Source organism: Meriones unguiculatus, chromosome 4 (assembly GCF_030254825.1).
Source record: "Meriones unguiculatus strain TT.TT164.6M chromosome 4, Bangor_MerUng_6.1, whole genome shotgun sequence".
Classification (NCBI taxonomy): Eukaryota; Metazoa; Chordata; class Mammalia; order Rodentia; family Muridae; genus Meriones; species Meriones unguiculatus.
In genome coordinates, this window is record NC_083352.1 from 71,855,305 (window position 1) to 71,999,483 (window position 144,179).

Consider the following 144,179-nt stretch of genomic DNA (forward strand, 5'->3'; position numbering starts at 1 on the left):
CGGTGAGCAAGTGTACAGAGCGGGTACAACCATGGTGGACAGTGGTGTGCATATGACTGACTGTCATGAGTCTGCTCATAAGAGGGACTGTGTTCTTGGTGATATTTGGCAGCCCTATCCATTTCTTTTTATAAAAACACATGCTGTCCTGGTAGTGTAGAAAAAAAAAAATAATGTCCTTTGGATTGTCCCTCTAGAATTTGGAGGGTTTGCTTGACTCAGCTAGGTTTAAGTCCCTTGTGGGGTTTCCCATGCATCTGTGGCATGGCCAGACAGGCCCAATTAAGGGAGGTAGAATATAACAAGTCCAGCCCATAGACCACCAGGGTTCTGGCATTGCTGCTGATGTTAGCACAACTCTAGGCACTACAAAATACAATAAAGGGAACAGCTCTGTGCCAATAGCTGGAAAAACAAAAGAAAAAGAAAGGTCTAAGTGAGGTTTCACACAGGCTCAATATTTCCAGGCACTAGACCAATACTGAAAACCAGAAACTGGGAATGAGGGGCGTGGCGGGGCAGGGAAGCCAAGTTAAGCATGAAGAAAAGAATGACCCACAATAAAACTGTCCATGGCAACACAGCAAGAAAAGAGCCAGGTCCCAAATGATGTCACCCTGTCCCTCTTCCAACTCTGAGAGCTCCTTGGACCCTAGTTATTTTCAAGTTTGCCTCTGACTACCCAACACAGGCACATCTATACTCCCCTTAAAAGTCTCTACAAGTTATTTTTAATTCTTATTTAAGGACAAAGGTTAAGGAATGAGGAGGTGGCTTGATAAAGCGCTTGCCATACAAGCATGAGGACCTGAGTCTGTTCCCCAGTGCCCATATAAAAAGGTAATGTACAGATGTATACATCTGTATTCTCAGATCTGGGGCTGGGTAGAAGGAATCTGGGGACTTGTTTGCCAGTCTAGTCTAATCCATGTACTCCAGGCCATTAAAAGACAAATATTTTAAAAGTAGATGGCAACTGAGAAAGAAAAGACAACTGACATCAACCTCTATAGACACTCACGTGAACATACACCCAGTACCCAGGCGCCTACACAAATCCTCATGCGCACACCACCATCACTACTACCACAAGTTTAAGAGTTAGTACTACAAAAGGTTTGTACTGCTGACATTCAGTATGAAGAACATGACTGATCTTAGATCAATGAAGACTGGTGGGTGTTGACATCACACTATGAAACTAATGAAACAAATAACCAAGAACAGAGGTAGCAATCATCACAGACAGGTTTATAGCTCACGGATTAGTCTTTTATGACTATTTCCTGTCTTTGTCTTCTGTGTACTTTAGAGATTTAAGTCCTATTTGTACCCAGACAGCTATGTGCAAGAGAATTTTAAGTTAATTCTTCTAAAATTAGAAAGAACAAAGTGGTGGTAAGAAGGCAAACAGAGGTTATAAATATTTTCTTGGGAAAACACTTTTTTCTTAATAATTTTATAGAGTTTCACTGTAACCAGTATCTTCTGAGTAGAGGTGAGTATTAAACCCAGACACTTCCACACTCTAGGCAAGTACTATTCCTCCAAGTTATATTTTTAGCCCTTGATTTTTTTTTTTTTTAAACAGGGTCTCACTCTGAAGGCAAAGTTAGACTTGAACTCACGATCGTCCTTCTCTGTCCACCTGAGATTTCAGGCATGCACCTCCAGGCACAGTTTTTTATTTGTGATACATAAGGACAAATTAGAACATCTGCTCCACCTCTAATGCTGTGTTTCATAGTGAAGTGTCCCGCAACATCCAAAAAAGACCAGAAAGTTTCATAAGGAAGCAGGAATGATACATGATGTCAAAAGTGCATTTTAGCATGAGAAATGAGCTGAGGATGCCTGCCGGCTGGGGAGTGGGGGTGGACGGAGGGACAGATGTCTAAATGTCAATGGCACTCTTACTTTCCTTTACAGTCTTCTTTAATCACCCAGTGTGGGCTTGAAGCCCCCAGGATTTGGAAAATTCTCTCTGGAAGTCAACAATATTGATTTCCAATAAAGAACTTCAAAATAGTCACATTCTGTGAAGATTATCCTTCAGCCTTCACTTGGGCTGGATTCATCTGATTTAAACTTAAGTTTCCATTCTTAGAAACTAGACTAAGGAAATCTGGGGAGGAGCAAGTCATGCTGTATTTTGGGGAACTGTTTGTCAAATTAGAAAAGTTCTAATTATGTGAGAAAATCACACATAAAGCTGTTATTACTAGGAACCTGTAATTAGTAGTAACATTCATTTCAAGGTCACCTCTAAGGACAAGAAGGCACGGTCTTTTTCATGTGAGGCTTAATCTGTTTTCTGCCTCACATCAGATTAGCCATCATAGTGCATGCCTGTTTAACAACAGCTCGATTTCTGAACCATATGAATTGAGCCACCAGTAATGATGTCTCTTTCTATTAACAGGTATCCTAGCGAAAAATCGCTATTTTTACTGTGGAAGAAACTCAGAGGGTAACAGATTCATCCGAGATGACCAGCTTTGAAGCTAAATTCTACATGCCTTAGCCTGTTTCATGACAATAAAATGAAAAAGCAAGAAAAACCAGAGGCTGCGTTGTGTCTCAATAAGAAAGCTCTGACTCCCGCTTTCAGTACCTTGCACCGGACTTTGCCAGGCCTGTCACGATCATCCAGCTACCTTAGACTGAGTGGTCACAGAGAGATTGACATGATTGCCCTTAAGCAGGTCTCATCCACCAGGGTGACAGACAGCAGCGGCGCAGCACCGGGGCTGACAGCGGGAGCACCATGATAGATTGCCTGGTCTCCCGACCGCTCGCAGGGGAACAGGGGTCGCACCTGGGGCTTTCTCGGGCTTGCTCACTGGCTGCAGTAGAGTGAGAGAGGCTCTCCTGGGCTTGCCTTCTGTGCTTTGAGCTTATTCAGTGGAGTAGTCACGAGTACAGAGGGAGGGTGCATCCCCATTACCCCTTTAGCCTGCATATTAGGCATTATATTAGCCAACTTTATGAGCATCGCCTTTTATCATTGTCAATGCTTTTCCATCTGTAACCATTCAAAGGACACAATCTCTCTACCAAGTCATATATTTGTGTGTGGCTTCACCATACAATTTCAGAATTTTCCTAAATCCCTGACTATTAAAGCATTTTGCTTCAAAATCTACTTGTCCTAAACACATCTCAGAGTAAGCCATTTTTCCAACAGAAGGGTTTGGCAAAACCAGAGGTTCTCCTTTGTTTCTTGCTGTACATTTTCAGCTATGCCTGTGGCCATATTTACCCTACAGGCTGCCTTGTCTGTTTGGATGCTAGTTAAATGTAGTTAGATAATGAAAGATAGTGGGATGGTTTGGGGGGTCATAAAACTAATGGAAGATTGTGGAACATACCCAGCAGGCCAAACAGGTTTGGTAGAACACACACCTTAAGTTTTCCTGCTTCTCTCGGAGACTCTCTGTGGATCAAAAGTCAGATCATAGCTAATGAGACATGACTAGTTCTCTCTTTTTCTCTTTTCAATTGTTTGCTAGTACTGATATCACAGGAAAAGTAAGCACAACCAGGGTAGCCAAATGACTGTCATTTTGTTTCCAATTGTCTTGATCAAATCTCTCTATTAGGCATCTGTAAGACTTCTTACTCTTTGACACATGGTGCTCACCCTTTCTTCTTGAGTTTAGTTGTGTGTTCATTCCCCCAAGTCCCCGAGGTAGGAGAACAAAGGTTGAAAGAGAATCCCTCCAAGTTATGGATAGCAGGAGAGTTGCTGGTAGAGGATCAGTTGTTGGGTGCCGACTCCTGGAGCCGCTGGAGAAGGGCCTTTCTTTCCCAGACCTAGTCCATTTACATAGCTTCTGCCCTACAGAGTCAACCCAGCCTGGGAAAGCACATATCCAGGCTGGCAGGGGTCCCACATGGAGAGTACACAACCTCCATTCATCAGCTGTTGGGAGCAGCTCATGTTAAAGTCCTCAAGACCATTAATAACTAGATATTATACAATCCACTCATAACCAGGGTTGAGAACCTTTTCTCTGTTTGATCTATACAACACCACAGAGAGCTAATGGTTTACATTAGCATTGTCCCCCCTTGCCTCTTTTTGTAGAGGTAACAGAACCTTTGGTCTATTGCATACTAAGGGAAGCGAGGCTCTGTGCAAGGGCAGTGAGACTAGTCTAATGTCACATCCAATCTAATGGCACATATTTCCCTGTCTTCATAAAGGACTTTAACCCTCCTCAAACAATAAAAAAGCACTTGTGAACTGACCACAGAATTTCTCCATCTTTATTTTTCTTACTTGTTTACTTTTCTTAATGTCAGAACCATTTGTATCACGCACAGGAATGTCTTCCTCAATGTGAGCTTTGGAGACGAAAAAAAAAATTAGAGTGAGTTATTGACCATGCTATTTCCCTCTCTTTGGGTTATTTGTTTTCTTCCAGAATGGTGTAATAACTTCAATTAAGATTAGCTTTAATTATAACTTGCGTAAAGGCCATCATGGCAGTATATTCATCTTACTGATGGAATTATAGTGAGTTTTGTTTCTCTTAAGTAGGAATGATGATAATGAATTATTGTTGGGTTGTTTACTATTCCATTGTCTGTTGAGCAAGATCTGCTCTTCTAGAACTGGACTCTGGTCTGAATTGGTAGGGGAGGAAGTCCTAAGCCTGTTTATCTAAAATCTGTAGGAATTTCCCAAACCTTGTTTACAAAGTAGGAAATTATAGGGTAATAAATTCATCTGAAGCCCAGACTGTCTCATCCTCCCCTTCACACCTGCTTGTCTTCCTCTCACTGGGCTGCACACAGCCTGTTCTTTGGGGAGCAGTCCAGATAACCCTATTCCCCCTCCCAGGACACAGTCCAGAGAACTGGGAGATGCATGGAATTCTGGAGCTCTCTGTTGCTTCAGCAATGTTAGGGAGACTATCTTTTTTCCTAAGTAACATAATTTTAAAGAACAATTTGTTCCTAGGAGATTAATGTTTTAGATTGTGGGAAATCCTATTAAAAGTACTATTGCAATCATTTGCTTTTTACCTTCACCAGCTTTACTCATAAACCCTCCATCTGTTTGTTGCTTTAAATAGAAGCACATTATAAAAGATTATCACTTGATCAGGCTGCACATCTCCATGTTGTGTGTTTTCATATATTCCTGTGTAGTAAAGAGTAAAAGAAAGCAAACTACAGATTGAATGAAAGTGTGTGTAGGGTGTGTGTGTGTGTGTGTGTGTGTGTTTCATACCAAGCTGTGTCTTCACCACTTCAAGAGAAACCATCTTTCTTGCTCTTTCTAAGAAGTAGCCTGGATGTCTTTCTCTTCTTCATGGGTATGTAGAATAGAAAGAATCCATGACGGCTTTTTCTGTCATAACTGCAACACAACTCAGGACTTACTGTGTGCAAGGGCAACCTACATCAGACACGTGTCACTGCCTGATGCCCAGGGAAGATGCTACAGGGTCACGGTGACTCATCCTTGTTTCCCATCTGGTGCAGTTCATCCAAATTGACCTTCACTACCTGCCTGCTTCAGTTTTGTTTCTGAGAAGCCACCTTCACTGAAGAACCATGTTACCTTTAGTTGACTCTTGTGTCTCTAATTTGTGTGGATTCGGATTTGTAATCTAACCCAAATAAGACAGGAAAAGAAACCAGGAAATTCTGAAGCATGCTGCTCACTTGTTTGTGTGTCAGCCAGGTCATTGAATGTTGGTATAATGTCCTGTGCTGTGTCTGTTGCTCCTGCCACTGTGTTCATGTTTTACATTTTTAATTGTTTTCCTACTTAGGAAACATGTGAATACACATGTGAATGCATGCCACTGTTAATGAGTGGAAATCAGAGGTCAATTAGCTGGAATCAGCTCTCTCCTTCCACCACATGGGTCCTGAAGATGAGCTCAGGTTGTCATGCTTGTGGCAGGCATCCCACTGAACCACCTCTCCAAAAGCATTGTCTTTTTACAGCTTTATCTGAAATTTCCCAGGATTGGCAGCGCTCCATTAGGTAATAATAACATAAATGTCAGTTGGTTACTCTGTAGTAGAGTAGTAATAAATAGCGCCATTTATAAACATTAACATATCACCCTGGGAACATTCTCCTGAAGGAGAATAGGGTGTGACCCAGAGATAAACCAACTCAAGACAAGGGAAAGAGGGTGTTTTCTGATATGGAGTACATATTATGGAAAGGTAGTGGAACAATGTTGATCTGAGTAGCAATCAATAGTAAGCCAACGGAGAGTGTAGAAATAGTCCAGATGTGGAACTTAGTGGATAAGGGAGGGTTAGAAACTGCAAATAATAAGAGAGGAAAAGACAAATTTCTGCCAATTCAGAGGAGGAGGACTATTTCTCTGTACATTGAAGTCACATTTGATACCATTGGTTACCACTGGATATACTCAACAAGATTCCCCTCCTGGGACGATGAAGCAGCATGGAGCAGACGGATTAGCAGTGCCAGAAGGACACATGTGCCTATGTGTGATGGCACACAGGGCCACTGCTGACTGATTCTAGCTTCTGTCTAACGGCTCACAAAACCTACATCTCAAGGTAAGAAGTGAAAGAAAAGACAATGTTTGGGCAGGAAGATGAGTGAGGAAGCCTTGTATTCTTGTGAGTCCTCATAAGCTCATTAAGTTCAGAGCTAGATGGATACCTAGACAAAGATGCTGCAAAAATGAAGATAGTTAAGAAAAAAGATGAAGACATGCATGTGGGGCAAATATGCTAACAGCAGCTTGAATTAACTCTTTGTCCCAGGAAAGAAAATTATCTTATTGGCAACACAGACAATATTTAAGTTCATATTTAGATAAGCAAAATTAATATGCAGAACACCCTAGAATGTATTTCTTGTCACATCGGTTACTCAGTGTAGCTGGCATTTTTTTCCTGAAGTATGAGGGCTCACAATTATTCCATTCCAAGCCTTCTCCGGCCTCCACGCGTGATGCACATAAACTCATACAGGCGTATACACGTACACAAAAAGGTGAATAAATAATTCTAAAAATAGGAATGGGTTTGGATATTTTTAGGAGAATTTTCTTTAGACACTAATTTTTCAGTTCAGGTGCTTGTATTAGAGAAGCAACACCCTACTGGTGGGCTCAGCTGCAGCTTGTAGATTATTCCAGGCATCAAAATAGGGAAGAATGAATATACATTATTTATTTAAAGCATTACACTTATTATGTCATAATTTAAATAAAAATACTATTTACTTTTGATTGAACTTAAAGCCACATAAAAATGAGGTTAACGTGTAGATATAGGTTTAATGCTATTATTTAGCTTAGTGGGGTATTTTTCTTGGAAAAATAGCACTCTGACATTCAACACTTAGGAAGATTTGTTTTTTAAGGTTATGACAATAATGGAAACAGCTTTTCTACAATGTACTATAATTTAATTAAGAGAAAGCAGGGATTCTGTGGAGTCTCCTAAAATGTTTACTTACTGCTTTGTCAAAAAAAAAGTTATCATGTCTTCGTAAGTAAGAGGGAGGAGGGAGACAGGGAGAAAGGAAGAGAGAAGATGTTACAAGATTCCTGTTACTGAATACGTTATTTCCTAACTTTTCTCTGCACTCCAAAATAAATTTTCATTTATTGTTGTTATCACATGGCACACACTCACAAACACCTCATACTCAACAAGTTCATATCTCCTTGGAGCCCTTCTTACCCAAGAATTGATGACCTATATTTTACAGCTTGCTGAGGGCCTGGTGCCCTGTTGTCATGATGATTCTGTTTTCCTCCTTTTAGACATGTAAGTCTAGTTTGAACACATATAGTGACTGCTGGACCACAAGAGAGCCTTTCTGCTTCAACAAAAAGATGGCTTGACTGCCTCCTGTTTCAAAGCAGAGCATCCACATTTCCACATCCACCCCAGGATTCATCTTTCCCTGTTTATATGTAAAGGTTGTCTTTTCTCAGATGGTACTTTTCCGTGGTGCAAGCCGTGCACCACGCATTGAAGCTCTTCAAATACAATGAATAGAGGAAAATCTTCGTTTGAGGGGGAAAATCAAACTATTCCTTCTGCATTTTAGAATGTATTTGTTACACTGGATCAGGAAATTCCACTTGCAAGGAGATCACATCAAAGTGTAAGAGCATCTATCTAATGTTTCAAGCACAACCCAAAAAGTCTAAGAAAGAATAATGGTGGTGACAAAGAAGGTGACTATCACAGAAAAGAGTCACCAGAGATATGACAAACTACCTTTAAACACTGTTTAGAAATTTACATTTAACTCTATAAAATAGAATTTCAACTGAATTTGGGGGCAACACTTTAGAGATTTACATCTATGAATACTTGAATGTATAATTTAGACATATTGGCTTATCATATGATAAAATGATTTTAAAAATCATTTGCCCTAGTTTGATCTATGGAGCATTTTAATGGGCAATGTTATTGCAGGTCTCCTTCCTCTAGTGCATTCATATACATTTATATATTATAGGACTATGATTCAATGTAACTAGTAAGACAATTCAAGATATGAACAAGTAATTCAACAAGGTTGGAAAACATCAAACACAACTCTTAGAAATGAACTCAGTCAGATAAAAAAAATACATGGTTGAAAGTCTCAATAGTAGACTAAGTCAAACTAGAAACATTTATTTGAAACATCCCAATAAATTTTTAAAAATGAAAAAAATAAAAACAGCCTCTGAGATGTATGGCATACCATTAAGCAACAAATGCTAAAATTTTATGAATTTTATTTGGATGGAAATGGAAGAAAAAGTGAAAAAAAAATACTCGATGAAATTATACCTAAAACCTTCCTGAAAGACTTGGGACAATTAGACTGGATACAGAAGTTACATAGAACACTGAAATAGATACAAGGAGAAAAGATCCTCTGAACGGCACAGTCAGAATCTTTAAAGTCCAAGATAAAAAGGAGAGTATAAAGATAAAATGAATTAAATGTACCTAGTCTCATTTAAACTAATCTCCAACAAATTAACAATCAATTATTTATAGGTTACAATGAAATTATTTAACATAATCCAAAGAGGGAGAAACAAAACTGAAGAAATTCCTAACCACCACATCAGCTTATAAATAACTCCTAAAGGAAATCTACATCTAAAAACAAAAGGAAGCTACAATCCTGAAAACTTGAAAGAAGACACACAGAGATACATGAAGAAAATGTTTACTATCAACAGTAAACCCTAATAATACAAAGATGAACAAGAAAGAAAGGGAGAAAGAATATTCAAAACAAACAAGAAAAAATACATAGCTATAGAAATAAAAATTTAAATATCAATAGTAGCCTGGACTGCAAATGCACTAAATTCCCAATTAAAGATGTAGACTTTAATAGATGTGGAATAGTTTGAAGAGTACTGGTGTTAGCTCTTCTTTGAAGGTCTGGTAGAATTCTGCGCTGAAACCATCTGGCTCTGGGTTTTTTTTGGATGGGAGACTTTTGATGACAGCTTCTATTTCCTTAGGGAATATAGGACTATTTAATTGATTTACCTGGTCTTGATTCAGCTTTGGTAAGTGGAATCAATCAAGAAAATTGTCCATTTCATTTACATTTTCAAATTATGTGGCATATAGGCTTTTGAAGTAAGACCTAATGATTGTTTGGATTTCCTCAGGGTATATTGTTATGTCTTCCTTTTCATTTCTGATTTTGTTGATTTGGATAGTATCTCTCTGCCTTTTAGTTAGTTTGGCTAAGGGTCTGTCTATGTTGTTGATTTTCTCAAAAAAGCAGCTCTTGGTTTCTTTGATTCTTTGAATTGTTTTATTTGTTTCTAATTTATTGATTTCATCCCAGAAGCAGAAAGACACACATGGTATATACTCACTTATAAGTGGATATTAGACACATAATATAGGATAAATATAATAAAATCTGTACACTTAGGGAAGCTAGGCAAGAAGGAGGATCCTGGGTAAGATGCTCAATCCTCATTCAGAAAGACAGATGACATGGACATCAGAGGAGGAAGAAAACAGGGAACAGGACATAAAGGGACTCTGAAAGACTCTACCTTGCAGGGTATTAAAGCAGAGGCTGAAACCCATAACCAAACTTTGGGCAGAGAGCAGGGACTCTTATGACAGAAGGGAGAGATAGAAGGAGGAGGGGGGCAGGAGTTCCATAAAGAGAGCAACAGAACAAAAAAATCTGGACCCAGGTATTTTCTGAGACTGACACTCCAATCAAGGACCATTCATGGAGATAATCTAGAACCTCTGCATGGATGTAGCCCATGGCAGCTTAGTGTCCAAGTAGGTTCCCTAGTAATCACAACAGGGACTGTCTCTGACATGAACTCAGTGGCAAGCTCTTTGATCACCTCCCCCTCAGGAGGTTGCAGCTTTACCGGGCCACAGAGGAAGACAATTCAGCCAGTCCTGATAAGAATTGATAGACTAGGATCAGAGGGATGGGGAAGAGGACCGTCCCTATCAGTGGACTTGGGAAGGGGCATGGGAGGAGATTAGGGAGGGAGGATGGGATTGGGAGGGGACTGGAGAGGGGGCTACAGCTCAGAATAAACTGTGAATAAACGGTAATTAATAAAACAATAAATAAATTTTTAAAAAGATGTAGCCTGGCTTAACTGTGTTAAAGTCACAACCCAGTAATATGCTGTCTACAAGAAACTCACTTCAGGAATCCTGAAAGAGAAAGAATGACAAAAGACATTCAGTTTAAATTGAAACTGTAAGTGAGCAGGAAGGCCTATACCTACACCAAACAAAATACACATTAAAACAAATACTTTATAAAGGTATAAAGAAGATCACTTTAGGATGACCTAGAGATCAATTCAAGAAAATACAGTGACTGACTTGTAAATATATATTCACCTATGGCTGCAGTACCTAGTATTATAAAACAAATTATTCTATCTAAATGAAGAAATAAGCACCATACGGTGATAGTGGGAACTCCAATGCCCTATTTTCATCAATGGTCAGATCATCCAGGGAAAAATCCAAGAAGAGAAAAGGAAAAAACAAAAAGGCCTCAGGGTAAGACATACTCACTCTCAAATAGGCAAAATAGACATATACAGAACAATGAATTCAACACCTGAAGGTACAGATTCTTTCCATCAGGGAATGGATTGATTCTTAAGAACAGAGAACATATTGAACTACAAAATAAGTCTCAACAAAGTCCAAAATCAAAATCACATCATTCATTTTTTTTTCTTATCACAATGGAATAGAACTAGAAATTACCACCAACAAAAGTTTATGAATTATGCAAATTCATAGAGATATGTCATTGAATGAACACTAGGTCATGGAAGAAATTAGAGGGAAATTTTAAATATTTCTCCAAGCAAATGAAAATAGAAACGCAGCATATCAAAACTTATAGGAAACAGCAGCAGCAATAATAAGTGGAATGTTTATAGCAATAAGCACATGTATCAAAAATAAGAGGTTTTCAAATAAATAACAATGTATCGCCAAGATTTGTAAAAGAAAAAGCCAAATCCAAAATTAGCATAAAAATAGCAACGAGCAAAAATAAATGAAATGGATACTAAAAGGTATACAAGACCAATGAAAAAGCATCATTTAGTAGAAAAGATAAAGAAAATTGTTAAAACTTTACCTGGACTCAGGAAAAACCTCAGACTACCCTTAAGGCTAGGAATATAGATACTTGCTTCACAATTTATGCAAAGGGCCCTAGGTTTGATCCATTCATAAATGCTACAAAACAAAACAGAACAACAAAGTAAAATCAGATGTGAAAAAGAAGACACTATAACTGTGATATATCCTATTTCATGTAAATAGAAAGTATTATAGATTTTAATACAAGTTACTCTACAACAAGATGAAAAACTCAGTAGGGGAATGGAAACTATCTGCATATAATAATATGCTAAAAAATGAACTGAGGAAACATAAAAATTGAACCCATTAATAATGAGATTATATCAGTAATAAATAGTCTACAACCAAAAAGCCCACTGTATGAAATGGGTTTACTGCTAAATTTGACCAAATATTTAAATAAGAATTAACCCAAATTCTCAAATTAATTCAAAAATTGGAAAAGAAACTATTTCAAACTCATTCAATGGGATCATTTTTCCCTCATAGCAAAACTGGGCAAGGACATAGAACCAACAAAAATGGTAGACCAATATTCCTAATGAACATAGTTACAAAAATTATTAACAAAATTGCAACAAATGTAACATGACAGTACATCAAAGAGATTAATTGTGGTAATTAAGTAGGATTTATACTAAGAATGCAAGTGTAGGGCAATATAACCAAATCAATAAACATTATTTACACACATGCACAATGCATCAATATAGTGAAAGCTAAAAATCATGTGTTCACGTCAATGGATACAGAAAAAACATCCCAAAATGTTAGCATTCCTTCATGATAAAAAAACTAAATTGCATGTAGAGGATACAAACATACATACAGACATACATTCATACACGCATATGTATCTTCAACATACTGAAGTCTGCTGTGGCAAACCCCATTCTGACATCATGTCAAATGGAGACAAGCTGATAGAATGTCTGTTTGAACTGCTTCCATTTGACATGGTGATGAAGGTTTTAGCCAGAGCAGTTAGGAATTAGACAGGGGAAGAGGGAAAATACATATAGTGTAAATGTGAAATAATCCATTTCTACAGATATTGTAGTTCCATACATAGGAAAGATTCTTAAGCACTATTCTATCAAATGATAATTAGAACTGAGAAACAATCACACACATACATACAGAGAACAGAAAAAAGAACCAACAAACTTAATAAAGAAGCAAGATACACAATCATTACAATCACAAAAAATCGATAGCATCTTTACACACTGATAGTGAGCATGCTAACAAAAACCTGTAGAAAAAGCAATATAATTTTATTTAGAAATTCTAACCCCCAAATATCCTGAGAATATACTTAACTGAGGAAATGAAAGATTCCTGCATTGAAATAATAGAACATCAATGAAAACTTGAGTGTGACATAAAGAAATGGAAAACAACCTGCCATAAATATAGACAGTAATTATGTTAAAATTTCTATAACACCCCAATAGTTACATTCAATATAATCCACCATTAAAACACCAATACTATTCTTCATAGAACCAAAAAAGTAAAACTCTAAAAATGTAAAAGAAGTAACAACACCCCCAAATAACAAAAAACCAAAGTAGTTTTCAACCAAAAGAACAAAGCTGAAGTAGTTTTAAAAACATACTATAGTTATAGAAGAAGAAGAAAGAGGAGGAAGAGGTGAAAAGGGAAAATATATCCTGTACCTCTAGGATATGTAGTAGAAAAAAACCAAGGTGAAATGCTTCAGGACTAGGAGAAGGAAAAAAAAATGTGGTCATGACTCCAAAATCACAGACAATAGAAGCAAAAATAGACATGATAACAGCAAACTAGAAACTCTGTACACCCAGGGGAAGAGAGTACTCTTTTCTTATGGCCTACTTGACCCAATCTAGGGATATCTGGGAAAAACAGACTCTCAGTTGAAGAACTGTGTAATCATATTGGCCTATGTGCATGTCTGCAAGACATTGTGTTGATTTCTAACGGAGGTAAAAGAGGTTCCAGTCCCCTCTGTGGCATCACCACTAGGTAGGTGAGACTGGGTTATGTAATAAAGGGAGCTAAGCAGGAGCCATTCTGTGGCATTCCTCTTTCTGCTTTAGTTTCTGCCCAGACTTCCTTGAATGGTGGCCTGGAAGCATATGCTGAATAAATCATTTCCTCCCCTAAGTTGCTTTGGGTCATAGTGTTTATCAGCAGCAATAGAAAAGCACATTCAACTAAGCTGTAGTACATGATCCACTGTCACTCTGGATAGACATAAAAATGAAATGAAGGAACTGCCAGAGACAGAACTGCATGTCTATGATTGGTATAGACTAGTCATAACAGAAAAGAAATGGAATCACCTAGATACTCAATAGTGGGCAAGAAATGTGTGTGTGTGTGTGTGTGTGTGTGTGTATTGGGTTATTGTTCAGCATGATGAAGAATGAAAGACTGTTCTATGAAAATGGGTAGAATTGAAGGTAATTACATTAAGTAAAACAAGCCAGACACAGAAATGTTGTCTCTTGTATGAAGAAGCTGAAAGTTAATTCAAATACAATAGTGTTTATTAGATGACGGAGTGGAGACTGAGGAGGGAATAGATAGATATTGGACAATGGGACCACAACCTAGTTAGAAGGAATTCGTCTTGGATTTCCTCAGCACTGTGGATAACTAGAGGAGGGGAGCTCAATGGATCCCAATATAATAAAATAAGGAGATGAAAATGATATATTCCCTGATATTTGTATCATTGAATACAAGTGTTGAAGTGTCATGTTGTAGCCCATAAACATGTGTGATTACAAAGATAAATGTGCTGTCCTCATCTACAGAACTCCATTAGACTGTATTTATAAACAACAAATAACACGAGCCTCTTTAATCAAAGGAAACTTCAGTAGGACATTCTTCGTGCTTTTTCTTCACCCTGAATCAAGCAAACATAATTCATTTTCTTCAGAATAATGGGGTAATGAGAGATAATAAACTGGATCGAGCCTGAAGCAGAACAGGAAGATGCATGGCAGGAAGTAGGAATAGATGATATGGAACTTGACATTGGGTGGACAAGAGGCACACCAAGGATGTCAGCTGCAGTAGAGGACCCATGAGGGCCATTTACATAGTTATTTTCCACATAGCCAGTAGTATGCATAGGTTGGCTTGCAGTACATCTAACAGACCAGAGATTGTATGTATGTTGAAATAGAAGCTCCTATCCTTGATCCAAATAAACAATGAATCAAAAGTCAGGCTCAATATCAAACTGAATGGAGAGAAACTTAAAGCAATCCCACTGAAATCAGGGACAAGACAAGACTGCCCACTCTCTCCATATCTCTTCAACATAGTACTGGAAGTCCTTGCTAGAGCAATAAGACAGTTGAAGGAGATCAAGGGGATACAAATTGGAAAGGAAGAAGTCAAATTATCACTATTTGCAGATGATATGATAGTATATGTGAGTGACCCCAAAAACTCTACCAGGGAACTCCTACAGCTGATAAACACCTTCAGCAAAGTGGCCGGATACAAAATTAACTCAAAAAAATCAGTAGCCCTCCTGTACACAAAAGACAAAAGGGCTGAGAAAGAAATTAGGGAAACAACACCCTTCACAATAGCCACAAATGACATAAGGTACCTCGGAGTAACCCTAACCAAGGAAGTCAAAGACTTGTATGAAAAAAATTTCGAATCTCTGAAGAAAGAATTAGAAGAAGATCTGAGAAGATGGAAAGATCTCCCATGCTCATGGCTTGGCAAGATTAACATAGTAAAAATGGCCATCTTACCAAAAGCAATCTACAGATTCAATGCAATGCCCATCAAATTACCAACACAATTCTTTACAGACCTGGAAAGAAAAATTCTCAACTTCATATGGAATAACAAAAAACCCAGAATTGCTAAAACAATCCTCTACAATAAAAGATATTCTGGAGGTATCTCCATCCCTGATCTTAAGTTGTACTATAGAGCAACAGTTTTAAAAACTGCATGGTACTGGCATAGAAACAGAATGGTGGATCAATGGAACTGAACAGAGGACCCAGAAATAAACCCACACACTTATGGACACCTGATCTTTGACAAAGACGCCAAAACCATACAATGGAAAAAAGATAGCATCTTCAACAAATGGTGCTGGTCTACAACAAACTGGATGTCTACATGTAGAAAAATGAAAATAGATCCATACTTGTCACCCTGCACAAAACTGAAGTCCAAGTGGATCAAAGACCTCAACATAAAACCAGACACATTAAATCGGCTTGAAAAAAAAGTGGGAAATACCCTAGAACTCATTGGTACAGGGGAAAACTTCCTGAACAGAACACCAACAGCACAGGCTCTAAGAGCAACAATCAATAAATGGGACCTCATGAAACTGAAAAGCTTCTGCAAAGCAAAGGACACTGTCATCAAAACAAGCGACCGCCTACAGATTGGGAAAGAATCTTCACCAACCCTTTATCTGACAGAGGACTCATATCCAGTATATATAAAGAACTAAAGAAGCTGAAAAGCAGCAAACCAAGTAATCCACTTAAAAAATGGGGAACAGAGCTAAACAGAGAATTCTCTGTAGAGGAATACCGAATGGCAGAGAAGCACTTAAAGAAATGCTCAACCTCACTAGCCATTAGGGAAATGCAAATCAAAACAACCCTGAGATTTCACCTTACACCCATGAGAATGGGCAAGATCAAAAACTCAAGTGACAACACATGCTGGAGAGGTTGTGGAGAAAGGGGAACCCTTCTGCACTGCTGGTGGGAATGTAAACTTGTACAACCACTCTGGAAATCAATCTGGCGCTTTCTCAGACAACTAGGAATAGCGATTCCTCAAGATCCAGCCATACCACTCCTGGGCATATATCCAAAAGAGGCTCAAGTACACAAAAAGGACATTTGCTCAACAATGTTTGTAGCAGCTTTATTTGTAATAGCCAGAAGCTGGAAACAACCCAGATGCCCCTCAACTGAAGAATGGATGCAGAAATTGTGGTACATCTACACAATGGAATATTACTCAGCAATGAAAAATAAGGAAATCATGAAATTTGCAGGTAAATGGTGGGATCTGGAAAGGATCATTCTGAGTGAGTTGTCCCAGAAGCAAAAAGACACACATGGTATATACTCACTCATATAGACATACAACATAGGACAAACCCACTAAAACCTGTGCATCTAAAGAAACTAAGCAAGAGAGAGGACCCTAACAAAAATGTCCAATCCCCATCTGGAAAGGCAAAGAGGATGGACATCAGAAAAAGAAGAAAACAGGAAACACCTAGGAACCTACCACAGAGGGCCTTTGAAAGCCTCTGTCCTTCAGACTATCAAAGCAGATGCTGAGCCTGATGGGCAACTGTTGGGCAGAGTGAATGGAATTTTAGTTAAGAACTGGGAAATAGTAAGAGCTGGAGAGGCAGGGTCTCCACAAGGAGAGCAACAGAACAAGAAAATTTGAACACAGGGAACTTCCCAGAGACTCATACTCCAACCAAAGACTATTCATGGAGATAACCCAGAACCCCTGCACAGATGTAGCCCAGGGCAGTTCAGAGTCCAATTGGGTTACATAGTAATGGGAAGAGGGACTGCCTCTGACATAATCTGATTGGCCTGCTCTTTGATCACCTCCCCCTGGGGGGGAGCAGCCTTACCAGGCCATAGTAGAGGACAATGCAGCCACTTTTGATGTGAACTGATAGACTAAGATCAGAAAGGAGAGGAGAACCTCCCCTATCAGTGGACTTGGGTAGTGGCATGCAAGCAGAGGGAAAAGGGAGGGGGGGATTGAGAGGGGAGGAGGGAGGGGCTTATGGGGGGATGCAGAATGAATAAAGTGTAATTGATGAAAAAAAAAGTCAGGCTCTGTTGTGATTTTTATTAACTATTAAAGAATGTACAATCAAGACAATATTTTAGGATAAATCAAAAGCAAAGCCATATTATTTAGAAAATGCAGTCTTTTTAGAAAAATCATCCTAGTTATTTCAGTCAAGAGTCAGAGCTCAATTGCTACTACTCAGCAATTAAAAACAAGGAAATCATGAAATTTGCAAGCAAATAGTGGGATCTAGAAAAGATCATCCTGAGTAAGGTATCCCTAAAGCAAAAAGACACATCGTATATACTCACTTATAAGTGGATATTAGACATATAATATAAAATAAGCATACTAAAATGTGTACTCCTAGAGAAGCTAATCAAGAAAGAGGACCTTGGGTAAGATGTTCAATCCTCATTCAGAAAGGCAAACTAGATAGACATCAGAAGAAGGAGAAAACAGGGAACAGGGCAGGAGCCTGCCACAGGGGGCCTCTGAAAGAGTCTACCAAGCAGGGTATCAAAGCATATGCTGAGACTCATAGCCAAACTTTGGGCAGAGTGCAGGGAATTATATGAAAGAAGAGGGAGATAGAAAGACCTGAAGAGCTCCACAGGGAGAGCAACAGAACCAAAATTTCTGGGCACAGGTGTTTTTTTCTGAGACTGATACTCCAACCAAGGGGATGCATAGAGACAACCTAGAACCCCTGCACAGATGTAGCCCATGGCAGCTCAGTCTCCAAGTAGATTTCCTAGTAAGGGGAACAGGGACTACCTCTGACATGAACTCAGTGGCTGGCTCTTTGATAACCTCCTCCTGAAGGGAGTGCAGCCTTGCCAGGCAACAGAGGAAGACAATGTAGCCAGTCCTGATGAGACCTGATAGACTAGGGTAAGATGGAGGGGGAGGAGGACCTCCCCTATCAGTGGACTGGGGGAGGGGCATGGAAGAAGAAGAGGGAGAGAGGGGGTTTTGGGAGGGGACGAGGAAGGGGACTACAGCTGTCATACAAAGTGAATAAATTGTATAAAAATTTGTAATAAAAATGTTTTAAAAAGCATCAGAGCTCTTCCATGCTATAAGAGCTCTATGAGAGGCAGCCCTGCTTTGTAAAATCATACATTTTTTTCTGATGATGGAGATGTTGCTCAAAAACATTTTGAAACTTCTCTTTTGGAACTAACTGTAAATAGTGTAAAATACATACATACATACTCATGAAGGTGGGGAAAAAGCCAAGTAAGGAAAGTGCTTGCTTAAAAAGTGTAATGACCTAAGTTAAATCCCAAGAACCCACACAAAAAAGATGGGCGCTGCGGTGTGTTTGTGATGTGAGCACTGGGGAGGGGAACCAATGCATCTTTGTAGGGCTTTGATCAGCCTAGCCTAACTGGTGAGCTCCAGGTCCCAAAGGGGAACTCTGGCTTTTTGGCCCTCATTACACTCCCCAGGATTTTAATTGTTTATGTGTCTCTATGTGAACACATGGAGGCCAGAAGCCAACTTTCTCATCCTTGTTCTTTCTCCCCATCATTCATTCACTTTTCTTTTTCTGCGGTGCTGTGGACTTGAACACATGGCTTTGGGTACTAACCAAGTGCTCCACTGCTGAGCTTTGGTTTTTGAGAGCAGAGTTCTCACTGAACATCTTGTTTGCTGGCTAGCAAGCTCCTTCCTCCAGTCCCTACCACCCCAATCCTGTCACAACCAGCTTACGTTCTTAGTGGTTACAGACTCAGTTCATTCTGTTTGCTCCACAGGCACTTTGCTGTGTCTTCTCCACACTTCCTGCTTTCCTGCCTTTCAATGAAACAAATTTCATAGCCATCCGAACACTTACTAGATCACACCTGTTGGGAAAAAAGTTTCACATCTCACTTATGCCAAGTATGTTAAGATTCAGCAGCTTTAATTGAAAGCTGGGCGGTAGCTCTCACCGGTTCTCCAATGAAGACTGCATTTGTCCTATAAACCCTTTTAACAGGTCCTGGTGATTTTTAGGTTTTCTTGTGGACACAGTTTCATTCATCTACTGAATCTGGCAGAAATAAGAAAAACTATAATCTTCTACTTATTTATGCCTTGATTTGAGAAGAATGAGCTGTCACTTGTTTATCAGCATTCCACAAATAAAGCAGCCTTTTCTTTCAGAAATGAGTGTGTGTACATACACAACACATGTATACAGATATACGTATGTGTGTGCATGTAATATGCATATGCATCTTCTTAGTGTTTTTAGCAGGTTTTATTTTTAAGGCAGTTTTAGGTTTACAGCGAGACTGAGCAGAAAGTAGAGACTTCCCCATGCCCTTCTGTCTGTTTCCATAAATGTCCTAGAAATTCTTTTTCTTCTCTTAAAGAACAAAGAAGGATGGTGTAAGGTTGCTGAAATAAACACTACGTAGAGGGTAGAGAGATAACGGCTCCGGGAATATAGCATTTGCTGCACATGTGTGAGGACCTGAGTTTGAGTCCCAAAACTCTTGGGGAAAAAGGAAAAAAAGAGAAAAGGAAAAGCCAAGTGTTGCCTGTGTGTTCCTCTCTAACGCTGTGACATGGGAGGCAGGCACAGGAGACCACAGGGCCTTGCTGGCTGTCTTAAAGAAACATGTAAACTTGTTTGGGGGCAGCATACCTGACGTTCTTCCTGGCTCTGCACACACACATGCATGCACATGCCGGTGCAGACACAGGTCTTATTCTTTAGAGGGCCAGGAGGCTAGGATTTTCTACCACCCTGTAAGGATGGAGGCACATTACATGACATTTGAAAAATCAACCTGAGTGATGTATCATCCAATTGGTTTTTACGTTGAATTTTAATGAGAAACACATTAATATTTTAAGATACAGTTAAATTTTCAAATATTGTTAATGTACATTAGTAGCACTTAAACTTGTGAAACTATTAAAGCTTAAAATTTTACAGACTCTTGGGACTCCTTGAATTATGTGGATCCTAAATCTTGGCTTTAATATGTGAATAAACATCTTCTATAGGTCTCCAGTTTGCCTCTCAACTTTATTTAAGTCTTTTGGGAACAGAGTTACAATTCTTATATGTCCAAATTTCTTAAATTTCATGTTATATCCATTAGTATGATTCAAGGACAGTGATATATCTTAAGACCGTCAATACTTTAAAAACACAGGAATTTTATCTGGTTTTGGAGTTCTGTAAAATCTTGTCCTGCATATGCAAACACCGGCCCACTGGAATTTACTGCATAGCAGTGTGGTAACAGGTTGCGGGTGGGCAAAATGCTTGGTTATATGGCTATTGTTTGCTTATCTTTCTCACTGCCCTTTCTGTCACTTTCAAGTTGGCATATATGTGTGGAATTATTTCTGGGTTTTCTGTTTTATTCACTTTGTACATATTTTAACAGTACCCTGTTATAATTGATATCAGTATAGAATTTTTAACTCTTTCTTTTTGCCATCAACTGTTCTGAAGGACTATTTATACAATTCAATCATAAATGTTCTCATATTTAAATAAATTCTATGTCATTTATTTTTACAACCAAGCAGGAGGGAAAATTAATCCTTAATTGAGAAAAGAAAGATGTTTGCAAAAGAAAATGAATAAACAAACTATATATATATATTAACTTAGGAATACTATTCTGAAAAGAAAAAATGAAGAGAGAGGGAAGAGAGAAGGGGAAGGAAAGAGTCAATCTGTAAAATTTCAGAAATACACTGAGCAAATTGGTTATTTTTACAACATTGATGTAAAAAACTATTACAAAGACTAAAAGGTAAATAATATGATTATGACACCAGTGTGAGGCTGACACGTTCTCACAAGAGTGAGTGCTGGATAATGGCAAAAAACACTTTCAAAATTCCAATGAAAATAAATTCTTTGTAAGTTTAAATTCTATACTTTGCTAAAATATGAAACAAATGTGAGATAAAAATCAAGATATTTTCATGGCAGAAAGAAAGCTGTGTCCTCCAAAATGCTCTTAAAAAAAAAACCAAAAAAACAAACAAACAAAAAACTTGTTCAGCCTCAAGAACAACAAAACCCCACTTAGCACGATATTCTCTAGCTGGCTAAAAGCAGACTTCTGAGCTCTGCTTCCCATGGCCTCTGGCCACTGATTTGTAGTGAGCATACTGTCACTGGGATTCCGAGGATCTCTCTAAAACAGGGGACATTATTTCCCTATTTGGCCTTCAAATTTCTTGGAATGTAGACGTGATAGCTGCCCTCTCACACAGGAAGAGAAAAATAAAAAAGAGGGGCTGAAAAACATGCCCATGGCAACAAAGCTGTGACATGGCTTGTCTGCCCAGTCAGCTTCTAAATTACGTTGTGGCTATAAAATTCTGTCATGTTTGTTTCCGATTATTTTCATGTGCAGATGAACCTAATCAAAACTGACAGGGAATGATACTTAAAACACATATTAATTAAGATAGAGTTGAACTTGGCTGATCACCTGTTCTTGTGATCATGATCTCAACAATAATCTACAGTATTGAGGAGAGGGTCAGCAAAAGAAAGATCAGGATGATAGGCATGCAGAACTCCAGAAGTTAATAAAATAAAACAACAAAATAGAAACCAAAACAAAGATCCCAAGGAGTAAAATAAAGACAACTACAAAACAAAAAACATAACATATTTTCCCTGAAAAACAAAACATATTTTTATTATAGTTACTTCATTCTGTAACAAACAGCAGAAGCACAGCTAAAAATCACTTAACACTAAAAATCATCAGAAGGCAACTAATTCTAGAAATAAACACTATTTACTTCCAGTCAGAACTTTATTTAAACAATGACACAGTTATCAAAAAAAAAAAAAGTTAATTTATGATTACTTAAGTGTTGGCCAGTTCCTCACATTACTTGATGTATGATGAGTCCTCTGCAGATACACCTTCCTCAGACTGGAAAATGGTTGCGTTAATTGTATGATTTTGTGCACATCTCAGTGATTCTTACAGTTTCTTCAGTGACATCTCCTTGAAATCGCCTCAGTACGAACAAGCCTTTCTTTAACCTGCTAGCCTTTCTATATCTTTCTCTCTGCACTATGACTCACAAATCCTATAAACAGTATTGTCCCGTTTCTACTCTTCCAGGTCTTAGCCCAAAGTTAGTCACCTCACAAGGTTTCATGTATAGTAAATAAACAAAGCATTTCATCTGGTAACCGGAAGAACGTTTTGGGGGGAGGGGAAAGGTTGTTTTGTTTTCTCTATATTCGTGAGAAAGGAAACTGGAGAAAGGATGATTGAAAAGAAAGGCAAAGACTACGCGTGTTTAATAGATCTTCCCACGCAGCAGGGGGCGTATGCTCAGCGTACATCGGTAATATTTCGGGCACTGTTTCCACAGACGGCCTTGCAATCTCAGGTCACAAGGTGGGAGCTGCCAGCCGTCTTGGTATTAAGCCACCACACTAGCCTCCAGCCCTCCGTTAAGTGAGGGGGCTTGTGATGGACCAGCCTAGGGTAACTATGTCAACCTATAGCTGCCATGCTGCTATCCTCCTGCCAAACAGACTCAGATTTCAAGTGACTGGCTTCACAAGCCTGGGAGGAATGGATATTTGCAAAGACAAGTTGTGCTGTGGTCATATTCACAGGGCATCACCATCAGCCCAGTGTCCAGGCAAAGCAGAGCCAAGACTTCTGAAAATCGTCAGATCTGGTGGATTCAGAACTCCAGGAAGAAAGACATATGGGTACACACAGTATAGAGGGGTCTATGAGCCTGGACCATTTCTCCCTTCACAGAAGGTCTTTATCAGAAGCGTGAGTCAGGTGGTGGGGGCATGAGGCTTTCTCTTCTCAGGTGTCTCTAGGTTGTATCATGTTCACAGTAAAAACTAATTAGCACAAAGCCATATAGAGAGTGTGGTTTACATGTAGCAGTTAAAAATTTAAAGATATATCTTTAAAAGATCCATAAGCTTTAAAAATGTGTATCTATGGGGGCTGGAGAGATGGCTCAGCGGTCAAGAGCACTGGCTGCCTTTCCAGAGGTCCTGAGTTCAATTCCCAGCAACCACATGGTGGCTCACAACCATCTATACCTTCTGCTGCCCTCTTAGAACACTAATATGCATAAAATAAATAAATAAATAAAATCTTAAAAAATGTGTATCTATAAAAATCTTTACATCTAAACTATATCTATATATACATTTATATTTAGACAGATCTTTAAAACATACATGCATATATATGTGTATATATACATGTGTGTATATATGTATATATATGCATATATGTATACACACACACACACACACACACACACACACATGTGTATATACCAGCCACAAAATATCAGATCTGGACCCTTACAAGATGCTTCCTCCTATCTGAAGCTTGCTTTAGTGTATGAATTCTACGGCTACAATATCCTACACCACAAAAGAGCAGTTTGTTCCAATCAGATCTAGTTATCATGATACTCATCCCCCAATTCACTGTTTTGACCTTTTCTCACCCCACTGAACAAACATGCATCTTCTTCCACTTGGGTGCCACTAGGGCATGTAACCACAGCTACTTGGGGCATTTCACACACACCTAGACATCCGTGGGAACCTCGATTGAAGGATTGCCTCCCTGAGATTGGCCTGTTGTATGACCCAGGTGGGAAGAGGTTGTGGGAGAGGTTGGTTAGTACTTGATTTGGATGGTCCCAGCCCACTGTGAGCAGTAACCAGCTCTCTGATGTCGGGTCTGGGCCGTATCAGAAAGGCAGTGGAACAAGCCAATAAGCAGTGTCCCACCATGGTCTATGATTCATTTCCTGCTAGCAAGTTTCTATGTTGGCTTCCCTCAGTGATGGTCTGCAACCTGTAAGTCAAATCAACCCTTTCCTCTCCAAACTGCATGTCAGACTATTTTATCACAAAACTCTGACAGTCTCCCATACCCCCCCCCCCCGTGCTGCTTTCTCCAGGAGCTGCTGTGGCTCACAATCCATTTGTCTTGCCCTTTCCATCAGCTTTGTCTCTTTGTGTGCAGCACTGATAACTGAGGCAGGCTTACAGTGTTACCTTCAGCCTCCCCTTCGACTCTAGGAATGGTGTCACAGGGAGGAATAGGCTGAGACTCTAATTGCCCAGTCCATGAATGCCAGTGTCTACAGTTCTCACTGGCATTCATAGTCATAATCTGAGATCATCACCAAAGTCATTTTCTTCTCATGTCAGGTAGCTTCATTTGTAGCTCCACTCACTTGCTGAGGACCTGGGAAGTTAGTCTTTCAGAAGTGAACCCTCAACTTCACAATTCTAAACTTTACTTTTCAGAGATTAAGCTCCTGTCTCTAAGGCTGTACATTAGTTTGCAACATAACATAGTTTCTCCTGGGATCCTGGGACTATGATTCAAGGGTCAATGCACAGTGCCTAGCTAACACCTCCCAGAGTTTACCTGCAGTTCCCCTTTAATCACTTCCTATGGTTCTGTTTATGATGTCAATCTCCTACTGACGGATTTGCCAGCAAGAATCTCCTATTAAGAGTTTAAATGATGCTCTGCACCAGGAGTCAAAAAACAATTTAAAAGAATATAGAAATCAAACACAGATGCAAATAGCTACCTTATGGTTGGTAAAAATCAAACCTGAATAGAGGGGATAGCCATGGTTGGGACCATATAGACTGCTGGCCAGCATACAGCACAGGTCCTCTGCTTCTGCTGGCTTAACCTCCCGGCCACCAGGACACAATGTGAAATAAACACCCTGCAGAGAGAGGACTAGGAAGCAGCATCAAGAGGTCTGAGAAGGCCAGAACTGATCATACTAAAGCTAGAGTTCATGTGTAAGTTAGAAACATGCCTTGCTCCAGATGAGTGGAGGAGCTAGTCTGCTGAGTGTCACCATCTATAGGAGATAAAACAGAGAGAGAACTAGGCCTCACTCTCTGTTCTTTGCGTACAGACACTGATTCCTGTTCCCTTTGTCAGCCTAGAAGGAGGAGGGCTGGTATGAGTACAGGTACCGCTTCTGAGGCAACTGGACAATCCACAATCAAGGCCCTTTGATCGTGCCCTTTCTCCACAACATGGTGTTTTCATCCCAGGGGTTGATGACACAGACTTCCAGCTGAGAACTTCTCACCTCCTTCCCCAGTACACCAGCCATTCCCCAGCAGAGTTGCGATGCCAGGCACCTGGATGTGGAACACATGTCTGCTCTGTGAGTTCCTTTCCCCCCTCCCCAATAGGGAGCCATGTCCTTGAAGTGTGGCTGTCCTGGGGTATGGATCAAGAGAAGAAAACCAGGCAGACCTCGGGATGCTGCTGATGGTGTGTCCTTTTATCCCACTGCTGAGGAGCCTTGGGAGATACATATTCATGTTCCTTTTCAATTTATTTTTTTAACTTTTAAGATGAGACTTGGAGGCTGGGGACATGGCTAAGTGGTGGGTTATTTGTCTCATATACATAGGTCTCAGCCCCAACACAACAGCCAAACAAAATGAAATTAACAACAGCACCAAAAAAAAAACAAAAACAATGGGGCCTGCTGACTCTTGCCTACTGTCAGCACAATAATCTTATTATGTTTACTTCTCTGGAAGCATAGCTCTTTCAATGTAAGCAAGTCACTTAGAAGTTCTTTCAATCTCTTCTTCCAACCTAGGACCATGAAAGTATAGCAAATATCTAAAATCTCTCCTATATGCTCTGTGTCCCTACTTGTTCTCTGTCTCAGACAAGTTGGTACATCATAGACAAAGCTAGCATACATGTGCACTTGCTTTTGCTGTGTGATCGAAGAGGAAATCATACCACTTAACCTGAAAATGCCTTGACATCCACAGAAAATTGGATCTAAAACCCCCAAGTAGCCAAAATATAACAAAGTCTCTTATATAAAATGAAGATGTGATGATATAAAATCTATACATATCCTCTCATACAACAGCCAACCCTACTACTACATGCTTCATTGTTCAGAAATGTCATGAGGAAAAGTCTGTGCATGTTTCAGATACACAGAATGTTTTTGTATGTTTGATCTGAGGTTGGCCAAAGCCATGGCGACCTAGCTACTGCCTGCAAACTACAACTGACCACAGAAGGTACAGATGTACTAAATGTCTAACACCTCACCAATGCTTGTCCTAATAAGGTAATTATTACTGGCAAAGTAATTTCCATAACTATGATCTCATTTGGGCCTCAAAATAATCTCATTAACAAGCCCACTTAAGGTTAAAGCCTTCCATTTTATATCGAGAGAGAGAGAGAGAGAGAGAGAGAGAGAGAGAGAGAATGATGAAGAGTCATTTACGTGTGATTTTGATGAGAGGTGGGGGTCAGGCAGGCTCACCCATGTGATGATGCAGCCAGCTCTTCTTTGGAATCTGTCTGCTCCTCTTTCTTAGGGCATTTCAGTGCTCACCAGACCTCTAGTACAGCTGGCAAGACATTGACCAAAGACAGGCCAATGAACCAGCCCTAACTGAGTGCTCTTATCTTGCAGTAGGAATATTGCCCTGAGTGGTGGGAAGAACTGTGGGGACTCACACCAAGGGCATTTCCGTATGCAATACAATAATTACTATCACTAAAGGCTTGCTGAGCACTTCGCTGGCACTGGAAGCTAGGAGAAGAATCAATTGCTTACCACAGTAAACTCCATGAAACTTCTTCAGGAAATTAAGATAGCTCAGATGAAAAGAAAGGAAAAGCAGACACTTTGTCCCCACAGAAGGCTGGTGAGGGGGCTATGGTTCTTTCCATTGAAGCTTCTCTGATTAAAAACACCGTCGTTGGAACAGAACAGAGCATGCAACACTGTGAAGATTTAGCTTTAAGATGTCTATTTCACTAACCACTTATTAAAATGAAAGCATTATTATAAAGAAGAAAATGAAAGTCTAGGGACATCTAAAGCCATCACTCTTGGGGGTAACTTGCATGTCAGATTATTGCGCTCTGATAGAAAGAGCAAGAAAATGCAGAATAACTCATGTGTACAGATGGCTCAAGCGCACCCACCCATCCCCCAAAGCAGCACATTTCCAAAGGGCAGAGATAGCCGCACACCATGCCTCCTCTGTTTAATTTCTTCTTGAAGCATCATTCTCTAAGGAGACTGCTCAAGTTCTCTGTCTCCCACACTGTTTTCAGACCTGGTTACCACTCCATACATTTCTAAATGACAAGGCAACTGGCTCTCAATCTTGATATGTAGAGAGAAAACCCAAACTGACAGTTAGAGGAGGCAGAAGGGGGAAAGCACTACCCACCCCTCCCTCATCCCAAATGTCATTCCTCCTTTGCCTGGGATGTGCAGGCCACATTGATAAAGAAATGAGCAGACACTTGAAAGTTTCTGACAGGTGTCATGGGTACAGACTCAGAGTGGCCAGGAGGGATGGAGCTTGACATGACAGTGGCAGAGCCATCGAGGCTGGCTCCAGGACACACAGAGTTTGGTGGATGTCAATTCTAATTCTTGTCACACCCCAACTTGAGAATGGTGTCTACAAATGGACAGAGCCAGAGGGAAGCATTCAGAGAACTTTCTAACAACACGCAAAACAAATGATGCTATCAAGCCACAACAATGTAGGACTAGCTGCCCTGGCAACGCCTCCATCCTGGACTGGTTAGAGAAAGGTGTAGGTCTGGTCCAGTGGGTTTCCTATGTTTATTTGCTCTCTTTGTTCTCACTTTACCCTCCATCTTAAAGGTTTCGATTTTGAAAATCTTTTCCACATTTGGCAATGCTGGTAGTAGTGCTAACCTTCCTCACATCCTGATATTCTGATCATTTTGATCATATTAATACAGTAGTCTCTGCTTCAGATTCTCTAGGATCTAAGTATTTGGCAAACTCTCTCCCCTCTAACCCAGTCGGAGAATGATTTATAATGGTAGGGCAGAGCCGGCTTCTCAGAAACAGTGTGCAAAACAGTTTCATAAATATTGCTCCCTTGCATTATTTTGAAATATTACTTCTTTTAATGTTCTGCCAAAGTCAAATTTTTTTTTGCTTAATAAAAATCCACAGGCAGGCTTCCTACTCCGCCAAAGTAACAGGTGGTACCCACGTTTACCTGGTGGGAGAGACTGCTCTGAGTACCTCTAGCCGAAAAGTGAGGTTAGCTGGTGTTGGGCATGATGGATAACAGCAGATGTGTGGATAATTTTTAATCCAGATTTCCAGCCTACTAGCATGATATATTTATCTGATAGTTCTTAACTCAATATATTGGCTTGTAGTTAAGCATTTTTAAATAGCATGAGGATTTGATAAGAACATTCATTTATTAAAAATATAAATATATAAACTTGACAAAAACATTTTATAAAATAGGCAATAGCACCCATATGAGCTCCAGGCTTCATTTCTGATGAAAATTCCTTAGGGGCCTGAGCATGGTAATAAATCAACTGTGGTGTTGGTATCAGCCTCCAAATGCCATGAGTCACTGCTGAAGACAATTCTGGTGTCACAGTGACCCGAAGCACACTAGAATTTTGTGGAAAGCAGGCGGGCCAGGAGAAGATATTTTTATTGTGATGTTTACTGTGGAATGTTGAAATGAGTTTTCTGTCATATCACAACTTCCCTGCTGTTGTAGCACACTTTGATAAAACACAACTTTATCTACTTCCTTGTTTGTACTTGGGGATGAAGGGTGGTCCCCTTTTAAATATTTTAGTTTATTTACTTATACCCCAGGGGTGCCCCCTCCCTCCTGTCCTCCCAGTTCTTCTCCTCCTTCCCCTGTGCCCTCTCGCTTCACCCCCAGACAAGGGGAGCTTCCCTTGACCCATATCAACCCTCCCAGCACAACAAGTCACATCAGGACATTAGGACTGAGCATCTCCTCATCCCCCAAGGCCAGACCAGGCAACCCTGCCAGGAGGAAGTGACTCAAAAGCAGGCAATAGAGTCCATGTTGGAAACAGCCCCTCTTCCTCCACTTGACAAGCAGCCTACATGAAGACCAAGCGGCCCATTGGCCACATATGTGCAGGGGGCCTAGGTCCAGACCATGCATGCTCCTTAGCTGATGTCTCAGTCTCTGTAAACCCCATAGGTCTGGGTTAGTTGTCTCTGTTGGTCTTCTTGTGGAGTTTCCGTCCCCTCCAGGTCCTTCCATCTTTCCCCCAACACTTGCACAGAACCCCCAGAATTTTGTCCCATGCTTGACTGCAGGTCCCAGCATCTGTCTCAATTCGCTGCTGGCTGGAGCTCCCAGAGGACAGTCAAGTTAGGCTTCTGTCCATGAGGATAGCTGAGCATCATTAACTGTGTCAGGAGCTGGCTCTCTACCATGGGATGGATCCCAGGTTGGGCCACTCATTGCTTGAACATTCCCTCAATCTTTGTTCCTTCTTTATGCTGCACTTCTTGTAGGCAGAGTAAGTTTTGGATCAAAGATTTTGTCAGTGGGTTGATGTTCCCCTCCTTCCACTAGCTCTGCCTTTCAAAGGAACATCACTCTTTCTTTAGGGGTCCTATGATTTCATATGTTACGTATTCCTAACAGGCAAATATAGAAAGAATAAGCTACACTAAAGGCAAACTCTAGACAAATTATTAGCAAATAAAAACTAAAATATTTTAAAGTTTTTTTTTAATTTTTGAAAATAAATTTTAAAGTTTAATAATATTTTAAAATGTTTTAACAGTTGGGCCTGGTGGGACAAGCTATTATTTCTGTCACTCAGGAGGCAGAAGTAGGTGGATCTCTGAGTTTGCGGGTAGCATGTTAAGTATAGTGAGATCAAAGCTAGTAAGATCCTATCACCAAAAACAAAACAAAAACCTGTTACCTCAACTAAACTGAGTTTATGAAAAGAAATCAAGTTTGATAGTGTGATACAACACTCAAGATTCAATTATATAAATTTAATAAATGAAAGGAAGGAGCTAACAACATGGCTCAGTGGGTACTTGATGTAAAAGCATGAGGATCTGAGTTCGGATCCCCAGAATCCACATAAAACGCATGAACTGTGACCCACACGCATAATCTCAGTGCTGTAGAAGAGATGGTTGGAGGAAGGGATAGGCAGGTCATGAGGGCTCTCTGGAAATCTAGTCTAGCTTAAATAGAGAGCTTCAAATTTCATGAAAGACCATGTGTTAAAGAAAAAAAAAAAAAGGTGGAGAGGCCAGAGGAGGATTTTCGATGTCTTAAGTTTATGCCCATCACAGCCAGAAAGAGTGAACCAGGATACCTGTCTTGAATGTTGCAAACATGTGGTAAAACATAAATGTCTGCCAACATGTAAAACAGTATTTCCCTAATCTATAAGGCATGTTCACATGATAATACACTAAGGGTAGACATCAAAGCTGATTCCCCAGATAACCAACCAAAACCCAGGTTCATTTCTACACATACCTATGTGGGTTTCATCCACACTGTGGCTGATACATCTGTGATCTTCTACTCTGCTACACGTGATCAAAACATCAAGTTGGAGTGCTGAAAAAATGCCACTAGGAAGGAAATAATGCATGTTAAGTCTTTGTTCTTTCTCCAGATCCCTTCAACTAGTACTCATCATTACTTCAAGACTATTATTACTGGCCCAGGATATGGTTTAGCTAGTAGCTTAGCACACACAAGGCCCTAGGTTTGATCTCCAGTGATACATAAAACTGGGTTTGTTTGTGCATAACTGTAACCCTAGCACTTGGGAAGTAGAGGCAGGAGGATCACAAGTTCAAGGCCATCTAAAACTACATAGTTCAAGGCATGAGACGCAAACAAACAAATAAGAAGCTCTGCACTTATAAAACAAATGAAGGTTCAGAGTTTGAGACTGAGATCACCCTATAGAAAAGCAAGCATGTGAATTGAGCTGTGTGTCAGGGCTCTGAGCAAAGATCACAGGAAGAGTTACATGTCTTATAGACTCCCTAAACTTGGTACCTTGTCAGTTGTTACAGTATAGTTTGCATAGATTCTAGGTCAGGATGTTGCAGCAGGGCACTTCAAGGACAAAGTCCTACCTCTTACAGCAGAGCCTTAATTTGTGCTTTAATGGGTGCTTTAATGGGTGCTTTAACAGAGCCTTAATGGGTGCTGTCTTAGTTACTTTTCTGTTGCTACAATAAAACTCCATGACCAAAGTAAGTAATTTAAGGGAAGAATTTATTTTGGCATTACAGGTTAAGAGGGTAAGAGTCCAACCTGGTCAGGATGCTGCATAGCAGGCAGCTTGCATGGCTGCAAGGGGAAGGAGAAGAAGGAGAAGAAAAAGAGAAGAGGAGGAGCTCATATTTTGAGCCCCACCCCCATGAAGGGGAGAGGGGAAGGAGAGAGAGAGAGAAACTGGAAGTGGCCCGTGGCTTTCACTCAGATAGCAAACCTTGTACATAGATTCCCCAGCAAGGCTGCACCCTGAGCCTCTTCAAATAGTGTCATCAACTGGGGAGCAAGTGTCTGAACCCTGAACCACCCATGGGCTGATACACTCATCCAAACTACTACAGTTCCAAAGAACTGCTCACTGTGTCTGAGTCAGGCATTACATTCAAATCCCACAGCAAATCTCTCAAACAGCATTCCCTCCTCAGACCCCAGAGACCCTCCATGTTACTGGCACTGAAATATCTCATTTCCTCACTTCCTTCCCTTTTCTTTCCACGCTTTAAATCTCAGTAGGAGAGCAGAGCCTCAGAACAGACAGAGCACCAAGTAATCCTGCCCTGGGGTTAACTGATAGAAAAAGTTCATGCGCACAACCACTTCTTTACTTAAAATCTTTGTTCCTCCTGGAATTCTGTCTATTCATTGTAATGATGACTGATTTCACAGCAACAAAAATCTGGAAAATGAATGAGAAATTTCTCTCCATCTATGGTTAATGGAGGTAGTAGGTCAGAGTTCTGGATGGAGAAAAAACCTTCACACTGGTTGCAAAGGCAGAAACCCTCCTCCCCATATCCTTAACGTACTCACAGCATTCTCATATTATAAAATGATAGAGTACAGCACGGTTAAATACATCACTGATTTCCCAATCCTAGGTATTGGTGTATCTGTCTAACTTGGCGGTGCGGCTGCCTCGGGTATTGATTGTACTGTCTAGTGGTTGAGAGAGATGTTATCTTGATTAATTAGAAGTCAAAAACAAACACATCTTCTATAAGATCTATTGTGGCATTCATCTGAAGAAAAAAAAATACTACAAGGGTCTAGGAAATGTTGGAAACTTAAAAGGACAGAGTGGGAAGGTGGCAAGCCACCTCTTCAGCCACCTTCCAGAGCAGAGGTGAAGCCTGTGAATCCAGCCAGCTGGTGTGAGCTTATCAGCAGAAAGGTGGGCTTTGGTCTTTTCCTTTCACCTACACCTTTAGATTGAGAGAAAACCGCTAGATTTCAAGAAAGCAGCCTTCCTTTCTTGACTGCTTCTGAAGATTTGCCTTCTCTACCATCCCAAGGACTAGCACTTTCACTGGTATAGCACTTTCACTGCAGGAGGCCATATGGAAGCATCTAGAAGATGATTTTCATAGAGTGGTAGGCAATATTGTTATATGTTCAGGCATGATTTCATCTGCCATGGGCTGACCTAGTCATGAGTCTTGTAGCCAAGGATAACCCTGAACATCTGATCCTCCTGCCTTGCCAACTGTGTGTTTGGGATTACAGGCATGCACTAGCAAACCTGGTTTATATGCTGCTGAGGATCAAACCCAGGGCATTGTATATATAAAGCAAGCACTCTGACAATTAAGGTGTATCTCCAGCTGGTAGATAATATTGTTCTTAAAGAAACCATCTGCATATGTTCTAACCTTTGGCAAAGATAAGGATATTTTTATAGAAAATTCAAAATTGTTTAGAAAAGAGGAATGTCTCAACATGTTAATGAAGCATCACAAAAAGCTGACCTCAAAATGCCAACTACACAGCAACATAAACTACAATATTGACAAAATCCAGAAAGACTCCTGGCTTTCTTTCGGGTCTGTGAGCTCATTTCCATAAAGCCTATCACATTGGTTTGGTTTGGGGGTTTTGTTTTCGTTTTTTTCCTTTATGATCGTAAACTTTCACCAGTGCCTCAGCTTCAACACTGCCAATATGAAAAGAGCTAATAGCAGCTACTTGCCATTGTGGGCACAGTGAAGGCTGAGTTATGAGTGGACCTGGAGACACTCTGTGTCGATAGGTAACTGCGCTGCCATTCGTGAATGATTAGACATTTCGAAAATGGCATTGTTAAGCCTTAGCATCCTATTAGCTGTCATTGATTTGTTCAACATGTATTTATTAAAGTGAGGAGACCACGGTGATAAGAGGAAAAATGTCCTGTCCCTGCCCATGCTGAGACACAGTTGAGGTTCTGTCATTTTAAGTGGGCTAATGTATGGATAGGGATTTGGAGTCTATTACGTGTTTAGTAACTATAAGGTACTATTGATATTTTTGTAGCAAGAGATGGTCTGTGCCTTCCTGAAGGCAGCGCTGAACAGCTCCTTCCTCAACGCGGCCATTTGAAAGTCTAAGCTGCCTAATTGGAAGATTGCTGGCCCACTTTCATTCTTTTTTTTTTTTTTTCCTGTTTTGTTTTGTTTTGTTTTGTTTCAGACAGGGTTTTTCTCTATGTAGCCCTGGCTGTCCTAGAACTCACTTTGCAGACCAGGCTGGCCTTGAACTCATCTACCTGCCTCTGCGTCCGAGTGCTGGGATCGAGGCATGCACTACCACATTTGGCTCACTTTTATTTTTCATGGATTTGTTTCCTCAGAATTCTTTACCTTAATAGCTCAGACAGCAATTGGTTGGGTGGAGATCACCTCGCTCAGGTCATCCTTTTATGTGACTTGAGAGGGGTCTGTTTTTCATACCCAGAGTGAGGGTACTACTCCGTCTCTGCTTCCTTTCCACCAATTTCTACAGTAGCCAGAAAACTCAGACTAGATCTTGGCTTGACATTAGTTCATCCACTCAACTGCTATCATTAACATATTTTGGGCCACAGGATTTGGGCCATGAGTCCATAACATAACAGGGGATCTGATCCCTGAAGCTTGTTAGGGAAGACTGCAACCTCTATTTCTGAGAATTTTGAGAGAGCATAGAATTGAACCATTACCTTCTGAGGAAGGTGTGGCATAGTACTTTATATTGTACCCATCTGCTTCAGTGACCCTACAACTATGGACATGCCCCCATTATTCAATTACCCTCTTAATCCTAGCAAGAAAGGGGCTTCATAGAGGAAAACTGTACTTTGACCATTGAAATCATTCTTTAAAAATAAGAAATACAAATTTCTCCTAAAAAGTCCAACCCTTGTATCAGATATATACTCCCATTGAGGCCTCATCCATACCTATTGCATCTATTTAGATCTTCATGATGTGTTGGCTGATTAAATAAATGCCTCACTAGTCCTCAAGAGCTCCCAAATCTGAAATGTGTTGAGTGATGACATTTTAAGTGAAAAATTCCATACCATGATATGCACACGTGAAAGTCAACATTGCACAGCATTCTATTTAGCCTATGAGGTAAGGTGTGCATGAAGCATAGAGAACTTTGTGCTTAGACTCAAGTCAAATCCCCAACATATCTCATGTATGTACGAATGTTCTCCAGAATAGGAGATCTCATACACTTCCCATTAAATAAAGAATACAAGGTCCTCATCATCCTCTCACCCACTGACTCTAGTATGATATGTTTCCAGCCTCGGGATGCATGTTCCATCTCATCTGCCTTAAGAGGTTATATTTTATATCCATGCATTACTTTTCCATAATAATATTAACAATGACTACGTTAGTGGTAGCCATTTTGTCAAGAACTAAGAGAAATGTCCTACATGTAGATGAGTAATTGAACTTCAGGGAGAAAAACACTATTTTAGAGGTGACAAAACAGACTGAGAGAGTGGAATGCGGGGCTTGCTAGTCCTTTTGTGGCAGAGAAATGACTTTACTCTTAGGGCAATCAGCCATCTCAGTATGGATGAACAGGCTCTATCAGCACCAATGGTTCCAACCCCATGAGCTCAGGAAGAAAACCTACCCTACTTCTTCTTCTTTGTAGGACAAGCATCACTGTTCTGCACCGTGTCAGTAGCATATATTTGTAGCACTTCTCTATGAAAATAAATTTCAGTGTATAGCCATACTGATGCTTGGTGTTAGAGGAAGAAACATCTGGTGTTTAATATTCTAGAGCTCAAACTTCACACACTTTTTCTTTCCTCAGTTACCTAACAGCAACATGAAAATCCAGGCTGATTAAGTCACACAACGTCCCTGTCTGAGAGCACAGCATCTGAACCCTCTCCCATATGCTTAAGTTAAAACGGGGTGGGGCAGGGGTCCTGGAACATGGAATCTTCCTTCTTTCACATCCTTGCACCAGCAAGACAATGAGGAATCCTGAGACACCTAGAACTTCCCCACTGTTCTGACTTATCCAGTGTTTCATTAATGAAAAAGAACCCACCAGTAAATCATATAAATACAGGGACCCTCAGAACTCTCTCTACAAAAACACAGACAGCCTTCAGGGTTTATGGGGTATAGTTTCCTGGACTCTGCAGAGCCAGTGGACACATTTAATTTCTTATATAGATTACCATAACATTTGCATATAATATTAGCATAAACTCTTGTATCATTTAAGCCATCTTTAAATTACTTCAATACTGTATACAAAATATCAAGGTTATGCAAATACTTGTCACACTATTGGTTAGTGTGTTAGTAAAGACTAACACACTACGGGTTAGTGAAGACTGTAAAGAAAACAGAATCTAGATGTATCAGATACATACATAATCTGCTGTTCTGACAACATTTTTTGATCCTCGGTTGACTGAATCCACTTTTGTGGACGCTGCACATATATAGGGCTTACTATTCACATAGCACTGGGCCAGCAAACAAAAAGAACACAAGTAGGAAGACCAAGGATAAGCCAGAACCTACTGAGCTGAACCACAAGTCAGGAAGACAGTGTGGTACTCCTGAAGCCAAAGGAGTCTCAGCTTTTATGAGCTTCCAATTCCAGAGAGACGCTGCTGGGTTCTGTTGGCACCTGGGGCACACAGTGGGAATATTGGCCGAGAAGGCCTGACAGCTGCTGGAGGACATGTGAGCCTCCCGATGCTCTTTGCAGCAACCAGTGAAACCAACAAACAAGCAACTGGAGCCACAGCCACAAGGCCTCAGAAGAGCTAAGGACCGTGGCTGCACCTCTACTTCCTCCTCCCAGCTTCAAAGAAAATGGAGCCTGAAAATACAGAATTGTTGGAAATGTAGTTCTGGTTAGCCCACACAATACAAGTTCACCCTAGCCTGCCCCACTCTTCCCCTACTTGCCTCTATAAACATCCTATTCAATCATAAGTAAAGAGAGTAGCAAATTTTTAAGCAGGATCCTGAAGCACTAAATGCTAGCCTGAGTTCCCACAGTCTCCAAGGACTTCTGAGCAGATTCTCCAAGCAGCTGCAGCCAGAGGTTGTTCTGACTCAAAGATTCATTCTTCCTTCTATTATGATCCTGCCTTCCAGGTAGGTGCTGGGTTTCTTCTTTAAGCAATGTCTTAATAATTTCTGGAGACACATTTCTGTGAAACCTTGTCTTGGAGGTAGAACTATGGTAATCTTATATCACAGGTTTGGCTTTAAGTTTGTAACATGCTTATGGCCATCTAGAGAGTCTGGAAACTGAGCCTCTCTATGAAGCCCAGGTAATGAGGCACGGGTGAATCTTCCTTGCCCTAAATGTTTGCAGCATTTACAATGATAATTAATGCAGCTGACTTACCACCAACAAAGGCCAGATCCACCAAAGGGAATATGCTAGCTGGCATTTCCAAAGGAGGCTGAATCTTTTTGCAGTGCTGTCAGTAATTTTTTCCACCTGCCTATATGAGTATGTTTTGTCTTAAACACCTCCTTCTCTGTGCCTTTTCTCGAGTTGCCAAATGTAGGTGTCTGATGACACAGACCTAATGCCTCCAAGAGGGTCTACTAGAACTGCAAGCTACATATACCTTGATTTCAAGAACCAATCACACAAATCAGTCACGAATAGCCTTCTGGATAAAGCCACCAGGTAATTAGAGGGGGTCCTTAGTTTGCCTCCACAAAATGTGCCTTGGCAATAAGCAACCACGAATCTACCTCCTGCCCCACAACACACACATACTGCATTCACTGTAGAAATCAGAGGCTGCTTGCTGAGCTCATCTCATCACCTGAGCTGGGGTAGATGGTTAAAGAGGAGCGTGGCTAATTCAGTCAGCTGGGCTCACTCTGCACTGCTCTGACTGACAGGCTGGGCCTCTGCTCAGGCCTGAAAAGTAGCATCCCGGAATGACATGCAGTTTGATAACATAAGATGCTTAGGGTTTTTGGCTCAAGTGAGATGTTCGGAGCTAATAGCCCTGTGAGCTGAGTTTTAGCTGTGATCTGCACCTTGAGATATCCGTTCTGTCTGGCTCAGGAAAAAGGGGAAAGAATGAGAGCTTATTTCTAGAAAGGTTTCTGATGAACAGCATTTGTCATTGAAGGGGAAGATGGGTATAATTAGCTTGTCAGTCTAGTTTGGGCTGAGCAGGCTGTCTCTGCTAAGAAAGATGGACTAACTGCCAGAGCCACTGACAGGCAGTCGATAGCGCAGCAATTAATGTCATAAATAATTCCAGAACCAATTACATCAAAATGGACTCGGAGCTTTAAAAAGGTACAGAATTCTCTTATTCTTCCTGCTAACAGCAAGAAACAGCTTTCATTTTTCTCTGTAATTACTTTTCATTGTATATAGCAATACAACTGAGCTTTTCTGTCCATATTTAAGCCTTGTCTTTCTCCGAGCCTCTTCCCCCACCGCCAGGCTCCCTCCTTCACCCCACAGGACAAGGCTGTTAAAGTCGATCTTCCCTGCCGGAGCAGCAGGGTGAATGTATAATCTTTTAACTTGGCTGTTGCCTGAGAACTCCAGCTACACCTAAATGATTAAGAGCCAGGTTTTCGAAAATGTCATGGACCGTGACAGCGGAATGCCCCAAACAATGGCATTTGGAAATGAAGACATTTGTGAAATAAATGGATTTGTCTTATTATTTTAAAGGTTGCTGTGACTTTACTTACACTGAATATATTGATTTCCCCCCCCCTTTACTCTCTTCCTTCTCCCCTCCCCTGCTTTGTACAGTTCCGAGCATGGTCACCAGGCCAAAGTGTTCCCCCTGCACTGTGAATATAAATTCAATGCCACACACATGTACTAATGGGCACTTTTTTTTCCAGAAGGATTAGCCTCTTTAACATAGTGTTTTCTTTAAAAAGCCATCCTCTGGAGCTGTCCCAACTCCTCTGCTACTTCTCCATGCCCTATAGTAAGTATGTAGATAACACAAAGGCTATTATACCTATAGTGGTGCCACAGACTAGATATCAGTGGGGCTAATTGTCTCCCCCAACCCCCAGCCTCCATCAGTTGCCTCTGTAGGCTGGATTAGAGAAAGGAAGGGATTATGGGAAAGCAAATTACTGTAGGATTCATTCACAGCTTTGTTCCCTGCATGACAAACATTTCCAACTTTTCAGCCAGAGTGGCATTTACTCTGGAGGGAAAATGGCTCATGAAGCTCCCACCGTTTCAAAAGTAGCCCAGGCTGCTGGTGTTGCCTGCAGTTTGCTGAGTGTGCTTGGGCTTGCGCTCCTGCCGCTGATGGCTCTCCCTTCAGCAGTAGGTGTCACTGCAGTGAGTGGTAATTACAACAGAAGATTTTAGAGGACATGGGATAATTAGGCCAGCCTGCGCAGGCATAAACACTGACGTTTACCGTATTAAAAACTCCAGTTGTCGGCATTTTCCTCCCTCCAAAGACCACAACAACAGCAACCTGGCCAACAAAGGCGAGTTTTCAGGAGAACAAAGGACCTTTGCGTCTGAGGGAGTTGACTGGGCGGGCGCCTGTGTTTGGGGAGGGGTGACACGGCTTCTGCTGGCCAGTCAGGAATGTTGAGATGAGGCGATGTAGCTCATGTTTTGTAATTAGACGCCTTCCTCTGCATCTCGGGGCTCTTTAGCCTAGACATGACAGGCAGATGATGATAAATGACATCTTCTAGAGAGTGCCTCTCTCCCTTCACTTTGGGCTGGATCCAGGTAGACTTTTGAATACCACCTTCTTTCTGGCTTGGTCGTTCCCACGGCAACCGTACCAGGTACTCAGACTGCATCTTCGGCAGGAGACAGGCACTGGGAAGAGTGGTAAACTCCCAGACTCTAGTCCTATGCATAGGAAAGCACCGTATATTTAATGCACAAGCAGTGATTTTAGCAGGGGAGAGGCATCAGAACATCCCAGAAGAATTTGCCTTTGCATCCAAGCCTGCCTTCCCTATTCAAGATTTTATTTTATTTTATTTTTGAGACAGGGTTTCTCTGTCTATCCTTGGATGTTTTAGACTCAATTTGTAGACTAACCTGGCCTTGAACTCAGAGATCCATCTGCCTCTTCTTCACAGAGTGCTGGGATTACAGGCAGGGGCCCTGCGCCTGACAATATTTTATTTTTAAGTGTGCACGTGTGTGTGTGTGTGTGTGTGTGTGTGTGTGTGTATGTGTCTGTACATATGAGTATAGGCACCCAAGGCCTACAGAAGGCACTGGCTCCCTGGAGCTGGGGTTCCAGGCACATGTGCACTCAGGTCATTCTCTGTAAGAGCAGCATGGACTTGTAACCTCGGAACCCTTAACTTCCCTACTGAAGAACCACAGTACTGCTGATATGGAAGACCTCCTGCTCAGCCTACATTGTATTATTATTATTATTATTATTATTATTATTAGTATTATTATTATATTCATAGGGCTTTGGGGACATAATTTTGGAAGTGGCTTTTTGGTAATGAGATCATGGAGCTCACGATCTGAGAGAGAAAGACAGAAGTGAATCTGTAGACTAATTGTGTGATTCCCAGGAAAACTGCTTCACTTAAAAAGAAAATGTCTGACCTGCATTGCCAGTGCTGAAGGGAGTAATGGGACCAGCTCATAAAACACCTGCCCCCAAGACACAAGTCCCTGGCCCTTCTTTCATGCATTCCCTCTCTCACCTATAAGATAGTGGTCTTCCTCACTGGAATTTGCAAGACTCTGATGTCAAATTGTGTTTAAATAGAAAGACCATTCTCACTGTTATTCACAGTGCCCCAGGGAGTCTCTGTACCTGGCTGTTCCCATCCTGCCTTTGCTTGGCTCTGAACTCTTTGACCTAATAACCATGAAGCTCTTCTGTGACATCCGCAGCAAGAGATACTGGCAATGTGACAGAAGATGAATCCCACTCTAGTGTGAAATTTTCGTAGCACAAGCTAAGCTCAATAAATTTTCCCAGTTATTTCTAGGCCTGTGAGTCAGCCTGAGATATTTCAGACTAAGATTTTGGATTGTTGGAAATTCTAAGATATTCCCACGGTTTATGAAAGACATATACAGGTGAGATGTTTGAATTCTCTGTTAGGCTCCTTTCTTCCTAGAGCTCTTACAGCAGAAACTGTGAGCTCAAAACAACTGTTAATCTTAGCCTTTGGCTGGATGATTAGGAAGGACACTTGGTGGTAATGTTGACCATGAACTTATGGATAAAAATCCCACACATAAGACTGTAAGATTCCAGAGAGTACTTGTGTATTTACTGAATTCCTCAATTTAGGATGTGTGTGTGTGTGTGTGTGTGTGTGTGTGTGTGTGTGATATTCTGAAAATTCATGAAGGAAACTCAGCATCACCACAGCCAGAATTTCATCCTCTTCTCCCTGATCTATTATTTCCCCCAATGAGCCTACAAGTTATGGTGAACATAATTAACCAATCTTTTCATGAGCCGTTTCAGAGTCCTTCTCTTCCATGACTTTACTCCTCAGAGGTACACTGCTTCCCTAAAAGTGCCCTGTGGCTTGTTCTCAGTCCCTTGGGCAGTGGCTGGAACCGGACAACTATTCAGCAAATATTTATTGAACTAGTGAATGTGACTTAACTTGAGCTCTTTGGAATGTCAAATATCCACTGCCTCTTCTCTGAATAAAAATATGGAAGTTATCTAGTATAAAATAACCCGACTTAAAAAAAATGAGGCTACCTTTGGTTCTTTCAAGTCACCAAACTCCATTTTTTTTTTTTTTTTTTTCAGAAGACGTGCCACCAATGCCTTCTACCCTTGATACAGGCTCAGGCTTCTGGGGTTAACTTAAAATTCATCTGTAATTATTAGGAATAGAAATATGTGATAAAAGAAAGTAAGTACTTAATCTGCTCTTTGTTGCTTTGAATCCCATCTGTGTCTATTACAGGTATCCTGAACTTTGATGATTCATGAAAAAAAGAATTGCACTATCTAGTCTTTACCCAAGAAAAATGATATCAATGAAAAAATTTTTCAAAAGTCATCATTTTTGCCATCTAACTATAATACTCATGCTAAATATAAATATTAATTTCTACTTGTTCTTAACTGTATTTCTTGATTAGGCAAAACTCCAACTCTACAGTATGATTACATTTTTCTAGATAGGCGCATCCTTCTTTTTACCCTTACTATCCATAAATTGTGACTTAATGGTCATAAGGATCAGGAAGAAAGAAGTGTCTTTTTTTAAATTTCCTTATTGGACTGATGTAATAAAAGCACAATATTTGGTATATTAATGTAGTACTATGTGATACTGCTCTAAAAATATTTTCAACTCCCATGATGTCCTGGCAGCCTTTGATCCTTCTAGAGAGTCTGAGCTAGTCAAATGAGCAAATAAGTTGGCCTAGGTTGGGTTTGAGTTTTCTGCAACTGAGAAAAGGCTTGTTATAGTATCCAAAGGCTTTCTCGTATATTTAGCTTTTCCTTTTTATTCCTCTCTCATCCCCAACCCAAGGATATTCCTCACTCTTTCACATATCCATAGAAAACATTCATGCTCACTTATTATTTAATATAACCTATTTTATATTTTATGATATGATTTTTAATGTATGTTCTTAGTTTCATTAGTAAATCACAAGTTTGTAGATAATATGATCATAGGCTTCTTTGAGTTTTCTTATACTTAGAATAAATTTCTTGCACACCGTATGTACTTTTCTAGATTTAGAAATACTCCTTATCCCCTTGGTACAGTGGTACAGGCTTTTAATTCCTACATTCAAGAGGCAGAGAAAGACTGAATTCAGGGCCAGCCTTGGCTACATAACAAGACCCTGTTTCAAAAACAAAACAAACAAACAAACAAACAAACAAAAAGCAAAAAGAACAAGCTGGGTTCAGTGGTGAACACTTTTAATCCTAGCACTCAGGAGGCCCATACAAGCAGAAGATGAGTTCAAGGCTAGTTTGTGTGTGTGTGTGTGTGTGTGTGTGTGTGTGTGTGTGTGTGTACACATTGGACTGCTCTGTTTACGGATATATATATACACACACATACAGAGAGAGAGGGAGCAGTCCAGGTTAGGGCTACATAGTGAGACCCTGACTCAAAAATTTAAAAAGGAAACAAGGAAAGAAAGAAAGAGAAAGAAAGAAAGAAAGAAAGAAAGAAAGAAAGAAAGAAAGAAAGAAAGAAAGAAAGAAAGAAAGGAAAGAATAAATGAAAGGAGGATTAATAGCATTTTTGGTGGAAAATTACACATGGAAAAATTACAAAGTCTTCATTAACTCATAAATCAAATATTTGGACATCTTATGCATTTATGTACATGTCATAAAAAGGTCCACTCTTTTGAAAACTTAGCATACCATAGTGGAAAATAGAATGCTGTTGCTATTTACTATGCACTTGGTGTATTATAATGAAATCAGTTTGGAATGCATACATCCTTCTTCAGAACCCCTAGATTTCTGTCCCAGTTGCTTGGAGAAAGAAGGGGAAGGTAGCTTTGGAAGGACCAGTTCCTGAATCATTTCATGTTCAAGTACAGCATCCAGCTAAGCCTGCTGGAGAAAATACAGATGATCATGCTCTGTGTTTAATATCTGTCATTAAAATGACAGCAATAAAGCCTAAAACCCAAAAATGGAAAATCAGCTGGGTCCTTATAGATTGCCACAGCCAAGAATAATAAAAACTAAATCAATCACAGATTGTGGCAATAGATAATTTAGCTAGTACTGGAAATTAAATGGAAGGACATTTCCAACACCCGGCCCCCATTGTGGGAGAATGAAGATGCCCTCAGAATTCAGATGGGCCTCACTGAACAGGCTAAGATGACAATGGAGAAGAAGGGGAAATTATTTAAATGAGATTTCAATTGCTTTGTTTCCTTAGTCCTCTGAAGGTTGCCTCTATTATTACATTGTAGTATTTTACCATCAACATTTCTGACACATCATGGGTTTTCTGGCATGTCTACTCTTGTTCAAAGGGAGGAAATATGACTTTCTGAGAGTAAGCTTCCAGTCTGTGCAGCTGGATCCCAGCAAACAGCTAGTGGTGAAGGCTAGGTCTGTAACAGATGCAAATGGAGAGGAGCAAGATCATACCCACTGGCGGGGGCATCTCTGTCCCAGGCTTGCCTCAACCACAGATGAACACATACAGAGACTGCCCTTAGTGAGCTCTCAGGTCTTGTCTGGTGCTAAGCTTGTAATTCAATTATAAATAACAAGTACTAATAACATGGGTCCAGACCTGGACTTGACTCTGAAGAGTTTGTTTACTAGCCTGCAGGAAGTCTTGAAAATACAGGAGCCCTCCAACCCACAGCAGCCTAATGTCTAGAATCTTTGGATGAAAATACAACCAGTGGACCCTTTCATTTTGTGCACTATATCTAGTTCACTTCAGCATGCCCAGCCATTCTAGCCTACTTTGCAATATCCAGGCCAGTGAGTGACCGTGTCTCCAAAAACAGGATGAATATCCCTTGAGGACAGACACTGCGGTTGACCTCTGGCAGGTTGACATTGACAGGAACACAAGTGTATACCTGCCTGCATAAACCATACACAGATGTGTCCATATATGCAGGTTTTTCTCCTTTTAATAAGGGTCTTAGAGACATTAAGTCAGCTTTCCTCATGTAGCTGGAATGCCAATGCATGCACCCTCGTTCTGAACCTGGGACTCAAACCCACCATGTGGTGAGACTTGATTAGCTCTAGCGTCTATGCTATCAGGTGTAACTGGCTTTGTATGACTTCAGCATGCACTCTCTGCCTTTACATAGCTGTTGTGTTTACAGCGTTCTGATGCCAGCCTCTGCATGTCTCTTCTACCAGGGTGACTGCAACCTTCTAGAAACCAAGGCCCACGCATGTTCCTTGTGAGCCATCTCTGGGATCCCAGCCCAAGCACACCACTACAATGAGCCCCTCTCCTCCACTCACCCCAGCATCCATCCCCACCTTCTCCTGGCACCCCGACTGATTCCTCATCTCAGCCCACTCTCCTAGGGCATCATTCTTGTCTTTGTGTCTGCATCCTCCTGAGCTGCAAGGGCCCAGGAGGAAACGTAAAGTGATTCATCCCTGTGCGTACACACAGCTTCAGTGCAGCTGGGCTGCAAGGCCAGTTTATTATCTTAAGACAGGGGTCTGGTTTAGCCTGAGTTTACATCTCATCTGCCTCCCATTCATTAGATGGGTTCCAGGGCTCAGCTTACACCACATAAACCCAGCTGGTATGTATACAATGCCAGCAATATGAAGGGGTTTAACATGTGTTGAATGCATCTACTCCATCTTAGGGCTCTGAAGGTCACTCGCTGGAGTAATATATGGTGCTAGTGTTGGTGGCTGAAGGTCAAGTCATCTTGCTTTTCATAATGCATAAACCTGAAACTCACTCAGACACCAATCATATGACCTAAACCTTGGAACAAATATTTTACTAAGTAAATCAGTGAGCATGCTGGCATTTCTATTAACCTTCAATGCACAGCTGACAGAAAATGAATAATGATAAATAATAACTCAAGCCTGTAAATCATGCTTAGCATCAGGAGGAAAAAAATGCTCGTGTGTGCCTACCATCTGTTAGAAGAGTGGGGACCTGAGAAGAGAGGTGGGAGAAGGGAGGGCAGCCTGTCTTGGCTGAGGTAAGCACTTTTTGGATTCAATAAACTGACCAAGACAGGGAAAGCCACTTCTGAACAGGATTGATGGACTGAGGAAAATTCCTTTCCCTCCTGTCTTCAGTTTGATGGTGTCAGCTCCTGACTTCCATTTGCCTCTCCATGTTCTTTCTCTCTCTCTCTCTCTCTCTCTCTCTCTCAATCTCTCTCTCTCTCTCTCTCACCTCATTAAGTCCTTTCTCACTCTATCCACCCAGTTCTGGATCATTTGAAAAGATATCTTGTTAAACACCATGGGTGCAATCCCTCTCCTGGCTTATCCCACCACTAGGAGCACTTGAATCTCACTGCTACCAGAGGACAAGAATAGGAGCTGGGACTCTGTGGTAAAGTTGTTGCTCTGACTTAAAAATCATCCCCTCGGAGTGAGAACCCAGGAAGAAGCATCTCTAGCCCCAAGCAATGTGGTTCCAAACCATCTAACAAAACAAAAATGTCACAAGCTTATTAAGGAGTGTGAGATACTCAGGTCTCAACTTGATACCTTTCTTTGGTCCTGAGCCCTCAGTGCACTTAGGTGGAAGTTTGGAAGTTGACAAGGACATCTATAAGCACTTTTCGAGAGGAAGCATTTATGTTTGTCTCCTCCATTTCCTTCCAGTTGCGCCAGCGCTCACCAGCTCAGCACAGCTTATAACAGACAGAGACAGAGACAGACAGACAGACACACACACACACAGAGAGAGAGAGACAGACAGACAGACAGACAGAACATGGAGAGAGGCAAATGGAAGTTGGGAGCTGACACCCATCAAACTGAAGACAGGAGGGAAAGGAATTTTCCTCAGTCCATCAATCCTGTTCAGAAGTGGCTTTCCCTGCCTTAGCCAAGAATCAGAGAAATATGTACTCTATAGTCACATCTCTTAGAATATAAAGCCATTCTTACAATTTTTTTTTAATTCCACAAGCACCAGCAAGGGCTAAGACAGTCCTGCTCCTAATCCATTAAGAAGTCTAATCATACTAAAATCTGTACACTTAAAGAAGCTAAGCAAGAAGGAGGACCCTGGGTAAGATGATCAATCTGCATTCAGAAAGGCAAATTGGATAGTCATCAGAGGAGGGAGAAAACAGGAAACAGGACAGGAGCCTACCACAGTGGGCCTCTGAAAGAGTCTATCCAGCAGGGTATTAAAGCAGATGCTGAGACTCATAGCCAAACTCTGAGCAGAGTGCAGGGAATCTTATAAAAAAAGGGGGAGATTTAAATACCTGGAGGGGACAGTAGTTCCACAAGGAGAGCAAGAGAACCAAAATCTCTGGGCATAGGGGTCTTTTCTGAGACCAATACTCCAACCAAGGACCATTCATGGAGATAACTTAGAACCCCTGCACAAATGTAGCCCATGGCATCTTAGTCTCCAAATGGGTTCTCTAGTAAGGGGAACTGGGACTGTCTCTGACATGAACTTAGTGGCTTGCTCTTTGATCACCTTCCCATGAGGGGGGTCTGCCTTACCAGGCCACTGAGGAAGACAATGCAGCCAGTCCTGATGAGACCTGATAGACTAGTGTCAGATGGAAGGGGAGGAGGACCTCCCCTATCAGTGGACTTGGGGAGGGACATGGGAGAAGAAGAGGGAGGGAGGGCAGGAATGGGAGGGGCTGAGGGAGAGGGTGACAGCTGGGATACAAAGTGAATTAATTATAGTAAATAAAATATATAAAAAAAAAAGTCCGACTGTCACTGACCCTTCTGTTAACCTGACCACAGATGGCATGAGAAGCCAGGGTTATCTCTGGCCTCTCTACCTTAGACCCCGGTCTTGGCTTCTCTGGGAGAAATGAGGGATAGCTCTTCCACTAGGCGATACATGTTGCTGATGTTAGTGTGTAACTTGTGAGCGGCTTATCCCTCCTCCACTACCTAAGCCTACTGCCATGCAGGCTACTTTATAAATTAAATTACACTTGGTGAATTCCATAACATAATATCCATAATAGAATGCTTTCTTTTGTTGTTTACAGTGCAGGTCTGTTCTGCATGTAAGTCATGCTTCAAAATAAAATTATCTTAAGTAGGTGGTAGAGAGTTGGCCTAGAAATTAAGAGAAATTGCTGATCTTGCAGAGGACCTGGGTTCAGTTCTCAGCACCTACACAGAAGCTCACAACTGTCTGTGACTCCAGTTCCCAGAAGATCTCAGGTCCATAAGTTTACCTCCAGGCCTCTGTTCTCCCTCAGGAGGAAAACTCATCCCCACGCCTCAGTTTCCCCTCCCATAAATCCTAGTATTGCCCATTCATGTGGTAAGTTTTCTCCTTGTCCATGCTGCTTTTCCTTCCCTGCTTTTCTAATTAGAGGGAGATACCAATAAAAGAAAAAAAAAGTGAAAGGGAAAGCAGAAAATTAGCATTTTCTCAGCTGCACATTTCAGTTATTAATATTGCAATTTGAAGTAATGGAATTCACAGAACGCAAAAGGTTTAAGGTTTGCCTGGTGGGGTGAAGTCAGCCAATGGTATACGGCTTGAATTTCAAGGTGAGGTTCATTATACAGAATCAGTGTGGGCAAGCTAACAATGCCATAAACCCTTCACTTGGTGTCTTCCTTGGTTTTAATGTTGCATTACTGTAGGTTTTGGAGTTTTAATATGCTGTATAAATACAGAATGCATATTTGTGAGTCTAGGCATCATGAAAGGGGAGATGTTTTTTCTGTTTTAAATCTCTGGTCCTACTCTTTTTGCTCTCTGGTTGACTTTGGTACATAGCATGTGGGAGAAAGTAGGGCAGGGTGAGTTACCTAGGAACACCCCTCATTTATGCCCAAATCCATTATGAAAGGCAGAGCCTGGCGTTTTGCTCTCACTGCAGTTTGCAGAGGATTTTGTCATAGAGATCGAAGGCCCTGAGAGGGAAGCTCTGGGATAAAGAGAAGATCTTTGCTTGGCATATCCTTGGCACCAGTTCAAGCCAGTCCCAGTCAGTGGCAACAGGCACCCCTTCGCCTACATCTGCGGATGGCCAGAGGCAGCAATCCTCTGTCAATTTCTCACCCAATGGATGGTGATGCTCATACTGAGCAAGATAGACATTTCTGTCAACAGAGAAGATGGCAGTAGTGCACAGCTTCTATCTAGCTTTAGATAGATTACCCTACATCCAGCATGGATGGCATGTCAATTATTAGGTATCTAAAGGACTCTCACTTTTGAAAAAAGACTTCACAAAGACTAACTTGGATTATCTGTGGGAATCTTCACAATCCCCAAACTGCAGTTGGAAAAGGCTTGTTGGTGGGGCGGGTCTGCTATAGTCTACAGGCTGTGTAGTCTCCCTACTTGGGTACCTTTCTGTGAGCTTATTTTGAAGCTCAACATTTCTACCATTTGGCATTGTCCAAATAAGTCCAGATATGGAGTGAGTTTTAAGGGCAAAAATGCTAAGGTCCAAGTACTTTACTTGGTGTATTAGTTCATTTTGTGCTGCTGTAGCAGCAAGTTGCCTGAGGCCCCAAAACTTATAAAGAGCTTTACTATTGTTTTTATTGTTGTTTTGCTCCCAATTCTGGTTACTGGAGGTCTGAAACAGGATGGCACCATCATTCTGACAAGGATCCTCCGGCTCACCAGTTCTTAATCTGTTGGTCATGACACCTTTGGGAGTAAAATGATCCTTTCAAAAGATTCACCTAAAAGTGTCATAATATACAGACTTTTACACCATGATTCACAACAGAAGTAAAATTACAGTTATTAAGTAGCAATATAAATAATTTTTTTTGTTGGGGTCCCCAAAACACAAGGAACTGTACTAAAGGGTCTCAGCATTAGGAAGGTTGAAAACCACTGCTCTGGCTGCACCACAACATGGATGGAAGAGAAATAAATAGGAAACTAGCATTATGCAAAGGGAGAGGTCACATGGTATGGTGGAATGCAAGAGGGGAAACCACTGCAGTCACATTTGCTTTAGAGCAACGCCTTCTCACACAATTGCTCAGTTCACAAGAGCAGCCTCAGTAGCTTCAAGGCTCATGCATCCATGACCTCATTATCTTCATTAAGTCCTGCTGCACTATGGTCCTTACCACTCCACACAGCCACACCGCTACCCAGATTCTAACACACGAAATTTTGAAGGATAAATACCAACTACATTCAAGCCACGATGCAAGGCAGAAACAAGTATTTTAATATTAATTACAACGTCTGTTACTTTTCTCATTACTGTGACAAAATTCCTGACAAGAAGCAATTTAGGGAAGGGAGGATTTATGTTGGCTCGTAGGTTGAGGGGTACAGTCCACCATGGTGAGGAAGGCATGACAGGAGGAACAGGGTTTGACCGAGCACATTCCTGCAGTCAGGAGGCAGGGAAAGAATAGCAAGAAGGGCAAGGCTGAAAATCCTCAAGGCCTTCCCTCAGTGGGCCAGCCCTCCAGTGAGATCTCATCTTTTTAAAGCCTCCCCAACCTTTGAAACAGTATTACAAGCTAGCGAACAAGCATTCAATCTCATGAGCACACGTGAAGCACTTAACATATGAATCACACCATGACAGCATTCCTCTTCAATAGCTATACCAACAACCTATGTGATCATGGAGGGAATGACTTGTGACTTCCCAGTAGAAGATCCTACGTAAAAATAGAGCAGGTGGAAAAAGCCCTCTTAGTACTTAAGTGTAGTTCTAGAAGCAAAGCCTAACATCTGCCTGGCCAAGAACAGCCAACCCCTTTCCCACAGCTTCTCTCTGCAAGCTGCACCAGGGCTCTTTATTAGCTACTCTGAGTGTGTTTCTTAGAAAAGGTGTGCAAATAGGAAGGAAATTACACTTTCAATGCTGGTACACTGAGGAGTCGCCTGGTCCATTAGCACCCTGATCTGACATGGCTGTCAGAAAAATTATCCATGACCCAGGAGGGGCCACACTAAAAGTGATTTATCCTCCTATTTGGCTTAGCCTGAGCGTTCCCCAGAGAAGGCCATGCCAATTAAGAAAAAAAGGCAAATAGAATGTGTTGCATGCCCAGTGTTGACTGTTCCTCCAGAGAGAGCCACAAATTAATTTTCTCATTGGAGCCTCATTCTGAAACCAGTTCCAAAATGGAAACCTCAGCAGTTTATCTCTTTAATCTCTCATTCCCCTTTTCATCCTGTTTTTTTTTCAAACAAAATTAAATCATTTAACCATTTTAATAAGCACTAAAAAGTGTAATGAACCAGATAATGGAGAAGCACTCATATTATTTTCTCGATCTACTTCGCACTTAAATTTATTTCATATGTTTCATCTACACACTTCTTTCCTGAGAATGTTTTCCAAATTAGGATTTTAGTAAACATCTCACTCAGGTTCTAGAAAACATCTTCATTTGAAAGCTGAGTACAGTCTTATCCAGTACACAGACCAGCAGTGACAGGGTTTCAAAGCTCACACCCAGGACATGGCATGTCCTTCTGGGACTTGGTGTTCCTCAGGACCCAATGGATCTCTACACAACCTCACACCAAATGAGTTCTTCCTGAGGCAAAGGAAACCACGCTAGCTTCCACTGTAAGTCTGGGCTTCAGTTGAACAGGAAGTGGAGTAATGTTGACCTGAACCCTCTCCCCTTCTCCCAGTCTTTTGCTGTGAACCTTGAGTAAGAAGGTTCAGATTACGATGTGGCTGAAACAATAGCTTTGGGCCCCTGCAGTTTTTAGTAGCTCTGCTATGTGCTTCACTGTTTGCCCATTCTCTATTGAAATGCTGTGATTGTCCCATGGTGTGTGATGTGTGTGTATGGAATAAGCTAATTTAGCCAGGCATTGCTTTCTAATATGCTTCATATGAGAATGATAAGACAAAGAGAACAGACAGACAACAGAAAAAGGAATACCCAGAAAAACTCCATCCATGTGCAATAAAACCCACAGAGTAGGGTCCTCAGCCTGGGGAATATAAACAGAATGGGTAACAAAGAGTCTGGGCAAAAAGCATCTTACTGTCTCTCAAGAATAGAGTACTTCTGTTTCATTACAAACAAAAGTATATATTCAAGACCCAATTCTTGGGCTGGGAAGAAATAGAAAAGATGAGAAGGTAACTGATAAATAGTTAGATATATGTGAGGACAATTCTTTTTTTTTTTTAAAGCCTCAAAGGAAAATGTATTTATTAAATGGTAGCCATTATTATACTAGTTGGAATATTCTTGGAGTTGGGGGTCAAAGTTTGAGGCTTTTGTGAACAAAGTCCGTAGTGATTTGGGGACACTAATGAGGATTGTGGGTCAGATTGTTCAGAAGTATTGCTTGCTTCTCTTCAAGATCCTCTCCACATCATGGGAAGAACAGAGTAAGTGCCAAGACCTGACTGAGAACCCCGGCTCTATTTTCTCTGACATATTTGTCTCTCTCAGCCTCACCTTTTCAGTCTGCATAGTAGGCAGGAATAAACACCTTGGGTTGTTGTGGGAATTGCCTGCAATTAAACCTTTATCCCTATCTTTGAAACATTGGTGGGTCTTCAGAGCCAAATGGATGTTGAGCATTCTTGCTGACTCTGAGCCTGTCCCTGCTAGCCTCCCACTGACCCAGACAGCTTCCTTTTCCATATATCTTCTCTCTCCCTACAAACAGCCATGCACCTCAGCTCTGTGCTAAAGAGGGAGTTTCTTGAGCAGGGATTGATTAAAATGTAGTGGCATACCCTCATTTTGCGTCACTGTGTGTGTGACTAATAGGCATGGAATTTGTGCCACAGATAAATAATTGGCCCTTCAACCATCCTCCATGTCTTCAGAGACATGCAACTGTGATCTATCATAGCTGCAGACATCTCAATGAGCATCATCTCCAGATCATAATAGATCATGTTACATTTGTATATGCCCGGGAACATAATTTACTATTAAACGGGGCCAAGATCAGCGCAGAAGAAATTATCCTTCCATGGAGGAGGACTCTACAGCTGCATTATATGCACACTGTGGTTTTTAAAATATTAATTATATTGTAAACTAAAGGTTTACTTTGTGTGTCATAAATCTGGGTGTCTCTTCTTTCTGTGTGCCCAATAAATATACTTCTCATCAACTTTTAATTATGCTGTTTGCATTATTCTGTCCTGAGGATGAGAGTGTGTGCTAAATCATGGCCTTCTAATGTGGATTACAGCATAAGTTTAGTTAATTAAACCATATATTGTATTAGTCTGTGCACCTCCATCTTGTTAAAGCGTGTGTTATTATGTTGAAGGGTGGGGCATTAAATAATGTGGCAAGGTTGTTTTTATTGTTACTGTTATTCTTTATTTTAGAGATTCAGATAATTTAAGAAGTGAAATTATTTTGTCTGTCTGTGTCACTGCTGCCCTTTGGGCTCAGAGAACAAACAGTCTGTAAGGACAGGAGACGATGAAGATGTTGTTAAAGGACCAGGCCCAGACTCTGGCTCAGAACTCATGAAGGAAATTCAAGTATTGGGTAGATAGAGCCCAAGCCTTTAGCCATGTGAGGAGCAGATGTCCCACCAACCCCACCAACCTGGCTTTTTTGTACCTTTACTTGGTGCCTTTGGGCAAGTGGCCTCTGGTCTTTGGCACTGTTTTTTGGTGGTTTTTGTTGTTCCTTACTTTATCAAAAGCCAAAACAAAACAAAAAACATTCATCTCTTTATATCCAAGGAGAGCTGGCTCCAAATCTTCTGATGGATATTAATAATCCATGGGTTCTCAAGTCTCATATATAGACTGGCTTAGTGTTGGCATATAATCCAGGCAAGCAATAAGATAAAATAAACAAAAACAAAGAAAATATGCATTCAATAGAGACACTTATTTTTCAAATATTTTCAACCCAAGGCTAGTTAAATCCATAGATAAAGAATGAATAAATACAGAAGACAGAGTCTAAAATCAGCAATAAGAGAAAATAATTATCATTCCAAACTTTAGAGAGTTGTTTTGTTGTTGTTGTTGTTTGTTTGTTTGTTAGATGTGGGCTCTGGAAATCTCAGACCTTCTTTAAAACAAACATTTTGAAAATGAGCAAGGGAAGAAATATTGCATTTATTTCTCATATGCAGAAGATGCTTGTGTGTGTACTATCTGAGAGGAGGAGGTATAGAAGATAAATAGAGTATGTATGAAAATGTATTACCTTGTATGAGATGAAGTAGTGGAGAGATCTAAGGCCTCTGTGCTACTTCCTAGTCATGAGACTGCCGCAGACACAGCCAACAGTGCCAGCCTCAGTTTCTTCACCTGAACACAGGTCGCAGGAAAACACATGGTGTTAGGAATATTGAATGGGAAATCACAGAAGCCAAGTATTGAAAAATGCCTGATGTGGGGTGGTCATGGGACCTTTTGCCACCTCTGCAGCCACAGTTCTTATTGACCTTAAACAGGGTCTAGAAGGTCTGGACAAATCAAACCCACAACATGGACCTCGTCTGCAGGCCTATTGGACCAAACCTCCAAGATCTTTGCATGGTTGTACCACCCTCTAGCTCGACCCAAGATTTCCTTCAGATAAGTTGATTGGTGCTAGTTGGTGTAACTCTGGAATATTCTCCACAGTCATTCTTTTTCTTATGGTTGACCAATGAGTTGTATTAGCCTATAGGAACTTGTCTCTGGACACTCCTCTGGCTTTTTTCACACAGTCGTGGTTTCTAATGCCTCAGGGTTCTGCACAGCACAGGCAGAGGGGGAGCTTGCAGATGTAGGTGACAGCCCCAAGGCATTATGGGATCCCTCTCAAGTTTTGTTCGTTTATAAACAACCCCCAAGGAATGTGCTGGCTTTATCATCTCCTTCATTCTCCTCCCCTGCCTGGCTCCCCACCCCCACCAAAAAATAAAGAAAGAACAGAGGCAAGATCTGTTTTGTTTCAACTTTTAAAAGTCTTTGAAGGCATAAGTATTTGTGAACAATAAAAAAAAATGCATTTTGGTCTCTTAACTGCTGCTCAGGTGGTAGAGCCCCCCTTCTCCCCATAGGGAGGGAAAAGGGCGCCATTGTGTTTTATGGTGGGCTCAGGCCCTTTTGTACCCTGCCAGGAGGGCCCTCTGATTGTGCTCAGCTCAAGGATCAAGTCCACAGCAGAGCTTGCAATAAACAAAGGCAATGAGTCACAGCAACTGCACCAGTGCTGGAGAGGAAGCCAGCACTGGCTGCCCCCTCCCTTGCTGACTGTGGGTGGGGACTAGGAAAAGGAACCCCCAGAGGAAGACCTCTTGCCTTAATGGATCCCAGATGCCAGGGGCTGAGCTGTGATGTTCTGCAGTGCTGAAGCACCTAGGCTTTGATTCTGATTTTATTTTGTATGGGTCGAAGGACAGAATCAGTATGCATGGGCCTCAGATCTCAAGCTGACAGTTTGGCATTAAATAAAGCATTAAACCCAAATGTTAATTTTCCCCAGTATGCCTGCGTGTGGTCTTACCTCCCCCTCTGCCCTAGGGCTCTCAACTCCCTCTTGTAAGACTTCTTTATCTACCACTTTTTAAGGTTACAAAGAGGTTGATGCTCTTGGCCATTCACTCCTCCGATCTAAGGATGAGGAAAGGAGGCTGAACACAACATAGCTTTCCTCCCTATGGATGGAATAAAGCTGAAAAACATTGAATTTTAGTCCTAAACTCAACTGTCATCATTTCTGGTCCAATCTAACAGTGGGCGGCACAAAAATCTAATCTGGGCATTAGACAAGCATTATACAGACTTCTTTTATTGCTATATTGAGAGAGGAAAAGCAAAGGCGGTTTCTACCAAGATTCTATCATACTTACAGGTAAAAATCTTTAGCTGTGTTCTAAAAGTGTATATCATGTAGGATCCAGAGCTTCTGGTTTGTTTGAAACACTAGAGTCATTCTTCAGTCAAAGGAATTTCATTAATCAGTGGCTACAAGCGAGAGCCTCTGAAAGAAGGCCAGCTTGAACCACTGTGGTCTGAAAAGCCCTTCCAATTGACCTTAAGGATGAGGGATCCACAGGACTCTGATGAAGCACAGACTAGAAATAGCCCCCTTTTGATCTGATAGACACTGGATCTCCATCAAGGCAAGGGGGCTTTGCAGGAATGCAGAAGGCGAGCTGACTTCCAGATGCGAGGGAACTGCAAGTGTCACCAGGGAATGCTGATGATCTGGTTTAGTCATTAAGAAACTCTCTGCTAACAGAAAGCTTCCATCTGAGCAGTTAAGAATTTACTAGTTTTGTCTCTCAACCCCTACGCGGGAGACCCCTGAACCTTTATTTTCCTCCCAAGGCTGTCCTGGGTTTTCTTCTTTAACATTGGCCCTGATTTATGCTATGTCCACATTTCCCTGGATAGTACCATCTTTTGAGTTATACATCATCGGAGTGACTCATTCTGATGATGTATGGCCCCAATACATCATCAGAGCTCCTTGCTCTGCCGTTGCACTAATGATATGTTAGTGTAATACATCAGCAAGCTGAGCTGCAGCTGTGATGGATGGAGCTGAGGGTGATGGGAGTCCATGGAGAGGAGCCTGAGGAGCAGGTTACGGGTAGGCACAGGAGGGAAATTCGTCAATCCCAGGTCGACCTCCCTTCTTGGTGCCAATGCAATACTGAATTAGCACTATGGGGTACATCTGTAAAGAAATGGAGGCAAGCTTTATTTCCAAAAGCAGTGTGGATAAGAGACTGTGTAAATGATTGGCATGGTAGAGATGGTGCTTAGCATCATAATTAAGCAATGAGAAGTGTCAGTGGAACTGGTATGAAGAAGGAGAAACAAAAGAGCAAGACTCTGTAGGATGGGTGTCCTTGGCATGAAGGAAGTGAGTGGCCAAGAAGGCAAGCATCAGAAAATGCAAATGTGCATACTGGAGAGTTTGCAGCAGAGCTTGCCTGTGAATTATCAGGGGCCTCTTAGATGCCTTCTTCTCAGATCTTTCTCTCAAAGTTCATGCCTTGGAACTTCTGACTGGTGAATGTTCAGCTTAGGGGAATTTCAGTATGTGGGTATTTATGGGTAGACCCAAATTGATATGGGTTAATAGCTGGGGCTCAGATTCTTAATATGCAATCTGACATGCTAATAGAACCTGTCTCATGGAGCTGTTATGAGCATTGTGGAGATTAACAGTCACAAACTGTATAAAACAAAGTCAGAAGCTTCACCTATGACCTTTTGTGACAACTTCCTGCAGATTAAAACATTCCAACCTGAGGGAGCCTCCTAAAGACCCAGGAAGGACAGAAGTTTAAAGGGCTCAGGAAATGAAGGACACACAAGTCTTAGGAAGTTCCTGAAACTTTCAAGATTCACAAGTTCCCTATCTCCACATTATATAAACAGTGGTAGGGCGAGGAGATTGACTGTTGAGCTGCCTGCAAGTGGAACAAGGACTTCCACCAAAAAGCTTTAGTGAGCTACCATTCGTGCTGGGCTTAGCTTAGCTTTTCAGTAGCTTCAGCTGCCTTCAAGTCATCCGGACTCCTCTAAGTGGCACACTCACACTCACCATTGTAAGTAGTACCGATCAACTCACTGGTCTACCGAAGTAAACCTGGGAGGAGTATTTTTTCAGTCCATCCTCAGTGTCCTATCTGAGATGAGGAGATGTTTGTTCACATCTTCCTGTGAAAAGCCATACAGATTATGCGCTATCTTTACCACCACCCCTGCCACTTCCACACCCAGGCTCTGCACTGCCTCTACCTTCTCCCATCCCTGCCTTTTAACTTGGAAGGCTCATGCTAGTCCTGAAGGGATCTAAACAATCCTAGAATTATAAGACTTTCTCATTATTACGTCTGCCACAGTGGGAGTAAAGTGTTATCTCATTTTGGTTTGTATACTTCTTTGTTTTGAACTGTACTTCTCAGTGAAGTTGATAATCTTTTCCTATGATTGCCAGCCTTTTGTGTGTCTTCTGTGGAGAAAGGTCTACTCAATTATTTGTTCTTTAGTTGTAATTCTTTGTCTTTTATGACTTGTATGAAGGTTCTTATTTAGATAACAGATCTATACTTTCTTCCATATTGTGGAGAATATTTGTATTTTTTTGATAATGTCCTTTGATATACATCATTTTAAATTTGTTGAAATCCAATTTATTTATTTATGTCTTTTCTGTAGCACACACATATTCACAAAAATTACATTAATTTTTCCCCTCAGTATTCACCAGAATCTTACCTTATCCCATCATCAATTCCAAACCTTAATACCCAGAAAACCATCATCCAAATTAGATCTAAACTGAGCTAGAATACAGATTCATTCTGGGGTATGACTCCTGTCCAGCTTTGAGCCTTTGAAAACACTGTGTTTCTGAAGACAGTGAAGAGATAAGAATGAGAGAGCTATTCCCTTCATCAAAGACAGAAGTAGAAAAGGAGAATAGAGTGACAGGTCACAAGAAAGTTCAAAATCCAAGATGAATGCAGTCATATATATCCAAACTTTAATATATATATAACACAGAACAACTTGTAGGAGTTGGTTCTCTCTTTCCACTGTGTGGGTTCCAGGCTTCAAATGTATGGTATCAGGTTTGGCAGGCAAGCATCCTTACCTGATGAGCCATCTTGGTGGCCCTACAATTGAATCTTTAGGTCTGAGCGCTGTCTTGGTTCTGGGCATGTCTTCAGGAAGAGAAATCTTTTTAGCTTTCCTGTTTTTCTTACAAGCTCTAACCAGAATCACTTCAGATGTGCATATTTCTATCATGCATTCCCAAACTCTACCCATCACAAAAACACAAAGCTACTTCCACATTTTTAAGTGTGCCTTGAAACAGTATTCCAGATTTATGTTATCTTGGAGCTACCATAATATCACACTGCACACTGAGTGTTGTAAGAAAACAAGCTTATTTCTCAAAGATCTAGAGCTAAGAAGCTCAGTATCAAGGAACCAGTAGATTTGTGATGTTGATGACGATGACATGGTCCCCTCTACTAGCTTACATTATGCTGGCATGGGAGGCAATCATATAATGGCACTAATATAAGCTTATTATGAGGACCTTATACACATGATCTCATCTAAACCTAGTTACGCATGTCTTACCTTCATATACTGTCATGTTGTGGAGTTTAACATATGGATTTGGGGGACACAAACATTTAACCCAGCACATAATGTTATGCATTTCGTATCATATCTACGTATCCATTGCCAAGTTCAAGGTCATGAAGATTTACAGTCATGTCCTCTTTTAATGAGGCTGTAGTTTTATCTGCAGAGCTTTAAGCCATTGATCCAGTGTGAGTTACTTTGTGAGTATGGTATGAGGATAGGGCCAGATTTGTGTTTTCTCTCTTTTAAGCATTGATACTCTTGTCAGCAAATACCAACTAGCCATAGACACACCACAGATAATACGTTAATGTATGCATATATAGTCCAAGTGAGGAATCATTTGATTCTTCAAGGGGAAAAACAGATACTAGAAAAAAAGAGAGTGGGAATAAAAATGTATCCACATTATGACTGGTAGCATGTGGCTGGGTTTTCAATAAATAATTAGGATCTGCATCTCACGCAGAGAATGGGCTAGACATCCCAAGATCTCAGTGGAGCCCAAACAAAAACAAACAACAAAACAAAAACAACAAAAGAACTTTTTCCCTCAGCTTCTCGCAGATGAAGCACAGCAAAATGTAATTTCTTATTTAAACCAAAAATGAAAGAATTTAGAAAATATATCACCAATAAAAGAAGTCTATAACAAGTTCAGATTATTAGGGACTGAAGACTACAACTTTCAGATATAGATTATAAAGTGGTGATGGAGGTGTCTAAATAACTGAAGGTTAAAAAATTTAAACTGAAAGAACTATAAACTGTAAAATATGATCACAGGGAAGAAATTATTAGGTGTAATTTAGAGATGAAAGTGTGGATCAAAATGGAGGGACTAACAAATTGATTTAAAAGCAGATTATATGCCCTGGATGAAAGAACCCGATTGCCCGGACCTATATCTGAGGAAATTATTCTGAATGTAATATAGAGGGACAAGGAGATTAAAAGTGTGAAAGAGATATTTAGACATTAAAATCAAATTAAAACATTCTAGAATTCAAACTATGAGAGTCCAAAGTAAGAGATTAGTGCTAATAAAGAAACAGAAGAAAAAAAGAACTAAAGACATATTGGGTAAGAATTTTGCAAACCTCATCAGAATAATAGATCTATGATTAAAGAAACAGAGGCTACTTATTGATGAGAAGTTCACACAACACTAATAAAAAATTAGAATAATAAACTTGCATCATGTCAAAGGCAAGAGATCCTAAAACAAGTAGGAAAGAAAAGCCAGACACTTAACACCTGTGAGATGGAAGCAAGAGCAAAGACTTGAGGGCAACAGATGATGGCTACTGCTTGCCAAATGCTGAGATGTGTCTACCACAACCGTGTTTCCAGGCCAAAAATGACTGAAAGACATTTCTAGCACTGGCCACTCCTCCAGAGAACTTCAAAACCTTTTTTCACACTAATTAAGTAGACATCATTGTATATAAATTAGTAAATTACCAACCAGTACACATCAAAGCCATATCATTTCTATAAAATACTAAGGACAATAATGCCAACCAAACATATATCTTATACATTCTTATTTTAAGAATTCCATAGAGGTAAACAGTGTGCCTTGGTCAAATTCATCCTCTCAAAAGTGGTAATATATGTTTTCTACAAATTAATGGTATATGCACATATATGTTTATATATGTGGGTTAATGAGTAAATAATAGCGAGCAATGTAGAGTATCTAGAACTGAATGTGTTTCAACACTTGTAAGGTAATAATGGGTCTCTCCCAGCTATATGGGAGGCTGAAGCAAGACGGTTACTTTAGCCCAGAATTTTCAGAACAGTGTGCACAGCACAGTAAGTTCTAGTCTCAAAATAAATAATCAAATAAATAAATAAACACATACATAAAAATAATATAAACAATGACACATATACATGCAATTCTAGAACTACAGACTTAATATCAAGGAAGACATTAAAATTGAGGCCAAGCTGGACTACATAGAATAAACCCGCTTTGAAGAAAAGAAAGTTAAAATGCAGCAGACGTAAAACACTGAAGGAAATTGATAGCCACAAAATGATCTTCTCTGTCTCTTTTTCTCCCTTTCCCTCCTTCCTCCCATTCTTCTCTCTCTCTCTCTCTCTCTCTCTCTCTCTCTCTCTCTCTCCTTCTCCCTCTCCCCTACCTCCAGAGAGAGAGAAGGAGAGAGAGAGTTGAGATTATAATCATTTACTATCCTACTGGATCATTAATTCTTGCATTTGAAAATAATGACATACTATTGCTGGTATAAGCACTTCAGCTACAATGTAAAAATGTATTCAAATTTAAAATACATGTTAAATCTAAAGATAATAAACTGAAAACCACTGGGATATTTAATCAATAACCAAAAGATAGCAAGACCCAAGTGAATGTTACTAAAGTTCAAAACAGTTTCTTCTAGCATATAGTGTTTTCTGTGAATAGTAAATGATGCTAACGTAAACTTGGTAGCAACATCAAGCTGAGGCCATAGAAGAAAGAAAATGTAGAGATAATTGTCAAGATTCTTTAAACTCTAATTCTGACCTAATGATTTTTTAAAAATTATTGTATGTATTATAACAAGCTAGAGTGATTATAAATATAATATAAAACACTTAAGAAGACTAAAACATATAAATATATATTAAAAGAAAACTGCTTGATGATCTCAGTCATTACAGAAAGTCCATTTGATAAAATTTTACCAGTATTAAGAGGAAAAAATGAACAAAATGCTAAATATTAAGAATTATATTCTTCCTGACATTTGCAAAGTGCATTTAACTAAATAGTTGCAGCAAATATCTCACATAGCAAGAAGTTGTAACTGTTAAGAGGGAGGGCCAAGGAGTACCAATAGTGGAATATTTGTTACTTATCATAATGGAAACTCAAGGCAATAAGAAGCATGAAAGCATAATGATGGAAAAGATAGTAATGTAGACAGACACCAGACACAAAAGAGAGTATATTCAAAACAAATACATCTGAAGATAAGTCACGAATTTTAAAAGACACTGAAAATAAATTAATAAGTGATTTCCAAAGTGACTAGATATAATATCAACATACAAGAATCAGTTGGGTGAAAGAAAGGTTGGCTGTGGTAGTTTGAATAAGAAATGGCCTCTGTAGGCTCAGATAATTGAACACCGAGTCCGGAGTTGGGGACATTCAGGGAAGTTAAGGAACCATTAAAAGGTGGAGCCTTACTGAAGCAAGTGTGTCACTGGGTGGACTCAGAGAGTTTACAGCCTTGCCCAGTTTCATTTCCTTCTCTTTGTTTCCTGGTATGCCAATAAAATGTGATCAGCCAGCTTCTTTGCTATAGCTACTTGCTACCATGCTGTCCCTAGCAGTATACTCTTGAGCCCTCTGGAACCATAATCCAAAATTTTCTTTTCAACAGGGGAAACCCTTGTGCTTTTCCACATAAGCCAGAGAGTGAGTGAGTGCACCTTCAAGTAAATGCTCGCAGAGCCCCAGATCCAGACTCCCTCTACTCTAGAAGCCAGACATCGGATCCCTCACACCCACAGCCTAACTGTGGGCAACATAGGGATCCTTGGGTCAGCATTCTCAACATTGAAGCTCCTGTTCTGTGGGTCTCCCAGGGGAATCTAGCAAAAAAAATAAAATAAAATCCTGGAGCCAAGATAGTGCAACTCAGACAGATCTGAATACTTGGAGGACAGTACGACAGGACTGTGGGTCACTGAGGCATTCAGGGCACCTGCACATGGCCCTGTGCCCAGGAACAGTGCCAGTACCCTTACCTGCACTTATGTTCTACCATTCCAGGCATTTGATTGCCTTAGCAGCCTGTTCTTCAAGGCACACTTTCTTGGACACTCCCATGCTTGCGCACATGTGCCCGTGACCTTCCTCCCTTAGCTACAGCTCAAATACCAACATCCACTCTCAAACCTGTGGACCTCTGTCATCTTCCTGAAGGATACTCCAGACTCCAGAGACAGACAGACCCAGTCTAAAGTATAGACTCCAGGAACAAACAGCAAAGGTTATGGATAAACAGATGGCTAGAGGTCAGCATAAGGATACATCTGACAAAAATCAGGACACCATGGCATTACCAGCAACCTCCAAAATCAATGGATATTTTAATTCATCTGAAACACAGGAAAATGATCTCAAATCTATGCTTATCCAGTTATTAGAGGCACATAAAGAAGAAATAAACAAATCTTTCAAAGAAATACAGTCAAACAAATAGAGGCACATGTAAAGGCACACATAGAGGCATATAGAGAGGAAACAAACCAAAAAACTGAGGCCATCATGGATAGACAGGAATCCACATTTAAACAGATGAAGGAAATGGTGCAATACATGAAAACAGAATTAGAATCAATAAAGGAAACACAAACAGAGAAAGCCCTGGAGCTGGAGAAATTAGAGAAAAGATCAGGAAACACAAAAGTAAGCATCACCAACAGAATACAAGAGATGGAAGAGAGAATCTCAGGCACTGAAGATAAAATTGCAGAAATTGATACATCTCTCAAAGAAAAAATAAAATCAGAAAAATTCCAAATACAAAACATCCAGGAAATCAAGAATGCCATGGAAAATGAAATCTAAGAATAACAGGAATAGATGAAAAAGAAGATTCCCGGCTCCAAGGTCCAGAAATTATTTCCAAGAAAATCATAGAAGAAAATTTTCCCAACTTAAAGAAAGAGATGTCTATAAACATAAAAGAGACCCACAGAAAACCAAATAGACTGGACCAGAAAAGAAACAGCTCATGTCACATAATAGTCAAAACACTAAATCTACAGAACAAAGAAAAAAATGTTAAAAGCATCAAATGAAAACATATAAAGGTTAAAGGTAGACCTATCTGAATCACATCAGACTTCTTAAAAAGAAACTATGAAAGCCAGGAGGGCCTGGACAGATGTCATGCAGATTCTAAGAGACCACAGATGCCAACCCAGACTACTATGCTCAGCAAAGCTTTCAATCAACATAGATGGAGAAAACAAAATATTCCATGACAAAACTAGATTTAAACAATTTCTATACAGCAACCCAGCCCTACAGAAGGAAAACTCCAATCTAAAAAATTCAACTACAACCAAGAAATCACAGTATATAGATAACTTCACAACAAAAAATTAAAGGAAAACAAGCATAGAAACAGTAACATCACCAACTTCACAATAAAAGGAATTAACATTTATTGGTCACTATTATCTATCAACTTCAATGGATTCAACTCTCCAATAAAATGACACAGACAAACAGAATGGTTGTGGAAACAGGATCCAACATTCTGCTGCATCCAAGAAACACACTCTGCAACAAACATAAACACTACCTCATAGTATAGGGATAGAAAAAGGTTTTTCAAGCAGCAAAAGAACCAGGAAAACAAGCTGGAGTTGCTATCCTAATATCTAATAAAATAGACTTTCAACCAAAATTAATCAAAGAGATGAGAAGGGGAGCTTAATTCTCATTAAAGGAAAAATCTACCATGAGGATATCAAAATCCTGAACGTCTATGCCCCAAACACAAGAGTACCTGCATTTTTTTCTTTTTTTAATTTTAATTTTATTTTTAATTACACTTTATTCACTTTGTATCCCCCTGTAGCTCCCTCCCTACTCCCCTCCCACTTCCTCCCTTCCTCCCCCTTCTCCACACATGCCTCTCCCCAAGTCCACTGATAAGGGAGGTCTTCTTTTCCTTCCTTCTGATCCTAGTCTGTTAGTTCTCATCAGGAGTGGCTTCATTGTCTTCCTCTGTGGCTGGTAAGGCTTCTCCCCCCTCAAGGGGAGGTGATCAAAGAGTAGGCCAATCAATTCATGTTAGAGACAGTCCCTGTTCCCATTACTATGGAACCCACTTGGACACTGAACTGCCATGAGCTACATCTGTGCAGGGGTTCTAGTTTATCTCCATCAATGGTCCTTGGTTGGAGTATGAGTCTCAGGAAAGACCCTTGGAGCACCTGCATTTGTAAATGAAACATTATTAAAGCTTAAATCACACATGGATCCCAACAGCTTAATAGTGGGAGACATCAACATTCTGTGCTCACCAAGGGACAGATCATCTAGACAGAAACTAGGGAAATAATGACATTTATAGAGGTAGTAAATCAAATGGACTTAATAGATGTTTACGGAACTTTTCACCCCGAACTCAAAACAGTAAACCTTCAGCACATCATGGAACCTACTTTTCACCTGAACTCAAAACAGTATACCTTCAGCACCTCATGGAACCTTCTCAAAATTTGATCATAGAGTTGGTCACAAAGCAAGTCTCAACAGATACAAGAGTATTGAAATAATCCCCTGTATCCTATCAGACCACCACAGCCTAAAACTAGGCCTCAACAACAACAGAAATAACAAAAAGCCTACATATACATGGAAAGGAAACAACTCTCTACTTAATGACAGCTGGGTCAGGGAAGAAATGAAAAAAAAAAAAAAATTGAGACTTCCTGAAATTCAATGAAAATGAAGACACAACTTACCCAAACTAATGGGACACAATGAAAGCAATGTTAAAAGAAAAGTTCATAGCACTAAGTGCCTTCGGAAAGAAGTTTGAGACATCTCATAAGAGCAACTTAACAACTCACCTAAAAGCCCTCAGGGGTGGGGGGGGCAGGGGGAAGAGGCAGACACACCCAAGAGGAGTACACAATTGGAAATAATCAAACTCGGAGCTGAAATCAATGAATTAGAAAGAAAGAAAACAATTCGAAGAAACGATGAAACCAAGAGTTGGTTCTTTGAGAAAATCAACAAGATAGACAAACCCTTAGCCAAACTAACAGAAAAGAAGAGAAAAACTATCCAAATCAGCAAAATTAGAAATGAAAAAGGGGGCATAACAACAGATACTGAGGATATCCAAACAGTCATAGGTCTTACAAAAGCCTATATGCCACAAAATTTGAAAATATAAATGAAATGAACAATTTTTTTGATAGATTCCATTTACCAGAATTAAATCAAGATCAGGTAAATATATTAAATAGTCCTATGTCCCCAAAGGAAATAGAAACAGTCATCAAAAGTCTCCTTTCAAAAACAAAACAAAACAAACAACAGAAAAAAAACCCGAAGAGCAACAAAAAACAAACAAACAAACAAAAAACAGGGTTTCAGTGCAGAATTCTACCAGACCTTCAAAGAAGAACTAACTCCAATTCTCTTCAAAATATTCCAGAAAATAGAAACAGAGGGAACATTACCAAACTCTATGAGGCCACAGTCACCTTGATAACCACACAAAGATCTAACAAAAAAAAGAGAATTTCAGATCTATCTCTATTATGAACATTGATTCAAAAATACTCAATAAAATACTCACAAAGCAAATCCAAGAACACATCAAAGATATCATCCACTATGACCAAGTAAGCTTCATCCCAGGCATGCAGAGTTGGTTCAATATACAGAAATCCATCAATGTCATCCACCATATAACAAACTGAAGGAGAAAAATCACATGATCATCTCCTTAGATGCTGAAAAAGCATTTGACAAAATCCAACACCCTAAACTCATGTTTAGAGTCTTGGAGAGATCAGGGATACAAGGCATATACCTAAACATAGTAAAGACAATATACAGCAAGCCTATAACTAACATCAAACTAAATTGAGAGAAACTTAAATCAATCCCACTAAAATCAGGAACAAGGCAAGGAAGGCTGCCCATTCTCTGTATCTCTTCAACATAGTTTTTGAAGTCCTAGCTAAAGCAATAAGGCAACTACAGGAGTTCACGGGGGTACAAATTGGAAAGGAAGAAGTCAAATTATCAAATTATCCCTATTTGCTGATGATATGATAGTATACATGAGTGACACCAAAAATTCAACCAGAGAACTTCTTCAGCTGATAAACACCTTCAGCCAAGTGGCTGAATACAAAATTAACTAAAAAAAAAAAAAAAAAATCAGTAGCCCTCCTTTATATGAAAGAAAAAAGAGCCAAGAAGGAAATTAAGGAAACTACACTCTTCACAATAGCCACTAATAACATAAAGTACTTTTGTGTGACTCTAACCAAGCAAGTGAAAGAACTGTTTGGAAAAAACTTCAAGTCTCTGAAGAAAGAAATTGAAGAAAATATCAGAAGATGGAAAGATCTTCCATGCTCATGGATCAGTAGAATTAACATAGTGAAAATGGCCATCCTGGCAAAAGCAATCTACTGTTTCAATGCAATTCCCATCAAAATACCAACACAATTCTTTATAGAACTTGAAAGAACAATTCTCAATTTCGTACAGAAAAACAAAACAAACAAACAAAAAACACCCTGAATTGCTAAAACAATCCTGGAAAACAACAGATCGTCTGGAAGTATCTCCATTCCTATTCTCAAGCTGTATTACAGAGCAATAATAATAAAAACTTCATGGTACTGGCATAGAAACAGAATGGTGGATCAATGGAATTGAATAGAAGACACAGAAATAAACCCACACACCTACAGATACTTGATTTTTTGGCAAAGAAGTTAAATCCATACAGTGGGGAAAATATAGCAATTATAACAAAAGGTGCTGCTTTAACTGGATGTCTACATGTAGAAATGTGCATGTAGACCCATATTTATCACCATGCACAAAACTAAAGTCCAAGTGGATCAAAGACCTCAACATAAAACCAGACACAATAAATCTGTTAGAAGAAAAATTGGGGAAGAGCCTAGAACTCATTGGCATAGGAGACAACTTCCTGAACAGAACACCAACAGCACAGACTCTAAGAGCAACAGTCAACAAACAGGATCTCATGAAACTAAAAAGCTTCTGTAAAGCAAAGAACACTGTCAGCAGAACAAATCCACAGCCTACAGACTGGGAAAGGATCTTTATAAACTCTATAAGGCTAATATACAGTATATATAAAGAACTAAAGAAGTTAAACAGCAACAAATCAAGTAACCCAATTTAAAAATGGGGTACAGAGCTAAATAGAGAATTCTCAATAGAGGACTACCAAATGGCAGAAAAACACTTAAAGAAATGCTCAATGACCTTAGTCATTGTGGAAAGGCAAATCAAAACAACCCTGAGATTTCACCTTACACCCGTCATAATGGCCAAGATCAAAAACTCACGTGACAACACATGCTGGAGAGGCTGTGGAGAAAGGGGAACCCTCCTCATTTGCTGTTTGGAATGTAAACTTCTACAACCTCTTTGGAAATCAATCTGGTGCTTTCTCAGACAATGAGGAATAGTGCTACCTCAAGATCCAGCTATACCACTTCTAGGCATATATCCAAAATGTGCTCAAGTACACACAACAAGAATATTTATTCAACCATGTTCACAATAGCTTATTCACAATAGCCAGAATCTGGAAAGAACCCAGATTTCCCTCAGTTGAGGAATGGTACAGAAATTGTGGTACATTTATACAATGGAATACTCCTCAGCAATTAAAAACAAGGGAATCATGAAATTTGTAGACAAATAGTGGAAACTAGACAAGATCATCCTGAGTAAGGTATGCCAGAAACAGAAAGACACATTGTGTATACTCACTTATGAGTAGATATTAGACATACAATATAGGATCAACATACTAAAATTTGTACACCTAAAGAAGCTAAGCAAGAAGGAGGACGCTGGGTAAGATGATCAATCCTCATTCAGAAAGGCAAATGGGATAGACATCAGAAGAGGGAGAAAACAGGGAACAGGACAGGAGCTTACCATAGAGGGCCTCTGAAAGACTCTACTGATCAGGGTATCACAGCAGATGCTGAAACTCATAGCCAAACTTTGGGCAGAGTGCAGGGAATCTTATGAAAGAAGGGGGAGACAGAAAGACCTGGAAGGGACAGGAGTTCCACAATGAGAGCAACAGAACCAAAAAATCTGGGCCCAGGAGTCTTTTCTGAGACTGATACTCCAACCAAGGACCATGAATGAAGAAAACCCAGAACCCGTGCACAGAATCCCAGAACAGCTGCCCATGGCATCATCTCCTCCCTGCCCCTTTCCAAGTCCACTGCTTGGGGAGGACCTCCTCCCCTTTCATGTGACCTGTTTTATCAGGTATCTTCAGGACTGGCTGCAAAGTCCTCCTCCAGCCTAGCAGGACTGCTCCTCCCTTGGGGGGTGGGGAGGTCAAAGAGCCCACCATTGAGTTCATGTCAGAAGTAGTCCCTGTTCCCCTTATCATGGGAAACCAATTGGTTACTGAGCTACCACAGGCTACATCCGAGCAGAGGTTCTAGGTTATATCCATACATGGTCCTTGGTTGGAGAAACAGTCTCAGAAAAGACCCCTGTGCCCAGATATATTTGGTCCTTGTGGAGCTCCTATCCTCTCCACATCATACCAACTCCCCCTTCGTTCATATGATTCCCTGCACTCTGCCGAAGGTTTGGTTATCAGTCTTAGTATCTAGTTTATAGTATGTTTATCCTGTATTATATGGCTAATATCCACTTATAAGTGAGTATTTACTATGCTTGTCTTTCAGGGTCTGAGTTACCTTACTCAGGATGATCTTTTTCAGATCCATCTATTTGCCTTCAAATTTCATGATTTCCTTGTTTTTAATAGATAAATATTATTCCATTCTTTATTTGAGGGACATCTGGGTTGTTTGAGAATTAATAAAATTTATCTTAAAATATCTCAAATACATAAAAAGTTCATGAAAGTCAACAATGGAATAATTTTCGAGAAATGAGCACAGGACATTTTTATAATAATATACACAAAAAGCCATGAGCATATGAAATATGTGCTATATCACTATTCATCAGGAAATCAAAACTATAAGAGAGTTTCATCTCACACACATAGTATGACTATACTAAAAAAATTCAAAGAAACAAAAGCAAAAGTGTGGTTAATGATGTAGAGATGTAGAAAAATCGGAAGTTCTGGAAACAATATAAAACAGCATAACTCACAGCGGAACAATAACTCAATGTTAAGAAAATATGTTGCTCTTCCAGAGTGTTTGAGTTCAAGTCCCAGCACCCATATCTGGCAGCTCATGCCTTCTGTAACTTCAGCTCCAGAGGATCTGACAACTTTTCCTGGCCTTCTTCTGGTAGCCACAATTACACGATACACTCACATAGATACACATACATGCACATAAATTAAAACCAAAATAATTTTTTTGTTTTGTTGCTTTCTGAGACAAGGTTTTTCTATTTAGCCTTGGCTTTTCTGAACTCACTTTGTAAACCAGGCTGGCCTTGAACTCACAGCAATCTGCCTGCTTCTACCTCTCTGAGTGCTGGGATTACAGGCATGCGCCACTGCACCCAGCTAAATAAATAGGTTTTTTAAGGAATTACCACATGATATTTCTAGCATCTGTGCTAAAGAGTTAAAAGTAGGATCAAAGATATATTTACACACATATTTTCACAGAAACATTAAAAATAATCAAAAGGTAGTAGCCATCTGACCTTTCACCTATGGACAAATGGAAAACAAAATGTGGTATATTTGTGTCATATTGTATTAGCTAGTCCTGAAACAGAATGCATCTTAAGGTGCAGTCTATATAAAATGCGGGAGCATTATGCTAATATGAAATATAGCAGTGACATAAATCATTTATTGATGGTAGTTTAATTTGGAGTCAAGGGGGCTGGAGAGATGAACTCAGTCATTAAGAGCACTATTTACTCTTCCAGAGGACCCAGATTTGGTCCCTCAGTGGCCAAACAACCATCTCTAACTCCAGTTCTGGGGGATCTAGTCACCTCTTCTGTTCCCTTTGGAAGGTAGATACACAAGAGGTGCAAAGAGTTGTATGCAGGCAAATCACCCATACATATAAAAGTAATTGATTAAAATAAAGAAAGATTAAAAGCAAGGAAGAATATATTTCAAGGTTCTGAGACCAGGAGAAAGTGAGAAGTTATTTATTGGCTACAGAGTTTCAGTTTGTGAGATGAAAAGGTTATCAACATTCACTATACAGCCAGACACATGGTTACACTTAACACTGCTGAACTGTAAATGGTCAGTTTTATGTTATGCATATTTTACCACAATTAACAAACATGGCACAGAAAGGCATGTCATAGAAAAATTATAAGGGAAGTAAAAATATCAACAAATGATCAAATTAGTTAGTAATCAGAGACACATAAATTATCTGCACAGTAAGCTATGATGTCATACTTTCTAGGCTGCAAAGATTGAGTTTGACAGCGACTAAGTGGTGATGAGACTGGAATGTGCAATCTCCTTCACAGGGCCACCTCTAGAGTGCGAGCGCTTCTTAGAGAACATGTGACTCGGGCACTTTGTCCACAGGAACAGTTAGGACCACCCCAGATATCCTCATCAGCACTACATTTGGGCAGTGGGATATGGTAAAAATCTGAGAAAAAAGCCTGCCTTGGCCAATGAGAGCAATGTGTTACCCAGGCCCAGGACTGTGCTGTAGGTGGGAGTATGGTGACGGCTCGTTTTGTGGATGTGTGTATGACAAGTAGGAGGAAACTGGAGTGGGTTATGTAATCATAAAATACCCAAAAGAAGAGCAACAATCAATAAATGGGACCTCAGGAAACTGAAAAGCTTCTGTAAAGCAAAGGACACTGTCATCAGAACAAAACGACAGCCTACAGATTTGGAAAGGATCTTCACCAACCCTATATCTGACAGAGGGCTAATATCCAGTATATATAAACAACTAAAGAAGTTAAAAGGCAACAATTCAAGGAATCCAATTTAAAAAATGAGGAACAGAGCTAGACAGAGAATTCTTGGTAGAGGACTATCAAATGGCAGAGAAACACTTAAATGCTCAAAGTCATTAGCCATCAGGGAAATGCAAATCAAAACAACCCTGAGATTTCACCTTATACCCATCAGAATGGCTAAGATCAAAAACTCAAGTGACAACACATGCTGGAGAGGTTGTGAAGAAAGGGGAACCCTTCTCCACTGCTGGTGGGAATGTAAACTTGTACAACCACTCTGGAAATCAATCTGGCACTTTCTCAAACAACTAGGAATAGCGCTTCCTCAAGATCCAGCTATATATGCCACTCCTAGCTCAAGTACACAATAAGAACATTTGTTCAACCATGTTTGTAGCAGCTTTATTTGTAATAGCCAAAAGCTGGATACAACCCAGATGCCCCTCAACTGAGGAATGGATACAGAAATTGTGGTACATTTACACAATGGAATATTACTCAGCAATAAAAAACAAGGAAATCATGAAATTTGCAGGTAAATGGTGGGAAATGGAAAAGCTCATCCTGAGTGAGCTATCCCAGAAGCAGAAAGACACACAGGGTATATACTCACTCATATAGACATATAATATAGGATAAACCTACTAAAATCTCTACATCTAAAGAAACTAATCAAGAGGGAGGACGCTGGCTAAAATGGTCAATCCCCATCCAGAAAGGCAAAGAGGATGGACATCAGAAGGAGAAAACAGGGAACAAGTTAGGAGCCTCCCACAGAAGGCCTCTGAAAGGCTCTGCCCTGCAGACTATCAAAGCAGATTCTGAGTCTTATGACCAACCTTTGGGCTGAGTGGAGGGAATCTTATTAAAGAAGTGGGAAATAGTAGGATCTGGAGAGGACAGGAGCTCCACAAGGAGAGCAACAGAACCAAAAGATCTGAGCACAGGGGTCTTTCCTCAGACTCATACTCCAACCAAGTACCATGCATGGAGATAACCTAGAACCTTTGCACAGATGTAGCTCATGGCAGTTCAATGTCCAAGTGGGTTCCATAGTAATGAGAACAGGGACTATCTCTGACATGAACTGATTGGCCTGCTCTTTGATCATCTCCCCCTGAGGGGGGAGCAGCCTTACCAGGCCACAGAGGAAGACAATGCAGCCACTCCTGATGAGACCTAATAGACTAGGATCAGAAGGAAGGGGAGAAAGACTTACCCTATCAGTGGATTTGGGGAGGGGCATGCATGGAGAAGGCGAAGGGAGGGATTGGGAGAGAGGTAGGGAGGGAGCTACAGGGGGATACAAAGTGAATAAAGTGTAATTAATAAAAATTTAAAAAAAGAGTAGAAATAAATTTAAAAAGAAGAAGAAGAAGAAGAAGAAGAAGAAGAAGAAGAAGAAGAAGAAGAAGAAGAAGAAGAAGAGACAAGAGACATAGACCTCTACACCTATCTAGCACTCTTGCTTTTGGTGAGGCTTAGGCACAAAAGACAGAACTGAAAACTTTTCATGTCCCAGAGTGTACAAACCCTTGAGGTGTGAGCAGCTCAGAGACCCTCTACTAGGTCCAAAAACAGCACTTTCCTGTGCATAAAGAATGCATCCATGTAACTTTGGAAAATAATTTGCCATAGTCTTCTAAATCAGAAATTCCTAATGACCAAGCTCATGTACTCTTTGTAAACGAGTAAAGAGTCTCCTGAATGTTTGCTGCAGTCATTTTTAAGACTATTAATTTCATTATTACGAGGGGGGATTGAATAGGAAGCAGATAAATGTCCATCTAGGTTAGTACAGATATTTTTAAATGATAGGAAGCTCATATCATGGAGTATTACATTGTTACACATAATAGCAAAGATAAATATTAAGTATATAATGAGAAAATGTCATTGAAGACTACATAACATAGTTCATTCTCTGTGAGAGTACAAAAGCAATTTCTCCAATATTTGTGTGTGTGTGAACTTGAGGACAGTTGAGGATTCTAAGTAGGTCCAGACATTTCTGGCAATGTTCTCATTTTTAAGTTGGAATTTAAGGACTAATATTTTATTATTAACTCTTTTTATGTCATATTTTTCTAAATCAGAGAGCATATACTTTGTTTATTTTTATTTATTTTTTATATTAATTGCAGTTTATTTGCTTTGTATCCCAGCTGTAGCCCACTACCTCATTCCTTCCCAATACCACCCTCCCTCCCTCTTCTCCCAAGCTTCTCTCCAAGTCCACTGATAGGGGAGGTCCTCCTCCCTTTCCATCTGACCCTGGCTCATCAGGTCTCATGAGGACTGGCTGCATTGTCTTTCTCTGTGGCCTGGCAAGGCTGTTCCCCCTCAGGGGGTGGTGATCAAAGAGCCAACCACAGATTTCATTAAATACAGCATCAGGATACAAAATGATCCAACCAAAATCAGTTGCCTTCCTATAAACCAAAGACAAACCTAACTGTGACACTAAGCAGGGAATAATCCTATTCACAATAGCTTAGGAAAAGAGCAAATAAAGAAACAAACAAAATGGCTTCTAATAACCCTAACAAGGAAGTGAAAAGTTTAAAATACCAAAGAGGAAAATAAAGATTTAAAAAAAAATCCATGAACATAATTTTCTGAACACATTTGAGGCCTAGTTTGGATTATACCTTCTTTAAATCACTTAACTGCTAGGAGTACCAGCAAGAGGTGCCTGGCCAGCAATTCCAGTGGCTTCCCAAGCCTGCAGACGACTTTGGTTCTGTCTTTCCAGTTCAGTGTTATGCAGGTAGAAGCTATGTTCCATTTTTCGCAGCTCTAAAATAGGGAGGCTATTTGTTACCATGACAAGAGTCCAAATCTGCCTGTCCTTGGCCCTTGCTAGACCCTCTTGTGAGTTGATACTATTTCCTGTTGCAGAAACCAGAGCTTCAGAGAGAGCACATGCTTTTAGTGGCTGTCTGCCTAAACAGAGCACATGATTTCCTTGCCCACAGCCTATTTCTTCACTCAAATCCTGAACTGCGAGTGAGAAATTAGGTGTAAATTGCCAACTGAACCTCATGGTGAGCAGCACTGAAGATGTCAACAGAGAGCTAGATAAGGGGCTGGGCTGCTTTGTCTCTTTGATCAAACAAGTAACCCAAGAGACCAGCTCTGCGTGGTCATCCTGCCCCACACATGCAGCAGGAAGACCTCCAGGGGCTGTGGCACTCACATTCTCTTGGCTGAACAGACAGAAATTTGCTTTCTTGGCTGCATAAGCAGTGCTTGCTCGTTCCTATTTCAAGTCAACAGATACTCCTTGAGATTTATTGAGTGTTGGTTACAATTCCGGGACTGTGTGACTGAAGACAAAGAAAAGAAGATGAATCTGAAATTACTCCCTGTCCTCAAGGGAGTTGCAGGAGAGAGAATGACCAAAACAAAGAGCCCAGGCTTCCATCTCAGCCCTGCTGTGAACTTGCTGGGTGGGCCCAGGCCAGCTGCTTTATCTGTCTAGGGCTCCACTTCCTCATTCATAAATTAAAGTGTTGGGATGGATGGTTTTGAATGTTTCTTCCAAAGCTAAGAAGTTATGTTTATATGAATCTGAACGCACAGATAATACTCATCAGAGAAGTTTTATGACCATAAGTTAAAAAAGGTTCTCCAGGCATCCAGTTCCCTAGGACTGCAGAAGCACAAACTAAAGCCACAAACATGATGGGACTTCTTCAACACAGTTATAATGCAAGTGTCCTGGGAATAACAGGATTCAAGGGGAAGCTGTAATAATTAGGTGTTTGAGGTACAATAAGGTCTTTTGTTTAGTTTGTTTAGTTTGTTTAGTTTTGTTTAGTTTGGATGTAGAACACTCTATAGCATCAGGCCAGTACATGGTGGAATGAATCTGCAAGAATAAGGGAGAAAACACTGGTCCCATGGGTGAAGAACTGAACAATGAATTGTGTCCAAAGTAACAATGAAAGACATGAAGAGAAGTAAAACAAGCATAGGGAGATACCAAAACATTTACTATTTAGTCTCTTGGCCTTGGTAACTCAGTAACAGTGACAGTCTAGTATAGCCTCACTTTTGTTCTAATGCCCTTTCTGGGTTTTAACCTAACATGGCAGAAGACAAAGTATGAGTTAGCTTATAGAAATCCATAAAAGGTACTCATGTATACTTGACAAAATATTTGGGGTAGGCTCACACTGGACATTGACAGAATACTTCCAGAGGATTTGTTGCCTTATCCTTAATGTTAGTAAAGAATGGGGGGGGCATGAGAATGTCTACACTGACAGAAACTTTCTAGACATATTACAGCAGACAGGAAACTTTCTTCAAGTACTGGGGATTGAATCAGTTAGCTATGGCCATGTAAAGAATGATTCCAAATTCAGTAGTTTAACACAGCAGTCATTCATCATTCTGTGCTCTCTATGTGTGGTAATCTAGATGTCCCTGATTCATGTTAGGTTGGGTTCATCTCAGTGGCTCAAGGGATCAACGTTTGAGGTTTGTGCTCAGACCCTTTTCTGAACTAGGCTTAGCTAGGGCACTTCCCCATTATCCTGTCAAGGAACAGTTTGTAGATTGGCACTGGGACAGCTTCTTATGTAGGAAGAAACTAAAGAGACCAAGCAAAGACAGGTATCTCTTGAAGTCTATACCTGAAACTCATGCTCAGTCTCTCCATTCAGCCAGCCAATGATGGGACTAAACACAAATTCATGTGGAAATACAAACTCTGCTTCTTTGGTGAAAGAAGCAAGAAGGAAAAAAATTTCACACATGCTGGATTATGGATTCAGGCAATGTGAAAAGTTTAATCATTAATGGGGTATTGGAACCCAAATCAAGTAAAAAGTGTACAAATTCTTTAAAGATATTAAAATGTTATATTTATATCTTTGAAGTTTATTAATCCTTTGAAGTTTAGCCAAACAATGCAAATTAAAACTTGAGATGTAGATGTGAAGAAAAGAGTGGGGAAGGGTCAACCAAGACCTAGTAGATAAAAAAAATACAATAAAAAAAAAACCTGTTACTCCATGTTAATAAAAGGCATTTTAAAAAGAAAAACAGAATAGAACATAATGCAATAAAGCCGTATGCAATTAATATATAATTAAAATTAAAATAAGTAAAATATATAAAATATAATTTAGTGAATTTAGAATCTGTAAAGAAAAACAAATAAAAAGTATCTGTAATTGTGAAAAAGAGCTGAGAGAATAAAGTTGGCAACAGGGAGACACTATATTCCCAGGTAGATCTTGAAAATATAAGACATATTAATCTACTGAGAGTATAGAATGTTCTATTATAGGGTTAAAATAATTGGGTCCGAACACTATTAGATCCAGAGCCAAAATATATACAAATGGAAGAGCTCCGTGTGGGTGGGTTTTCAAAAATGAACCACACTTAAATCCTTTCTTGGCAGTATTTTCATTAAATACAATACTTTATGAATTCTAACTTTATTGCTTCATTAGCATAGTGGCAGGAAATTATATTTCACTTTTCAAAATAAGATTATTTGTCTCTTCTTTTTTTAATAGTCTATTGCTTCTGGAGAGAGCATAAGCAGTGAGGAGGCAGCTGAACTTGCAGCAAAGATGGAAGAAACCATTTCAGGAACCCAGATTTCTTTTCCAGACAGGGGTTCTCTGTGTAGCTTTGGCTGTCTTTCACTCACTTTGTAGACTAGGCTGACCTCGAATTCACAGCGTTCTGCCTGCCTCTGCTTCCCATAGTGCTAGGATTACAGGCTTGGACCACCACCTCCTTCTTGAAAAGCCCAGATTTTTATAGGGCAGAATATACTCACTCTTTTCTACTCTCTCAGACCCAACACATATCAGCTTACCTCAGCCAGCCAAGAAGACCATAGGTGACACCCCTACAGCTGTAGCTATATGTTACAACTGACAAATGAAAGTTGAACAAAACCAATGAACTTGTAAGGGCATCTCCTGAGTGTGTGACCGTAAGTGGATAACAGTGATTGTCAACTTGACAGGGTCTGGAATTAACTAGGAGATCTACTTCTGTGTGGACCTATAAGGACCTTTTCACAAAGGATGGATTGATTGAGTGGCTGCATCTTCCAAAGGGTGGTTTAGATGCAAAGAGGTCCAAGGGATGGACAGTTCTAACTGCCTGTCTTTCTTTCCTTCTTTCTTTCTTTCTTTCTTTCTTCCTTCCTTCCTTCCTTCCTTCCTTCCTTCCTTCCTTCCTTCCTTCCTTCCTTCCTTTCTTCCTTCGAAAGTATACTTAGCTCTTCTGCTATTGCCATGTTCCAATGAACATTAGTCTCTAACAGACTGAATACTGTGGACTCTCTAGCAACCTTCCAGACCTTCAGACCCAGGCAGAGACTGCTAAATAATCCAGCTTCATGGCTGAGCAGCTACTGAGTTCTCTTCCTCTGTAGCCCAGAGACAGTCGTTGTCAGACTTCGCAGGCCTTCTTGAGTAAGACAATATAATATACCATCTACCACTTTTTATATAATATAGATGTTATCGGTCTGTTTCTCTACACCATCTGATATGGGTTTTACCTCATCTATAAAACCAGAATTTGACATAGGGATATTTGATACTTGTAGTACCCTGCATTACAATTCTTTTAAAAATCTGTTTAATTAGTATTATCTGTGTATGTGTATATAAAATGTGTATATGCATACATATGTATAGTGTGTATGTGTGTGTGTGTGTGTGTGTGTGTGTGTGTGTGACTCATTTGGGGCTGAGAGGACAACTTTTGAGAGTTGGTTATCTTCTTTCACTGCGGGTTCTGATATGTGCTTTTACATGCTGAGCTATCTCACTAGCCCTCATGCTTGTAATTCTTGACTTAATGTCCACAACCTTCCCTAGATGATGAACCCTATGGGATAGTGTTGGGATTGGGATAGGTTTTAGTACCTGCTGCATTTCTAGCCATTGTATGTATGCAACATTCAATGACTTTCAAGACCTTTGTCAGAAAAAAACAAAAAGAGCCCTTTCAAGGGCTGAAGAAATGGTTCAGTTGGTAAATCTCTTGTCATGAAAGCATGAGGACCTAAGTTCAGATGCTCCAAACTGACATAAAGCCAGGTATGGTAGCACACACATCTGTAATCCTTGTGTTTCCATGAGGAACATGAGATGGGAGGCAAAGACATAATAGTCCTTCAGGTCTTCTAGCCAGCTAGCCTGATATCAGCAACACAAGATAAACACAGAGCTGCAGACTCAAACAAAGTGGAAGGTGAGCAACAACTGTGGTTGTCCTCTGACCTATACACATACGCCATGGCACTCGACTGACACATACACACACATATTCATGCACACCCCCACACACACATGCTCATACATCAGCAATACACACAGTCTACATGTACATAAGCACAGACACACACAGAAAAATACACCCACAAACACACACACACACACAATCCTTCAAAGAGCTTCAGAGAGGTCTTTTCCCATGTTAAGAACTTTATATAATATTCACCATTAAAACACTAATGAGACTACATTTATAACCAAGATCACACTTCTTGGATTTTGCTACATTTTCAGGATTCCTTGGGGAGGAATAGGAATTTTTAAAATGATAGTATTAAAATAGGAAAGTTCTGAGTCGAAAAAATTATAATGAAATTGAATTCAACCAGGAATCTAAAATGAGAAATTTGAAAGCTGTTTTCCCACAGAGGTTTTACATGATGAAAATATTTTTAAAGAACTTTTTGCTTCTGACTCATTATTTAACTAAGAAATTGTAGCAATTTTTATTTTATATAAAAAAATTGAGCTTATTATTAACAATAGGATTGCTAACTGATAGTCATCCTGAGCTATCATCCTGTCTAGCCTTTGAAAAGTACCTATTAATTATCACTACTTTGTTTTTATTTTAATTAAGTACTTATGTAACGCATTGCATATTCAATGTATTTTATAACCATTAATTAAAAATTAATACAGACACATAAATTATATGTGTTCAGAAATGAGAATGAGTTTGAAGTCATGAGTAAGGGAGCTGTTACTTTTGGGTCATGCTTCTCTTTGTGGAGAAAGTTTCTATCCACATATGATGAAAAGTTCGAAAATCACCTTCCTTTTGAAAATCACAGAACCAGTAAATGTTAACACTTTATAAGAACAATTTGCATTAGATTCTAAAAAATGGACATGACGTAATTGGTAAAGTGTTTGTTGCTTTAAGGAGCACATATATTCAAAAATTCTATGATTTATAAGTGTGCCTGTTCCCCTTGGGCTCATGGGTTAGAATGTGTATTATATTCTTGCATTTTTCTTTTTAATGAAGGCTTTAGGGAAGGAGAATGCCCTTAGAAGCAGAGAAAACCAGATGTGGATGCCAGATCGGGATTAGAAGCATGGGGAGGAATAGCTGAGCTGCATCCATCAGTGAATGGTTCTGAGGTGCACTAAAATCCTTGAAACCCTTCATGGAAATGTGCCTAGTTTCACACTTAACCCAGGCACACCTTTATTGTATACTTCAAGTCATGTCTGGATTACCCACAATCCCAATAATTATGAACATTGTATAAGTGGTTTTCTTGCTTAAAGATTAGTGACAAGAGCAAAGTCTATACTCATCCAGAACATAATACAATCATGTACAATATTTTCCCTACATATTTTTAATTTAAAGGTGGTTGTGCCCACACAGATACAGAGCTGTAAGTGTACTTCTGGAGCCTGCACAAAACCCATACAGACACTGGAAGAAAAGTCAGTCTTCAGAAGGGACTGTGGTAAGACGTGACTCGCTTGGCTTTCAAAACAAGTAAAAAAATCACATGAAAGAGAGTCTGGTCTCTACGAGATTACAAGATCATTATTTTCCTAAGTGGCAGGAAAAGTTCCTTGGTGTCTCAGAACCTACTTTCATGTCTGAATTGTAAATGATAACTGCATAGGTAGGATTGTGGTAAAGGTAAAATGCATGCATGTTTGTGAAACGCTTAAGATTATAGCTGGTATATAGTAGTTTACTCAGAAATAATAATCTTACTTATTTCTATTTGTCACAACACTGGCACAATATTGGAAAATGATTACCGTACCAAAGGCCTCTGTCATTGGAATGCAGCTTTGAGAAAGATGGTGGTTCTGCTAAATTGATCTGCCAGACCTCAGTGTGGATGTTGAAAACACTAGCCCCATGTGGAATAGAGACATTGGTCAGAAGGTCGAAAGCAATGAGAACTGTCATCCAGGAAGATCTTAGAAGGAACTGGAGCAAGCTTCACAGGTTCATAAGGATATCTGGAGGAAATAAACATGTTACATGACACCAGGAAACAAATATAGAAGACTTATATGCAGACAAGCACATGGACAGATTACTCAATGCATTGTGTTGAATGGACAACATACTAGATGAACAAATAAACATTGCTGGTAACCAACTTCCTCATGTCTGCACTATTGAAAAAGCCATTTCCAATAGATCCATACTTATCACCCTGCACAAAACTAAAGTCCAAGTGGATCAAAGACCTTAACATAAAACCAGACACACTAAACTGCTTAGATGAAAAAGTGGGGAAGAACCTTGAACTCAATTGGCACAGGAGAAAACTTCCTGAACAGAACACCAACAGCACAGACTCTAAGAGCAACAATCAATAAATGGGACTTCATGAAAGTGAAAAGCTTCTGTAAAGCAAAGGACACTGTCCTTAGAACAAAACAACAGTCTACAGATTGGGAAAGGATCTTCACCAACCCTATATCTGACCGAGGGCTAATATCCAGTATATATAAAGAACTAAAGAAGTTAAACAGCAACAAATCAAGTAACCCAATTTAAAAATGGGGTACAGAGCTAAACAGAGAATTCTCTGCAGAGGAATATCAAATGGCAGAGAAACACTTAAAGAAATGCTCAACCTCATTAGCCATCAGGGAAATGCAAATCAAAACAACCCTAAGATTTCACCTTATACCCATCAGAATGGCTAAGATCAAAAACTCAAGAGACAACACATGCTGGAGAGGTTGTGGCGAAAGGGGAACCCTCCTCCACTGCTGGTGGGAATGTAAACTTGTACAACCACTCTGGAAATCAATCTGGCGCTTTCTCAGACAACTAGGAATAGCGCTTCCTCAAGATCCAGCTATACCACTCCTAGGCATATATCCAAAAGATTCTCAAGTACACAATAAGGACATTTGCTCAACCATGTTTGTAGCAGCCTTATTTGTAATAGCCAGAAGCTGGAAACAGCCCAGATGCCCCTCAGTGGAGGAATGGATGCACAAATTGTGGTATATCTACACAATGGAATATTACTCACCAAAAAAAAAAAAAAAAAAAAAAAAAAAAGGAAATCATGGAATTTGTAGGTAAATGGTGGGATCTGGAAAAGATCATCCTGAGTGAGCTATTCCAGAAGCAGAAAGATGCACACGGTATATACTCACTCATATAGACATATAATATAGGATAAACCTACTAAAATCTGTGCACCTAAAGAAACTAATCAAGAGGGAGGACTCTTGCTAAAATGCTCAATTCCTATCCAGAAAGGCAAAGAGGCTGGACATCAGAAGAAGGAGAAAAGAGGGAACAAGTCAGGAGCCTGACACAGAGGACCTCTGAAAAGCTCTGCCCTGCAGACTATCAAAGCAGATGCTGAGACTTATGGGCAACCTTTGGGCAGAATGCAGGGAATCTTGTGAAAGAAGTGGGAAATAGTGGGATCTGGAGAGGACAGGAGCTCCACAAGGAGAGCAATAGAACCAAAAAAATCTGAGCACAGGGGTCTTTCCTGAGACTCATACTCCAACCAAGGACTATGCATGGAGATAATCTAAGACCCCCGCACAGGTGTAGCCCATGGCAGTTCAGTATCTAAGTGGGTTCCATGTGATAGGAACAGGGACTTTCTCTGACATGAACTGATTGGCCTGCTCTTTAATTACCTCCCCCTGAGGGGGAAGCAGCATTACCAGGCCACAGAAGAAGACAACACAGCCACTCCTGATGAGACCTAATTGACTAGGATCAGAAGGAAGGAAAAGAAGATCTCCTCTATCATTGGACTTGGGGAGGGGCATGCATGCAGAGGGTGGAGGAAGGGAGGGATTGGGACGGGAGGAGGGAGGGAACCACAGGGGGGATACAAAGTGAATAAAGTGTAATTAATAAAGAAAAAAAATGTAAAAAATCCATTTCCATCACAAAGGTAGGTAAAAATGCTGTTGAAGATCATAGAGAAGAACCTGTGAACTCTTTGGAGTCGAGCAGATCTTAGTAAACGTTTTGCAGACATAGGCATTGAACCCAGGTCTTTGCTCATGGTTAAAAAAAATAAAGTGCTTGACCACTGAGCTACATTTCCAGTCCTAATTCCATCCTGGGTTAAAATGTCACCATTTCTACCTAAAAACTATGTGATTTTGAGCACTCTCTCTAACTCTTCTCGGTATGTAAAATATGGACATTAGCTGTGCCAATCTCATAGGGTGGAAATGAAGATGAAATAAAAGAATGCATGTGCCATAAAAGTCAATAAACGGTAATTGCAAGAGCAGTGAGAGTTGTTACAGCCATCATTGGGCTAAGCAAACACGGGCCAAAGACATATAGATGGGGTGGAAGACAGAACTGAGACATTTTCAGATTTCCTTTCAAATTTTTGACCTTGTGATTTAATTTACAGTTATCTGGAAAATAAAATTTGAGAAGTGTGTGTGTGTGTGTGTGTGTGTGTGTGTGTGTGTGTGTGTGTTAAAGGAAGATGGTGAATCTTTCTGGAAATAGTACTAATGCAACTCTGGCTACAGAAAGGACTAAGCAAGGATTACATCTGAGACCCTGTGCTCTAAATATCCATGCAGGCAAGCTCAAGCTCAGGCACTAGACCTAAGGAAAAGAAGCCAAGAATGCTTCCCAGCAACTCTGAGCTCCCTTGACTACCTCTGTTTCTCCGGGATGATGGTTTACTCTCTAGAATCATATTTCTAGGACAGGTTCAATTAGAATTTTCTCCACTCTCTTAGTGATTTTCCCTGTCTACTCTCTGTGTTCCTGGAATACAAACTGAAGCTTCTAGAACTATGGAAAACAGCCTCATAAGATATCGTGTTGATGAATACTGACTGTCAACTTTATAGGATCTAAAGAAGTGGATCTCAACCTACCTAATGCTCAGTTCCTCCTGTTGTGGTGGCTGCCAACCATAAAATTATTTTAGTTGCTACTCCATAACTACAATTTTGTTACTGTTATAAATTGCAATGTAAAAATTTGATATGCAAGATTATTTGACATGAAACGTCTGTGAAAGGGTCGTTAGACACCTGAAAGGGTCGCAGCCCCCTGGTTGAGAACTGCTGATCCAGACTCACCAAAGAGCACACTACTGAGGATGGCAGTGAGGGGTTCCAAATTAGATTAGTTGAGTTGGGAGTTCTACCCTAAATGTGGTTAGCACCATACTGTGGGCTGGGGTCCTGAGCTTTGTAAAATAAACAAACAAATGATATCTGACTAACACCAGCATTTATCTCTCTTTGCTTCATGACTACAATTGCAAAATGCCAGAGCTAACATGATGGACCATACTCTCAGACCATAACATAAAACATACTTCCTCCTTTTAATTTCTTTTGTTAGGTATTTTATCACTGACAAGTGATAACTACTACAGACATTAAACCAGTTCTTGGAGGTTCCAGAAAGTAGATTGCACACTTATCCTGCTAACAAAATAAGGCAGTGTGAGGAATAACTTTCTCAACTACATCTGGCCTTTTGTGTTGCATAATTACAGACAATATAGGAGTCATGTGTGATAGCATCCCCAGTCAGCAAAGATGATCTGTCGGCAGAGATGTCCCACGAGAAGCCTGGGAGACCAGGCCTTTTTAGTCACCATATCCAATGATGATCAGTAGATGAAGTATTGGCTCTCTGAAATACGAAGGGATTTTTGAACACTTAAACATTTTATGGCATGACTCATACACTCTCTGAGAACTTACATTTTCTCTAGGGAAATGATTTAGTCTTTGGGCAGAGTACAGGGAACCTTATGAAAGAAGTGGGAAATAGTTAGACCTGGAGGGGACAGGAGCTCCACAAGGAAGCAACAGAACCAAACTATCTGGGCACAAGGGTCTTTTCTGAGACTGATACTTCAACCAAGGACCATTCATGGATATAACTTAGAACCCCTGCACAGATGTAGCTCATGGCAGTTCAGTGTCCAAGTGGGTTCCATAGTAATGGGAACAGGGACTATCTCTGACATGGACTGATTGGCCTGCTCTTTGATCATCTCCCCCTGAGGGGGGAGCAGCCTTACCAGGCCACAGAGGAAGACAATGCAGCCGCTCCTGATGAGACCTAATAGACTAGGATCAGAAGGAAGGAAAGGAAGACCTCCTCTATCAGTGGACTGGGAAAGGGGCATGGGTGGAGATGGAGGAGGAAGGGAGGGATTGGGAGGGCAGGAGAAAGGGAGCTACAGGGAGGATACAAAGTGAATAAATTGTAACTATTAAAAAAATAAATTAAAAAAATAAAAATTAAACAAAGACATCTAATGCTACTATAGTTGTTCAGGAAATAAAATGTTACTTCTCTATTCTAATAAAGTTAAAAAATTGTAGTAGCCAATGACACTGCAACTTATTTGGAGAAAAAGAATAGTGAACCAGATCTTATATGTAAAAAGGAAGTGTTTATATTTTCACATTTAAATATATGTATCTGAACATGTGGTTTAATAAGACTCAAACAAATATGATAAATGCAACATCCTCTGAGAATCCAATGTAACAAAGTAATACATGTTTTTGTGAGACAGTCTCACTGAGCATTTTGAATGACCTGCAACTTGATGTGTGTGTGTGTGTGTGCGCCAGGCTGGCCTCAAACTCAAAGAGATACATCTGTTAAATGCTCGGATTAAATGCCCCATAACCCTGTAGATTTGGGGGTGAGAAAGGTAAGAAGAAAGAAAAGAATGATATTTTGCTGCTTACTAGGAAAGAACTGGCACATGCAACTTGGCTAGAAGTTCTCTAAGAGCAAGAACCTGTTTTAGTGTTTTTTGTTTTTTGTTTTTTTTCTAGTACACAGATACCCTGCACGACACTATGTTTATTGTGCCTGATAAGTTCAAATCAAATTAGTACATATGAAATGCTGATTGCCAAGCTAAACCTAGAACCTGTGTTGTCACAAGCATCCCAAACCCCAAACCAAACTGTCTTGTTATGATAAATTTCCCCTTTTCTGCTAGGAAGTTTATACTAGATGAATAAGACCTTTCAACCGCTAGGCTTAAAGGATGGCTGACATTTCTTCACTTTAAGAAAACATCTATAACTTGCTCAAAGAGTTTCCTTTAGGGAATAATAGTCCCCAAAAAGCAAGTAGGACATCACATAGCATCCAGATACAATAATGACCAAGCCAGAGAGAGCCACCTCAATAGAAGCTTGAAGGGAGGTCTCTGTAGAGTTCCTTGCAGTGTTAGTCATATGGGCTAATCTTGGGAAATGTGTCAGCCTTCTTGTTCTTGGCCAACCATCCCCTCAGCTAAAACCAATGTAGACACAGGAATGCATCCTGAGAGAGTGTGACTGCTACAATGAGCCCTTTGATGTGCTTCCCTGGAGGCACATGGCCTCACTACAAGGATACACAGGCAGGGACAAGCCTTGGACATGAACCCAAAGGCTCTTCTAGGCCATGACTCAGACTCAGCAAAGTAGAAAATGCCCCTGAAGCTCATCAGTACTAGATCAAAGGAGATAGGTGGGGCTGTCCCAGTTGGGGAACCCCTTTTGATAGAAAGGAACTGTAGAATCATTGATTTGACATGAAATAACAGAAAGCATGCCACTGTCTAGTTAATCAAACAAAAACTGACCTCATACGAGAGTGGGGAGAAATGAAAGGAATTCTGTGGTCTCACTGTCCACATTGGTTCAGGATTGGGTCAGGAGGAAAGGACTCAGCTGCTCAGTAGAGAGTCTGGCCCATCAGTAAGTGACAGAACATCCCCCATCAGCCCCTCACAAGGCACCTTTGTGATTATTTGACTTCTCAGTGACTGAAAGATCATGTTTTGGTTTGGTTTGGCTTGGTTAATAATAAGTATAAGGCTTTGGTTGTAGAATAAATGGCTTATTTTCTATTCATGGATTAAATTATCATTCATTGAACATTGACTTCATATGAAAACAAATGTAATTCAGTTCTTTCCCTTCAGGCATGTGCAGTGTAGAAGGGGCATATGGCTATAGGAACAAACCATTGCAATATCAGAAAATGACAAACTCAGAGATGACCTGAAAGACCAGGGGAAAAGGGGAAAGTAACCATTACAAAAACCAGGAAAGCTTCGTGGAAAAGAAGGTAACTGCCATAACATTCAAAAAGAAAAATGTAGGTAGAGGGAAATAAGTCACACACATTCTACTCAAATTTCAAGGACTCTAAGAATGATTATAGAGGTGTTACTATATAGACCCAGCATCGACATTCATGAGAAAATAAACATATACAGTTAAGACTCTGAACTTGGGTCATCACTGAGTTTGTGTTAGTTGATACATAGCCATTCAGCTTGTTCTATATATCTCAGTATTTCCGTGCTGGACATAGGAAGACATACAGTGCTGGACACAATCATGCTGATGCCTAATAAACACTGTAGCCCCTTAGTAGAATATAGGAAAAGGAGAGCTCAGGGTGGTGCTCAGACATAAAGCTTCCATGGCTCAAACTCAAATCAATGCCTTTGACAAACTCAAGGAGAGGATTCTGCAAGAGCTGACTTGAATTTGCACCCTGCTCCTGCTATGCGGGTGACCTGGGGGGGGGGGAGGGAGACTACCTTAAGTTCCGGAATCTGAACTCCTCTTTCAAGTATTTTTACCACAACATGGGGATGATAGGAAGAGTAAAAGCAGAGGTGTTTGAGGAACTCTAAGCCTTGTCATGTTCTTTGTATAGGCTAGATCCTTTCCTAGTGCATCAGAAAATCAACACTGTTGGTCTAATTCAAACCAATAGTCTCCATCCTCAGTCTACAATGATACTCTCTGACTTCCTACTCCAACTTATATTTGTACAAAATATGATACCAGCTTTATGACCCACAGATTTATAGCTGTTTAAGTGGCCACATGGTGGCTACAGCTGTAAGGGCCACCCACCCTTCCTCTTTCATTTCCTGCCAATTGCCCACTAGGATCTTTCTCAGAGATTTTCTCCTTTTGTCAACCTTAGTTGGCAGAACCTGGGAGTAAATGAAACTAGTGGTGGCCAATGTTGGGTTTTCTAGTCTTAGATTGAACTTTGGGAAAAGTGAGAATGATCTTGGTTGTAGAATCAACTCCTGAGACTATACTCAAATGTACTTGTGCCACACATCAATAAACAATTTAGTCCACACACTGCTGCCACAGACAGGGACATGCTACAGACAGCCTGACCAGGGACTTCCTTGATTCTTTTAAAATAAAACAAAACATCCTCACCAGCATTATTTATGTATTTTTTTGCTTATTTACTTATTTATTGAAATGTTAACTTCCTTTTATTGATCACAAAGAATCCTTTGTGCTACTTGCTAAGAAGAGGTTAGCGGGAGCATGTCTGCTTCTAATGGAAGAAGACCTGAGTGAGACACCTGGGATATTCTGCAGGCAGCGCCGACGATTCCCATCATGCTTTGTTACATACCATCTCAGACAGCTAATACTGCCAACTTGACAGGCTCTTGAGTCACTAAGACAAGCTTCTGAACACTACTGTTAACCATTATCTTGCTAGGGTGAGTCTCTGGTCATTTCTCTAGATTATCTAGGGTGTATCATTTGAAGTATGAAGATCCATCCTACCTTCTCTGTTCTGGGGACCTAGATGATGTAGAAAAAGAGAAAAATAGCTAATGTGGCACCAGCATTCGTCACTCTCAACTTCCTTGTGGCAGATGCATGATGACCAGCCATCTCATACCACAACTTCCCTTGACAATGGACCATACCCTGAAACTGTGATTCAAAAAACTCTTCTACCCTTAAGTTGCTTTTGTCAACTATTTTGCTGATGAGATAAGTAAGTAACATACCATTTCCAGCAGCAAATACTGGCCATCAATGAGGATCTTCTTTTGGGAATCAGGACATGGCTGGAAGGCTTCAGGAGAGGTAAGATAACAGATGAGGTGGAGTTAGCTTTTGGAAGAGGAGAGCTTTAGGAAGGGGGTAGGTGATGGCAGGTTCTTAAGATCAAATAAATTAGAAGTCAAAATCAGACTGAGTAGACACAGTCAGCAAAGAAAACAGTCAAGCCAAAACAGAGAAAAGAAAGTAAGTATTCAGACAGGAACATCAAAACGATCATTTTAAGAGATGCCATGGGTGCTGTGAGAGTTCTCAGAGAAACCTGGTGTCTGCGGGGAGACAGGATAGCTAGACATCAGATGCCTACTCAGAGTAGAATGAGGCCTGCACTGGCTCCTGTTTACAAACCCCTCTAAGCAATCCTGAATTCCACTGCACAGCCCCTGTCTGTCACTTAGCTCTAATCATGGGACATTAAACACAAGCCACCCATCATAAGGGCGCAAGAAGCAGAGCCCTGCTGCAGACTGAGTGTCCTGCACATTTTGGATATTAATCCTGACAGAAAAATCTTTAGCACTGTATGGATTGCTCTGTGTAAATTCATTAACTACTTGTCATGACTGTAATATAATCTGCCCTGACCCTAAGGACTCGCCAGCACAGTGTTAATCAAATCTCTGCAGAAAACAACACATTTCTGTTTAGACTCAACAGCTGCCTCGCTTGCCAGGTTAGAGATGAAGAATAGGAGGAAAACGTAAAAATTTTCCTCTGAATGTCCCTGAGTAAGGCACTCCTGTTTGCAGAAATGCAGACCCTCTCGCACTGACAATTTGAAGCTACCTTCCATTTTTGGCAATCCATATGCCAAGCCCTCCACATAATAGAAGTCTGTCAATCTCTGGTCCCTATCATTGAGACGTTCACAGATAATAAAACAGAATGTATTCTGAAGCACTGAACATTTTCTCCCAGGATGAGTCATTACCAGGTTTTAATCATGCTCATTAGCCAGCCATTAGAGTGCTGTCCAGCTTTTCACTGCCAGAGACCAGTCAAGAGAATGATTGTGGTCGGGGGCTGTGCCCGACCTACTCAAAGACTAGGCCATCTGTTCCAACTTCTACAGAGAATGGAGCACTCTGCCTCATGGCTGTAGTGATCTTATACTTTAGCACCAAATCTCTGAATTTTGTTTAGGTTAAGCCAGACCTGGGTTCTTCAGAAATGAAAGCAGGAAGGACTCAACATTTGCTAAGATTCAGATGACCTAGCATCAGCTTAGTGATCATGAGGACCTTATGACAGCAAAACCCTGCATGTTGATTTCCAGAGCTTGAATCATTCAGAAGCCAGTGTGGCTTTGAAACAAGTGACTACAATGGTAATGGTTGTAAACCAAAGGCCTTACAGGGGCAGAGGTGCGGGATGTCTGCAAGTTCTAACACCTCCTTGTTTCCTTCCCATTTCTCTATTCCAAATTGTACTTTGGTTGTATCTGATGGGGCTGTTCTCTGCTTTCTCATATGCAAATCTATACTGTTCAGTGTACAATGCCTGACAGAGGGCTTCACACATCCCAGGTTCCTGAGAATGGCAGAGACCATACCTGTATTTTCTCATGTAAGAACCTGCCAAACAAATTATCCATTTCCATCTTGAGGTACATGTATGCATATGTGTATATGTACACATATGTGAATGTTTGTGTACACAAAGAGGTACATAAATTTCTAAGTCTAGTTATCCAAAACAGTCTGTAGAAATGAGCTCTTCAATTTTTTCTTTTCTTTTTTCTTTTTTTTTTTTTTTTTTTTGCTTTTTAATCTACCAATTTAGAATTTTATGTGTGCTGTAGAATGGCAGGAGTGGGGAGGAGAATGAGGGAAAGAAAGGAATGGAAGGAAAAAGAAAAGCAGGAAAAAAAAGAAAGTTTCACCTCCTGTTTTTGTTTAAGTAGAAATAAAATATTTGACCCATTTTGCTTTTCTTCGACCTAGCTTCTAGTTTGTTCTCTTTCAATAATAAGTTCTTGAAAGTTTTGTAGTTTCTCCTAGCTCCTCACTTGTAGAATCTCCCACAGTGCTCAACACGGTAAGATGATGTGCTTGGGCAAGCTCTGGACCTGTAACATGGTCCTACCCTTCTAATCCTGCAGGTCTGGGATGTGGTTAAGCAGAAGGTCTCTCACTCCACACTGTTGCGACCAGCATAAACAAGTTGGTGCATACCCAAGGGTGAGCAGATGTCATGACCTACTCAAAAACGAAGGGAGAGCCAAATACTCAGGCAGGTAGACATTCAATCAGAGCAGAGTAGCCCCTCAAACAGCATCCTGAACACAAAGCTTGGAGGAATTCCTCTAGGATTGGTGCACCTCTATAAACTCACGTCTGCCCCTTCAAATTTATATATCCAAGCCCTAGTCTTCTCTGTGGGAGATAGGTAATTAAGATTATATGGCTTTATAAGGCACGGGCCTTAATCTGACAGAATTGATGACTCTCCAGGAAGAGAGGGCAAGGTCTCCTGCCCTGACGACACATCTAAGGATACACTGCGAAGACCTTGTCTGCAGGCCAGGAAAGGAAGGCCTAGCTAGAAACAGACCAGCTTCGCACATCAGCCTTAGACTTCCAGTGTCCAGAACCCTGAGGACATAATGTTTTCTTGTTTGAGTGAATACCATGGTATTTTGCTCAGCAGCCTGAGCTTTGTCACGTTTCCAAAACTGCAAGGAAGTCAGGCAAGACTCAGTCATTGTATCTGGAAAGAGGTAACTTGAACCAAAACTGAAGCACAAAGACAGCATGCTCTGGGAACAGTACAGAATTCTGTGTTCTTAGTGGTCTGGGACAGGAGATGGCCAAGAGTTCAAGGAGATGTTCAATAAGTGACTCCAAGAGTGGGACACACCTGTGTCTGAGGTGCTTCTTCTTTGGATATAAAGAACACTCAGGTCAGGATGGTCCTAGCTGGTCAGAACTGGTTAACTAACTCAGAGAACTCAATGGGAAGACCTTGGAAGCTCACTCTGCTGCTGGCCTCTGGCCTGAGTTTCTCAGAGAGTCATGTCATGTTGAGATTAGAAATTAGATTACAAATAGCACTGGATTATGAAGGAAAAGCAATAACATGCTGTAAATCAGCATTTAACTCCTATCCTTCAAGGAAGTGCCAATTATGGAGGACATTAATGTGATTTACTTGAAGAATGCTGTTGGCAAACTGCGGCTGCCATTTGATTTAAGCATTTTTCACCAAGGCCTTCACTGCTAATAGAGGGATAGGGCAGAAAAGAAGATGAGGGGACAGTCTATTAGAACCACCTTTCTGTAGCTGTATAATCAGCAGGGTTATGCTGTCCTTTCCCACCCCTCACTAACACACATCCTACCCCCAATCCTGCTTGCTGGTGGCAGCTAAGAGGCCCAGAGAAGGCATTTTTTTGTAGGAGGGTTCTTACTCCTCCTCCTCCTCTCACCCAAGTTGTCATTGAGGCATGCTGGGAAGTCTCTCACTTTATCAGCTTGTTGAGACTGCTCCCATATGTGATCTTAAGGTTTAGGTGTAGCATCAAGCAAACGGAGGAAAGGGACAAAGACAGCACTTCTAGTCTATGACAGTTAGCCTAGCAAGTGTATTACACTTGTGTTACCACATTTAAAGTCCTTAGAAGTCTGATGGCACTTTACACACACTATAGGTAGGAGGAGGCAAGAACTTGGAGATGAGGTACCTGCTGAGACACTTGATAAGTGGCCAACCTGGGGTTTAAATCCAGCCCCCCTGTGGATCTACAGCTAATGTTATTTATTCTTCTAACAAGCTACAATCTATAAACATTATGTCAGGATGCAAATATGGCAGAACAGGCCATATTACACCTGTTGAGTTCAGTTGGGTCACATTAGCAGCACAAAAGCGCCACCACCCATTAATGGCTAAGTCTACCCTTAATAATACAAACACGTTCTTACCAAGAGCAAAGTTCTTCTGTATTTGCTTTCCCCCAGGGTCAAGGAACTTGTAGACTAGTATGGATGTCACCAACTTTTGCTTCACACAGAAACTGGTGCTATCTTTTAAAAATAATATTTCTTTTTTTTGAGATTATTTTCCCTTCCGCTTTCCTCCATTCAAACCTTCCTAAATGTCTCCTCTTACTTTCAAATTCATGTCCTCCTTTTTTAATTAATTTTTTATATACATATATGTATATGTATACATATATATTCCTAAATACATAAGTACAACCTACTCAGTCAATATAATGCTACTTTTCAGAGCTGGCCATTTGATTTGCTATTCCCTGAGAAAGATTTGTTCTCCTATTCTCAGCATTCCTTCATTGCCTGTAGTTCTTTGTCTAGAGTGGAGGCCTCCTGAGTTTTTCCAATTTAACTTTGGCAAGTCTTTTGCTGTTGTCTTTGTTCAGCTCATGTTTACACATACATATTGGTGAGACTTTTACTGGTTTACCTTCTGAAATTCCTAAGAAATACCATATTACAGTAAACTCCCTGTTCTCTGGCTCTGACAATCTTTCTGTTCCCACTTTCTCTTTATGTTCTCTGAAAATATTATCCACTAAGACAAAAAAAATCCAAAACAAACAAAATAAGATGTTCAAACAACAATACAGATGCTCAGACTTCATCCACAGAACTCTGATTTTCCCATTTGCTCAGATCCCAGTAGGATTAATGACAGAACAGCACAAATTTAGGCAAGGGCTGTTCATATCAAGGGAGTAAATCGGGCAGAGAATAATTAGAGAAGGTGTCTTGGTAGCATCTTCATAAGGCTCCTTTACTAGCTACAGATGGAGGAGGTTTTTGAGTCATAATTGTGCCTAGGCACTCCAGCCATTTACTCACTAAGAGGTAACATTGGCAAGTTTCTCCACTGCTATATGTTTTTGTTTGTTTGCTTTCCCTGCAAAATGAGGCAACACTAATGGCGTGGTTAGAAGGGCTAAGGAAGATCTGAGGGCAATACATCCAGCACGAGCTTAAATAATTCAGGACCTAACTGGTCCTCAATCATGATTATTGCGGTGCTTCCTAACTCAAAAACCTTACTTCAGTGGTTCTCAACCTGTTGGTTGTGACCCCTCTGTGCTTGGCATATCAGAGATCCTACATACCAAATATTTATATTATGATTCATGACAGTAGCAAAATTACAGTTATGAAATAGCAGCAAAATAATTTCATGATTGAAGGTGACCAAAACATGAGGAATGGTATTAAAAGTTTGCAGAATTAAGAAGGTTGAGAAACCACTGTCTTACTTCATTGTTTTTGTTTGTTTGTTTAGTGAGAGAAGAGGAAGTATCATGACAGAAAAATAGGAACTCTTTGTGTGTTCTAGTTTTTTTTCCTGTGCTGTGATAAAAAATATTCTGACAAAAACAACTCTGGAAGAAATAGATTTATTTGTCTAACACTTTTTATCATGATCAATCACTGAGAAAAATCAAGGAACCATGAACTCAGGCAAGAACGGAAGATGGGCCTGCTTACTATTTCACACAGCATTGCCTCTTACCAGGGAACTGTCTCACGACAAAAACAAGCAAGCAGAAACTGTGGGGGAATGATGCTGGACGGCTCATTGCAGGCTCAGGCTCACCTAGCTTTCTTGCATCAGGGTCCAGCTGCCCAGGGAATGATGCTGCCTAAAGTAGGCTGGGCTCTCCTGCATCAGCTAACGATCAAGACAAGCCTACAGACAGACAAGCCTACAGGCCAATCGGTCTGGGAAGTCCCACTGAAAGGAACAGGCTAGCTTTAGAGGTTTCTTTATAAATTCTATACCCCATGTTAAACTAAGATCTCCCAGTACTTTACCAGAAAGCAGGAGGTGAATTGAGACAAGCTCCACCCTGTTGCAAAGGAATGTGAAAGGTCTCCCCGCTGCTGTGGAGGAGTGTCCAGTACCACGAGAAAACACAGCCTGGTAACTGGTCCAGACGTCACAGTCCCCCCACCCACATCAGGGCGGGACCAGATGACTTGGCGCCTAAAATGAACCAATCACTTTAAAAGTCAATTACTCTACCCAATCCAGTATCACCAAGCTTGCAACCTCCGAGATTCCCGTGCTCCTCCTTTAAAAACCTCAGCCTTCTGTCTCTCCTGGCTGTTCCTCGCTGGTTTAATGACTCAAATAAACTCTTGCTATTGCATCGATGATCCAGTCTCATGAGTTCTCTTCATTTCTCCCTGGAAATTGGAGTCCCCCTGGGCCTAACACCCCAGCAAAGACTTCCTTATCAGTTGAGTCTAGGATAGATCAAGTAGACAATTAAATTGAACTACAAGAGTACGCAAGAAAGTAAAAAGCAGATTAAAAAAAAAAAAATAGTACACAAGAGACCTTAAAAAGACTCGGGTTATTCTCAAGGCCATTGAGATGAGGAAAGGCTGTGGGAGATCATGGCATTGAGGTGAAGTCTCGGTATGGTGTGGATGTGTTTACTGACCTTTTATTTGTAGAGACAGCACAGTGCATTTGCAGAGTGTTCAACCTTGGCTATTGCTTATAGTAACAAAGGGACACATGACTCAGGTCTTGAAGCTTCTGATAGAGCACTTTTCCAAACTTTCTTGCTAGGGATGAAGACCTCCAAGGGCAGGTCCTGAAGATATTCTCTCTGTAATGCAGCACAGCTCTGGGTGCACAGGTTAAAAACTTGCTCCCTGATTGGGTGTTTCATTGAAAGCTCTAGAGCAGCTCTCTCCAGATGCTCTTCTTGCCCATCTCTTATTTACTCCCTAGCCCTGGCCCTTCCTCACCTTAGCCACTATGTGGCTTTTGTTAGAAGAAAGCCCCCTTTGTTGCACACCTGCCTGCCGGAGCCGGCCCACAGACGGTTCTTGAGTTGGGAGTGAGGATTAAAATTAATAAACTAACACATGGGACCTTTTTGAGAGGCTCTAGTAGAGACTAGACTAGACGCCTTGCTTTATTTCAGACTGCTTTTAAACCAGAGTCACAGCAGCTCAGCACAATGAGTTAAATTCACAAGGAGGTGAAACAAGAGGTGTGATTTTGACAACCTATATCACCTGCTGTCACAAACAAAAGGAGATGGACTTGGAAATTCTTCCCTGACTCCAGTGAAGGCCTGGTAAAACTAGTCTTTCCACTGAGATTTAAATACCAAAACAGCTGTTAGAAAAGCAGCTCCCAACACCTGCCCTCCTTTTGGGCGGCTGTTTTCTATAATTCCTTTGTTTTCTGGAATCACCTTGAGCACAGTAGTGGGAATTCACTGCTCTTTGGTGTAGGATACATCTACCAAGTGTCTGGCCAACTGAAGCCTGTTTCCTTTTCCAAGCTGCTTTCCCTGAACCAGGGCTCCTTCCTCACTTTAAGGCCAGTGTGGCTGCAGGAAAAGAAGTGACATTCATCAGCGGTAGGAGGTGGAACAGAGAAGGAGAGCCTCCAAAGGCCTGATACCCTCTGACTTATAGGCTCCATCTGTTTGTTTGGGGAGAAAGACTCAGCCCAGAGAACAAGGCATTTACTTTCTCAAGTTTAGAGATCCGGTGTTTATGCCAAAAGGAGGGGAGGGACTTAACCCTGACAAAATTAAAGCTAATAACATCAGAGAGTTTAAAAGTAATTGCTTTTGCATGTGTTCTAGACTCTTGAGTTCTGTTATTTATTTCAAACCTTGAAACTATGTCTATTCGCTTTTTCTTCCTGAATCTTGGACAGTTGTTCTCCAAGCTCTTTCTTAAGACAAAACAAAACAACATCAAAATAAAACAAAACAAACAAACTTGTGGGCCTGGAGAGACAGCACAATGAATAGAGAATAAGAATCAGAGAGAAACTGTGTCTTAAAAATAATATGGAAAGTGATACCTGTATCCCGAGATCTAGGGAAGTAGAGACAGGGAATCTGTGGGACAAGGTGGCTAACTAGACTAGCCAATCAGCAAGCTCTAGGTTTATATGAGAGACCCTGCCTTGAAAAAGAAATGGGAAAACAATTGAGGAAGACATCAGGTATTAACTTCAGGTCTGCAATGCACACACACACACACACACACACACACACACACACACACACACATTCACTCATAATGAGCACCACCAGCAGTAGCATCAGGAGCAACATCAAGAGCTCTGGAGTGTTTCAAAACTAGAATGTTCAATAGGATGGCCAAAAGGCAGAGGTTAGCACTCACTTTCTCAGATTTCGAAATGGTTACACAGTTACTGGTAATCAAGTCACTAGATATGATCATTTTAATATTACTTAATGAAAATGCATGTGTGATAGGTAAAGACTTGAGCACCACTGGGACAGCTGACTCAGACTCATAAAAGTGGCTCTGCAGCCCTGTCAGCTGACATCTGAGACTTAAGATGCAGACTGCTTGGGTCAAACCTTGGCTTCATAATCCTTTGGCTCTGTATTCTCAAGTGACTGTTAACTCAGCTAACACAATGTTGTCTCTAGTCATGTCCATTTCACAGATGAAAAAACTGAGGCACAGAGAGCTGATTTCTGTAAGGTACACGGAGCTGTGCCTAACGTGACATTTTGGAGGGTCTCCTCTAAACTCTGGAGAGCATGTTCTCAGAAAATATGTCCTGAATTCCTGCTGTATTTGGCACTGGGCCTGTAATGCAGTGGGAGGCTTATCCCTATAAGCCTTGCTCAAAGAATTGGTGTTGCTGAAATCCAGCTGCCTGGTGAAGAACTATGGGAAACAGCAGGGTTTGCCTCCTTCCTCTTCGCTAATATAGTTTGTCATTTCCTGAAACCCGAGATTCAAGCCCCTTCGCTGTGCTGTGGATACACAGACAACCTCTCCAAACACTGAGCCGCAAATGGAGACTGAATTGCACTGCCTTCCCACCCTTGCATTTCATAACACACACAACACACTCACAGCTACACACACAGGGGAAATGCATGAGGTGCTCAGACACACATAAAATGCATGTACACATGCACCCATGCTCGCACACACATAATCATGCCAGTCTGCAGGCGCATGTCAACCTCAATCAACCTGCTCAGAGAAGGGAGGAAGTTCTACGTTTTACTCCTTTGCTCTTAGAATGCCTTGGAGGTAGAATCAATCAATCTTTCTTTCTTTCTTTCTTTCTTTCTTTCTTTCTTTCTTTCTTTCTTTCTTTCTTTCTTTCTTTCTTTCTTTCTTTCTCTTTCTTTCTTTCCTTCCTTCCTTCCTTCCTTCCTTCCTTCCTTCTTTCTTTCTTTCTTTCTTTCTTTCTTTCTTTCTTTCTTTCTTTCTTTCTTTCTTTCTTTTTTCTTTCTGCAAGAAGCAAAAACTTAAACCAAGGAGAAAATAGAGAGTAAACCAAAGCTGATAGAAATTATCATTTGACTAAAGCAGGAATTATACTCTATAAGCTAAATAACACAGCTTGCTTAGTTCGTGGATTTGACAAATGTCTCTCAACTTTTATATTGAAGACTCTTGCTGTAAGAAGTGATTAAAAAGTCTTAAGATGATATATATCTAAAATGTCTTGTGGGGCCTGAGGAGGTACCTGAATTAGTAAAGTATTTGGATGCAAGCATGAGAATCTAAGCTCAGATCCCCAGGTCCTCTGTGAAAGACTGGGGGCTGCAGACCAAGAAGTGAAAACTTCTTTAGGGAATCTAGTGAAATGTGGAAACTGTCACAGCCAGCATTTCTGAATGAAGGGAGCATTCTGGCCTGACTGAAAGCACACAGGGAAGGCTGTTTGAACTCCTAGCTAGAATATCCTGAGATGCTGAAAGCATATGGGCTCCAGGGGTCAGGCCAATCAACTTGATGGGTCCCCACCTTGCACATGTGTGTCTTGGATATATCTCATATGCACATGTTTAGAAGAAATGAGTACTTCCCATGTTTTTTAGCAAATGGCACCGTCTTTCTTAAATACACTGCCTCAAATAGTATTTTTTAAAAATATCCCTAACTCTTCTTCAGGGCAAAATCTGTTTTCAGTTTAAGGACCAGCACACTATCACCACTCAGATGCTTTGGTAGATTCTCTACTTCAGCCAAGGCCTGCCATTCCCATCCCAAGCCCTCACAACATTTTTCACACTTTGCCTTTCCTAAATGAATGGACAAATTGAATTGCAATTACTTGATTATATCCTGTTCCTTCCCGTGGGTAAGGATGGTTTTCACAGGGTGACACCCATCCATCCATTTGCATGTGCCCCATATCCACTAAACGGGGTAGAACGATGCTACTCCCTGGAGTGCAGTGGCTGAAATACTGCTCTGGAGCTGCATGGCTATGGTCCAAATTGCAGCTCTGGCTTTTGTGAGCCAGGCAGACTGTGGTCAGCTCAAAAACAAAACAAAACAACAACAAAAACCTTCAATATCTTCATTTTCCTTTTCTCAAAAATGGTGACGTTAATGGTATCCACCTCACGGCACTTACAAGTCATTTAATGAGTTAATTCATGTAAACCACTTAGAACTCTGCTTAGATCAAATTAAACGCTCCATAAATATTGACTTGTACTTGAGCCAATTTGTGAGTAAGGTGAGACCCCCAAACATAACTCAGGATTACTCTGTAAAAGATAGCTTGAGAACCATTCAGAAAGAAAAGAAAAGGCACGATTTCAAAAAAGAAATTGAAAACAACTGTTGATTCCAAAGGAAGGGAGAGAAAAATGTTCCAGAAAAGTATGTTAGATCAGAATATGACAATAGCCATTTTTATTTCTGTATGATGCAATGCACTCCTGATCATTTGTGTATCTATGTGATCTAGTGTGTGTGTGTGCCTATGTATGTGTAAGGCCAGAGGTTAACCTTTGATCATTAAGTGTCTTCTCAGTTTTGTTTTGTTTTTTTCTTATTTCTGAGACAGTCTCTCTCTGGTACTTTGTATTTATCAATTGGTCCAGTCTGGCTGGTCAGTAAGCTCCAGGGACCCCCCTATTTCTACTTCCCAGTGCTGAGAGTACTGCATCCAGCCTTACACAGAGGAGCTGGGGATCTGAACTCACATCCTTGTGCTTGCATCCAAACATTTTACTAATTCAGGCACCTCCTCCTGGGTGCCTTTTAGATATAGATCATCATAATAAGACTTTTTATCACTTCTCACAGCAAGAATCTTCAATATAAATGTTGAGGGACATTTGTCAAATCAATGAAAGAAGCAAGCTGTTTTATTCAGCTTGTAGAGTATAATTCCTACTTCAGTCAAATGATAATTTTTATCAACTTTTGTTTATCCAAAATTTTTCAGGGGAAAAATCCCTCCTTTTATTGGAAGCTAAACATTGGTAGCATATTTGGGATATATTCATTTAATTCATTAGTGTTGCTCAACAGGACTGGCACACTTCTAAGAGTTTTTAGTAATGGCACATGAGATATATTCATATAAACATTACAAGCCTCTCTCAAACAACTTTCTTATTCACAGCATCTCTTGGCTTGCCTAATGAGAAGAGGCAGATGTTTTGAACTGTGAGTTGCCAGCTGTGGAGAAAGATGAGCAAGGCATTGTATAGAGAGGAAATAATCACTACTGCCCCTCAATGGACTGTAATCAGTTTTAAAACATTCCAAATAAAATGCTTACATGCTCACATAAATTTGAAGAAATCTGGAATAGAACAAAACGAACAGCTTTATTTTATTTTTAAAGGTTTCAGTGTCCTCATGTGTCATTTTCTAACAGGGAGTGTACAACACTGATTATTCTGGGCTGAATCTGAGCTCATACAGTTTCCCAACACCATCCCACTCAATGCTGGTGTTCTAAGAAATGCAGTTTTAGAAATGATGACTTTGCCAAAAGACTACTCGGAGGCAACTTTTGTACTGTTATTCTTCCCCTCAGAGTTGGTTTTGAAAATGTTTTTGTTTGTTTGAATTTTTATTTCCGACCAATCTACTAAGTCAAATTTTCTAGGTTTCATATAAACTTTCCACAAATGGTATCCATATGAGTCTGACCTCCTCTGACTCACATGGGTAGTGAGTAGTGTCTTCCTGGGTGGGATAATGCCTTTCCTCTGTCAATGCGAGACTCTATGGTGTGTGGTCACATTGACATGGCATTGAGCAAGATAAGTGCCTGCCACCAGGAGAAGTGTCTTTTTCCAACTCAGAGGGACATTAATTCTTTCTGACAGTCTCTTGGGGGGTGCATGTCTGGTACAGATTTACTAGTTCTGAACACTGGATCCAATCCTTGAGACAAGGACATCCTTTTAAAGGCAACCAACCACACAAGCCAGGAAACAAATGGTGAGTAGTCAAGTTCTGTGATAACAACATTGCTGTGTTTATATTTCCTACTTTTACTTCTTTAGTTATGCATTGCCTTGGACTTGCCCATTCTGTGAGGGGCTACTCCAGACAGGACTAGAAATGAACAGTTTTCTGCTATGCTGGCTTCCTCCTATTTTTCTTCACTTCTTATATTACCCTGGACTTGTTCCCTCTAGTAGGCATTCTTGCCATGAAGCACCTTAGTTGTATAAAGTGGTTTTGGATATTTACTATCTATATGTGACACAAAGATGACCCATTCTGGACTAAGCAGCCAAAATTTTGCATTTCTGTTGTAGTTTCTTTTGTAGAGAATACTGAAAACAAGGGACAAGTCTTATGGCTCAGAGGGTGACATGACAGGATCACTCTCTCCCAAACCTCTTTCTTCCAGTGAAAAATTCAGCCCATTTATAAAGGTACTGGGGAAAGACCAAGATTCCTGTTTAATCATTTGTACAGTGGTAGAGTGTCAAAGTATGCCAGGAGCACAGAGGGTATTGGGCTTGAGGTCCAATGTTGCCCCAAGATTTTTTCAATTATCAAATATTCTAAGCTATGTTAATTATTTTAACTGAAAAAAAAAAGGGGGCAGACTTCATATATTCAAATGAATTTAGGAAACCTTATCATTAAGAATTGTATGTGCTGCCTTGCCTGGACCCAATGGAAGAAGCTGCACTGGCCAGTCCTGATGTGACTTGATGTGCTGGGGTGGGTTGGTAGGGGAGTGTCCCATGTGCATGTACTGTAGGAGTTACACAGGTTTTTGTAATTGTGTTTTGTGCATCTTAAAAGGACATGATGTTTGGATATTTTGAGGATATTTCAATATGCCCATTTCAAGGAGACTTGAAGAATGACAATCCAAATATTATATTCCAAATTCCTTGAGAGTATTCCCCTATCTGTCAACATAAAGAATGTCACATGACAAGAATGGCAAGATGGTAGTTTGGCAAAGCTGTCAGGTCATAGACTCAAAGGAAGCATACAAGGCTGCTTATGACATTGGGCAAAAGTTCAATGGTGTGGTCCAGGCAACATTATAGACCTAGTATACGACTTTACTGAACTGAACCTTTATATCTCCATGTACTATAATTTACCCACATTGTACAAATGAGAAAGTCAAGTTAAAATGTCCAGGAACACCCAGCTTATAAATCATAGGACAGAAGACAAACCCATGTCACTTGATTTCATAGCTTTCTACTACCTAGTCAATTACACTGACTTAAGAATACTGAGGGCATCCAAGAATGCTGTGGAATTAATTTCAGAAAAGTGGAAGGACAGTCTTCTTGAAGTGTGTGTGTGTATGTGTGTGTGTGTGTGTGTGTGTGTGTGTGTGTGTGTAAAATGCTGACAGAAAGATCCACCAGTAGAAAGGATTTCATGACACTGATGAGTTCTTCCTATCCTTGACTCCTTCTGAATGGCACCAGCTTTTCTCATGTGCTTAATGTACTTACTTATCTGCACAGTGAAAGGCATGGCAGAAGGATGAGATGAAACACAGGGTCATGCCCGGTGGAAGAACACTTCCTTGACCTTAAAAATGCATGTATTAGAAGAGAATAAATCCAATAGCCAAAGCTTCTACCTTAGGAAATGATAAAAAGAACAAATTAAATCCAAAGCCAGAAAGCAAGAATTAAAGGTTATAACAGAAATCAATGAAACTGAAAAATTTAAATCAATAGGGGAAATAAATCAATGGCCAAAAGCTGTATCTTTTGAAAAATCAATAAAATAATCCATTAACCAGACTTAACCAAGTACAAAAAAGAAGATCCAAATTCCTAATGTCAGAAATGAAGGAAGAGCCCTCACTACTGACCCCAAGAACATTAAAAGGCTAACAATACAATATTATTAACAATTCTACGGTCATATATTGAATAGCTTAGACAAAATGGACCAATTCTTTGGAAATCATACAAGCAAAACTAGATAACCCTGTTAGACCTATATCTATTAAAGAAATTGGCTGTTAATAAGTCAATTAAAAGAGAAGCACCAGGCACAGATAGCTTTATTGGTGAATTCATAAAAGTTTTAATTAAGACACTAGGCTAATCATTCAAATTTTTGTTCCAAAAATTGAATGACAAGGAACTGTGTTAATCAAAATTACTTCAATAAAAAAACATCTGTATATAAGAACATTAAACTATAGACATCTCTCATGAATATAATTGTTTATTGCCCTCAATGAAATAGTAGATAACTTAATCTACCCATGTATAAAGAGAATTATATAACACAGCCAAGGTATGTGTATCATAAGAATTCAAGGATGGCTCATCATTCTAAAGTTAAGTAACAAAACCCATTATAAAACACTGAAGTTAGACCAATTGAGGTAACAAAAATATCCCAGTGCAGGGCATGGGACACTTCCTTATCTCCTTTTGAGTGTCCATCATGAGAGTCCAAGAGAAGATCAAAACAATATAGGTTACTGCCATTGTCCTGGGTGCCTAGCAGAAAACAAAAATAGGTCCAGTTGCTTAAAAGACCAGGTTTTAACGCCAAGATGGATTAATCAATCTGGATTTAACCTGGTAGTTATTTCACTGAGGACTTACCCTCTTAGTTTTATAAAGAACCATGTAAGCTGCAGAAGGAAAAAAGCAGTCATTAGACCCATCTAATGACTGTAATTTCAATGAACCATAGCAATGAGCAGCATGGAAAGATATTGCAAAAGAAAGTAAATATGATATAAAATTGTATAAAATTTTCTAAGAATTAGTAAAATTACATATAAAATTTTGTAGCTCCATTGGGTTTGAACATACATTTATAATTAATATAACATTGTATTATTATAGTGTTATATACAGTTAAATAACACCACGGCACTTCACAGTTTATACAGATTTCTTACAGATGGCCTTCACAATTTCTCTGTATTATCTACCTTTGTTGCCATTCATTTCATTTATCCACAGTCAAAACTTAATGAGCACTTTGATTCAGTTATTATTTTTGTACAAACGAATTCATTAGATCAATTCAGAATTTGAAAAAATTGAAAGGTTGAGTTGCTTTGGATATCTGTGAAATCAACCAGTGGGAACAATTTAAAGGAGGGAAGATGCATTAGGCTTACAGCTTCAGAATGTTCAGTCAATACCTGTGTGGCTTCATGTACTTGGGCAGATCATCGTGGAGGTGGGAACATAAGGTAGGGAGACTTTCTATTTTAAAGCCTTTGAAATCAGAAGGCAAGATAGGACTAGGTATAACTTTAAATTCTTGTACCCAATGAACTACTTTCCCAGCTAAGCTCCATAACCTAAAGTTCCTCAAACCTTCCAAAGGATGCCCTAAGCTGGGAGTCAAGCACACAACACACGGACCTACTGTAGATATCTCATATCCACATCATAACTATTTAATTTTACCCTCATTTATTTCTTTCCCAATGTTCTTCCTTTCTTAAGTGTATATTTGAGTTTCGGATTCATATCATTAATTTTTAAAACATGTCTTTCTAAGACTCATAGCCAAACTTTGGGCAGAGTGCTGGGAGTCTTATGGAAGAAGGGGAAAATAGAAAGACCTGGAGGAGACAGGAGCTCCACAAGGAAACCAACAGAGCCATAAAATCTGGACTCTGGGGCTCTTTCATCAGAGACTGATGCATTAACCAAGAATCCAGCATGGAGAGAACCTAGACCCCCTGCTCAGATGTAGTCCACAGGCAGCTCAGTCTCCATGTAGTTTCCATAATAAGGGGAGCAGGGGCAATCACTGGCATGAACTCACTTGCCTCCTCTTTGATCTCCTCCCTCTGGTGAGGTGGCCTTACTAGGCCACAGAGAAAGAGGATATAGAAAGTCCTGATAAGATCTGGTAGGATAGGGTCAGATAGTAGAAGAAAAGGACCTCACTTATCAGTGGACTAGGGGAGGAACATACAGGGCCAAGAGGGTGGGTTGGAGGGATTGGGAGGGGATGACGGAGGAGGCTATAGCTGGGATACAAAATGAATAAATTATAATAAAAAATAATAAAGAAAAAATTTAAAAAATACTTAAAAATAAAATAAAACATGTCTTTCAAGGCAGGCTTCCTGAAGGAAAGCCTCTCCCAATTGCTGTTTGTCTGAGGAAGTCTTTATTTTTCTTTACCTTTGTAGGATAATTTTTGCAGGATTCAGAACTTCAGGCTGGTGGGACTTCATTTTTCAAAAACTTAAATATTTCACTTCACTTTTTTTTTCTTTCTTGTATGACTTCTGGAGATAAGTGTCCATAAAATTACTTAAATGTAGCATGTTTTCCTCAATTTGTGGCTCCTTTCAAGAGTGTCCTTTTGTCTTTTGGCATCTACACTTTGGTTACTATACACTCAAGTCTATATTTCCTGTTATGTATGTCACATTCTCAGAACTTTTGCTGGTGCATATAATTATCCTTTTTCTAGTTATCCAATAGTTCTCACTTGTTTTGGTTTTTTTTTTTTTTTTCTTTGTCGTTTGGAAAATTTCTCCAGACATGTCTTTCAGTTCAGTGATTCTTTACTTAGTTGTGTCGTACTTCAAAGTGTTCTGTACTAAAACGAGCTCAGTTTTATATAAGGAAAAATACATGACTACCAGAAGCAGCAAAAGTATAAACCAAATAGGGAACTTGTGCAATGCAGTCAAGAATAAAATAAATCAATGCCAACTACCTTTGTAAATGAGAGAGGACAGCTTACAAAGTAGACATCAGGAAGCCAGAGCTAGGGTTCACTAGAACCAACTTACAGACAACCCAGCAAAGCCCTAGAAGACGGTAGTACACACAAGCATTTGTAGTATGAAACCAGGCTGTCCGTACTGCAATGCAGGCTCAACATGAAAACTCTAAGAACATCTAGTAAATGAGACTATGATTCCATATCTGTGTTGTCCCTCATGGTCTCTAGCCACGTGTGCTTAATGAAATTAATTTATAATATCAAATTTAAATCATTTCAGTTCTGTTGTGTCAGCCTCACTTCTAGTGCTCAATAAGCACATGTTCTAGTAATCACCATACCATGTAGAACAGGACATTTCTACATTGCAAAATGTTCTATTAGAAAGCACAGGATTAAACTATCACTTCAATCAGCTCAGTTATTTTCCCCAATAAGCATGTTTGTCTGGAATTCTACTTTTCTTCTGCTGGCCAATTTAAAGTAATGAGAAAAAGAAAATAGAATTATTCTACTAATGATAGATTCAATATAGATGGCTGCAATGAGAGGCTTTAAGCTCAAGCCTCCAATTCAATTAAATATGTTGATTATCCATTGCTACATCTATCCCCCTGTGTGCTCTCTTATTCTTTCCTCTGAGCATGCCTTGTCAAATTGGAAAATAAGTTGTGATTACTGGAATCTGGTCAAGTTGATTAACAGATGCCAATTAAGTATCTACTGAAAGAAGAGAAAATGATGCTGGATAATTGTTGTTGTTGGTCCCCAACTGGTATTGTATAAACCTCCAGCAGGGATTTTAAAAACTACTCTCCAGTTGCTCTGTCAGCCACCCACCAGGCTCTCTTAGATAGTACCCACAGCATCAAGACCCTGAAGCTCCAAGACTGCATCTTCTTGTATCTAATGAAAAATAATTACAGTGGCCACAACTTGTTTCCTATGTTAAGAGAAATGACATGCTACACTAAAGACTCCCTTCAGGTTTTATATTGTGGTAGAGATGAAGACAGAGTTTGAGCATCAACACACAGAAAAATTGCAGAGTGAGGTGGAAACCAAATGACCAAGCCCCTGATATGGTAAGACTCCATGCCATGAAACCACAACAGAGACATTTTATATGGATACTACAAGAGCTTTGTGTGGTACTAGGAGGAGGTCCACTCTTTAACACTGAGAACACTAAAAGCGAGTGAGGTTTCTAATAATCTCAATGTTTAAACTAAGTAGAAGAAGCATAGCATAATTCCAGACTTTTTTACTATGTTAATACTGCAGAGCCATGATCATGGGAGATCTTTACATCTTCTGATATCTTCTATTTCTTTCTTCAGAGACTTGAAGATATTTTTCATACAAGTCTTTCGCTTGTTTGGTTAGCATTACAACAAGGTACTTGGTCTTTTGTGGTTATTGTGAAGGGTGTTGTTTCCCTAATTTCTTTCTCAGCCCTTTTGTCTTTTGTATACAGGAGGGCTACTGTTTTGTTTTTTTTTTTTTTTTTTTTTTTTTTTTTTTTAGTTAATTTTGTACCCAGCTACTTTGCTGAAGATGTTTATTAGCTGTAGGAGTTTCCTGGTAGAATTTTTGGGCTCACTCATTGCCGGGTCGATATCTGGGAGATGGAACTAAGAGGAGGGTTGGCCAGTCCAGCTGGACACCCTCCATGGCTGAGCAGGATGGTGAGTGTCGATGGCCCGGACCTCCCCAGATGCCCCAGGGAATAAACCACCACCAAGCCAGGAAATCTGTCGAAGCAGGAACTCAGTTTATTGAATAAAGCAATCCTTTTTATAGGTTTGGGTCAGGAGGCAGGATTAAGGAAGTGAGGTAAGATGACGTAGAGAGCAAGGTTAGGTAGTGCAAGGAGAGGTGGGCCAGCAACAAAACTCCACGTAACAGTTACCAGGCAAGGTTGATTTTAAGACAGATATGCTGAATCACTTTTGACCGAAGTGGCACCTCTTAAATCGGAAGCTGAAGACAAGTCTCCAAACTCGAGCCAGGCTCAGGTAGATGCAGCAGGCCTTAGCAGGCCCAACAACTCATGTATACTATCATATCATCTGCAAATTGTGAATCTTTGACTTCTTCCTTTCTGATTCGAATTCCCTTGATCTCCTTTAATTGTCTTTTTGCTCTACCAAGGACTTCTGGAACTATGTTGAAGAGATATGTCCCTGATTTCAGTGGGATTTATGTAAGTTTCTCTCCATTTAGTTTGATGTTAGCAATAGGCTTGTTGGATAGTGCCTTTACTATGACACCAGTTTTGAGTTCTTGTCTATGAGTTGCAGCTGTGGCAATCAGTGCACAGATGTAGGAGCTCAGTCCTCTAGTTGAGGCTAACTCATCTGTTTAACAAGTTCATACAGATGCTGGCTGAGGGGTCTTAAAAGATGTGACAGTATTAAAATTGACTTTGTACTTTCAACCTTTGCCAGGAGTGTTTATAAAGTGACTTTAGTTGCTTTTTAAATGAATACATTTATTGAAACTTCCTTCTTTTACTAAACAGTTATTGAGAGCTTATTGTGCATTGAGAATTTTGGATATAGACATAAATCACTAGAGCATTCCCTCTTCTTTCAAGTAGGCTAAAGCATCCTAGATGGAGCAGATATCCGTCAAACTATTACAAAACACAGTACTAGACATAATGAGATAAAGACACATGGGCTACTATGTGTCCCAAAGGTAGAAAGATGGGAGGAACAACCATGTACAGGCAATGAGGGGCTACATTGTTAAGAAATTAATAATAACAATAAAATCCAGTAAAAGTTACTTTGTTGTTGTTGTTTTGTTTCAAGGCAGGATCTTACTATGTAGCCCATGTTGACCTGGAACTTGCTATATAGAACAAGCTAGCTTCAAACTTGGAGAGATGAACCTGACTTTGCCTCATAAATGCTGGAACTAATGATGTGTGTCACCATGATGTGAGAACAATTTTAAACATTTTCAGTGGTAAATGCTCCTTTCCTCTGTGGGGGAGGGGAAAGGTGGAGACAATTGTTAGACTAAAGAATTGCTGGGGCTACTGTTGAGTTTGACAGTAATCAAGTAGAAAATCAGCCTACTGTGTTCTTTGTTTTTCTAGAAACATTCTACCCTCTACTGGCTAATTTGTAACTCTTTGTCATACAGTCAGCCCTCTTCTTCTAAAGCATCATCACAGAACAGACTGCAGAATAAGAATCACTGCACACCATGGGCCCGGATGAAGGGGCCTCTGACACCTATGATCATGAGTGACAACTGCACTTAAACAGCTCCAAAAGCATTAAGACCTAAGTCTTAAGAGGTGAAAATTCAGCTCCCAGATAAGGCAGGCCTGCACTGCAAAGTTCAGGCTGGCCTGGAACTCACAGTTAGAAAGCTGTGCTTTCTGAGTACTTAGACTTCAGTCTTGTACCGCTGTGCCCTGTATCTCCCTGAATCTTGATCTCATTCACTCACTCCCTCTTTTTAAAATTGCCATCTGATTATTGTTTAGGAATGTGTCCACTGTTTTCTCTTGAGCCTTTAGCATTTTAAAGACAGGTGTACTAGTCTGATTGTTTTATAGGCGTGGCCCCCATAGACTCATATGTTTGAATGCTTGGTCATAGGGAGTGGCACTATTAGGAGATATAGGCTTGTTGGAGGAAGTATGTCACTATGGAGGTAGGCTTTAAGGTCATATATGCTCAAGCCGTGACTAGTTTGAACACAGTCTCCTTCTGGTGCCTCTGGATCAAGATGCAGAACTCTCAGCACCTTCCCCAGCGCCATGTCTACCCGCATGCCACCCTGTTTTCCATTATGATAACAACAGACTGAACCTCTGAAACTGTAAGCCAGCCCTAATTAAATGTTTTTTCTTTATAAGAGCTGCTGTGCTCATGGTATGTCTTCACAACAATAAAACCCTAACTAAGAGAGAAAATGGTAACAGGGACTGGAGTATTGCTGTGATAGACCTGACCATGATTTTATTTGTAAGAATGTGGATTTGGGGACTTTGGATTAAGGAAGCCGTGGAATGCTTTAATCAGGGCTTTATGAGCCATCCTAGTAGAAATATGGAAGACAATGGTGCAAAGGGTGAATTGAACTGTGGGGGCCTGGCTCAAAAGATTTTATAGAAGAGGAATTTTAATATGTTACCTAAAGATCACTTTTTTGATGTTTTGGGTGAAGAATATTGCCCTTGTTCAAAGAGTCTGCCTAAGGTTAAGGTGAAGAGATTTAGATTAATTGCATTGATAAAGGAAACCTTAAAACAGTCTAGTATGTACTCTCCTGTGGTTCACTCATATGAAAAGCATTTTGATGAAACTGAGCAAGCTGAACTAGTGAAAATACAAAATGTATGGTTCAAGGATTAAAAGGGGCACCAAGAAGTGTAATGGAGTTATAAACAGATTAATGCTATTAAATGGAATTAAGGGAGTAGTGACTTCAGGGCTAGATTTCCTCCTAAGTAAGCTTTTATCTTGTTAAAAAGGAATTAAAGAAATGCTTAAATCCAGGAAAGGTGGTACATACCTTTAATCCCAGCACCCTGGAGATGAATGAATGCAGATCTCTGAGTTCAAGGCCAGACTGGTCTACAATGTAAGTTTCAGAACAGTCAAGCTTAGGCAGTGAAGGAAACCATTGAAAACAGAAAGCTGGTGAAGACTTAATTGAACAAGGGTGCTATGTTCAGATCCAGAGCAAGTAGCAGAACTTGGCCACTTTGGCATGTGTTTCTGGCTTTAAAGTCAAGGATAGAAAAAGGGGTTATAGAATTTCCCTCTGTGACTGAGGAAAGCTGATGAGGCCAGGCATGTGGCAGAGTTATTGCTGCATGGAGGCCTAGAGGTGCCATTGTGTGACGCCATGTGTGGAGCTCTGAAGGTGAAGCTTGTATTGCCTTGGAGACCCTGGTGGGTTAGCAATGCCAGAGCTGTGGGATACCTGCTAAGGACAGCTGCTAACAGGGAGTGGAAGCAGCTCAAGAAAGAGAGTTGTGCTGCAGTCAACAAAGCTCACAGAAGTTGGGATCTGAAGAGCATGTTGACATTAGACATGGCAATGCAGAGTTCGATGTTTGCCCAACTGGATTTTGGTCTTGCTTTGGTCAAATATTTCCTCATTGTGCTCCCTCCCCTCCCTTATTGAATGGTAACATATATGCTGTGGCTATTTTATGTTAAAAGTATGTGGTCTGCCTTTGATTTTGGTTTTATACTAGATTACAGTTTTATATTAGATTAAGAAACTGCCATGAGTCTCAAAAAAAGACATTGAATTCTGGATAGATTCCGGGGATTTTTGAAGTTGGACTAAATGCATTTTTGTGCATCATGTTATGGCTCTAAGCCTATGGGGGCCAGGGAGTGAGATATGGTGGTTTGAACAGGTGTACACCCCCATAGACTCATTTATTTGAATGCATGACCATAGGGAGTGGCACTGATACAAGATGTGGCCTTGTTGGAGGAAGTGTGTCACTGTGGAGGTGGGCTTTGGCGTTATATATGCTCAAGTCATGCCCAATATGGCACACGTTCTCTTTGTGCAGTGTATGGATCAAGATGTAGAACTCTTGGCTCCTCTAGCACCATGTCTACCTGCATTTTGCCATGCTTCCCGCCATGACAATAATGGACTAAATGTCTGAAACTGTAAACCATTCCACAATTAAATGTTTTTCTTTATAAGAGTTTCCATGTCATGGTGTCTCTTCACAGCAATAAAACCCTAACTAATACATCTAGGTTCCTGTGTGAGGGTTCCACTCTCTGAGTCACCTTAACCCTGCTTCTTTGCACTGTTCTGTCTCTTGCCAACAGATTGCATTTCCCTGCACTTTAGCATTCTGTACTTTTGAGTGAGGGGCAGACCCTCAGTGTGAAGCAACAGTGGCTAGATTTGTTCCTGGAAATAGTCAAATTTCTTGTGAGTCATTAGAGCTGTCTTTAGTCAAACTAGTTAGCATTAGGGTTGGATTTAGGTTTTGTTGGGTCTGTACATACCTTAAGGCTTGCTAGTTTTAAATTTTAAATTTCATTAGCTTGTCTGTACTGGGGGCTCTAATGTGAGAAGGTATCCCTCTGAGCTTCTCTTCTACCTTGGCCTTTCCACTTGTCACAGAAAGGTGGCTGGCTCTTAAACCTTCCCTGATGCAGTTATTTCCCTGTTTTAAAGTTTTTTTGAAGTCTTCCTTGTTCTTTCAGAATTATTCATTGTGTTTTCATAGAGATTCTTGTTGAGTGAATATTGAATCTCCTTATCTATATTCTTTTATCCTCAAATGTGACTATTCCTCTTTGTCATGGATATAAACATTTATATAGTTTCTGATCATTAGAGTTTCCATTAATATTAACTGTTTACAAATTAAATTCTTAAACTTTGTATTTTGTTTTATATAATTTTTTAAAAAATATCCAAATTGAAAAATTTTTTAAGTTTTTTAATCTTATTACAAATACCGAAGAGGACAGTTTTGCATAGTGATTAGTAATTGCTTAGCTGGGCAAAAGGGCCCGTACTTACAGATCCCAGTGTTAGGAGGCTGAGGCAGAAAGAACACTTGAGCTCAGAGAGTCACAGCTACCCCAGCAATGTAGCAGAAGACCATTGCAAAACAAGTAAGTACATAAGTAAATGAGAAATTATTATCCCATATGAATCTTACCACTGATTTCTATGTGGATCTAGAAAATCCTAATGTAGAATCAATTTTATGATGGTCTCATGGGTGTTTAAAAAAATATAGCCCTTGTCATCATGGCATATAGCATGTGGTGTGTTTGTGTGTGTATGTATGTAATCAGTGTATATAATATGTATTCCTGGTTTTGAAACACTCCAGAGGTCATTATTATTATTACTGTTATGATGATGATGTGTGTATTTTCCTTTACCTGCTTCAGTTGGCTCTCTTGATTTTTGTGTTTGTGGTGGTTTGAATAGATATGGCCCTCATAGACTTGTTCCTGTGTCTGAATTCTTAGCCCATGGCAAGTGGCAAAATTAGAAGGTGTGGCTTTGTGAGAGTAGGTGTGGTCTTGATGAAGGAAGTGAGGTTTGAGGTATCTTATGCTCAGGCTCTGCCCAGTGTGAAACAAGGTTTATCCTCACTGCCTGCAGATCAACATGTGGAACTTTCTGCTCCTCCAGCACCATGTCTGCCTGCACACTGTCCTGCTTCCCACCACGATGATAATGGACTAAACCTCGGAAACTGTAAGCCAGCCCCAATTAAATTGTTTCTTTTATAAGAGTTGCAGTGATCATAGTGTCTGCACAGCAATAAAACCCTAAGACAATTTTTTTTTAAATTTCTACGTCAATTGATTTTTAACCCTCTCAAATTTCTAATTAATTTTTCAGTGTTATCTCTTAAGCCTCATGTCTAATTAAGGAGAATGTTCATAAGTTAGAAATACTGACACTTATTTTATGACTTTTAGTAATAATTTTGAGTATTTTCTCCTTGACTTTCATTTTTTAAAGAAATTTTGATGTTTAAAGTATTTCCACTTTAGTTCTGATATTTTCTGCTAGTGTGACAAAGCCTAACTTCTTTACTGGATTTATATGAAGCAGGTGCTGGAGAGATGGCTCAGTGGTTAGGAGTACTTCCCACTCTTTCGGAGGACTGGGATTTGATTCCCAGCACTCACAAGGAAGCTCACAACCATCTGTAAACCTCAGTTCCTGAGGATCTAATGTTCCTTCCAACCTTTGTGGGCACCAAACACACATTTGATGCACATGTAGGCAAAACACTCATAAAATAAGATAAACATGTGTGTCTTTGTGTGTGGTATGTGGTGTGTGTGTGGACGCAAATATGGGAAGGATGCATGGTTTGGAGGCATTTTGCTTGCTTTGCTTTCTTTTTTGTTTGTCTTATTCTTTATCATCTAGTTGCCTAAGGAATCATCCATACTTTTTAATTTTGCTTCTTGAGTAGTTTTAATTAGAATGCCCTCATAGGCTCATATGTTTGAATACTTGGTGCCTAGTTGATAGAACTATTTGGGATGGTTGAAAGTTGTGACCTTGTTGGAGGAGGTGTATCACTGGAGATGGGCTTTAAGGTTTCAAAATAAATGGGGCATTTCCAGTGTGTTCTTTCTCTCTCCCTCCTCTTGTGGATCAAGTTGCAAAATTTCTTTTATTTTTTTAACTTTAATTTTTCTTTTTTATAATAATTACAGTTTATTTACTTTGTATCCCAGCTGTAGCCCCTTTCCTCATTCCCTCTCAATCCTACCCTCCCTCCCTCATCTCCTCCATGCCTCTCTCCAAGTCCACTGATAAGAAGGTCCTCCTCCCCTTCCATCTGACCCTAACCTATCAGGTCTCATCAGGACTGGCTGCATTGCCTTCCTTTGTGGGGGAGGTGTTCAAAGAACCAGCCACTGAGTTCATATCAGAGACAGTCCCTGTTCTCCTTACTAGGGCACCCACTTGAATACTGAGCTGCCATGGGCTACATCTCAGCAGGGGTTCCAGGTTATCTCCATGCATGGTCCTTGGTTGGAGTATCAGTCTCAGAAAAAATGCCTGGCCCAGATTTCTTGGTTTGTTGTTCTCCTTGTGGAGCTCCTGTCCCCTCCACATCTTTTTTCTTCCCCTTCTTTCATAAGATTCCCTGAACTCTTCCCACAATTTGGTTATGAGCCTCAGCATCTGCTTTGATACCCTGCTGGGTAGAGTCTTTCAGAGGCCCTCTGTTGTAGGCTCCTGTCCTATTTCCTGTTTTCTCCCTCTTCCGATTTCCCTCCTGTTTGCCTTTCTGAGTGAGGATTGTTCACATTACACAGAGTCCTCCTTCATGTTTAGCTTCTTTAGGTGTACAGATTTTAGAATGTTTATCCTATTTTATAGGTCTAGTATCCACTTATAAATGAGTATATGCCATGTGTGTCTTTCTGCTCCTGGGGTACCTCACTCAGGATGATCTTTTCTAGTTCCCACCCTTTTCCTGCAAATTTCATGATTTCCTTGTTTTTATTTGCTGAGTTGTATTCCATTGTGTAAGTGTACTACAATTTCTATATCTATTCCTCAGTTGAGGGGCATCTGGGTTGTTTCTGGGTTCTGGCTATTATGAATAAAGCTGTTATGAACATGGTTGAGCAAATATCCTTGTTGTGTAATTGAGTAAGTGACCATTCAACTGTTCTTTCAGCATGTCTTTGCTTCACCATCATGGACACTAACCCTCTGGAACTGTAGGTCCAATTAAACAGTTTTATTTTTTATAAGTTGCCTTGTTCATGGTATTTTGTAGCAATAGACAATTAACTAAGACAAATTACTAAGAAGCTGTATATTCTGGAGAAGGGTATTATACATCATACAATGTACTTTTAAGAATATTTCTTGCCATCAATAATCAGATCTACCAATAGAGAATCTGAGTAGTTTTGTACTCAAGATGGACTTTCTCTTTGAGGCAGTGAATGCAAACAAATTAATGTCCATTTCTATTTTCTATCATGCCTTCCTACCTTTTTTTTCCTACCTTTTATAGTTCTTCTCAAACTGCCCTTTCACTGCCAAAAGCTTTCATTGGGGGCATGAGTGATAGCTCCCTGGCCTCTGGCATGTTTTCTTTCTACTGTTATTCTCTTACAGTTAAGAGATAGTGTGTTTGTGTAGTTTTATTTTGGTCTGTTCTCTATTATTTTTCCAGGATTTCAGAAGACATGGACCTAATTTGCTGGGATTATTATCAGCTATCTAGAGTTTATATATGGCATTGTATAAAATTCTCTTCCATTTTATAATCAAAGATAAAATATTTGTGGCTCTATGAGAAGCTCACTCCAAATCCAGCAGCCATCTAGTATAAGATACTGAGGGCAACAAAGGGTTGTAGTTAGGATCCCAAATTGCAGGATAAGATACATCTGGTTTCAAATTGTTCTGGTCTTGTAACTGTGTGACCACATGTCTTGAGTTAACTACCACAAGCTCATTATCTTCATCCAGCAAATAGGGCTTCATTTCCTCACTCCAGAGTGAAAATTAAGTGAGGGTAAACTAGAAAAAAGTCTTTACTATATTTTCTAGCACGTCAGGACACAATAAATATAAATGAGGGCCTCCTCCCTACCTCTTTAACAATGTTTCCTTATAATATTTTTGCTCAAGTCTTCCCTGCAATGTCTTGTTACCTACAGAAGCAGAAAGAGCTAATCTAATCCTAGATAACAAAATGAAGAGGTCAATTTATTTAGTCATTGTTGCTTCTAACATAAAATTATTTAAAAAACTGGAAATTCATATTCTCTTAGATGTCTAAATCCTTCTACACATTCCCCAGCTAATCATCTTTTCTGCAAACAGAAACTCCACTATTTACCAAGAAGCTCATTTTCTTTGGTACATGTGGATGCAAATGTCATTCTTGTGTTGAACTGACCCTTTTGCCCCTTGGCTTTTGACTTCCATCCACTTACTCTAATCCTGCCAACTAGAAGTGGCTGTGAGTAACTGACCTGGTGTCCCTGTGTGCTGGTTGCCTTATTGAAGTTATTTAAAAGCAAGTGTTCCATGGAAAGCCTGATGGCTTAGTAAGTAAAGGTGCTTTCTTTCCAACCCTGACAACCTGAGTTGTATCCCTGGAACCCACATTATAGGAGAGAAACCTGAGTAGCTCAATCACACAGATGAATGTGTTATAGAGGGAGACAATCAATGAAGGCTACAAAAGCTTCTTATTAAACAAAGTTAGAGTCCCTGGGTTAAAGGATAATTATAAATAAGGCTTGTCATGAGACTGTATTATATCAATAAGCAATATACAAATAGTTAGAAGTGTTTAATATGCATAGCTTTTCTTCATGACTCCATATGAATCATATTCCTGATTCCATTTTCTTCTTCATTTCAGGCCACTATCAACATTTTTTTATATGTTCAGCATAATCCCCAAATCATTAAGGCAAATGATAATATCCCATTTTGCCAAACCAGCAACTGGCATCCAAAAAATTGTGGCATTGTTAATGTGTTAGTACCATCCACAAAAACAGCACTATGAGCTTGCTTCTGTTGGATGCCATTGTATCTAACAGGATCTGTGCTTTTATTTTAGCTTTCACATCAATTCTGTGAGTACTCTGTGACAAGGCATTTGCCTATGCTTATCCTAAAATAATCTCTTTTTTCCTCTCTAAAGTTTTTGGAAAATTTACTACTTCACAAATTTTTTTTTTCCTTGCAGCCCATTGTAATTTAGCTCTTGCTGTCAACATTTTATTTAGACTTGTCACCAATGATAGTCATCTTATCAACCAACTCAAAGATTTCTCTTTAGTTCTTACCTTGTGGATTTTTTTCAAGCCTTTGTGACATTGTTGACTACTCACTTATTTCTAGATTAGTTAAAATTGCTTATATAAAAGATGAGTCATTTAAAAGTTTGAGATAACTTCAATATGACAATATCACATAGCTAATTCTCTGTATCTGTTGTCTTAGCCATCCACACATTCTGGAAACATTTAGTTTCCTGGGTTTCACCCTGACTGTTGAACCAGCCTCGCCTGTCTCCTTTGTGCACTGCTACTCTCCACCATGCTTTCTCTGAGTGTTCTTCAAGTGACGTTAACGTTCCTCCATTCCCCCCAGGGAAACATTCCTTTTGAGTTTTTTAACCATTCTCAGAATTTTTCACCATTGAGACATATTGAATAGTCTCAAAATGGTGCTGATCTAGGCACCACGCTCCATTCTATCCAACCAGCCAGCTGGTAGCTTGCAGGTGCCTCCACCTCACTGTGTCATTAGAAACTCAGTAGTGCTCTGCATACATCATCTTCTGTATTTGCTACCACAGGTAACCATGCCCTGCTTTGACACACCCAGCTGAAAATCGAGGGATAATTTCTGGTGATAGCTCTGTCTGAATTTATATAAATTCATACTGCATATCATCTGCTCTTCCCATTCCTGCATAGAAGCAGAGAGAAGGACCATTCCCTGCTCACCTCAGCCTTGAATACTTTGTTCCAACTCTATGTCCAGCTCTGACTTTTTGACCTCCACTAAATCTCTTGAGTTTCTCACCTCACTGCTCTATGACCTCACTCTTACCTTTGGATCATCTTTCACACTTGGGCTCTTAGAAACAGTTTCCATGGTGATATTCTTGGCTATCCTTTTAGACTACATTTCCCCCTTGGCTCTGTTGCCCTGGTTAACACTGTTCAAATTCTTCTCAAGGTCCTACATTCCCTGAAGATGAAGTTTCTGGAACAGATGCGGTGGCAACCCTCCAGCCATAGTTAACCTATCCCTAGGAGCAGACACTTGACATACTATTTATAACATATTTCTTACATCTTTGTCCTTCTCTCTGTTCCCTGACCAACAATAATACACATTTTAATTTTATTTCCTGGAACTATTATAATACTCAGTGCCCACATTGTTTGTCTCCACACAGCTAGATTGTATTATTCCTGAGCATAAAGTCTTCTGCTTAATTGTTCTTTGTTGCCAATAGACTAGTAAGTCCAAATCTTTGTTTTTTTTTTCAAACAAATCCTTTTGTCTTCAGTGCACCTTACCACTCTCTTTTTTTCTAACCTATTTGTCTCCTTTCTTTCCAGTAATTCTTCCTACTCATCTTTATTTCCCCCTCTACAAATATAAAATAGAAAAAAAAATTTCTGATCATCCTTATTCCATAGTGCCCTTATTGATCATTCCTACAGTGCCCTTCCCACCTTGAATATATGGTTCCCTAATCTGCCCTCTGACATATTCTCTTTCATCTTTGTTCTTTTAATCACAGCTGTGAATTTGTTGACCTATAGCACTGGGCCAACATGCCTGTCTTCCCCATCATACTGTAAGTTCTTCAAGCATGGAGAGCCTGCCAGTTCCATAATTTTTCTTTATAGCTAGGCCTTAGCATAACATATAGAAGTCACTTCATGACAGCTGCTTGGTTGCCTAGAATTACTGTGTTCAGGGATTTGCAAACTGGACCTAGCAGGTGAAATCCAGTATCCCATTTGTTTTATAAATAATTTTTTTTCTTGAGCCACAACCCATTTCCACTCAATATGATGTTGTATTTTTCATGTTACCATGGTAGAATTGATACAACACAAATAAACTTAAAATATTTGCTCTCTGCTCTTTTATAGAAAAAGCATGCTTTGATGGCCCCATGCTGAGTCATTGAAGTGTTCTTAGTAAATATTAAATGTACTTTTATTACATAAAAGTAAATTTTTCTTCCTTTATATCATTGGCTCATAATTTTTTCTAAGAGAAAAAAAAATCATGTTCCTATGCCTTTCATAAAACCAAAGATAGGAGATTCACATAAATAGGAAAGGATGTATAATTTCTGTTCAAGAACTCTCAGACTGCTCGTTTCCTTCCCTGGTTCTGTTCTCTGCCATAAGGCATGTCTTTTTTTTTTTTTTTTTTTTTTTTTTTGCTGACTCTTGGATAGCTTGAAGGGCTAATTGCTGTAGAAGCATGGGTGTAGAAGATTTAAAGTAAAGCAAAAATATTCTTCAGGGAAATATATTAAAAACCCTATGTTTTTATGACTTTTCTCCATCCAGATTCATAAGTCTAAAATAATCAGCCTGGGCCACTGGGAAGAGCAACTTCAATGAGGATGGGAGAGAAACATATTCATCCAGAGAGACTGTATCCTTGCATACTGCTGTGGCACGGTGTTAATGGGATTGCCCACATATCATTTGGGGAGGGCTGGGCCCAGAAACACTATGTGGATGAACCTGTGTACCCAAGCAGAGCTTCCTACGTCATAGCCATCCCAGAGCCTTTGCATAGATGTTAAAACTTTGGGTGCCTTTGTTGTAAGCCTTAATTCTGCTAATCGCCCAAGGTAAAGATTAGCTGTTCTTGTCAATTTAATTCAGCTTCAAACAAAGCAACAAGGTCACTATTTTCCCCCTTCCCTGTCTCTCCAGCTCTCTGTCTTTGCCAGCAAGCAGGATTGAGTTGTCATGTACCTCTAATAGGCAGCGCGGGGAATCGTTAGTCCACCCCAACGCCCTGACTGATGGGCACTTCACTTCAATCATCTGCCTGTGCAGTGGTGGCCCAGTACTATCGACACTGTGTCAGCTTCCAGAGAAGATGCCTTAATCGGCCCTGACACCCTCTGCATTGATTTGACAAGTTGCTGTAATGACCTTCTTGTTTTTCTGAAGGATTACTGTTTACTCTGAGGTGCAGCTGACTAAATGTACGGCATTGTCATGGAAACGCTGCATTCCCACCAGGCCTGGGTAGGCACATGTGACATGGAGAGAACACTTAATATTTCAATAAACTGGTTTGTCCCAAGAAGATGAATTCAAGCCCAATAATTAAGCCTAGTCTGAAGAGCCAACCTGAATGACAGCTATAAGAGACATCTACACTTGCCACATTTCCAAAATTCATGTTTTGGGGTTCCTTGTAGTTAAGAAAGAGCTGCTTGTCATGGCTGCCTCCTAGAACTTAAACTGTCTGTTTTCTAACGAGGTGGTGCCTCTTAGATCTGCAGACACATCTTAGCACTACAATAAGAGTGAAAGAAAAGAGCTCACACTGAGAGAACTCTCCACACATCTGGCAATGTGCTAGGCACCATTACACATGAGAATACGAAGTACACTCTAGACTGCTAGTTTTCAGATAGATGGCCTTCCCTTGCTAACATCTTTGCAATTGGGAGTATCTTATAAATCAACCTCAGTTTACACACATTATCAGCCAGGTGGAAGTTGTGACATAGATAGGGGGAAACCTCGCATGGACACCTGCTAATGTAAACAAAACAACAGCATTGAAGTGCCTTAGATATGGTTTGAGTGAGTGCTTTATATGGATTGCTCTGATAGTAAAAACCAAACAAACAAATAAAAACAACTCTCATACAATTCCGTGTTGTTTACTTAAATAGCAAGAAGTCCAGAAGGAAATAGCTGTTGATAAAGTTTGAACAGCTGGACCTAAGAGAACTGCTGAGGCCATTGGAGACATTACACCCTAATAACAGAACAAGGAATAAAGGGAAAGCCAGAGCCTGTGCTATGGTTTGGAAAGAGTATGAGTGTGCTCTCAATAATTCAAGTATTGAGAATTTTAAATCCTCACCATGAGGCACTGAGATGTTGAAAGCTTAATCCTCCTATGGTGTTTATGGGGGGGGGTGAGGTGCTTTGGGGCGATGGGGATTAGATAAAGTCATCATGGCTGATTCCTCCAATTGAATACTGGTGGCCTTTTAAGAAGAGGGGGAACAATCAGAAGACATATGTGATTCCATGTACTATTCTTTCAGCAAGAATTCCCCCCACTAACTATAGAATCTTTAACCATTTAACAGCTAAAAAATCCCTCTTATTTACTGTTTCTCAGCTTTGGGCATTTTGTTATAGTAACATGAATTAGACTAATAAGCTTCCTTTGATGGGATTCCACTTCATTGCTTCTAACAGTTTCTGCTTACAACTTGTAAGCAGAATTTCTGCGAAGAAGATTGGAGGTTTTAAACATTAGAGCAACTTGGTAATTCTACTAAAAGTAGCATTATGTTCCTCAGGAAGAGAAGCAAAATGGATACTGAGAGGCTCCAGGATCTGCATGTCCATTGCACTGACCATCAAATTGGTATGTAAACAGCTTAAACATGGGGCCTCACTGTGACAGCTTTCTTATCATATTAAGACCAGCTCATGTTCAGTGACTAGGTATAAGATATCTGGGGATGAAAGCTGAAACTGGCCTAGGAGGCAGTATTGCAAGGTACATTGCTCTTCCCATGTTCTAATCCTGTGGTCTTAATCTTCCTGGATGTCAATCATTTATTTGATGCTTATTATATATTACAAACCATGTTGCTACTTTTTCTAAGACTCTTGAATGAAGACCATTTCTGAGTATTTTAAGGATTATTGGTCTTGCAAGTGTTGTCTCTCTCAAGCCCTGGTTGAATCATGACCTCCTTGGGAAAGTCCTAAATATCTGTTACTTAGAGGATGCTTATGGGGGTGTTGTGGTTGAGGGTTCAGGAGATCAGTGAAGGGTTAGTGTATGCCAAGTGTAGAGAAATTGGGAGAGATGATGGCGATACCATTTTTCGTCTCCAACACAGCATACACACACACACACACACACACACACACACACACACACAGTCTAAGTACTTCTGATGGAGCTAGAATCCCGGAGCCATGCTTACTCCTGTTACCCTAGTCTGTTCCCAATTACCCTGGTGGGATTAAAGTGTCATAAAGTTGAGTAATATCTGGCTATGTAGACTTTTATCCAAGGGGAGCTAGTGAGATATTTTTATCTTAAATTCTACATAGAACACTGAAAAAAAGAAGTATTCACCATCTTTTATATCACAAACCATTAGAATGAAGCCTGGGAATGCCAGCAGCCATATTTCGAACCACTAAGAGAGACCTTATCTGAGAAGGACACTATCCCACAAAAGAAGAATCTCAAGCTGGATTTACCATTGCTTTTTACAAACTACATTAAACAAACCCAAACAGATAATTCAATGTGTGACAAACACTTGCAACAAATATGACCCTGATACTCTAGAATGGACGCTCAATGCTCAATAAAGCAAACGCCCAGCCAGTGCATGTTGTCCATGACTGCTTAAGGACAATGGTGAAAGGAGTTGAAAAGAGAGGTTCAACATTAAGACAGAGAAGTGGAAATCTAACTTTCCCTCGTATCAATAATTACATGTGTCTGCATGTATGCCATCTTTGTTTAATTTTTGACCACACATCTTATACACTGTTTCATTGAAGAATGTATACACATTTTATGTGTCATTCCAAGAGTGGTTGGCATATAAGATATCAGCAACCAAGTCTGTGCACACAGGCCAGATTCAGCCAGGCGGTAGGAGGCTGTGTTACATGAATGCTGAATTGACAGACTCTGATGTGAGTCACCATAGCTGCTAATAGACTATGTGTTCCCTGTTATCCCTGGCAGTGTTCCCACCATGGCAAATTCAAGGATAGAGAAAGTTAGATTAGTATGTCACTTTAAACCAAAACATGTTCCAATGTGCTACTTGAGCATAATAGAAGAACATCTATAGATCACCGTGTGTTGGCATGGTAATATATTACGTCAAGATGAATGGGGCAGTCATCTGAAGCAGGAACTAATGATGACCAAATTAGTGGTTAACAAGCTGGAGGCCTGACATATTTCAGGTTGAGAGGGAGAGACAGGGCAGATATAGAGGGTCCTCCTCCTATCAACAACCAATAAGGAGAAAAAGTTCACCAGGTCCTGTGGAACCAAACTTTTAAAGACTAGTTTCTTGTTCCAGCAGTGCTGGCTGTCGGCAAGAGAGTCAACACACTTTAACCCACCCTTCTCAAGCCCCAGGACTACTATTACTTCAAATTAATTGCCAACTACCTTAAAATATGGGGTGAAGCATATTTCATGGCACAAGACAAATAAAATGGTTATGTACTTCCCAACACTTAAAAAAAGAAAAAACTTCTTTCCTGTATTTGCTGTGGCTTGACAATGGCTTATTGCCTCCAAATACCCATTGTTTCTTCTTTTGGTTCTTTCAGTGACCAATTCTGAACTCCAGCTACACTGAGCATTGTCTGTTTCCCATGGTTACAACTGCCTGTCTCTTGGACACCTAGAGACATCTCCTCCTAACTTCTTACCTGGGATACCTGGAAACTTTTTGGCCATGTTATCAGTCTCACTTTCATCCCCAGAAAAGCATTTCTTTAATATCCATCCACTCTCCTCCTACTTCTACCTCTGTCTTACTACCTTAGGGGTGTGGAAGCCAATGTCCCCAAACAAGGAACAATTAGTTTGAGATTTTATCACCAGAACACCTGTCCTTCAGATCTTGGAGGGTTTGTTTTGTTTTTGTTTTTTTCCAGATTGCTCCTTTGTGGCAGGCAACTGACAGAGACTTACAGATGCTCTTTAGGAATCTATCGAATAAATGAATGATCCCAGAGTGCATGAGAGGCCCATCCCAGTTGATCGATACCCCACCTGTGAAGCTGGATTAAATCCTGTGGTCAAATCCAGCCTCCTGCATTCCTGGTCCTATGGTCCTAAACCAGCATTTCCCAACTTTTGGGTCATAACCTCTTTGGGGGGGGTCACATACCAGATACACTCTAGTATCTAATAAAAACAGATGCCCTGCATACAACATATTTATATTACAGTTCACAACAGCAGCAAATTATATTTATTAAGTAGCAACAAAATTTTATGTTTGAGGGAAACTGCAACATAAGGAGTTGTATTAAAGGGCTACAGCATTAGGAAGGTTGAGAAGTATTGCCTTGAACAGTCTGTCTGTGCTTCCTGGTGAAACAAAGGTGGTGATGGGCCCAGAGTCACAGACTTAGCGTGTGGGTTGAGGGTTAGAAACATGAACACCTGTAAGGCCCTTTCAACAGGACACAGCGTTTTCGAGCCTCTCACACAAACACCAGAGAATTCTGGAATGAAGGCCAGAGGGGTTTCCCTGGGCTTCCCTGAAGGATGTTAAAAAGTATGTTCTTCCCCCATCCCTCACACACACACGCACACACACACACACACACATGCACAATCATGCACACACACTCTTTTAGGCACAGTGTTTGAAGAAGAGCTTCTGTTTCTTTGAATGCTGTTTTCTACCCAGTTAGCAGTGTTTATAAATCTGAAACAGAGCTAGTGAGAATGAAGGCTTGCTGATCAATCTTATTCTTGTCCACTGCCTCTTCCGGTTTCCCAAGTCTCTGCTTGTCCTGTCATGCCCCACATGCTCTTTGTTTCCATGTTATTCTTTTACCTATTTCTTCCTCTCTCTGTCTACCATTACTCACTACTCTTGACTTAATGATTTCTCCTTTTCTTCCCTTCTCTCTCCCAAGTACTTCTGCAACTATTACAATTGGTTTTTGCCAAACTTCGTAACAACTGCCCACAAATACTGACAGTTTTTGTCCCAAATGTACGTGCTAGTAAAATGTCAAGACAATCAAGAAGAATAATGCAAATAAAACAGAATAATTTTGTTCCCCAAACATGAAAGACTTTCTTTGTCTCGATTTCAGAGGAGGTTTATCACACAGGTGTCCCACAGAGCGAAGGCCGAGGAGCTGCCCTCCATGTGTGTGATAACCCAGCCCAGCAAGCTGACTACCCATCAGAAGTTCCATGGAGGACATATGCCACAAAACATGAGACTTTCGTGACTATGCTACCAATCTCTTGTTGACAGGACTGTGTTGCCTTCTAGCATGTCACTCACCCTACCAATAGGTCTAAGCAAGGCTTTCTTGGTGGTCAGAATCAGCCATTCGGTCAGCCATTGTGCATCCATTGGGCTCCATCTTATCCCTGCACACTTTCCAGAGTGGAACCAGAGAGCAAATACCTTCTTCAAGTCACTGTAGGTGGGTCTAGTTGACCCCTCCCCCTTGGGTCAGGTGAGAGCTCAAAGGCTCACTTGGGGGTGCAACAACACATAAAGTCTTAGGCCCTTTTTATTTTCTCTTCTCTTAACCAAAGACCGCACTGGAGCTTCTGGGCTAGAGGTAGAGGACACTCATCCACCTTTTATAAAACACAAGGTAAATTTATGTCACTCATCCTTTGCTCATAAAACAGGTGACTCCCAGCAAAGTAAGAGGAGAAAAGGGTTGTCATCTTTTTCTCCCTCTGGCTCCCTTGGTTTCGGTTTCCCTCTCCATGTCATTGGAGTGTTATTTATTGATCTTGCTGACAGCAGCAGTAAATAGAGCTGGGGCTGTTTTACATCGCTGATGAGAAGGCACGCTCCATAACTCATCATGCCCAATCATTCTTCTTCCTTTTTCTCTTTTGTATCTCATTACAGAGGCAGAAATTAATACACTTGGACAGAAGAGAAATGAGTTCAGCTGCTCTCATGGCTTTAGAAGGGAAGCAAGTGTCCTCAGTGGTTCCTTAAGAATTGACAGATGAGCCAAAGGTCTCCATCAGACACACCCTCACCAAGGTCCATCAGCTGTGTCCCAGTGATGACAGACCAGAGGTTCAGCATGTGCTTTGGGGAATAGTAGAGAGAGCCCCTCCAACTCCTCATTTCTAATCAGAGCAGCACAGCTGTGAGCCTGGGCATCCTAACATGCAGAACAAACATGGTACATTTTCTCAGAATGCCTATTTTACTAAGATTTAAGGGGTAAATGTGCATTAAAGCAAACATGCACATGTCTTAATGTTGACTGTAAATGGACATGAATTTTAATGGGAACCTTCAAAGAAATTTCTTTCACTCTTACCATGAGCCTCTTGAGCTCATGTGTCATGCCCTGGGTGGCAGGCAATCACTTTATTCCAGCTTTGGGGATTTCTCTGATGAAATACCCAACAACCTGGCAGCCTATCCATTCTGCTCCTCTGAAAGTTCAACCAAAACAGTGGACCTAGAGTCAGTGTGAGTGGAAAGGGCTGCAGGGAATGCTTGCTAGTTGAATTCAGGGTGGCTATGTGAAGATTCTTTTCCAGGCCTAAGCCTGTGCTGCTGGTGTGTAGCTCATCACCATTTCCTTGCAAAACTGGCTCATGTTCTACTAAGTGGGAATCTTGGCATCTGCAGGGCCTCATGAGCCTCAAATACTGCTTCTAAGAGAAACTTGCCTTGTCAATATTCTCATACATATGATTTTTATGTACCACAAAAAGCCAGAATTGGCACTGGTTTCTGATGGAGTCATTGAAGAGGGATGTAAAAATATAGCATCTTACCCAAGGCTCTATCATGTAAAAGCATGATTAATATTATTACTGACCACCTATGGTCTAAATTATTCCTAGAAAATACAATAATACAACTGAAAGTTACATTTGATCTAAAGAACTTAATGTCTAACAGAAAATTTAGCCAAATGCCTCCCCAACTGATAGTCACAGTAAGAATATCCCAGTGGGATATGTATTCAAAGTCTATAATAACAATGAAAACAGATAAGCCTGTCAAAATGATTATAAAGTCCTAGCATGTGCTAGTCACCGGTCTACAGTAATCTGGAGTCACTGTCTTTAAGTCTCATGACAACAGTCTAGAATTGTCTTCAATTTACAACTAATAAACAAAAATAGAAAGAAATCAACTCCACTTTTTAAATTATTTTTACTTACTGTGTGTGAGTGTGTATGTGAGAGAGAGAGCAAGAGAAGTGGGTATCTGTGTGTATGTAGGCATGTGTATGTGCAGGCATGTGAATGTAAGGACATATGTGTGTGTACATGTATGGAGGCAAGAGGACAGCTTGTGATTGTCAGTTATTTTCTTTTACCATGTGGGTCCTGGATATAGAAATCTTAGCATCAGACTTAACAGCAGAAACCTGTGCCCACTAAAGATTTGAGGCTTAGCAACTAAGAAACTTCCCCATGGTTCCAGAGTTTATTTGGGCTCATACTTATTTGACTTCAAAACAAAAGAGTTCCTCTAGCAATCAGTGATTTACACAGTCAGAATAGTACAGTGAATCCCAGTTCCTCAACCTCTCGCCCACTGACACAGGAGAGACCCCAGGTTCCCTTTCTACCTTAGCCTCCTTACTTCTAAAGTAAAGTGACTGCTCTAACCTTGATCTGAGGAATCAAAACACACTGTGGAAAGAAAAGTATGGAATTCAACCTGAAGTCTGCAATGCTTCTGATAGGCTACCTAGCTTCCGAAGTAGGTTTCTTTCATCTCTCAATGGCACCTTTTAGGTTTTTGTTTTGTTTTGTTTTGTTTTTAAGTATGAGATGGGATAAAAGATCCCCATACTCAGTGATTTGAAATTAATTCTGGGAGATACATGTATATACTTACAACATATGTGATAACTACAATCTATATTCATATATAGTCATGTAGTATATACAATACAAATATACTATTGTGTGTATATCCATAAAAACATTTGTCATTATCAACATGTTTCTTTCATAGGCCAAGTCTTTCTCTGTTATACCCAGAGCTTGGAAAATCTCACCCTTTACTCCTTTCTTCTCACTATTTAAAGTCTCTTCTTCCTGTTTCCCATCTACTTCATAGTCCCTAACTTTGCTTAAAAGCACTTCTAATTTCTCACATTGAAAAGTAGATTGTAAAACTAAGTTTAGTATGGAATGTTTTATACCATGAAAACGAATGCCTTACTTCTCACCCCCCAACAATGAATGCCAAAAGCATCATAGACTCAAAGCTCATGAATAATGTATATTATCCAATTAAGTACAAATGCTGTTCAGTTCTTTGCGATGGTGTGCAATGCTAGTTCTGGCCTTAGCATGGGTACCAAGGCTGGGGGTGGGGGAAGGGTAAAGCTTGGAGAGGCAAATGTGTGTGTATGTGCGTATGTGTCTATATGTGACAGCTAAGCTCCTAAAACCTGTAGCATGCTCATTATGCCCAGGGAGATAAAGTTCCCATGCCAAGTCCACAGAGAGATGTGAGAATTTTCTCAACAATAAATAGAACTCATCTCAAATTTCTGCATCCCCAAACCTGCTTCTTAATAGCTCAGTTGTTGCTGGGTCACCCTGTCCCCTGCTTGCCAAACCATCAAGTCTAATTGGCCAGCTCCCTTCCTTTCCAAAGCAGGAATGCTTCAGATGAGTAGCCTCTAGAGGCCTCCTTTCTAAGGCCACAGCAGTGACTCTGTGCACAGCTCATTCTCTCCTTCCAGCTCAATTTCTCTGTGTTTCTCACTTTGTGTGTGTGCGTGGTAGGTTGCATGTGTTTATACAGGTGAATGTGTAGATACATGTACACGTATGTGAATGTGGAGGTCAGGGGACAGCCTTGGCTATTATTTCTCAGGCACCTTGCTATTTTGTTTTGTTCTTTGAGACAGCTTTCTTACCAGCCTTGATATCACCAAATAAGCTAGGCTTGATGGCCATGAGCTACAGGAAATGCTACCTCCCAAATCTTTACCTCCCTAGGCAAGCACATACCGAGGGTCTGTTTATTTAAAACAAACAAACAAACAAACAAACAGGTTCTGGGGATCAAACTCATACCCTTACACTTGCAAGGCAAGCACTTTGCTGATAGCCATTCCCTTGGCATTAGGAGCTCTTTTTCAACAAAAGGTCTTCTTAGTAGTCCTCGTAAGGCTGCTGAATTAGACTTGTCTTAAAACCACAGGTCTAGAGGGCCTGATACCAAGACATACCTAACACCCGGGCATTTTACACTCAGAACTTCATTTTCCTCATCAGAAGTAAAAGAGGGTAAGCAATGCAGCCAGGATAGTTGCATATCTAAGAGCCATGTTCTTGCTACATTGGTGAAGTTTCAAGTGCATGTTAGTGGTTATCCTTTTGGTTCTGAGTATTGACACATCCTCACTTACAGATTTGTAACTGAGCATCAGGAATCCCCAGAGTTTGCTCTGGTCTGATCCTGATTAACATTGTTCATAAAAATACTCATCCATCAGGGTTTCCATTCGTAGGGTTTAGTTGTGCCAAGTAAGAGCAATCCAGTGGTTCCTCACCATTACACTATCTGGTAATGAACACTGGAGACAGAATTTGGGGAGGGGGCTCTGAGGGAGCTGAAATCTCTTCTTATAACTCAGGACTGACAAGTGCTGCCTTGAATCTCTCCATGGATCCAATTTAACACCAGAGGAAGCAGTGACTCAGACTAACTTAAATATCTCAAGACGAGTTTCACCTTTTCCTAGGAGGCCGTATCAGTTCAATTGCATAAGTGCAAATTTATTGAAAGTGGTTTGGCGCTTAGCTTTTCTCTATTGGCAGTAATGGAGTTTAAATTTATAGCAGGCTGATGAATTTCAGATAAGAGAACCATTACCTTACAACAACATTAAGGAAAAATATATAACTGTGATTGCTGAACCTCGAATGTGTATTGTTGGAATGAGGGAAGATGGATGATGGGGGCTGACATTTGCAAATGCAATCCCTTTCCATCCTCAGTGTGCTGGCCTAGGAGCTTGAAAGCATGGCATATTCAAGAAAGGGCTTGGAATAATGGTGCTTTATAGCAAAATAGTAGGGATAGGACATAAACTACAGAGGAAAGATTTTTCTTTCTCTTTAGTAATATAATTGGAGGTATCTTTTGGTAATGTGCCAAGGCTATAGCATGGACTGGGTCATTCGCTTTTGGTACTTATCATGTGTCTCTCCTGTGGGTTATTTTTCCTCAGTACAAGGCTTTGTCTTCCAACAGAGTGGATCTCTAGCACCATACAGATTAAAATAAAGGATGCAAGGACCCCAGAGAGGCCCCAGGGGGACCTGGGCTTCTGTTAACTTCAAGATGGAGCCAGAGAAAGAGGAGAGAGAGAGAGAGAGAGAGAGAGAGAGAGAGAGAGAGAGAGAGAGAAATACTGCAATAAGGATATGAGAGTCCTGTCAGGTTTTTAAATGGTCACATCAAACACATGAACTTTTCAAGTTAAAAGATATATATAGAATACAGTTTTTCTGTGCATAAGGTAACCAGGGAACTGGAAAAAAGGGGGAGGATTCCCTAATAGAACACAAGTTTCAAGCTATGAAATAAACTTAAGAGTTGTACCCAGTTCTCGTATGCATTATATGAAAGATCTTGTGTGGAGAATATACACACTTGTGTGCTGGTACATTCATGCATGCCTGTGTATGTGAAGGCCAGAGGTCAGTGTCAAGTGTTTTTATTTATAGATCCCCATGTTGTTTTTGAGGCAGGAGCCCCCACTGCACCTGGAGATCACTGATGATGCAATACTGACTGACCAGCAAGCCCCTGGCTCCTGCCTATCCCCACCCTCATCTTCATGGTTACAAGCACATGCTACCACTGTCAACATGTTTGCTGGGCATCCAAATGCAGATCTTCACATTTGCACAGCTAGTGCTTTACACACTAAACCATCAACACAGCCCTGATGCAGTTTTTTAAGTTTAAAGAAATGTTCAGTGTATAAGGTGATGGATATGTCATTGAGTTTGAATCATTCATATATGTGTGTATGTATGTCTATATAACACCTCACCATACAATATAAACATATGGAATTATTGTTTATTAATTAAGATATTTTAAGAATAAGAGTTGAAAACAGTATTGGTACCAGGAAGTTGTCTTTTGGGGAGTCTTATTTTTGCATCTATAGTATGCACAGTGGTACATGGCGAGTTTACTGTGGGGGGATTCTCAGAGCTATAAAAAAAAGTCAGACTCCTTTTCTGTCACTGAGGGGTCCTTCTCCACAGAAAGAGCCCCTTGGGGTACTCAACTGCTCTTGGGGTGATTTCTTTGTCATCCTATCTCAACCAACATAAGGCCCCTTCTATATAATACAGTGTGAGGAAAACCAGCCATATATTTCTCTGACAATAATAAAAAAAAAGGAGGGGACAGTTCACTTTTCTTCATCTCCCTGACCCTCATGGCTGAGCAGAGTAAGCCATGAAAATGCTGTTGTCAGTTTGGACCCCAGGTACTCAGATTCTTTCCCTTCTCAAGACACCACAGGTAGAGAATAGAGGGAAGAGATTTACCAAATCCATGTCCCCTCTAATCTGTCATGTGAGGTCGCTTCTGTGTGGCTCAGACTTGTTATCCATCACCAGAGGAGGCCTGGCACTCAAAATGCAGTTAGTTTTAAAAGAGAAACCCCAGCTTGCTGCAAATAATGACAGGGGAATTTGTGTTGAATGAGACATTTATTTTGTGGTTATACACAGAGCAATTTTGCAAAGAAAGGGGGCTGAGTTTGGTTGGATACTCATTTATTTGGAAAAGAACTGATTGTTAATTGAATCCAGCAAAGTCTGAGGGAACTTAAAGAAGTGAACAGCTTGGTGCTTTGCTAGCTGTTGCCTCAGCTAACAAATGTCTTTTGGTGTGGCCCAAGCACGGAAGGGCTGATACTCTCATTCTTGGTTGAAGCAATTGACTGTGGGTCCTTGTTCTAAATAACAGCTTGAAAGAGGTCCAGACAACATGGACTTTAATTGAAAATAGTATTTCAAATGCAAATGGCAACACAGTAGCCCAAGTAGGTCCCAGAATGCCAATTGTAATTGTTCCTTTGGAGCCTTGGAAGGACTGTTAGTAAGCTTGTGCGTGTGTGTGTGAGAACGCATGTGAGCAGTTTAAGTGAATGTGCAGGGCAGAGACTGACCACACTCCCGCTCCACACTCCCTCTCCATTATTTGAGACAGGCTTGCTCGCTGAAACTGGACCCCGGTTCCACTTCCCAGACCCCACACTCTGTTTTCCTTTCTTTGCTTTTTAAAGTAAGTTCTCAGGATCAGAACTCAGGTCCTCATGCTTGCACAGCAAGCACTGTACTGACTGAGCCATTTCCAAGCCCCATAAACTTGTTTGTTAATGGAAAGTCAACAGACAACATCTAAACTCGTGTGACTAAAGCTAACAGTAACAACATATCTCCCTTTTTATGAAGTAACACAGTTGTTAGGGCAATAGAAAAACAACAGACTATTTTATTCAGTTGTCAACTTGGTTTCCTGGAGCTCAGGCTTGCAGAAATGAAATGACGCTGCACCCCTCTTCTCCATCTGGGCTTACAGGATTTAGCATCATGACGCTTCTGGATTAGGAAGGATACATTGCCTTTTTTTTTTTTCTAGTCCCATTTTAATTTTTCTCAAAACTCATAAAATACCATGAGAGTGCTTTTAAATTTTTTTCTGAAAAGCAGGAAATCGTAAGATTGATAAATAGGTTAATGTGAACCTGATGGCGTGGTTAATTAATCACCAAGCTGAGGAACCACTGCAATTCATGTCAATTCAGACGATTTTCAGGAAATGATTTGAATCAATTGCTAATGAAATTGAGAAATTTAGGAGCCACTTTCTGACTTCCCAATGACAGGACTCATATTTAACTCAAGAGATGTGACAGTTAATGACAACATAAAAGTGCTATGAATTATTTTCCAGATCATGGGAAAATTACAGCATCTCCCCAATGAAATGCTGCTCAGCTCATCAGCCAGAAAATAAACAGCCTTAATCACAGGCTAAGAAAGCCATGATGCCGTTTAAAACCTCAGTTCTTTTTGAAATAAACAAAGACAATACTCCTTGGGAGTAGTGCAATATTTCATAACCTGTCCTTAATACAGAGTGACAGATGAACTTGGTACAACTGGCACTGCGGGCGGAAGCCTCTGGGTGGGAAGTGCTATGACTGCCATTCTTTTCTCTAATTATTTTACTCTAGTGGTTCTCGTAGTGCTGCGACCCTTCTTACACTTCTTCATGCTGTGATGACCCCCAAACATAAATTATTTTTGTTGTTACTTCATAACTGTAATTTTGCTACTGTTATGACTCGTATGTAAGTATCTGATCTGTAGATGGTCTTAGGCCACCCCTGTGAAAGGGTCATGCAGCCCCCAAAAGGAACTTGTCCCACAGATTCAGAACCATTGCTCTAAGCCTTTAAAATAGGTAAATTTTCATTTCCAACTTCTTTAATTCTTCAGCTGAGTTTCCCAGCCCTTTTTATGTGTTGTATATTGTTCCATTACTTTTCATTTCAAGTTAGACTTTTAAGTTAATTTAAAGTTACATCCAGATATAACAAGACAGTTATTGTGTACTAATTAAATATCAATGGCAAGTGTGCTGATCAATATTTAATCTAATTAAGGTGTACACAAGGCAACAGCACTGTGTAATTAACTCAAAACAGCATCAGCAAGCCGTTCATGCTTAAATTTTTTATTAATATGTTTGTTAAGAATTTTTAGATCATGCTGTTTTATGGGCTTGCTTGAGAGATATAAAATGAAAATGTTTGTCAAGATGCTAATAGAGCAACTACTAAATGTAGCTGTTAATTATCTTAACAGTCTTTAAGGCTCCTGAATGGATCCAGCACTCTCAGTAAGGATGAAAGATGCCTTTGCCCAAATGGTAGGAACTAGAAAAGATCATCCTGAGTGAGGCACTCCAGAAGCAGAAAGACACATATGGTATATACTCACTTATAAGTGGATATTAGCCATATAATATAGGATAACTATACTAAAATCTCTAGTTCCAAAGAAGCTAAATAACAAGGAAGACCCTAGGGAAGATGCTTAATCCTCACTCAGAAGAGCAAACAGGATAGACATGGGAAATAGGAGAAGACAAGGAACAGGACAGGAGACTTCCACAGAGGATCTCTGAAAGACTACCCACTAGGGTATTGAAGGAGATACTGAGACTCATAGCCAAATTTTGAGCAGAGTGATAGATACCTTATAGAAAAAGAGGGAGACAGGAACTCTACAAGGAGACCAACAGAGCCAAAAAACCTGGGCCCAGGGGTCCCTGCAGAGGAACCATGCACGGAGAGGACCTAAACCCCCTGCTCAGAGGAAGCCCATAGGCTGCTCAGTTTCCAAGTGGATTCCCTAGTAAGGGGTACAGGGGCTTTCTCTGACATGAACTCAGTGGCTGGCTCTTTGATCACCTGCCCCTTAGGGGTGCAGCCTTGTTAGGCCACAGAGGAAGATGGTACAGTCAGCCTTGATGAGACCTGATAGGCTAGGGTCAGACAGAAGGGGAGGAGGTCCTCTCCTATCAGGGCACTATGGAAAAGGTATAGGGGGAGAAGAGGGAGGGTGGGTGGGACTGGGAGGAGATGAGGGAGGAGGCTACAGTAGGGATACAAAGTGAATAAATTGTAATAAATAAATATATTAATTAAAAATAAAATAGAGTCCTTTGCCATGAACAAGAGTCCACACAAGAAGCTGTGCTGGTATGGTATTTTAATTTATTATTATTATTATTATTATTATTATTATTATTATCATTATTTTGCAGAGCTGCTTTGCTGCTTTGCAATGATAATATATAGGAAGGCTGATGCGTGTTAGCTACAGAATTTTGTAAGAGTATTCTTTGAAGAGTTAGAGAAAATACGTTGAGCAATAAATATCATGGGATTACTCTAACATGGGATTTTAATACAGTAGCTTCACAAACTCCTTATGAAATTACAAGTTAGTAGAGATGAACTTTGGTGAGAAAACTCTGTCCTTAACTGAGACTGTGTTTGGTGTGGTTTACCACAAAGGCCTACACAGGTGACTGCAAGCTTAGATCCAAGAGCAGGCAGAGTATACAAACAATATGGGCATGGCTGTGCAGCCTACATTGCTACTGATTAAATCAAGGCGAAGGACAAATTCAAAGTCACAAATTTTGTAGAACTGTTTCTTGAAAGGTTCACGGTCTTATTCCATAAATGTCCTTGAACCAGACAGACAACATGCAAAATGCATAGCGATATCCATTCAAATGCAGGGAGCTGTATTTGGATATTCTCTGTGGCCCCTGTAGAGCTATTGGACAGTCCAAAAAATGACAAACAATTTGTATATACAACCTAATATAAAGAGTAATTTGGTAAAATGGTGATTTTATTTCAGACTTATGTTGCCTCCTTCAATCTTAGCATTTTATTGTTGAAAGAATATAAGAAAACATGGGGTAATTTACTGTCCTCTGCCTTGCTTAGTATGTATATCTTGCTTAAGTGTTGGGCTGACAGTTCTATGTTTTATCTCTGTGAATGAGGAGGTAAGGATAACTCATACTCTCTTTCCTCTTCATGCCAATGAGTGATGGAAAGAGGGTTCAGCTATCATAGATTATATACACCACATATTTTCTCCTCTCTCTTCAGGAGGGCTGCAAATGCTGAAGATGACAGTTATGGAAGATGGGAAAGCCATAAAAGGTGTGGGCTAAACATCCTCCCAATAGAAGCAAACTTTTAAATACTTCTATGTGACTGTGTTGGAAATGAAGCAATCGTGGTGTGCAATGCAAGCTAACAAGAGTGCCTGGGAGTGATTTCCCTCACCTCTGGTTTTCCAACACTTAAAAATATCTTGAGTCTACAATTCTTCTTGTGTTACCAATACTTTATAGATAGATAGTTTTTAGACCTAAGCTACTGTTAATGTCAACTAAGAAGAAGGCTCACAAAGCCCTTGGCTCACTGGGTTCCTACCTATTCAGTGAGGTGGTGGCCAGGCTGGACGGTCAGTGCAATCAACCTCAGAACCAAGGGGAGCTTGTGCTGGAGGAACACAGAAGAGGGAGAGGAAAGGCCTGCCTCAGTTTGAGTACAGATACCTTGCGCTGTCCACTCATAGGAATGACACAATGAAAAGTAAAATTTGATTGCCTTTGTCATATTTAAAAAAAAACCCTCAAGATCTTTTGCACTGTAGGAGAAATAATAGTTAACATTCAAAACTGTAAGTAGGATAAAAGTCTTGGTCTGAAGCAGAATATGCAAGGAAGTGACTGGTCTGTCACTTCACTCAGTATTTTCCTCTAAAGGATAACTATATTTTTATGGACTTTCACTCATTTCTGCATTCCTGTTACCCATACTCTGACACCCCCCCCTCCATACACACACTTTTTGAGACAAAGTCTCACTATAAAGCAAGTGGCTGTCCAGTAACTGTGTAGCTCAAGCTGGCCTCCAACTTACCAACATCCTGCCTTAGCTTTTAGAGTGTTTGGGTTACAGGCATAGCTCAAATGTTAACTTTCTATTATTAGTTTTATTAAGGCATATTTACATATGAAAATCATTCACTTGAAAACTATAATCATATAATATTAGTATAAACATATATATGGATGGCTAGATAGTAGATAGGTAGATACACAGACAATAGACAAGTAGGGAGAAAGAAAGAAAGAAAGAAAGAAAGAAAGAAAGAAAGAAAGAAAGAAAGAAAGAAAGAGAAAGAAAGAAAGAAAGAAAGAAAGAAAGCAAAAGAAAGAAAGAAAGAAAGAAAGCAAAAGAAAGAAAGAAAGAAAGAAAGAAAGAAAGAAAGAAAGAAAGAAAGAAAGAAAGAAAGAAGGAAAAACAGAAAAGGAGAGAGGAAGGAAGTAAGAAACAAAGGAAGGAAGGAAAGAAGGATGGGTGGATGAAAGAAAGGAAGGAGACCATTATAGTAACAATGACTAAGAACCACCATAATTCCATTATTCAATGGAATATTCCAATCCCTTCCCACAAAGGTGTCTTTTGCTCCTTTCCTAACAGTTCAGTCCCCACCCAAACCCAAAACAACCATCAAGTGAGTAGCTATTACTGTAGTTTCCAGAATTTTATTTCAATGGTTTCTGTATCAGGCCCCTGTAGCTTCACATAGTGTGTTTAGGGTTTATCACTTCATTGATTGAATACCTTCCACATGGCTGACTACAGCTCCTGAGGTTGATGTCCCACAGTATGTTTATCCACTAACCATCTACGTGCCCTTTATCTGCTTCTGTAGTTATGATGATTAAGTAGATATGACTATTTGTGTGAGAATCTTTTGATAGGCATGCTTTCATATTCTATAATTGCTACTCAACACTGGGTTGAGCCATAGCAGTATGCTTAATTGTGTTAAAAACAAAACAAAACAAAACAAAAAGAAAAAAACAAGTGCTTTTCAAAGTAGTTATATAATTCTGTGATAATGCCACTTCATAACCTTGCCAGCACAGAACTGCTGTTCTTTCCATTTCAGCTGCTCTTCTGAGTGTGTGGTAGTTTTTAATTCTGGTTTTAATATTCCATTTGTATTTTGTAGAAATGCTCACTATATTTTCATGTGCTCATTTTGGTTACATACAATCTTTGAAGAAGAATCCATCCAAGTAATTTGCCCTTCTTTGCATTTCATTCTACAAGTTCTTTATTTATTGTAAATACAAGCTTTGTAAATTTCTAATCAGCATGGGACTTCTTTTTGAAATTTTTATTTATTAATTTGAATGAAAAGTATCTTAACATTTTTATTTGATAATTTGGTATTTTATGTGTGATATATCATGTAAGCTTTGCTTTACCAAGGGTACAAAAAGTTTCTCTATTACTTTACTCTCAAATTTGCATAGCTTTATTTTTTTTTAAAGATTTATTTAATGTACATGAGTGCTTTGTTATCATGCACACTAGAAGAGGGAATCAGATTCTACTACAGGTGGTTGTGAGCCACCATGTGGTTGGCTGGGAATTGAACTCAGAACCTCTGGAAGAGGAGCCAGTGCTCTTAACCTCTGAGCCACCTCTCCTGCACATAGCTTTATTTCTTAATTTTATCCTTGTGATTTGTGATGATATAAATATTATATGTGGTGTGACATAGGGATAAGCTTCATTTCCTTTCATAGAAAAGCTGTATGGTTTCAGAAACCTCTGTTGAAATACAATTTCCTTTCCCCTTTGAATTAGTCATGTTTATTGAAAATCAATTTGCCACAGAATTGTGTAAATATTTTGGGATTACCTCATTACAAATGATAGCTCTACTGAATCATTTAACTCAGCAGAACTGTATGCTTCAATAGTGAACATTTTCAAAACACTCTTTTTAACATTTGTTTCTTTCTACAAAATTCATCATCAACTTAAAAAAATGCTGAAAAAAATGACTGGGAAAAAAATGACATTCCTAACATTATTCATTTGGGGGTAGGGTGAACATTATAATTCTCAACATCATGGAACTCATTGGTAAGGCTAGATTGGCTGGCCAGCGGGCCCCAGAGATCTGTCTATGTCTTTCTCCTCAGTGCTAGGACTATGAAGACACACAGCTACGTGCTGAGGCTTTTCATATGAGTTCTGGAGATTAAAATAAGATCCTCACGCTTCTAAGGCAAGCACTTTACTAACTGAGGTATCTCCAAGACTGAAATCTCATACTTAACAGTAACAAGAGTAAAGGCAGATGTTCCTGGTTGTTTCTGGTCCTAAAGAGAAAGCATTTGTCTTTCTGCTTTAGGAATGGTATCAGTCAGGAGCAGGATTTTCATCAAGCTGGGGGAGGAGAGTTCTTCTCATTGAAGAGAACAAAAGAGACACAAATTAATAAAGAGGCATATTATATTCATGGACACACACACACACACATTGCAATTACAATTAAACTTCCAGAAATTACTGTGGTAGAAATTTCCAAAGGGGGTTTTCTAAAATAACAATGAAAATATAAAAGCTCTAGAATTGCTAAAACAATTCTAAAGAAAAAAAATGGATTTAATTTTTTTGGCTTGGAAGACATTATAAAGCTAAAGAAATTTTTAAGGTTTGACATTAGATAGCTAAGCCAGCATTCATAAAAATTGAGACCTTCCATACTGGAATATTCTATTCTTTTAGGAGACTAACAATCCACATAGAGAATGTTTTTAAATCATAGTAAATAAGCTAGTTGGGTCCAGAACATATAAAGAATGTCAAATATTCCATACCAAGAACACAGATGACACAACTCTGCACATATACAGAGTAGTAGAAAGCTCAAGGAAAGGAAGACAGGATATAAAGGAAAAGTGATAATAAAAAATGACAAATAATTTCTAAGAATTAAAGAAATATACTTAAGTTGCAAATATTCTTTTTTTGTGTGTGTTTTTAGGGACTTCCCACATGTATTTATTTTTATCATTCAGCTGATATTTCTTTTTTTTTTTCAATGCAGTTTATTCAGGAACTTTGAACAATCCTCGGACCCTGGGGAAAGCCAGCCCACAGCTTAAATAGCCTCTGGGTAGCCAACCCAGGCGTGCCACGTGGGCAATGCAGATAGGTCCACATACATGGAAGCAAGCCAGATCCTCGGCCTTAGCCAAATGTGGAATTGTTCGTGACAGCACTCACCATTGGGAAGGTGGAAGGCGGAAACCAGCTCCATCTTTAAGGCATAGCATTCTGCAGCTCTCTACAGTCTCCCATCCAAAAAAAGCCCAGGACCAGATGGCTTCAGCACAGAATTCTACCAGACCTTCAAAGAAGAGCTAACACCAATTCTCTTCAAACTATTCCACAAAATAGAAACAGAAGGAATATTACCAAATTCATTCTATGAAGCCACAGTCACCTTGGTACCTAAACCTCACAAAGACTCAACAAAGAAAGAGAATTTCCGGCCAATCTCCCTTATGAACATTGATGCAAAAATAGTTAATAAAATACTTGCAAACCGAATCCAAGAACACATCAAAGATATTATCCACTATGACCAAGTAGGCTTCATCCCAGGTATGCAGGGGTGGTTCAATATACGAAAATCCATCAATGGGAAGCAAATATTCTTAAGGGCAGGGAGAAAGGGTACATGGTACCTCCAGTGCGATACTATACACCCTTTAAACCAACAGTAAAGGCAAAACGGTAACTCTTACGATGACACAGATGTGGCCAGCAGCAACAATAGCTATGGGTCTCCCAAGTCCCTCTGTGATGAGAAATGTAATAACATAAGACTGGGCACCACCAAGAGACAGCTCGAAGCCAACAAGTGACAAAGCGGTGTGGCACCATCACTCCCACTCTCCCTCCATAAAAGTGGGATAATTTCAAGGACGCATTCCTTTCTAAGTCTCAGGTTCGACCAGGGAGATGACCCTCGTCTGACCACATGGCGACCATCTCAAGAACTCATACTTTCATATTCCCTCATGGTCTCACTTATCACTAGTATTTCTGGTATCATCTTCCCAATGTGCTTCCTAGTCTCCTATCTTTGCCTCACAACCTATTTCCAAAATTGAACTAGTGCCCAATGTCAGCAATACAACTGCACTCAATGTCACAATGAGCCCCTATCTTGAAAGTACTGAAGAAAATATTTTGACCCTTGAATTCTATAACCACATATAATATTGAAAGTTGAGTTTAGATTCTGAAGTCTATTAATTATAAACTGTGTCAAAGCTGATTCCTTAAAAGAGAATGATTCACAAAAGAAGAAAAAAATCAGAAAGAAGCAGAAATGTGTGTGAAGAAATAGTTAGCAGAGAAATAGAAAGAGAACCACTTGTGGTTAGATCTAAATAACATTTTATTATGAAGAATTTAATAATAATGTGAATTAAAATTTCAGGAGTTTGCTACATGAGATTTGGTGGATTCAGGGACAAAGCTGAGAAAAACTGAAGTGCTCTGCAGGAAATTCCTAATTAAATAGTTCCATGCTTGAAAAGAAATCAGAACTTAGAATGATGGAATGAACTCACGGAGGGATTGCCTAGTTAATGGTGTTTGCCATAACAGCTCTTACACAAGCAGTACACCAATTTGTGGACATAGCGTCTCTCCTTTATTGTGTAATGACTTTCTCACCCAAGCACCCATACCACCCATACCGGATGTGGCCAGCAGCAGCAATTGCTATGGGTCTCCCAAGTCCCTCTGTGATCAGAAATATAATAAAAACAAGACTGGGCACTGCCAAGAGACAGCTAGAAACCAAGTGACCAAGGGGTTCAGCACCATCACTCCTACTCTCCTACTCTTACACACACACTCACACACTCACACACACAAGCATTCCCACAAAAATAAACATTAAGATAAGTGAATACGCTCTATGTTATGACATTATAATATTACAGTTTTTGGTGAAGATGCATTTGCCCACTTACTAGACAGTTTCTCATCAGAGATTCTCATATGGAAGAAGTTTAAACTGTGGGTTATAGCTCAGTGAACCAAAACATCATTTGCTATATTTGCCAAGTGAGAAGGACATGGGGTGATACTTCTTCAATGGCCTGTTGAGTGTGTGCAATTTTCCCATGCTTCAACGGGCCTTTAGCTTCAGCTCTTATTTCCTTAGATAGATATTTCTGTTTTTCTGTATTTCTAAGATTTTTGTACCAGATCCAACATGCATTAAAAAAATGTTCACCAAATTTTGAATGACAGGTGTAACTTCCCAAGAGCCTCTAGTTTATCTCTATACCAACTCTGCTCTGAAATGTCCTCTTCATCTTTTAACACAAACATTTTGGATTGCCTTATGTATTTACTGACTTCAAATGCTTGTATACTGTATGAACTTGTTTCACTGTTCAATTAATTCATCTTTCTATTTGTCCTGTGTGGAGATCTCTGAGGTAAAAATGGAGCACATCCACTTTATCTTATTAAAATGAACAGACTGGCATTTTCCATTTTAGATTTGAACCTGAGGAGCTCTGCAAAAGGGAGTGGGAGCAAAATGAAAATACTTGTTCTCAAGTTCACTAGAAAACAGGCCATACAGTAAATTGTTCTCCAAAATCTGAAAAGATGGGTGCATCTAGAGAGATACAGCTCTGAAGCTTTGCTGATGAGGAGAGGAGTCAGTGGTTATGAGGACAGGAGTCAGTGGTAACCAGAATTTGCAGAACCCTCTGCTTGGGAATTCAGACACATGTCTGTAGGCTGTATGCCTATGAGCTTGATCCTGCAGAGCTCCTGAGGACTGCAATTAAAGGAGATGTCTGGCACTTGGTCTTTGACCTTGACATCCATAAGCTGCTCAAGGAGAGGATGGAGAAGACACACCCTCACCTTTTGCTCAGAGTAACTACCCACTTTCCTTTTCCATCTCTATCACAAAATCCTACTCTTGAGCGGTACTGAGAATCTAGGAACATCGGGGAATGAAACTATTTCCCAGGCATCCTCTTTGACCTATTCTCCAAATGGTAGAAAGATGCACCAGGACAGGAACTTAGTACAAGGATACTGGGAGGAAATAAAAACAGACAAACATCAGGGAACTGCATCCTGATCAGAGGCCCTCAGGACAAGGCCTCTTCAAACGTTTCTATCTGTAACCCATTTGCTCAAGAAACTTTTTACACAATCCTGTACATGTATGTATAGAAATATGTATACAAATCAAGCTTTAGTGATGTTTGCATAAAGAAATTTCTTTTAAAATAATTCTTCACTTTACACACACAATTAACCATTAAGTAAGGAGAAAAACAAATTCACAATGAAGTGGATGTGCTCACTTGAAGGCAGTCATCTTAACTGAATATTTGATGCTGCAAGACAAGAAGCAGTGAGAGGATTCCTCTTAGCCTAGCGGTAGGTATCTTGACTGTATGCTCCCCAGTGCAGAGAACACCTTCTGTAAGAAAGAGCCATTTCAGAAATTGCCAGACAATCTGCCCTAATCCCAAATCAGCCTTCACTTAACAAATTTTATGAAACTCAACACATTTTAATTAAATATTTTAATATAATAGAATTCAAAGATACATTAATTTGATATAAGCCCAAGAAGGACAGTAGGAGAAGTCTTTGTTTTCTGTAATCAAACCATGGCACTTTTGTCAGAGCAGAAACCTTGTATGTAGAGTTCGAGCCTGCACTTTACAACATGCAATAGTCCCCCATCTAAGCCAAAGGTTTCTGTCACCTTTAGTTGATGAGCAGACTCCTCAGCACATGGAATGTGCTGTTCAGCGTGAATGTCTGCAGGTTTAGAACTATAACTACAATAAAGTCACATGATACAACATAGGTAAGTCTCACAAGAGACACCTCGAGTCCATTATACATTTGATTTCAAATTAATTTTTTGTCAACGTTCATTATACACAATTGCCAATTTTGTTCTGATGCCTATGATCAGACAACAACAACAACATCAAAACCTTCTATGAGTCATGACTTGTGGCAATAGGAAAGAAAGTTCTCCTCCCTCTCTCCCATTCCACACCAGCAAGTCTTCAGCAGAACACAGGATGTAAAGCAGGATGCAATCAAAAGTGGTGACACAAACAATGCCTTCACCAAAGGATCTTGGGAACACAACAGAATTGTGAAAAGCAAATCAGCGAACTGGAGGATAAGCCAACAGCAACTTTCCAAAATGAGAGAGAGATAAAGAGGGAGGGAGAGAATAGTAGGACTTAATCTAAAACTGTAGAGAAATGTTTGTCTATGAGCTTGTATGTAATCAGAGTAGCAGGAAGAGAAGAGAGTATGGAGTAGAAGAAACATTCAGAGCAGCAATGAATGGGGCATTTCTACATGTAATAATAGAAACCAACCACAGATCCCAGCTCAGAAAACATCAAACAGTATGAAAGAAAAATCTGCACCCAAGATGTGTTGTGTATAACAGCAAAAAGATATATCTGGAAACAAATCAAAGAGGGGAGGGAGACCTTGATGGTACAGTGCCAAGGATAGGAGGCACACAGCAGACTCATCATAACAATTCATGGAAGAAGAGGGTACGATGGAGTATTGAATGTACTGCCAAAAAAAGAACCCTAGGAACTCCATGCTAGCGCAACAGTCCATCAGAAGCAAAGAAAACATTCTGCCTATGGGGGTGCTGCAGAGGTCTGACTAAGGAAATTGCTGCCAGTAGAATAGTCCTGAAAAAAGTCTACAAATTTCTCAGACAATTGGAAAATTTTGTAAGTCAGAAATCTGGATCCTTTATTTCTCTTAATTCATCCAAGAGATAACTGCTTTTAAAAGAAATAATAGCCCAATACATTATGAAACTGAAGCATGTAGATAGTAAAATGTATCACCAAAATTTCTTCAAGGATGGTTAAATGAATGGGGAAGATTTTGTTATAAAACTCCTATATTTCACTTGAAGAGCTATGGTGGTATTTGAAGTAGGTTTTGATTATTTTAATGTGCACATGCACAGTGAATATTGAGGCAATTGCTTGGGACATGTCTAAAGGAAATACAAAAGATACTCTAGGAATTATATAAGATACAAAGCTGGAAAAGGTAGAAAACAGGGAAAAAAGAAGCAAAGAATGAACATAATTATTAGAAATCTATTTGTCCCTTTGGCTGAAAGTAGAGACACACTAAAGTGTAGATAGCCCTAACACTACTCAAAAAGAAAATTGGAGTTGCTTTTACCATTTTAGATAAAGCAGGCTTGTAACCAGGAACAATTCTAAAGGATAAAGAGGAGCTTTACATAAAGAC

The 144,179-nt window shown here is 40.0% G+C and overlaps 1 protein-coding gene across 7 annotated transcripts in view; it reads left to right on the plus strand.

Annotated features, from left to right (window-relative positions):
- The window catches only part of Lrmda (leucine rich melanocyte differentiation associated), a 1,035,474-nt gene extending 1,032,910 nt beyond the window's left edge, over positions 1-2,564 (plus strand). For 4 of the 7 annotated variants that reach the window (XR_009591436.1, XR_009591437.1, XM_060382107.1 and 1 more), the window contains one exon: positions 2,423-2,564. Coding sequence is in view for 5 of the 7 variants with exons in the window: in XM_060382107.1 (XP_060238090.1) it covers positions 2,423-2,502 (80 nt within the window). In the remaining 2 variants the exon portion in view is untranslated. Of the gene's footprint in view, positions 1-747; positions 1,550-1,591; positions 2,365-2,422 lie in introns of those variants that run through there. The other 3 variants (XM_060382109.1, XM_060382110.1, XM_060382113.1) reach the window with 3 other exon arrangements.
- The last annotated feature ends 141,615 nt before the right edge of the window (positions 2,565-144,179 follow it).